The 137696-nt window shown below is 41.4% G+C and overlaps 2 protein-coding genes across 13 annotated transcripts; both read right to left on the bottom strand.

Moving 5' to 3' along the window:
- Positions 1-27567: 27567 nt before the first annotated feature.
- LOC133139339 (transmembrane protein 65-like) lies at positions 27568-72859 on the bottom strand. 4 transcript variants are annotated; one of them, XR_009709809.1, is made up of 9 exons: positions 72381-72859; positions 71202-71514; positions 41487-41531; positions 40252-40319; positions 39227-39281; positions 36301-36343; positions 34623-34728; positions 31431-31517; positions 31085-31163 (listed from the first exon to the last, which is right to left on the bottom strand). XR_009709809.1 is itself a non-coding variant. In XM_061258808.1 (8 exons), exons 1-8 carry the CDS (start codon positions 72450-72452, stop codon positions 31038-31040), a joined length of 828 nt encoding a protein of 275 aa, XP_061114792.1. In that variant the 5' UTR covers positions 72453-72859; the 3' UTR covers positions 27568-31037. The 4 variants fall into 4 exon arrangements, 3 of the variants coding, with proteins under 3 accessions (XP_061114792.1, XP_061114800.1, XP_061114809.1); XM_061258808.1 differs by lacking the exon at positions 31431-31517 and having other exon boundaries at positions 27568-31163; XM_061258816.1 differs by lacking the exons at positions 31431-31517; positions 72381-72859 and adding an exon at positions 71802-72155 and having other exon boundaries at positions 27568-31163.
- Positions 72860-78620: 5761 nt separating this feature from the next.
- LOC133130170 (protein MTSS 1-like) lies at positions 78621-137371 on the bottom strand. 9 transcript variants are annotated; one of them, XM_061244491.1, is made up of 16 exons: positions 136852-137371; positions 134718-134779; positions 131778-131851; positions 99157-99241; positions 97952-98043; positions 97607-97681; positions 95851-95862; positions 91948-92105; positions 91373-91480; positions 90733-90830; positions 88797-89010; positions 86290-86415; positions 85664-85939; positions 84816-84989; positions 83000-83159; positions 78621-82135 (listed from the first exon to the last, which is right to left on the bottom strand). In XM_061244491.1, exons 1-16 carry the CDS (start codon positions 136921-136923, stop codon positions 81513-81515), a joined length of 2409 nt encoding a protein of 802 aa, XP_061100475.1. In that variant the 5' UTR covers positions 136924-137371; the 3' UTR covers positions 78621-81512. The 9 variants fall into 9 exon arrangements, with proteins under 9 accessions (XP_061100475.1, XP_061100484.1, XP_061100495.1 ...); XM_061244500.1 differs by having other exon boundaries at positions 86290-86412; XM_061244511.1 differs by having other exon boundaries at positions 88797-89007.
- Positions 137372-137696: the final 325 nt, after the last annotated feature.

Below are 137696 nucleotides of genomic sequence, written 5' to 3'. Positions count from 1 at the left end.
ATCGAAGCTGTGTAAAGACTGCTGTCTAACTTGGAGCTCTGAGCGGATCTAGTCAACCTTTTTCTGTTTGACACGGAAGAGGCATTATGTTGAGCAGACGGTGTATTTACCACTGTAACCAATTGTATTGTTTCACTCCCACATGTAAATGCTTAACATAGCTCTGTTCTGACATGCTCTTGAGCTTGAGCCGGTAGCAGGGTGAGTAAATTTAGCAGCCTGTATGGTTTCAAAGTAGCTTAAAGCATGAATGTTGCTTATTTGGCGAAAGAGGCCAGTACATTGACGTGGTAGAGGGATTGTTTCACCTTGTGGGGCTAACTCCCTATGACGCTCCTGCATGTGTGTAGGTGAAAGGCCTCCGTGTCGTGGCTTAAGCTGTTTGTGGTGGCAGCTTATCCAATTGGTCTATGTTAGGTGCACTTTGCTCAGTACAGGACGTTATTATTGATTTGTTGAGATGAAGCGCAAGCATCTCATTTTTCAAGAGAAAGAGAAAATACCTGCCACTAATGGCCCCGCAGTTCAGCCTGGCATAATGGATGTAACTGCTGTGCAGACGGGCTTTGGCGTGCTTTGTTTCCATTGCAGATCTACTCTAATGCAGGACCTTAATCTGTCAATGCCTTTGAGAGGTCATTTTCCTCTGCCAGTCATGTTAAAACCAATTATGCATTGCTTTGTCGTTGGCAAAACACAAATGCCAACATTCACTTTGGCCTTCACAGCCCTTCATTCATCAAACTAAACCGATTGGGGAGCCTGAAAATTGCGACTGGAAGGTATTTCAGAAACCGAAATCTCATATTGATTCCAGCCTCCCCACCAGGTAGCTCAGTGGTGTGCAAAGAACACAAAGTTGTTACTGGCGAATGATACAGTATTAGTGTTGAAGGCCACGTCATTTCAGAAATAGCAGTGTATAGGGGCTGCTGGTTGGCTCATCCTGTTGTGAGGTGCAGTACCAGTCCTCAATGTGCCCTGTGATCTGCTGTCGAACTCCTGGCTACTGTCTGGCAGCCCTGCTGAATGATATAATTTGCAATGGAGGGATGGTTTCAGGTGGCAAACTCAGGGTGACTAAGTTTGCACTCTACTTAGGTTGCTGATGGAAGCTGGTCAGATGGCAAATAAACACTTGTGCAAACCCCTTCAAATGTAACAAGATTTTCACTAGCTGTTAAGGTTTCTGAAGAAATAAAATAATCAAGGTACTAGAACAAATGGCACGTGTGATTTGCTCCTCTACTTGAAAACCTTAGGCCTCTTGAGTGGGTACAGCTGATCAAGGAAGAATAGGCTCCCCTAGATATGTGTTTCCTGTTTACATGTAGGCTGCCCCTGAGGAATGGCCCCCCGAAATGTTGGAGTTAAGCCTGAGCTATTAAAGCCGGAAGTTGATTGATTGCAAAGAATCTAAAGATATGCCCCAAAATACAAAGGTGCACAGATGATTACAGAGAAAGGTTCTCAAATGCAAGAGTTTAATCGCGCACTGAAATGGAGAAGGAGCTCCACTGACAGCGAAAGTGTAGTTTTAAAAATGATTGTAGTGGTGAAATCTGAAACCAATTAATAAGCACTGCTTGTAGGCTAGAGGGAAACTGAAGCCATGTCCTGCAATGATGATTACATATTTGATGGAAACTGATGAAATTGAGAATTAACTGGCTAACTTCAGTCAAACGTGTCCTATTTTCTGTGGCACCATTTTTGTTGAGATAGTGAGAGTTATTATGGAGGAAAAAACCGGAACATTATTCTCTGACCACTTTAAGGGTTACAGACAGGAAAATGATGGACACATTAGCACAGATGGACATGGACACTTGGGAAAAAAGAAGACATTACTGAATACATTAAGCACATATAGTTTTATAAGATGTATAAGTAGGCGAACAGCGCGGAACTGAATGAGGAAGCACGTTGTGACAATGGAAATGGAATAACCGAGGAAGGATGCTAGAAAACACTCTTTTTGTGACCCAGACAGGGGTCATGTGGAAAATGCTGATGCAAGAGTGCACTCAGTCTGTAACTAGGCAAGGTGCCAGATACATGGGTGCCCTGTGCAACAGGCTGAATGGATTCCTGTGACACCCAGGGTGAAGCTACTTTCCTGCCGCTATCGAGACCGTGACGTTCAACTTATGTCAGTTTTAAAATGATGGAATTTAACTACTGAATGTGATTGATTTCTCTAGTTCTCCTTTTGTAGAGATGGATTATTGTAACACATTCAGTCCCAAGATCAGTATGAAGTGGCTCCACCCAATTCCCAAGGGGTTTTGGCTTTGGTTGCTAAATTGGAGAACATTTAGTAGGGGTTTAATAGGGGCTCAATACAATAATATAGCAGTAATTTTGATTGGTTGAAAAGGTAGGAGGTTGAGAGGGGGGACTGAAAGGGTTACATTTCCTGGATCTGAAACTTATTTTGCTGTACCATCAAGGTTATCACACTATCAGGTCTAAATGACTAAAGCAGTGCTGCTTCACAAAAAGATAAAAACAAGATAAGAACTGTATGTGTGGGGTCTTTGTGAAAAACTGTCTAATGAGCACACTCTTTCTGTGGGCAGGCATTAGCACTTGTGTTAAAAGTGTGGTTAATGGGCTTATCACAAGCCTGTCTTATTTAATTCTGTAGCAATCAGGCACTGAAGTTATTCTTGAAAGCGTGTAGGCCAGCAGAGGGAAGAGTAATCATTGCAATATTTATGAAAAAGAAAGGAGTGCTGCTCTGTACAGGTGCATCTCAAAAAATTTGAATATCGTGAAAAAGTTATTATTTATTCCATAATTTAATTAAAGAAGTGAAACTTTAATATATTCTAGATTCATTGCACATGAAGTGAAATATTTCAAGCCTGAAATGTCGACCTTCTGAAAAGTATGTTCATTTTTGCACTCAATACTTGGTCGCGGCTCCTTTTGCACAAATAACTGCATCAATGCAGTGTGGCATGGAGAGGCAATCAGCCTGTGGCACTGCTGAGGTGTTATGGAAGCCCAGGTTGCTTTGATTAGCGGCCTTCAGCTCATCTGTATTGCTGGGTCTGGTGTCTGTCATCTTCCTCTTGATAATTCCCCATAGATTCTCTATGCGGTTCAGGTCAGGCTAGTTGGCTGGCCAATCAAGCACAGTAATACCATGGTCAGCAAACCAGTTATTAGTAGTTTTGGCACTGTTGGCAGGTTCCAAGTCCTACTGGAAAAGGAAATCAGCATCTCCATAAAGCTTGTCAGCAGACGGAAGCATGACATGCTCTAAAATCTCCTGGTAGACGGCTGCATTGACTCTGGACTTGATAAAACACAGTGGACCAACACTAGCAGAAGACATGGCACCCCAAGTCATCACTGACTGTGGAAACTTCACACTGGACTTTAAGCAACTTGGATTCTGTGCCTTCAACTCCTCCTTCAGACTCTAGGACCTTGATTACCAAATTAAATTCAAAATTTACTTTGATCTGAAAAGAGGACTTTGGACCACTGAGCAACAGTCCAGTTCTTTTTCTCCTTAGCCCAGGTAAGACGCTTCTGACGTTGTCTCTGGTTCAGGAGAGGCTTGAATGCGACACTTGTAGCCCATTTCCTGGACACGTCTGTGTGTGGTGGTTCTTGATGCACTGACTCCAGCCTCAGTCCACTCCTTGTGAAACTCCCCCCTCTGTGACAGGGAAAGTACACTCAGCATTCAGACTACTGCAGAAACACAGACTGCTGTTCACACCCTAGTGAACATTTTTGTGGTGAAGTTTGTGAACAGTCAATGAAACCTTGTATTTGGTTGAAAAGTGAAAGTTTTCTCACGAGCTAGGACGAGGACGTAACGTGGTTATGCCCGGTTAAAACCTGAGCTGCGTATGTCATGGTTAACCTAGTTCATTTCTGTCAAAACATCTTTCAACCTAGATTCTAGCTTTTACTCACAGTGACAGAGACATTGTCCAATAATTCTGGTCAATAGAATTTGGGGTGAAATTGTGTCCAATTTATAGAATGGTGTTCTTAGCCCTTGATCTGAGATATCAAACTTTTAACACTTCACACATTGCACTTTGAAGAAGTGCAGTTGGAAGATTGGCAGCTCAGGACTACTGTACTTTAGTATCTCAGCAAAGATGTCACAGTGGTCCACATTTTTATCACTTAGGAGTCTATTTATTCACCTCTGTCTATAATTCGATCAGTTAAATAAATTGTTATGGAATTGTTTGCAATATAGCATAATAAGCATAACATGAACATGCTATTTATTCTTCATGGAGTGCTTAGGTATTAGGAATGCTTCGCCATAATGTGGTTTAAGAGGGTAAGTAATCCCTCTAGGAATGAAACGGTTGGGTTCCCACTGCTCTAGGAGATGTCTTTCAGATTAGATGGTCATCTTTAGTCCTGTCTGGCTGAGGTCATTAAAGATCCCATGATGCTTGCTGAAAAGAGGACGGGGGTTCCCTAGTGTTCTTACTAAATTCCCAATCTTGTGCTCTCAACCTGTAACCTAACCATCCCCAGTTTAATTGACTAAAGGTTTTGCTTCCCTCTCCACCTCAGCTGGTGGGTGATGAGAATTCTTCCACAGTAATGGCTGCTGTGCATCACCCAGGTGGGTGCCACACATTGGTGGTGGTTGAGAACAGTTCCCCTCCTCATCATGCTCAAATGCTTTGAGTTTGAGGAATACAAGCCGTTATGATGTTGACCACAGACATGCCACACTCTCACCCAGGTGTGTCTTACAGCCCTTGGTTTCTGTGGTTTTCCTGTTATGACCATAGCACTGCAGCTAACTTAACCCCCATGGGCAGAAAAAAGCTGTCAGAAATCCCCGAGTCAAGAGGGGATCCACCTCAAAGAGCATGCAGTGAACACTCCATCAGCATTTCAATGCTCATTTTTAAATCATACGGCGGGTGTGTTTTGCCACAGCCCAAGGGGTAGGGTTGTCACTGATGACAGAGATCCAGGGGAGGGGCTGCCTGACGGACGGTTCCCGGTTCTGAGTGAGACGGAAACGGATTCGGAGGTGGAGGCTATAGGCCTCTCTCTCTCTCGAGTGACTGAATTCGCCCTCAAACAGTCTTGGGATGAAACGAGTCGAGTCACAGGCCAAGTGATCAAGATTGATGAGGTGCTACTCAACCTGCAGAGGGTTTTTGTATTTTGTAAAATTAAAGATGAATTATATCGGGTAAGTTATGACCCACTACAGGCAAAGATAGCATGCAGCTTTTAGTGCCAAGAACCATCAGAATTTTTTTTTTTTCTCTCAGTAATTCAATGGGAGGATATTTGGGGCAGGATAAAAGACTCTAAGACAAATAGAGTGAACACAAAAGGTTATCACTTTGTGTTATATATTACGGTCCCCCTCCGTAATATATCTGCTAATACTATTGTGGAGGTCTATTTGAGCCAGTGTTTACCACCCTCAAACCCTGAAGACAATGATTTGTAAGTTTCTTTCTACCAATATCAGGAATTGGGATAAACTAATTGACTCATTTGCCTCCACAGGGTTTTCCCCCTTGGAATTATTGTGCAGGCGAAGGTCACGTGGCATTTTGCACCTGTTAAAGGGTCCAAGCCAAAGTAAAAATTTAATTCAATATGTGTTGCACATGCGAGCAAAGCTGCACTCACTAAGCCAATTTCACTGGCTCAAGAACGCCAGAGACAATGTGACAGGGGAGCTCAATTGCAAACATTCAAATCAGGAGACCTGAACAAGTCCTGGTATTGCTTCTGTTATCAGCATCCAAAAAATTACTTGTGGCAGGTTACTAAGTGGCAAGGACCTTTTGAGGTTACACAGCATATAGGGGATGAGGTTGTTATTAATTCTGATAGGGTAGGGGCACATCAGATCTAGCATCTCAATTTATGAAAATTGTGGTGAGAAGTTGACCCTGCCTTGCTAGCCACTCCAGATGTCATGTCAGATGACCTGCGATCGGAAATCTGAACACAACTCATCCGGCCCCACTTGGCAGCCATCTGACTCCAGAACAGCAGGCTGTGGTGGCTTGGTTGCAGCAACTATTTGTTGACATTCTCCCCCCTACCAAGAACCAACCTTATAGAACCCCACATACAGTAAATACCGGCCCAGGGCGCTATAGTTAGAAGTCGCCCGAATCGATTACCTGAACACAATAAAAAAGTGGTACAGGAAGAATTGGGTGAGGACATGCTGGACATAAGAGTAATAAAGGAGTCGCATAGTGATGGGTGCAGTTCCGTTTGCTTGTTCCTATTACCAAAAGGTTGGGCACTGCTCTTTTTTCAATGCTGGACTTAACCAAGGGTTACTGGCAGATTCCCTTGTCTCCACATTCCTAGGAAAAATCGTCTTTCTCCACTTTGTTCAGTATGCTTGGGGCTCTAGCTACTTTCCAGCATCTGATGGACAGGCTAAGATCACATGCTGCATACCCCACTGCCTATCTGGATGACAAGCAGCATTTGCGAGCCAAACAGCAGGGCTCACTGCAAACCCTGGGAAGAGTGCAATTGGACAGAGAGAAGTACGGTATCTGGGTTCCTCTTGGGGTGGGGACGGGTGAGTCCTCTGGTCAATTTATTCCCAGCCATTTTGGTGTGCCCCCAACCCAAGTTCAAAAAACAAGTGAGGTCATTCCTGGGGCTAGCAAATTACTATTTATCCCAGATTTTTTTTGTCTCACTTGTCCCTTGACCAACCTCACAGATCTGGTCCACTGGATGGAGCAGTGCCAGGTGGCAGGATTAAAGTGTGCTTATGTAGCGGTCCTCTCTTGATTAGCCCGGACTTCTGTAAACCTTTTCTCCTGCAGACCAATGCCTCGGGTTGAGGACTGGGGACAGTGTGGAGGTGGAGAAGCGACTGGTTTACTACATAAGTGGTATCTGGCCCTCTAGCTATTCCGCTTCCTGGTAATCCATCAGCTGGGGCTTGTGTCGATTTCCTCTCCCGGGAAGAGGGGAGAGTCTGTCAAGCCAAATGCACTCGGGCTGCATTCTGATGGTGGAGGTGTGTGGCAAGGGGGCTGTCTGCGGGCAGGAAGCAGGGCAATCCGAGGAGCACACCTGGTTAAATAGGTACAGACCTGGACTACGTTGTGAATTAGTCCAGGCTAAAATGAGTGCTTCTTTCCACAGTTGGCGGCTGAGACCAGGGAAGCATCGTCACTATACGAGAGAGAGCTGTGTTTGTGAGGGTGGAGCTGCAAAGCTGCAGAGCAGAAAAGCTGCAGTGTGGTTTGCTTTATTTTGTCTTTATTATTTTTGTTTATTATTTTTTCCCAGATTCCATGAGGGTTCAAAAGACTTTTGATTTATTTTTGCTCTCTCTCTCTCTCTCCACCTCGCTCCTTCAACAAATAAAATGCTGGGGCAATCCAGAATTTTTGTAACTCCCTGTGTCCTGCTCTTCTGTCCTTCCTGGTGTGTCAGTCGTGTGACTACCAGTCGTGTGACTACCAGTGACTACCAGAAACAAAAAAGACACATAGACTCATCCGCCATATCCACCATCCATTCAAATTAGATTAAAGCTTGAAATACTTCTCACTATTGCTTATGCAATGTATGATTTTCAAAAAAATATCTTCCTGCTGGTCCTGCCAAAAGCCAAGTTTGGCCGGTTCTCGTGGAGTGGCATAATTGGCTCGCTGCTCCAGAGGGAGGGACTTGGCAGGGTTCGCTGATCATCGCACAAATAGTGCTCTACACTACTCTGTTTTCAGTACCAAAGTTACTATCACAATTAAAAGTGTAGTGTCATAATTTTGCTCATTATCTTCAGGATCACGGATTTGGTACCCTGATAGGAAATGTAAGTGAGCACTAAAAGATTGCCGTTCAGAATTGGAGAAGAGCAAGAAATGAACACTGGAGAACCTAATTACCATGACAACAGAGCCGGAATGCAGGTTTAGGAAAATGCTTCCTTGGTGAGTTCAACAATGGACAGTACCTTTCCTTTCACATTTCATATGCCATCCCCCCTGAGGGATGAGAAATGTTTAGCAGTGTGGTGCTTTTTTGCCTCCACAGGTCAGTGTGCTCTGGAGAATTAATATTCAACATGTGCTCTCCTTCTCCACTCTCCTTGAGATGAGGGACTTTCTGCATATGGGTTGTCAAACATTGTGAGAAACTCTAAAGCAGAATCTGCTCATGAATCTTAGCTTTACATTACTTATATTATGGAGTGACTTCATATTGACGGTCCTTTGAGTTCACTACAGACCAACCTTTACTTTTACTTATTCTGAGTGAAGAAAGCAATATCTTTAAATGGAAATGTCTTTCAATTGTTGTGCTGCGATCACACAAATATTCCTTGTACGTAAGACTAAGGATTATGTTCTACAAGCATATTCTGTATTTGTAAATCATAACTGGATGATATTGGTAAATATTGTGGAACAACTAGATATTTCCCATCTCCATAAACCAAACAGACATCCATGCTTTTTTACTACAATGACAACTGGTTTTGCAAATAAAATAACTTTGTCCCAACCAATCAACGATGATATGCATAATTTTGGAAAAAAAACAAACCTTCATTTGAAGGAGATCACATTGGCCAAAGAATGTTATGCATAAATCTATGTGAACTTAACAAGATATTATTATCCAAAATAAAAATGAATGAAATTAAACTAATTTACATGTTTTAGACTGCATACATGATGTCTTAATACTAAGTCTACATCACATTCAGCACAATATTTGACTGAAAAAACCTAAACCTAAACCTCCCCTTAAAACTCACAAGTTGCACTCATCACATAATTGTTTCTGGAACCAAAATGAAGAACACTCAGAATGAAGTGTTGGGTTAGATAAAATATAATATAATAACATTTCAAAGGAAAGTGAAGTCGGTATAATAAAAGAAAGCCAGAGAGGGCCTGCACACCTTGGTAGAGTTATTTTGCAGGTGCAGCTTTTTTTGAGGTTAAACTTTTGAAAAAGTAGGGAAAAAGCGCAACACTGCTACTTTACAGAGTCACCACTTTATTGGCAGACATGCTGATGTTTCGGCACTAGGCCTTCATCAGAGTGACCTTGTTCTCTGCCTCCTCCCACACGGCTCCTTATGAGTCATGACATTTTGACAGCAGAAAAGATCAAAAGGTCTGAGCTGTCGCTACATAGCCACAGACTTTCAGTTCAAAACAGCACCCTTTTGATGGTATGGATGCTGTATCAGTATCCATTAGATGGTGTCATCTTCTTATGTGCAGGCCATTTTCAGGTTCAGTTAAAGTAAATATATCAGTGCTTAGGATGCAGATGTGAATTGGTGTGATGAAATAATAAATTACAAAATGGTGTTGGCAGCTGAATAGCATGTTTTTAATTGAATGTATTTCACCCAGCACTGTGGCATTACTCCTCAGATAATAAATTCATTTAGTTGAGCTTGAATGTACCATGGGGTTTTGGTTACCTTTTTGCACTTAGTGACTTCGGATCTTAAATAACTACTTAGTGACATTACCATTAGTAATAGGAGTGCATGACAATGGCACACTACTGCTCTAATTGTATTAGTTTCACATTCTTGTGAAACTAAATAGATTTAAAGGAACTAATAGATGTGGGAAAGAACATATTTACTGAAATCTCAAATTCCAAATTGAGTCTTGAACATATCCCTGAAAGTTATTTCAAATGTTTTCAATAATGGTCCCTACCGGTAAAATGTGTTTATATCAAATATAATTTATTCTACTCTAATATCATTTTCCAATCATCATCATTGCTGCTTGTTTTCCCATGACTTTTTTCCATGTTTGCCTTTAATAACTTGTTTCATGTGTGAATGTTTTTGAAGTTGGACAGATTTAAGTAAAGAAGCATTTTCATTTAGAAGAATTGCTGCCTTAAGCAGCTCAGAGAGTTAAGGACATTTGAAAACACCAGAGGAAGCAGGCATTCACAATGACATCAAGGGTTTGGAGGATTATTTGCATTGGGACTTATGAAATTTCTTATCTGTAACAGAAGAAAACATTCATTTTCCCCCTGTGCATAGGAAGGATCTATTCAGGGTAGGTGACAGAAACACACTGGTCACTTTCCTTGGGTTGATGTCCAGCTCATGAGCTCATTTTCTGGCAGGAACTGATAACACACTTGTTATCAGGCAATAAAAAGGTTCATCGCCAGATCATACCAAATACCCTGATTTAAATGTTTTTCTTGAGGGACTGATCAGATGACTATTCTCCACCCAGCAATGTTGTGCCCAACAGGGGTAATGCTGCCCATTTAATTTCACAATGACTCCAAGTGCTCATTCCAATCACTTATCAGTCCTCAGTCCTCCACCTTGTTAAATGCTCCTTGGAGGAGCAAGTAATGAGGAGCTAGGAGGCTCCCAAAGGTTGCTTGAGCAAGAAAACACATCTGTAATTGACACGGTTTCAAACCGTGGAAAAGAGTGAGGACATCCCGTTCTTCTAATACAATTCCTCTGTCACTGCATCCTTTCCTCACTATCTTTCTTTGTGTCCTCCAATGGGTGGAGCTAGGAGCAAGGAAAGGAAAGGAGGAGGTAGAAATAAGCAATTGGAGAGAGACCCAATAGTACAAAAACACTGCAAAAATCGTCATCCTGAGACTCCATGTTGTGGAATCTGGTGCAGGTGATATTGTTTAACATACAAAAGGAGCCTTCTTGCATGAGGGAACCAACCACCAGAAAGTGCTAGTCAGACACTACCTAATCATGCCCAAGTGGCTCCCAAGTTGGTTTTCTCTACGAAAACAGGCCACGCCTTGTGACCTTGATCACAGGTTCAAGCACTAGTATAAACTGTATAACCTGTATAAACTTTTACCTATGAGGTTCCACCCCATCCATTTACATTACAGAGAGACTTCAGTTGGCGGTAGTTCTTCTGTTTAGCCTGTAGTGCGTTGGAGGAGTGTATGTGTTTTAGCTGTAGAGCTATTTGCTGGGGTACTCATACTGGTGAGGTGTAATGTCTTTCATGGTTCAGGAACTGGGCTTTTAACTCAAAGACGTTTGGTTCAGTTCACAGTAGGGGCCCAGCTCGGCTAAAATATTACTATAATTCTGTACTATAATAATTAACTTCCGAATTAAGTCCTCTCCCGTACTTGACCTATGCTTCATCCTGGATTGCACCACAACGTCACCCTCTTCATCTTCTAGGAATCTCAGAGTGGTATTGGACAACATCACAGAAGTTTGTTTGGTGCGCATATTCTTATCTTATTATATTTAGAGAATCCTATCTCTTCCACCATGAGATCAATCACGTGTCCAGTATGTTGATGTTAGAGACAAGACCGCTGGTGTCTTGCCAGCTTCACTTCAGCACAAGGATTTGTAAGGACTTAAATTTGAAACCCTGGTAACTATGCCCTTGTTGTAAACAGGAGCACTGATAATGAGATACTAATGTTAAGTGAGAAAATGATGCTGTAGAGTTCTTCGTGCTGCTTGCCTGAACTGAAAGAGACATATTTACACAATGGGCATTCCACCACCTTTTAACACTACAGCAAGGTGGATAACGCACCTGCGCAATTATGAAATCAGTTGCAGCCTTCAGAGGTACATTTTGACAATTTTCCACAGTCAATTTTATGAAATGACAATGAGAACTAATGATGCTTTCACGCATGAAACTAGGAAAGCCTTATAAGGGAATTAGAAGACATTATGACAGGCAATTTGCATTGTGGGGTGAGAAACAATACACATTTAAAAATCAGCAGTGTCCTGTCTTGGACACAAAGAGCCAATCAGCCAATGAAAAGGAAAAAAAAACTTGGTGAGAAATGAGTAAAGTTTAACATTGGCGAGAAGAACATAATTGGAACAGTGGAACATAATTCTGAATGACAGGATTTGCTCTTCATAGATAAACAGAGAGACTTGAGGTTCATTAGCTACAGTTCAAATTGACTGTGTCTGTCCATTTCCACTTACTCCTGTGCAAGCACACCAAGAATACAGAGGAAGGGCAGTGTGCTTCACTAGCCTTGGGATGCTTGTTTGTTTGTTTTGTGTATAGGTCCCAGGGGTTCTAACCCCGGTGTAGCCACAATAAGATCCGCACAGCCGTTGGACCCTTGATCAAGGCCCTTAACCCTGCATTGCTGCAGGGGAGGATTGTCTCCTGCTTAGTCTAATCAACTGTACAGCGCTCTGGATAAGAGCGTCTGCCAAATGCCAATAATGTAAAAACGTGATGTTGAACACTCTCAAGTTAGGCATGGGTGCCAGGTCGGAAGGCCTCTGTTTTGGTCCAGTTTACTTTCTACACTGAAAAATGTATAAATTCCATAACTTTCCAGATTGATTAAAAGGACTGAGCAAGGTACAGGATGACATAGTACATCATTGTCATAGAGTGATATTTTATGTGTTTCATTGGCTATTATCATTGGTGTTAGCATCCTCTCTTATCGCTATGGCAGGCAGTTTGAGGGCCAAGACAAATAACAAAGGAGAGAGAGGGCACCCCTGCCTGGTCCTTACTAAGGTTACTGAGGCACAAACCCCCAAAATATACACATCTCATACAAACTTGCGGGCCCATTTTATGTTGTGTAAACTCCTGATTGTCTGAGCCGTACCATTGCTGTAAGAAGCCAACTTCCGGATGCAGCTGTTTTGTTATGACCTGTTCCAACCTATTTGCTAGTAACTTGGCTAATATCTTACAGTCTTTTCACAATTGATTATACCCCAATGTATCAATTCTGAGTACACTTTTTCAAAACTCTTAACATATTTACCAACATGTAGTTTGGCACAACAGTTAATCTTGCATGCGAACTGCACTAAGACTACCAAAACAGTTCATACATCATTCAAAATCAACGCATTCTACCATAACACTGGCTAAAGGTGTCGCCCAACAAGATCACTTTGTCACTCATAACAGAATGACCTAAAAACACTAATAACCGGTGGTATTACAAGATGCATAATTGTTTTATTTTACATAAACCTAAGATTCCAATGCAAAATAAGAACAACACTGTATGCGATGTAATATATTATATTTTAATGGAATGAATAAATAATTCAGCAATATTCCTCAATATACTTGCACATGCAATTGTACTGTAATTTTAAAATGCCAACATAAAATACACAAAATTAAACAAAATCAAACAGTAATTCTAATACTGTATTAAGAAAAGAAACACACACATACTACATGAAAAATATGTACAACAATAATAGTGAAATTGGTCCACTGGATTGGACCACAAGGTTTCATTTACACACATAAATCCTCTCTTGCCATAAACATAGGAAAAAACATATTTTGTATGCCTGATCTATCGATGACAATCTTCCACAGATATGCCCTGGCATGCAGCATTCATTGCATTCAGCAGGGACATCAGGTCATACGAACATCTACCTTCCACCTCCATGAGGTTATTCCTCTATGGGGTGGAGGAAAAATGACATCATCCTTGGATGGGCTTCAAACCACTCAGGGCACGGGCATGGTGAAATGCCACACTGTCCCATATGATTACGAATGTTTACACATTTCACCTCACTCGCCCCTGTTCAAGTGTTATGATATACATTGATTTTGAGACATGTATGAAGTGTTTTGGCAGTCTTAGTGCATTTCGCATGCAAGACTAAGTGTTGTGCCAAGCTGCATGCTGGAAAAGATAACTGAGTTTTGAAAAAGTATACTGAGAAAAAGTAGACATGGGAATCACCAATTGTAAAAAACTGTAATCAATGGCAAATTAATATTATGGAGAAATAGCTCCATCTTGTGGTTGATAATGTAATAATATCAGACTGTTTCCATTGGTAAAGCTGTTCATATATTGTTCCCTATAGTGTCACTAATCTTGAAACACAACTCCCCGCTGATCAGGATGCCCAGTCCATCCCCCCCATGTTCAGGTACTTGCTATCATACCCTGGGTTAGTTCAGTCGAAGACAGTCAAATCTTTGAGGTAGCGACACCTGCTTACACATTTGGTCTTAGAATACTTGTACCAGAATGAGAAAAAGAGATACCATCCCACTGCAGTCGGATACTTTAGAAGGCATGGAGTTACTTCAGACTAAAAAGTTCAGCCCTGACTCATTGAAGCCCTAACAAGTAAATCACCTGGGTCTGGGCCTTAGTAATAATCTTTTAAAAAAGTAACAAAGAATAATCCACAGGGCCCTTTTCCTTTTTTGATAATTTAAAAGCAATCTTGCTTTTAAATCTTACTGATTTAACTGTATCATTTTGAGTTGAACTTTGCTTTCGATCATATACAGATGCATTATAACAGACATTTAAACATTTTGCACCCCACCATAGCCAAAATGGTTCAAGAATAATAACCTTTCATTTTTGGCATGTCATTTTCAAGCTTGTGTTAGCCTAACATAACATAATGGCAAGAAGAGGCCATTCAGCTCACCCTTTCTGCCACAAAGTGTATCTTTTTCCTAGTTTGCCTAAAAGCTAAATATCTAGGTAATATCTAAGTATCTAGCACCATATCAAGCCTGGTCTTGAAAACGTCCAGTGTTTCTGCCTCCACTACATGTCCTGGCAAGCTATTCCACACAGTGACCACTCTGTATGAAAGAATACTTCCTAATATCTGTGTGGAATTTATCCTTTGCCAATTTCCATTTGTGCCCTCTCGTTCTGCCAAACTCACCCTGAAGAATCGCCAATAGTTCACTTTGTTTATTTTTAAATTAATTTCAGTAAAAGTGTCCTTTTACGAAGCTTAAAGAGATTGAGCATCTTTAGTCCATCTTCATAACTCTTATCTTTTATACATGGAATCAACCTGGTTGCCGTTCTCTTAACCTTTTCAAGCACCTATCTATATCTTTCTTTTAGTTCAGTCCCCAGAAATGCACACAGTACTCTAAGTGTGGTCTAACAAGGGTATTGTATAAGCTGAGTATAACTTCCTTCGATTTATTCTCAATACTCTTGACTATGTATCTTAGCATCCTGTTGGCCTTTTTTTTTTACTGCTACTGCACATTGACTAGAACACGAAAGGCTTTGATAAACTATTACCCCCAAGTCTTTTTCAACTTGAGCACTTTCCAATATTGTACCACCCATAAAGTAATCCTGCCATTTTATTTCCCCCATGTAGAACATTTATTTACATTATGTAGAATTTACATTTATTCATTCATTCATTAATTCATTATCCTAACCCGCTTATCCTGTACAGGGTCACAAGGGGTCTGGGGCCTATCCCAGCATACATTGTGCCAAAGGCAGGAATACACCCTGGACAGGTCGCCAGTCCATCGCAGGGCACATTCACTCACGCACTCATACCTACGGGCAATTTAGACTCTCCAATCAGCCTAACCTGCATGTCTTTGGACTGTGGGAGGAAACCGGAGTACCCGGAGGAAACCCACGCAGACACAGGGAGAACATGCAAACTCCACACACAGAGGCCCCGGCTGAGAGGGATTCGAAACCAGGACCTCCTTGCTGTGAGGCGAACTTTACATTTAGTTATATTGAATTTCTTTTGCCAGGTTTCTGCCAACTTCTAGATTTTTAGATTACAAACTGTTACCTAAACCTCCTAGTTTTTTATCATCTGTAAATTTAACTAAAGTACTTTCAATGCCCCTGTCAAGGTTATTTATGTAAATGAGGAAGAGCAGTGGTCCCTCCTACTAATACTATTTGTGTTGTATCCAGTACTGAGCCTACTCTAAAATTTCCTGTAATTCCTACATCCTTATTTTGATAATGATTTTATCATGTAGTACCTTATGGAAATCTAAATATGCAATATCATAAGCCCTGCTAACATCAAAACACTTGGTAGCTTCCTCCTTATGAAAGTCATGTTGCTTATCCCTTATAATATCATTATTCTCAATAAATAATTCCAGTTTGCAAATGATAGTTTGCAGTATTACATGTGATGCAAGTTATTCTGACAGGCCTTTAGTCTCCTGGATCCTTATATATGGGTATTATATTACCTTGTTTCCAGTCATCCGGTATTTCTCCAGTTTCTAAAGACTGTCTAAAATACTTATTTGTCTTTAGTTCATGTTATTTATCTCATATTTCTTTATCTCCAATCTCAATATCGGCTAAAACATTCTGAGTATAAGACATTCCACCCTATTAGTAACATCCTCCTCTCAACAAAGTCGCCATGATGGCATCAGCAATATCTTTATTCTTATACAGCAGTTTAACATCAATTACATCAATTCTTCTAGGTATACTTGCACACAGTTTTTGAAGGAACTCGGCAGGTAGGTTGTTCCAAACATCTTGGAGAACTAGCCACAGTTCTTCTGTGGATTTGGCAGCCTCAAATGCTTCTGTCTCTTCATGTAATCCCAGACAGACTCAATAATGTTGAGATCAGGGCTCTGTGAGGGCTCTTCGGCAAATAAACTGCCTTCTACTATAGCCAAATATTTCACATTTTGACTCATCAGTCCAGAAAACCTGCTGCCATTTGTCTGCACCCCAGTTCCTTTTTTTTTGTGCACAGCTGAGTCACTTGAGGCCTTGTTTCCAGGTTGGAGGTATAGCTTTTTGGCTGCAATTCTTCCATAAAGACCACTTCTGACCAGACTTCTCCACACAGTAGATGGGTGTACCTGGGTCCCACTGCTTTCTGCCAATTCTGAGCTGATGGCACTGCTGGACATCGTCCGATTGCGAAGGGAAGTAAGCATGATATCTATCATCTGCTGCACGTTTCCTTGGCCGACCACTGCGTCTATGGTCCTCAACGTTGCCTGTTTCTTTTTGCTTCTTCAACAGAGCTTGGACGGCACATCAGGAAACCCCTGTCTGCCTTAAAATTTCTGCCTTGAAACAACTACCTTGTGTCTTGTTGCTGTGCTCAGTCTTGCCATGGTGTATGACTTCTGACATTAAACTGTCTTCAGCAACCTCACCTTGGAAGCAGAGTTTGGCTGTTCCTCACCCAGTTTTAACCCTCCTACACAGCTGTTTCTGTTTCAGCTAATGATTGTGTTTCAACCTACATATTCAATTGATGATCATTAGCTCCTGTTTCGTATAATTGGTTAATCACAAACCTGACTATATGCCTACAAAATCCCTGACTTTGTACAAGTGTACCTAGAAGAATTGATGCTGGTTTGAAGGCAAAGGGTGGTCACAACAAATATTGATTTGATTTAGATTTTTCTCCTGTTCACTCACTTTGCATTTTGTTAATTGATAAAAATAAACTACTAACATTTCTATTTTTGAAAGCATTCTTACTTTACAGCATTTTTTCACACCTGCCTAAAACTTTTGCACAGTACTGTATCTTTTTAATTTTTTAAATTTTTCTTTTACAAACTTACATGTAACACTATTCATCCACTGTGGAGTCTGTGGAGACCTTTGGAATAAATTTAAACTGCATATCAAGTCTAACCCCTTTGAACCTGCCCAACTCTCACTTAGAGTCCTGCAATCAAGAACTACATTATTTAAATTTGATCGCATTTTTTAAAAGTTGGCACACCTTAAATTAAAAATCCTTGACTTAGAGGATCCCCTCTTAATTTGCCAAAATACATAAACACATATTGTGGAATGGTCACAAGTGGTTCCATTACCTCAATACTACAAATTCTGTCAGAATCATTACATAACACCAGATCTAGAATCAATTGCCCTCTTGTAGGCTGACTGACATACTGTGCCAAACTGTGTATAACATTTCAAATTCCTCACCCTTTTCCTGTCTGGTCACCAAATTCCAGTTAATATTTTGGTAATTGAAGTCTCCCATGATAATAGTCTAACCTCCCTGACAAGCTTGTTTTATATTTTTAAAGAGCATTGTATTCACACTACTGTCTGAGGCTGGCAGTCCAATATTAAGACCCTCTTTTTGTTCCCCAATAAGCTTAATCCAAATATCCTCATTAGGCGTTGCTGAATTCCTGGAATCTCTTGCACATTAAGATTTTTTCTTACATTAACAGCCACACCCCTACCTCTCTTACAGGATTTGTCATTCCTAAGAAGTTTATATCCCATCCATCCATCCATTAGCTTAACTCGCTTATCCTGAACAGGGTCGCAGGGGGGCTGGAGCCCATCCCAGCATACATTGGGCGAAAAGCAGGAATACACCCTGGACAGGTCGGCAGTCCATCGCAGGGCACACACACCATTCACTCACACACTCATACCCACGGGCAATTTAGACTCTCCAATCAGCCTAACCTGCATGTCTTTGGACTGTGGGAGGAAACCGGACTACCCGGAGGAAACCCACGCAAACATGGGGAGAACATAGAGAGGCCCCAGCCAACCAGGATTCAGACCCAGGACCTCCTTGCTGTGAGGTGGCAGTGCTACCCACTGCACCATCCGTGCCGCCAGTTTATATCCCTCTATATTATATTCATCCCTATATTCATCCCCAAGCCATGTCTCTGCAGTCCTTACAATGTCATAGCCCTCACTAATACTAACAGCCTCAAATTCCAAAAACATATTTTGTTATACAAAATAAAGACATTTCAGTCTGTTGCTTCCATACATCCTCTCCTGTTCCTTCACTCCCTGCTGGCCACCATTACAGAAATTTTATTGGCACTCTCACCATTCTATGTAGCCTTGTTTCTGTCTGGGCAGTCTGTGTCTCCCTGCCTATTTCACTTTTGATCCTCCCTGCTACCCTAAGCATATGTCGGCCCTGTGCAAAAGTTCCCTTGCAGAACCTCAAACCTGCCCCACTATCACTAATTCCCTTTTCCTGGAGGATGTGGTCATCAGGATGCCCTGAGGCTCATCAATCCTCTCACTCTCAAGGGCCAGGTCCAATTCGTGCAAGGGCTGGAATTGGTTGGCAACCACCACCTCTGGAGATGGCACCTCTATGTGGTGTGCATGCCCTTTTCTTTGCTTACACCCTAACTGTCACCCAACTCTCTCGCCGGCCTGATCTAAAGGCTTCTTCCCCTCCCGGCAGTGGCGTGCAGACTAGCTCCTTAAAGACTGTATTATGTAGTTCCTGGAACTCTTCCAATTCTGAACTATGCGACAGGCCTGCGAGCCGGCTCCCCAGATCAAGAATCTTGCCCTGGCGATGATCAACAAGCTGACAACAGCAGAGCGACCATTCAACACCCCTCACATAGCGTAGGCAACATTTTTACCCCAATGATCTCCTTCTGTTAAGAAAAGAGGATGATACTTAAGGGATTGAAATATCCACCTAATACTATAGGTATGTCTCTCAACTGAGAAATGTCAGTGTTCATTTCATGGAACACATTACCACCTGTATTAGTAGGTCCATAAATGCCATTTGATTGTTATTCAGGGTACCGATGGTAGTAGCATCTCCCGTAGGCATCTGTAATATTGGATGAAATCATAAAGTTCTATTATTTGTGGAAAAGGGTCACCACCCTGCTGCTTTTCATATTATGTGTGCTAAATGAAACTTGGCCAACCCATTTACTTTTCAATTTTATTGCTTCTTGTTGAGAGAGATGTGTCTCTTCCAGGGATATTATTCTGAATCTTAAATGCTTTTTTTTGCTCCTATGGGCCTGTAGGCTAAATTGAAATATGATTGAAATCACACCTATTTTTATATAAGCACTTGTCATTGAAACACTAGGCTATTACACAGAAAATAAGCAAAACTCAACAAACCACGTGGATCACAAACAAAGAGACTTCAGTGTGTCGGAGTAAGTTTGGCTCTGTTGCAGCAGTGAGCTTGGCTTCTCAATCTTTAGCTCAGTGCAATCAAACATTGCAAAAGTTGCTGGGAAGTCTTTTTTAATAGTTGTCAGGCATGTGCTCAGTGATGTTATCCCTGTGTGGCAAAAGACAACTGACTAAGCTGATCATACAGTCAATACAGGAGTTGAACAAAGTGCTAACAAAGGAATATAACATCGGAAGGCTAATTTTGTCTCAGTTTCATCAATACAAGTAATAACTGTGTCCCTGAAGGCATCTGTTGGATATGGCTGTCCACTTTCCTTGATGTGAAAGGAAAGTGTGTATTAGAATCACTATATTAGAATCACTAAAAGTGAACCCAATGCAATATTTAAAGTAAGTAGGCACAGACACAGTAGGCTGTTATTGACAGATTCTGGTGTTAATTGATTAGTAAACTGCCAAGTGTGTATTTGTATTTGTTTCTTGCTATTTTTGAGCCAATATTTTCTTCAAGCTGTCCACTCCTGCTGATTATCCGAAACTGAAACAAAACGGCAGTTTTTGCAGTAATCTTTTTATGTTAATCTACAGTAACTGTTGTTCTTTTCTGTTTTCTTTGTAGCTTCCACTAATAGTTAATACTTGGCCAGCATCCTCTTCTTGTCCTGCTGATAATTTTCCAGTGTTTCCTCTGCCTCCGCAACCAAGGAATTTCTCTACAGCCTTGACAAAAAACCAGATGTACAATATGAATATCTCAATCTCTGAAATAGAAGCTCTGGAGAAAGACACCAGACAACAGAGCAGCAATGACATCTGGTATTGTGCTCGCTCTACACGCCTTACTTCAACCACTTTCAGAAGAGTGTGCTCGTGAAAAGCAGACTTTCTCAGTCTTGCGACAGAAATGCAAACAATAGCAATAAAGAGAGGTCTGGAACTTGAGCCAGTTACAGTTGCCCTCAATGACCAGACCAGAAACCAGGTGTACACTTGTGGCTTTGTTGTCAATCCCCCTTATTTAGGTACATTGCCTGACAGGAAGGTCCTGCAGAGTGGGGAGAACCCAAACCATGGGCTTCTAGGTAATAATTTTTCCTTACAGAGATAGCTTCAGAGCTTGCCACTATCTTTGTACAGTAGACATGCAGATTGAACCTATACTCTTACACAGTTGGGGATTACAGGAATGCAGTTGTGTGACTTCTTTGTCAAGCACATCAATGACTACCACCTAGAGTGGATTCACTTTGATGCATACAAGCAGGAAACAATGAAGACAAAGCTAGACTGTTCTTTTATATTTTCTGACAGTATTTTCTATATATATTCCTGTGCAAATAGGAAACAGCAAGGGCAAATACAATATAAATATTACCATTTTATACATTTATTGGAATATGTACTTTAATAAATGTTTGCATGGTTATGAAGAATTGGCCAAATTGATGAAAAAGTTCATTTTGATTTCAGTTCTTTAAAGAACAGTGAATTTCTTTCCTACTTAAAGTGGCAAAATGTAACATTTTTGGTGGTTATTTTCATGATCATGTGTTGGTATTCCAGTGAAATTGCACACTGCAAATAATCCATATAGCCTTTCAAATATCAACATGTTGCCCATGTTGTGACGCAATACAATAGCTACCAAAACAAAAACAAAACAAAAAACAAGACCCACAGAACTGTTATGATACAGTTCTGTGATAAACCCAAAACCTCTTGTAATAGGACTAGCCCAACTTATAATGACGTGATAATAGCTAGTGAATGATGTTTGAATGAAGTTTTTACTTGCTAGCAGGTACAGGGCTGACAACTTTTGACAAGTACTATAAAGCGTTATGTGGGGATAAGGTGAGGACGGTGGTTGGTTATGTGGGGATGAGGTGAGGACGGTGTTTGGATATGTGGGGATGAGGTGAGGATGGTGTTTGGATGTGTGGGGATGAGGTGAGGACGGTGTTTGGATATGTGGGGATGAGGTGAGGATGGTGTTTGGATGTGTGGGGATGAGGTGAGGATGGTGTTTGGTTATGTGGAGATGGGACAATGTTTGGGTATACAATGGTAGGGTGGGGAAAGTCTCACTAGGATGGCCAGTTCCTGCATCTTCTTCTGCAGGATGGCTGGTAGTGTCATCCTGACTCCAAAAGCTGCAGTGTTCTGCAGGAGATGCATCGTCTAGAATAGGGGTCGGCAACTCTGGTCCTGGAGAGTCACAAGGTGTGCTGGGGTCCTCACTCCTGGTCCTGGAGAGTCACAGGGTGTGCTGGTGTCCTCACTCCTGGTCCTGGAGAGTCACAGGGTGTGCTGGGGTCCTCACTCCTGGTCCTGGAGAGTCACAGGGTGTGCTGGGGTCCTCACTCCTGGTCCTGGAGAGTCACAGGGTGTGCTGGTGTCCTCACTCCTGGTCCTGGAGAGTCACAGGGTGTGCTGGGGTCCTCACTCCTGGTCCTGGAGAGTCACAGGGTGTGCTGGTGTCCTCACTCCTGGTCCTGGAGAGTCACAGGGTGTGCTGGGGTCCTCACTCCTGGTCCTGGAGAGTCACAGGGTGTGCTGGGGTCCTCACTCCTGGTCCTGGAGAGTCACAGGGTGTGCTGGGGTCCTCACTCCTGGTCCTGGAGAGTCACAGGGTGAAAAAAAAAAAGGCACACCCTGCAGCTTGCCGACCCCCGAGTCTAGATGATCCTAAAAAGGATCCTGGTGGTCCATGCTGCGATAGTGGTAGGTAGCACTGCCGCCTCACAGCAAGGAGGTCCTGGGTTCGAATCCCCGTCGGCCGGGACCTCTCTCTGTGTGCATGTTCTCCCTGTGTTTGCGTGGGTTTCCTCTGGGTACTCCGGTTTCCTCCCACAGTCCAAAGACATGCAGGTTAGGCTGATTGGAGAGTCTAAATTGCCCGTGGGTGTGAGTGAATGGTGTGTGTGCCCTGCGATGGACTGGTGACCTGTCCAGGGTGTATTCCTGCCTTTCGCCCAATGTATGCTGGGAAAGGCTCCAGCCCCCCTGTGACCCTGTTCAGGATAAGCGGGTTAGGATAATGAATGAATGAATGAATATTCAGAATTTTAGATGCCACACAGTTCATTATCTCACACATTCTTTCATACATTTGTCTTCCAAAACCAGTCCCCATAAATAATTATAGTTTCACCAACAGAGGGCAGCAGTACTCTCCCAATTCAACACATTTTCTTGTGAAAGCCCCCAGGTACCATAATCCGTGAAAGCCATTTTCACTGTACGGCTTTCATCACACCACAAGGCCACGTGAAATTGCTTTCCAAACCTGAAATCCACTTTGCAGAGAAGTCATGCTGCTGAAAGTGACAAGTATGTTCAACATGAATATGAAACTTGCATAAGTTATGTTGTTGTGTGAGAGTGTATGTGTGTGTGCGGGTATGTACGTGTATATATAAATATATGGGCTCCAGAATTATTTGCATGCTTGATAATATGAAGAAAATAAGCTGTATTTAGTAAACAACACAGATAATAACCTATATCTTATGTTCAAACATATAGGAAAACAATATGTATACTTTTATTTCAATACATTTATTCTCATGTTTCAACGTTTTTAAATTAAGTTAATATTAACTTAAGTTAATTAAACTAATTTCTTCTGAAAACCATAGGTGTCAAATTATTAGCACCCCTAACAAGTAATATCAAACAAACTTAAATTGGCAATAACATTTTACTTTATTTTACTCTATATAAACTATACCATATTCCAGTTTATATGAACTATACTGTCATGCCATCATTTCCTGTTTCACTTGAGTATAAAAATGACATAACACACATGCAAAATCCCCTTGTTATGCATCAGTATGGGAAAAGCCAATAAAAAGATACATAAACAGCTAAACATACCACCTTGCACTGTGATGATTAAAACATTTAAAAATATATACCATGGATGGTGAGGAAGATGGTGAGGGAGGCAACCCAACCCAAGGATCACGGTTCAAGAATTGCAGAGATTGGCATCTTGGGGTCATCAAGTATCAAAAACAATCATAAGACACCACCTCTATATCAACAAGCTCTTTGGAAGGGTTGCACAAAGACAGCCCTTACTGAGCACAATTGGAATTATGACTAGAAGAGAGTATGGTCAGAAAAGGCCAAAATTGAACTTTTTGCCCATAAACACCATCAGTATGTTTGGTGGCAAAAGAAGAATGCATACAAGGAGATGGACCTCATACCTACTGTCAAATATGGAGGTGGGCCATTGATGGTTAGGGGATCTTTTGCTGCCAGTCCAAGGATACTAGTTAATGTCAATGGTGTAATAAATTCCAAAAAGTATCTGGAAATGTTGTCAGAAAACCTGGTTGATTCTGCTTTGTCCTTGCACCAAAAAACATAACCAGAGATATGAATAAATAAAGCACTAGCATGCCACATTCTCTCGCCTTCTGTTTGCAAAAGCAGCCCCAGATAATTGTGACCTTGGCTTTTCTGACATAAAAAACACTGAGGCTGTGGCCATAGGTGGACTTTCCAACAGGTCCATACAAAATCCACACAGAAATGGTTAAGTAAAAACAACATCCATGTTCTGCAATGGCCATCTCAGTCTCCGGACTTAAATCCCATGAAAAAACTGTGGTCTGAACTGTGGTGAACTGAAGAGTGCAATAAAAAGTGCACGCCCAAAGATATCAATGATCTGGATGGAGGAATGGTCAGAAATCCAAATGTGTTCTCTAATCTTAATACAAATTAAAGAAAAAAACACTAATGGCTGTCGTCTTTACCAGGGGTGGTTTCACATTTTATTTTGATTACAGTATTTTTTGTGCATATTGTTTGTGCATATTTATTAAGGGTGCCGATAATTCTGGAGGGCAGAAAAACAAAAAAACAAAATGGGTGGACAAATTATCAATGGCAATGAATGCACTTGATCAAAACAAACAAATAATAAAATCATTCTGTTCATTAGGCACATCACATTACTCAGATGCACTAGTGCTTTGGAATATAACCTTCAGACTGCAATCAGCTGTGTGTGAACAGCGTGTGTGTGGAGCATCCCACGCATGTAGACTCCAGTTTGCATTACAACCACACTGCTGCCTCATTTCAGTGCAGTATCGTGAGTGTCAAATCCCTTTTAGTATCAATGATTTTGATTGAAAAGCTAAATTAATCTTTTCATGCTTCAAAGAATTTTGTATTGCTCGTATGACAATACCTGTATTGTTTTAACCGCTGTCCTGTCTGGGACGGGAATAATCAACTCACGTCAGATAACTGCTGGTTTTCCACCCTCCCTTTACCTGAGAGTCAGGTGTGAAGACAGTCTGGCCAATCAGGAGCGCTAATTACCAGGGAGAAAAGAAAACCAGGGTTGGATTTAAATTTGAGCACCAGATATGATGATCTGTGGTCTGGACTAGATGTTGTCTACTGTGAACAAGATAATCCTTATACAAATCCCTCTGGCTCGTGTGACATTACTATACGTTTTTTTGATAGTGCAAATGGCTGACAACTCACATTATGGGGGACGGGGATTACATAGAAAATGCTTAAAATATGCATTTATTTTATATATATATATATATATATATATATATATATATATATATATATATATATATATTTTATAGTGCACATTAATCAACATTTTCAGTTTCCACATCAATGTAAATGTGCCAGCTAATGAGTTAGCTAATGAGCTATCTAGCTAATTTTTCCAATTCTAATTAGCTAATGCACTAATTTTCAATTTTCATGTAATATAAATTACATGACCTCAGCAAAAGTGTTAATGGATTTGAGTGTACTATGAAGGGAAAGGGCTCCATCAATCCCTTCTGAGCTGCTGAAATGTATACCACACACAAAAGAGTAATTAATGGTGTTTAATCGGTCATTTAGCAAATATAACACAGAAATAACTCATTTTTGAGAATTTTTGACCATCCAGCAGGATTTCTCACAGTCCACAAGATGAGAAAGAAAATGGTCTCAATGATGAAAACAATTTAATGTTATTGAATGTAACCTATACATCAGCCAGACGCCTCCGTTCCGCTACTTCTGGACACCTGGCACCTCCCCCTCGCCGCACCTGCACTTCTCGGTCACGACTGCTGTCTGCTCTGGCCCCACAGTGGTGGAATGACCTTCCTGTGGATGTCAGAACAGCAGAGTCTTTGACCATTTTCAAGCACAGACTGGAGACTCATCTTTTCAGGCTGCAACTTTCCATCCTGACCATGATTAGCCTTGTGTATGCTATAGATTATAATAGCACTTATGTATAGTTATTGTTGTACTTGGGGTATTATAGCTGCCAACTGTGGTATGCTAGTTGGTAAGTTGATGTATTCTTCAAGGGTTCAAACTGTATCTATCTGGTCACGCTAGGACTGTACTTCCCTCTAGGGTCCTCATCGCACTTGTCCCTGAGTTGGATTTGCACTTCATTGTACGTTGCTCTGGATAAGAGCGTCTGTTGAATGCCAGTAAAGTAATGTAATGTAATGTAATGTAATGTGAGGGAAACTGACCATGGCACTTTATCCATTTCAGAGCCTTACAGCACGGCTCCACTGCAGCCATCAATGTCAGCCCTCGGCATCAGCCAATGGTGATGGCGATCGCTGAGGGAACTAATCCATCGTAATTACTGCAGCCATCGGGTCACATTCGATGGCAGCGTCAAAGTTACAGAATTGCAGAGGTTCATTTCTCGATGGTTGACTGTTTCACCCTTCTTCCCTCCAATGGAATTATATGGTATTGCCTGTGGTGAAACTTATGTTTGAATAGATCCCATGCATTTTGAAATATGGTGGGTGGTCTTTTTTTGTTTTTAAATATGAAAAATTCTACAGGTTCTGGAGCATCTGTTAAGATATATGCCATCATGAACACCAGTATGTACAAAGATACTTAAAGAACAAAACAATGCACCCCCTCCCCTCCTAATGAGCTTACCACATTTCCATTAAACATTAATTTTTTAAAACTCACTGATTATCTGCCTATAATAAATACATATATTACATCATTAAATATTAAATGTTTATGGACAGGTTTATACAGTTTAAAGCATTCATGAAGAAACTGGTTTCAGCATTAAGGTTAATGTTGTGGCTGATCGGTCTATATAAATTAAACCATGTCTTAAATGAACGCATTTCCAGATGGATTAAATTAAATACTGTTTTGGAAACTGGTTTGGTTTTTACATTATCACCGGTCAAGTCAACCAAGGTTAGACTGCCAAGTCTTGCAGGTGACCTGCATATTCAGCAAGTTGCAAGCTTTCCACTTGCATACACATGTACCAGTAACACATACACATGTAGCAGTAGCATAAATGTAATTGTAGTTAATACAATTATTAAATGATGGCCAGATATTCCGCGATTCAGAAATTCTTTTAATTTCTTTTAATTTTTGGTGTCTGAAAAAGTGCATAAAAATACTTTGAATGTCATGTGAAATACAGTTGGCTTGGAGACTGCTCCACACTAGTCGGAAGGTTTTACACCTCCTAGTTGGACTGCAAAATGTATGAGTGCAAGAATACAACATGCAGTAACTCGATGGTTGTTGTATGACTTGAATTGAAGGAACTGAATTGAAACAAACAGAATGCGCCTTGATTACTTGTGCCAACTTTGACCTACAAAATACCCAAGCAAGAAGTAACAGTGATTATATATCAGAAGCAAAATTGCATAGAACTGAATTAACAAAATTGAATTAGCGAAATACCCCATGTTTTAGCAAAGCATTTCAACGGTTGAACAAAAGATTGTGTCATTTTTGAGAGGACAGTAACCAGACACCAACCACTTGCCACATAAAATACATATTCAGCTATGAAGATGAGGAGCTTTATTCAGCAAGTTCCATACTTATGTTCGAAATAGGCTTGGAGGATTTAACATTTTGTTGTTCAAAACACATTTTAAGCCTTTATTCCAAATATATAAACTGATATGTGTAAATGAGGTAAGCAATATCCATTCCACAGAGAGCAAAAGCAAGTGATATGGGTAGGTACAATTGCAGACAATTATATTTCTTGCTCAGAGAAAATGGTAAAATGAATTTGACATTTACACCACACATCCTTATAAGCAAAATGCAACTATTTGTCAGAAAGTGACATATTTTTAAAGCATTTAAATAAACATTATTGCAAAGGCATGGGCAAAGGTTTCATCCACTGTGCTTTACCTGAAAGTAAAATTCTTTTTGAAAATCGTATTTTCCAGTCCTTAAAAATAGAAAGATTAAAGAGATTAAGAGCATGCCTTTAAAATCACGGTTTAACTAATTTGCAATAGAGGTTTCAGACTGTCAGACTTAGTCTATTCAGGTGAGTTGCCAAAAGATGATAAAAACTAAGCAGACATTTAATTTAGTTCAACGTATAAATATTTGGCATTAGCCATGCACACAAAAAGTGTGCTAAATGTTTTCAGGAATAAATGCACCACCGTTTAAACAGAACAAATGATTTGTACATGTCTTTTTTCTACTACAAAATGTGCTTAATTTCTGCATATAATTTGTCCTTTTAGTATGCACAATCACCAAAAAACATAACCAGAGATATAAATAAATAAAGCACCAGCATGCCACATTCTCTTGCCTTCTGTTTGCTAAAGCAGCCCCAGATAATTGTGACCTTGGCTTTTATTTTTTTGTACTTTTCTGACATAAAAAAAACACTGCAGCACTAAAAACAGCCTTAGAGTCCACCTCATCACTGATAGATTTTATAGTGCATACATCTCTTCACATAAACTTCATCCAAGTGCCCCCCAGGTAACATCTCTTGCACAAGTGGTTCCCAGTATTTTTTAGCTGGGCATTTTTACCCCCCTCACACTCATCACTGTTCTAAGCCTTTTCCCCCTCACTTTTCTGTGTCTACGTTCTCCCCACTTTCGAAACTACGGTCCTACAGAGACATTCTGCAACAGCCTCGATTCAATCACCACTTGTCCTTTCCCCCCACAGTAAAACACATTTCTCTTCCTTGTTCGTTTTAGTGACAGCTGAACTCATGGCTACGAAGACAAAAAGAAGCCTTCCATTTCAAGATCAGTGGCAGACTCCTGTATGTGGAAGCACAGACAGCTGCAGTCATGTTTGTGACTGTGTGCTTCACAAAGGTATGAATGAAAAATAACAAGGCCTGGAACATACCCTGGGCTGGGTGAGTACACAAAATCGCAAATGCAGATGCTTCAAGCCACCCAAAGTCGATTTCACACGCTGTTACCTTCTAAAACGTGTCACCTGAAATTTGTAATGCAAGCATAAGCGGCAGGGCCAAGGGGGGGCAGCAGGCAACAACACGATGAAGCCGCCTTCTTCAATCTGTGCTTTCTTCTGCTCAGGCTTTCACCACTGTCCTGGATTGCCCCTTCGAGGACTATGGTTTACTACCTCCATGGGGACATAAGAAAGCACATTGAGTCTGTACAACCGCGCCTTGCTTTTACAGCATGCTATTTTATTTATTAACCTTTATTTAACCAGGAATATCCCATTGAGATAAATCCATTTTTTAAGAGAGACCTGGCCAAGACAGGCAGCCACAATGTTGGCCTGACATCGTGAATTGTGTTCACATACTGCACTTATGCAAGGTATGTTTTGGGCCTAACAAAACGCATACAAACATCCATATGCAACAGTATACTATTTGTTCAAATTGGCTTTCAGTTCACTGCTAAGGTTTAACAAGGAATTGACTATGCTTTTAAAATAAATTATAAAACAAAAGCCAGACTGGTTACAAAACAATACAAACAGTAAGAAATGCTTTTCCTATTCTGGGCTTCCAGGTTATTAATTCTCTCAAGATTACTGTATATTCCTGTGAACAGCTATGCCTACAATAACATTACAATACCATGGCACTGAAAGTACTTCTGACTACAATGTGTGTATAGTTGCTTAATAAACTTACATCCTGTAGCACTGTGCAGTATAGTGCACAATTAGGCACAGTCAGCTTGTTAATGTAAGGTCATTTGACAATGAGGTGATAAAATAATGAGAAAATGGCAATAAAATTCACTATCTAGAGAGCTAGTCAAGGAACTGGGAATCCTCATTTAATGCTAAAACGCAAAACCACGAATTTAAGTCCTTAAAAGGGTAAAATGAAATGTTATCAGGTTAATTGAGCTTACATATTTCCTGAAGCACTTCTGAAATGTTTTTTAAAAAGCCACTCAAAGCTATAGATTCTATATTAGAGGATGATACTATGATGAGAGGCATTTATGGGACTTGGGATTTCATTTCATTTCAGTTTAAGGTGGAAGTTAAACTGGCATGGCCAAACAATTCCAAAAACACAGGAGGGAGCATGTTAAGACTTGATGTTTCAGCAATCTATAAATACAACTGGCCACCCCTGCATTAAGGCACAATGAAACAAATTCTGAGAATATAGTGCGACACCCTGCTGAAAAAACAGCTCAAGCTATGTTTTGAAACAGCTGGAAGCCGGTTGACAAGCTCAGACAAGCTACTGGCACTAGCTGGTTGACCAGCTCATACCCAGCTAGACCAGCTTATCACCAGCTCAATTTTCAAGCTTGTCAAGCTGGCAAAGCAGGGCGTGTGTAGAGCCAGCTGATCGATCTCTGCCTTTAGTTTGTTCCAGGACCTGGGTCAACAACTCCCTCTGGTGCCTCAGGGTCAAGAGTGCAGTTCACTGGTTTTCAGTCAAATCCGGTCAGGCAGAAGAAACAGAAAAAACTAAACAAATAAAACAAGAGAAGATTGTTCATGTACAGAAAGGAGATGTGTATCGAGATGACGGAGTAGTGAAATAAAGCCTTTGGTGAGAAAAATTATAAACTCCTACCAGCCATAGTATCAATTCAAGCTTTGTAATTCAGTCACCAAAAATAATTCAACAGAACTCTGGTCCCAGCATTTTGTCAAAGATGTGGATGGTCACTGTCTACCAAAGCTAGGAGTACATAACGTCACCAGTTAAAACATACGAGCGCCAGGCAAAAACTTAAAGAAGCCGTTAGTGTGACCGACAGGTACAATAAAACCAAAGTAACACGTTTTTCTTTGTTTCTTTTTTTTTACACTGCTTCAATGACGCAGTCCTTATTACTTAAGAAATATAAGACACTGGTATAATCAGAGAGTCATGCTTTTAGTGTAATTTATACCAGTTTACCTAGATCTGTTGTGACAGAGACAAGTTACATTGCGACGGTTTGACAGTTCATTGTAGATCCTTTCGTCTTCCTCAGAATGGAAGTCCTTGTTTAAATACTAGGAGGGGGGAGGGGCGGGGGGGTTCAGTTGCTGCTGGAGTCTGTAGACAACTCGGTTCCTTCTGTTTTCTTCTTCTCATCTTCGTCCTTGAAGAAGAGTAACGGGAACATTCCCAGAATGCATCCGATGCCAACCCCGATGGCTTTTCCCTGGGGGGATGCAGACAGGTGTCAAAAGGCCACTGCAGGAGTAGTTTGAAAACATTTCTAATGCATTAAACATTACAAAGTTTAAGTGAAGGTGAAGGATTCGAACATAGTCTGCCAGACAGCACCTCTCCTATCGGCACTAGGTCTCCTATACTACATTGTTGGGCTCAGAACATGGTCAGCTAAGCTGGAAAAGTCGCCCAATGTCATTTGTAGAAATGTATCCAAGTGTACATACATGAACGACAGAATGGGAGGGGGACTTACCTACTGTGCTGTGGGGTCCCTTCTTTTATATTTCAGGTTTTTGTTTGTGGGATTTTGTGCCAGTCTGAACTCTGTGTCTCCTTATACCTACAGCCAATTACATTAGTCTGTCTTAATTCATACAGTGCATCTGCTTATGCTATGGGTGTCAACCTATTCTGATCAGTATTCTGTACAGTATAGTGCATATGGTTTTATTGCTTATTTGTAAATCCTGATGTATGGCTGATGTTTGCCTATCTGTATGTCACAATGCTCATCTATATGTAAATCCTGATGCTTGCCTGTCTGCTTGTAAATTCGGATGGTTGTAAATTGCTCAGTGGTATTTTTTTGTCTATATGAAATGTGGTCAGATAACTACAGACAGTAACTCCGGGGCAGAAACATGCAGGATTCATGTTAAGAGGAAGTTTGATTTCTTACAAATGAAAGCAAATCATATCCATTTACGTTTTATGTGTTGTGCTGATATTTTTACAGAGCCTTTTTTTTGTTGCCATGATTGTACATTTGCAGTCCGTTAGCAACCAGCAGTGTCCCCAACAAACTCTTGGCATATATATAAACGAGGACGGGACAAAATCAATACTAGGGAGAGATATTGGATTCTGGAGCACTAAACATGCATGACTCATTAGAAAATGATATCCCTTACCATAATGGGATAAGGGACAGTCTACCGTGCAATTTTATTCAGGGGAATGATTAAGAACAAAGCAGCAGCATCTGGAAATGCATAATGCTTTATTAACAAAGAGAGCTATTTTGTATTCAAGAAGCTAAAACTGGCATCAACATTGGGGGAACTGGGGGCAGGTTGATATGAACATCCCATTTGTAATATTCTTCCAGACTGGAATATGTCTTTCAATTTGCCTCAGGGAAATGTTCCAATTTTCTGGTAAATGATTGAGTGATTTGTCAATCAGAAACTAATTTGTCTTTTGTCTGGTCTCGTCACACCAATCTTAAAACATGTGATGAATCACAGCTGGAAACATGTCATTAGTGTCTTTGGGGATCACAGTCCAGACACCCAAAATGCAAGCAGATGTTATTGCGATATGCATAGACAGGCAGACAGATGAACGAACAGACAGACAGACAAAGTTGGGCAATGAAGGGCCAATTCATTTTCGGACAGCTAACCTGCTTTTATTCTCGCTAGCTAGCTCATTTACAGCTTGGTTCTTCTCAATAACCTTTTCCCTCTTGTACTATGACCACCAGTGAGCCAAAGTTAGTAACACAGAACTGATAATATTCTCTTACATACTCAAAAATGAGCCAAACGCTTCACGCTACATACAGTATAGCAACGAGAATGAGAGTAATTTGAAATTGAAGTAAGTAGTGTTGCTCTGTAAATTAGCGCCTCTGGACAGTAAATATCACATTTCACATTAAAATAGTTGCCTTTGAACTGCTTACACTGATGATGACAGACAGGACAAAGCCCAATTTGACCAGCAAGCTGAAATATGCTGAGGTGACTGTTGTGAGTATTTATGGTTTAAGCTAACCAATACACAACAGATTTACAGTATAATTCACAAATAAACAACAAATGGAAAAAGGTTTTTCTCAAAAAGTAATGACAGTAGGCAGCTAGAAATCACAGTATTTTAAGCTGTTCTGGCCTGACTTATATCTGACTAAGATACAGTGCCCTCCATAACGTTTGGGACAAAGACCCATCATTTATTTATTTGCCTCTGTACTCCAGAATTTTAGATTTGTAATAAAAAAATTCCATGTAGTTAAAGTGCACATTGTCAGATTTGAATAAAGGGCATTTTTTATAGGTTTTTTAGGTTTCACCATGCAGAAATTACAACAGTGTTTAAACATAGTCCCCCCCATTTCAGGGCACCATAATGTTTGGGACACAGCAATGCTATGTAAATGAAAGTAGTCATGTTTAGCATTTTGTTGCATATCCTTTGCCATGATTGTTGGGAACACCCCAAATGAAAAGAAACACAGCAAAATAATAAAATAATGTATATTTTTGTTTTAATTGGCTAAGCAATGGTAGCATTTACTATTCTAAACCACGCTTTGGGGCTGCAGGCCAGTAGGCATTGGCACATTCTCTGTATCAGACAATGAAGTGAATAAACATGTCTTTGGGTGACGCCCGACAGCTAATAACAACATTTCTGACAAAACTAGATAGGACAATTCTTGCACACAGTGCTGCTGTGCTGAAACATATTAAGAGTGTCATAAAATGTTGAGATGTGCTAGAGGTCTGCATCAGGCTAGAAATGAGGCACAAGCATCTTTACGGTCTGAACCGAATCAGCCTGACAAGCCAAATTTAAAGTGTGAATCCGATAGAGCCTGATTGCTGAAATAACAACAACAACAGCATACAGCACAACAGAAAATAATGTAGTGTTTTCCACAGGAAAGCTGCAAGTGTAGGTGCAAAGCAAAGCTTCTCATTTTTGTAGTGTGGGAAATTAAGACAGCTTTCAGGCGTTTTCAAAACATGTTTCCTTGTTAAACTTGACTTTAATTAGTCTTTAATAAGTCTGCAACAAACAGAACAGTGACATCCTTGTTCTTTCACTATGTGACTGCACAAAGTATGTTTGTAAAATACAGGAATAATTTATATTTTGTTCATTCATAATGATCAGAATAGGCTGGCTAGCTAGCTTTAATGCTGTTTTTCCTTCTGCTAAATGTGACTGCAATTGCTGTCAAATTCGGTTGTTTAAATTACTGCAAAAACTGGAAGCTTTGCGGCATTGTTGCCTTATTAAAAGCTGATGGACGTATTGCTACGCCACTATTTGGAACCTTCTGGGTTGACAGCACTGGAGAACATGCCAGAACCCGATCTGACCTGACATCACTGAGCTAACAAATTAGCCTGATGCCCGACAAGCCTTGTGGGCTTGTGTCCGGATGTAGACCTCTAAAATGTGCAACAGCAGTGGTCTCTGACCCTTTTCCTGGAGAGCCACAGGGTCAACTTGTTTTGGTTTTGTAAATGAGGTAAGTTAACTGCCTAATCAACTGCTCTATCTCATTAATTAAGTGCAGAGTAATCCTGAAAAGCAGCAGACCCTGAAGCTGTCCAGGATCAGGGTTAGAGACTACTGTACGAGGGAGAGTGGGTGGCACAGGAACATTCTGCGGTTCTGCGGGGAGAGGGGCAGAAGCCGGAACACTTACAGAGTGGGAGCTGACCCTGGTCTGCCACATGTCCGCCTGTTTGGGGGTGAGGTCAGGGATCTGCATGCCCAGCCTGCAGGCTAGTGCTTCCACGTAACCTGCAAGGCTACGGACGGCAGCAAACCGCATGCTCCGTCACATACATAGCGGGGCCAGGCATCACAGTCTTCACACACAGCTGGCTGACTAACTGGTGAATGTGAAATTCAACAGCATACATTGTGAAGCAGCGCTACTCAACTCCTCGACCTGCGGGCCGCAGTGTCTGCAGGCACTTGCTTCAACTGCGCCTACACCACCTTTCACTGATTTCACTAATTAGCTTCCCCAGAAGTCAACCTGGGGAAAATACATTCGATATAAAAGTAAAGGTAAAATACTGCAGATCTTGTGACTAATCAAAACATGCAAATGGGATACTGGTAAATAATGTGAATAATCTACAATAATTTTAATCATGCCAAAAGGATAAAATATTTATGACAATTCTTTGACATTAGACCAATGGCTTAGGGCACATGAACAGAAGGCTGTGGGTTTTGGTAAGTTATTTAATTAGAATTATCAGACCATAACAATAGATACATAATTTAAAAACCGTGTGTTAACTTAATATGCATATTGTTTTCATAGTACAATGCAGGGTTGTGCTTTGGTGCTATTGTGTTATGGTACAGTTATTGTTAAAGGTAAATAAATATCTGTAAACTGCCAAGCATGGAAATACTATGGTCCCTGACAAGCTGTGTTTTTCACTCAATGAAGATGCCTCTCGGTGAAACGGCTCTAATCACTGTAAATAGCCACTGCTGCCTCAGTGATGGATAGACATCTCCTTGGGGGGACCGTGGTGGAGTGCACTGGGAGTCCGGAAACAGGGCCAGAGCTGTCAGTGTGCATCTCTGGGTCTGTCATGGCCAGAGAGACTGGTCGCTAAAGGGCCTCAGAAGAGGCAGACGCTGGCTCCACAGTCCACTCGGAAGGACAGCAACCCAGAAAAAGTAACATTAACAATGTCCATGGGACCTCATTCTGCTCACCAGGACAAATGCTCTGTCTCCAGTCTGAGAACAATTTTTTTTGTAAGTATAAAAATAACACGAAAAACCAATGTTGGTCATTACCATTGGCCTGACCTTAAAATGCTAGGCTTAACCTTTTACTCATTGACTAATCTGTGGAACCTTTCAAATCTATCTCATTTCTAATATCATTATATCCTAATTTAAATCTTAACGTGACGGTGTTTCACTTGTATGTCCTTTTTTGAAAGAAGAACGAGCAGGTGCGCTGTCACTTTAAAATGCCACGGAATACAAATGTGCTTCTCCGCTCAAATAAAACTTAATATAACGGCATCAATAACTGGAGCACACTCCGGCTCCCACCACCACAGCTGTAACGCAGTCTCGGGTGTGTGTGTGTGTCTTGTAATAGAATGGCACCTAGGGTCTTATTGTGAGTGAGAGGTCTCATCGGGGAGCGATGATTCCTGCAATCCAGCTTGTCCTCTGAGAGCTTTTGCGAAGATTAACAGGACCGCTTTGCAGAGGCGGGCGGGCCGTCGGCGAAGTACCCACAGTGGAAAAATATGAGGCCAATTACAGTTTATGACTGATCAGCATATGCTGATGGGCTCAGAGTGGGGGACCGGTTTGATCCGGGCGAGACGTCTTACCCGAGTCCGGCCAAGTCCGACACCAGGTTGCCCAGGGCAGCAGCTGCAGTTACCGGGGGTGAAAAAAAGGTTTGGAGGTTAGGTGGGCGGGTGGGGGGGACATTAGATACGCAGATGAAGTCACAACGTTACCCTCGTTCTATCCAGGGTTTATCTCCAAGGTAGCAGACTCCAGCATGATAGCTACTTAATGCTTCCTGAATCGCACACGGCCAAGTCTCAAAGATGATTTATCTGGTCATAACAAAGTAATCTGCCTGTGGAGGAGGCCGATAGCATTTTCATCAAATAACAGGGAGGAGAGGCCGTGAGTTTTGGCAGTGACGTGGTTTGCGCCATGTTGGGAGAGCTTGTATCCTGCTGTGTGGATGAAGGAGGGGTCGCGGTGACCCTGAACACGGAGAAGGAAATCAATGGCCATTGATCTGAACACCATGGTAATGTAACGTGACAACACAGCGAGTGGGAGGGGCCGTCTCGGTACTTCCATGGCTGACAGGACATGTGACAAAGAGGCTTTACCCCTGAAATTCTAAAGGGCACTCGTGTCGCACTGTGGGGAGACAATTTTTCACCGCTAAAGTATTTGGCACTGACAATCTTGCCGCTGAGGTTTAAAGAGGGCGATTTATCATCTCCAATCAATTGACAACGTTAATTGCATTTAGCACCAGGAGACATGTTTGTTTTTTCATTAAAAAAGGCCTGAAGACCCTCAGGCCTGGTGTGCTACTGTAATTTTAACGTTCCCAGAAACACTTAGGCCACTTTGGGATGTTTAGTTCGAAGCCGACTGTTCAAACGGTGACGAAACACAAGCTCCAGGCGGCCCTCCAAAAAAGCAGAAACGGTAAATGCGCTCAAGATGCATTTAACACGATAGGAATGTAATAAAAGTCAGAACCTCCATCCATCACGGGTAACCATTAGCGAGAGGGAGAACACCTTTTGGGAGAAAAGGCGTTTCATCGGAGTGATCTTATTTCTTCTACCAATAAAAACGAGAAAATGTTTAATCATCTCATAAACATCCTCGATGGAAAGATAATAATTTACAGCTCCTTGTTTGTACAACCTTTGGAAAAAATAGTAGTAATAATAATAATAATAAAAGCTTTTTAAAATAACTTTTTTTTACCAGAAGTACAGGGTGAGCCTTTCTCCTCTTAACATTACATGTACATTTCACTTTGTGAAATATGACCAAGGCACTACTTCAACCGAGTATAGGGCAGACTTTAAATCAAACAGGGCCCAAAGGTGACCAGTCACTGTCAGTGACAGATGTGGCTGTCCTATGAGAAGCACTGCTCTTTATCTGGCCTGTAGGGTGGTACATTGACAATGCTATTATACGGTTCAATAGCAGCCTTACATAGGTACTGTACCGTGCCATAACTGTGACTCAAGAGGTTTCAAATTCAGTTTTTATCATGTCTTGTACTTCCGCATAAATGAGTAGACAAGAATCAACTGTTTATTGAGCAGACTGCACCTAAGAGCCAGAGTGATGCTCTCTTAATGCAATCTATCCCTAGCAAGAGAAAGTTACTTTCCCTGTAATGAAATTGTAAAAACAGATCACCACACTCTGCCTTCGCTCAACACTTCCTTCTGTTTGCAGCAAACACTGTCTGCTCCCTAGTTACCTCACTGGAGTCAGTGAAGAGACTGAGACAGGCAGCATTTCACTGGAGTCAGTGAAGAGACTGAGACAGGCAGCATTTCACTGGAGTCAGTGAAGAGACTGAGACAGGCAGCATTTCACTGGAGTCAGTGAAGAGACTGAGACAGGCACATAACATTAAAGGCAACTTCAGAACTTCATTACTGGCATTCTCCTGCACTGCAAAAAATGTTTTGTTCTTGTAATGAGACTTAAAATATTTTTTTCTCTCAAGTTGAAAGGTGTTTTACTGTAGGTTACTGTTAGTGAAATTGTATGGCCCCATTGGCAAGTAATGAAATTAGTCAAGCTGTCTCACCTCTTGGCAATATTTCTGCCTTATTTTGCAAAAAAATGATAGAAATACGATATTAAGTCTAGATACAAAACTAAAATACCTGTTGAGATTGACTTAGTTTTAGTCAATTATTTGCAGTAAAGTCAGAGTGATTTTCTGTGAGTATGGACCACCAATTCACTCCTCCAGTATCATCACCATTAATAAGGAGATACTTATTTGCTTTATTTCACTTATCTGACCAATTTCTTGAAGGTGAAGGGTGTATCATATGGTTATTGTTGTTTCTATTTTACAGTGCCCAGAATGTTAATGGCACAATATAACAAACACCCAATATGAACTTTATGACTCAACATAAAAACCACATCCGCAATGACCATAAGTCTTCAATGATGGATCAATTCTCTCTCCTGTGTGATATATTATGTATGATATACCCCACCCCCTCCCCTCCAAGAAAAATAATATTGGTATTGCATTTCACACGGTTTAAGTGCACAGTGGACTATGGACTCCAGTGGCTGCTCAACACAGCCCATCTCTTTTCCCTTCTCAACGTTTCTGTATTATTCACGGACGGGATGTGGGGACCTGGAGACTCTCTTCCAAGGATGCCAGGCTGTCAGAGCAGGACAGAGCAAGACCTACAAGGTCACCCCGATCTGGAGCTCTGAGCTAGTAGATAATTAATCAGGATAAGGACAGAATTCATACCTTGGCCGGTATGAATAACGGGCTGCTCTCCTGTAGGATTACTGCACATCGCAGTGGATTACTGCTCCTCGTTTTCTGCGCTAATTAGCATTGGTAACTCATGACTGCATTCATGAATTACTGTTACTTATGTTTTCTCCACTGAGAGGAGCTTAGAAACAAGCTAATATATAAGTGGTCCCACAGCCCAGTGCTGTATAAACAGTGATACAGATCAAGCACTCACAGTTACAGTGCATACAAACCTGCCATGGTGGAGATTCCTAAGATCACTCCTATGGATAATTCAATCTGAGTCCCCTGCAAATCAAAAGGAAACAATTAGTTGTGTTGTTTTTATATTCTTCTTCTACTGTCGGCATATTTGTATAATTTGTATTTATATAATTTTAATCCCCATTTACTAATGTTTTTCACTGAATTCCCAAAGTCCTATCCCTGCATCTCCCACTGAATTCAGAACAGCATTTTACCAGAGAGGAGCTATTCTTATGTGGAGAGATAGGTGACAGCATTTTTGACCCTCCATAGAAGACACAACAACCAAAAATTCTGCCCTGGGTGCTGCTAACATGGAGGTCACTGGAACAGTCAGGGTTCCATTACAGACTGTGGGTGTATCACTGTTCTAAAACTGTGCTTTAATAGGAAACTAAGCCCCACAGCACAATTTTTGTCAACTTTTAAGTGGTTTCTGAGTTCTATAAAGAGGTTGAAATGAAAACCCCCATATTGGAAGTGGAGTATCTTGAAGGTACGCTATACTGGAAATTGCACTGGATCTTCAAGTGACCAATATAGTAAACATGGGTGTGTTTGTAATGGGGTGTTGTGAAATGAGCTGTTTTGGGCTTGGGTATTGTGGGTAAATGTGTTAAAAAGCTGAATGACTCTGCAAATATGCTTTAACAAAGTTGAAGAGTAATTATGTTGGTGTAATAATAGAGACAGGTGTGGGTCTGGGAAACTGAAAATTATGTTTTCTATTCCACTTAAGCAAACCTTGGATGATTGGATATCAGCCATGCTCAATTAAGTTCTCTCCGTTCTGGATTTCAGAGAAACTATTTTCACACGACAGACAATGAAATGGCATACACTTCAATTCTAGCCTTCACTGACCTGAAAAGCAATTAAATGACTTCCTGATATATAGCATTAGCAGTGCAATAGGTCTGTATGATTACATTTATCACCCGAGTGATTCCTACATTAGACAGCAATGATACTGTTGCCCTCCGGCTCACGGTGGCATTGTCCCATAACTTACTGCGACAATCATGATGGCATTGTCCAGGAAGCCAAATCCGACAAATGGGATAGCATTGTGTAGAAGCACTGAAATCACAAGAGTGCAGACATTTAAGACACATAACAAAGAGAAAACCTAAGAGCCAGTACGACCATTTTCAATCTATACTGTGCCTGCAAGCAGAGATTAGCTATGGCCTGAAGACTGAGTCACCCCAGACGAGATTTTTTCACACGTCCCCTATCTGATGGTATCCTGCATTGGACTGCAGTATCCCCATCCAGGTCCCCAAACAAGAGCTGAAAAAGTATATACCAATAAGCTTTTAAAGCTTATAAAACATTATGACCACACACAGATGAAGTGAATAATGATGATTATTTCATAACAATGGATTGTCAAGTAGACCATATGCTGACATTGTAGTGGCATTGAGATTGGTTTTGAAATGGGTGAGATATTGAGGTTCAAAATGTGCTATTTTGAATGGATATTACCGTGCTCATTATAACATTTAATGACAGCATCACCACAGGTGTACAAACTAATTGGAAAGGAACTACAAATCAGAGCCTCTATTTTCAGGGAGTCAAATAAGGGTTACTTAATTAGTGGCATCAAATCCAAGAAATACTCATTGTTCATAGCTAAGATGAGACATTGCCTTCATCAGTGAACTGATGAATTTCAGGAATTTCAGTGAAACTCAGTGAAGCTATTTTTGTTTTGCCTTTGATGAGTTAGTCTTAGTCTCTTCGTAGTGCATGTTGATGAATAGTCAATCAGTGTCATGAATTATGAAATAATAAAAACTTGAGATATGGGAAAATATCTACTGGCGTGGGAAAAGCATACACCATATGTCTCCGACCTGCATGATATGGAGTTTGCTCCAGTGCAATGGAAAATACAGAGTGGAATTTCCCTGGGTAGTCATTCAATAGTCAGCAGTTTTATTTGTTATTTACCTCAATCCTCCTTCCAAGACCAGCCACATGGCAGTCAAAAAGTTTATGATACCCTTATCTTTATCCACAGTATGGCAGACATACATGCACCAATACACACCAAGTCTCAGTGAGAATAAAGAGCATCACTGCATATGACTGGAGCCAATGAACACACGTTTTCTGACCAATCAGGAAGGGGACGGGGCACACTGCCGTTTTGTTGTGGGTTACCCAGCACAGGCCCTGGTCCTGGCACATCTGTGATGGAGGCAGACACAACCACTTTGTAATTAATGCACTTACCGTATCTAAGCTGAGCTGCAGTTGGAGGGGCCATCTCCAATTTCTCTGGAAGACAGAAAAGTCGGAATCAAGATCTCAATCATAGAGCAGCAGTGAATATGAAGTGGATGATTCAAAAATTACATAATGCCAAAAAGGGTTGCATATTTCCTATCAAAATTAAACATTAAGTAATTCAAAAGGTATAATAGGCCTACTTATGTACAAAAAATGGAAATATGTCAATACTAAGTAAGTAAATGTTTAGTGAATGGAGGCAAGGATGTTAATGATAGCAAGGCATGCCTTGCTACAGCTGTGTACCAGTCAAAAGCCCATCCCATCTCAGATTACAAGGCTATTACAGTGAGCTCGCAATGTGTGCTTTGTTACTGCTGCTCAGCTGGGATCTTCACTTCAAAACAGGCATGGCATCCTTCTTTTAAACAGCCATTTGAATCCACTTCCCAGGTGGCAACCCTCCCAATTTATGCAACTTGATATTAATTTATTAATGTATGTCTATACATGATATTATACACGCACATGTGTGGATGACAACTATATTTGAAAATGGCTTTATGACATTATAAAAAATTATTGGAACAAAAATAAATTAGCAATGACAGGCTGGTCTGGCCCTCTATTCAATGTACAGACAATAGCATACAGTATCTGAAAGTTTGACTGTAACCTCATCATGTTTCACCATGTTGTGAGAGCAGTTTGAAAAATGTTCTCTGGCCATAATGTAGCCAGGGCATCTTTAGTGCCTACTGGAGCTACAGCATTACCCCTGGAGTAAGTGGTATGCTCCACACTTTGTTTCCTGCCTCGCCACACGTTGGAGTGTCACTGGTCAAATGGGGGCCTGTTATTTGGCTGCGTCAGCCACAGTTGGACTGAGGCCCTCCGGCGCGGTAACTGCACAGCTCAGCCGGAGAGTGAAAGAAACAGTGGGCCGGCTGCAAGAATGTCAGAGGACACACAGTCTGTTCAATCCCCCAAACTGCCGGATGGCGTTGCAGTGACGATACGAGGCACAGACCACAAGAGCTATTCCAAACAATGCTTGAAAAAGGAAAACAAGAAAAGAATGCGGGTTATTGCTGAAAGCCAGGGCACGTGCTGACGCAGAATCACGGCGTACAGAACAATCAACTGTGTTCACAAGCTATTTTGCCGGCTTTTCTTTTGTTGGGATCGGAACTGCGATGATGCCGGCACTCAGTAGAGTGCCCTGGTGTAAAATTCAGCTGTGACCAGCTTGAAATTACCAGCTACCAGCTGGTCAAACCATGTTGGACTATGGAGCTGGTCTGAGCTAGTCAACCAGCTATCAACTGTTTCAAAACCTAGTTTGAGCTGTTTTTTTTCCAGCAGGGAGGTCTGTGAGCAGATCCAGGGCAGCACAGCAGAGGAATTATGGGAGGTGACAGAGTGAGAGAATTACTGTTAATGAAGGCGGTGGACACACCCATAGCATGACCACATCAAGTGGCCAGCAGTAAGAATGTAAAAGATGGTGGACTTGTGGTCAGTCATGCCCTTTTACTGTGACACAGATTAATATCATTACCAGCCAGTGAAACAATGCTGCTTTTCAGAGGGGAGAAGCTGAAGGCAACCATGGATGAGGTACTATAAATAGAAACATGGTAAAGGCAGAGGCGAGGCATTTCTCGTTCCACTTTTACATGTTTACATGATTCCAATATGATCATATCAAACTTAATCTAATACTTCTGAAAAAATCAATGAATATTTAATATTCTTCTGTGCACTCCTGTGCCCGTGCAACAATATTGACATTTGAATGTCAGTATGCAATATTGTAATTGGTGCTAATATAATTAAGTCTCATTAATGTGGCAGGCGGCATACACTGCACATGCCTGTCCTGTGAGTCATCAATAATATACTGCACAAGATACTGATACTGTCTTAAATACGACAATTAATGTAACTGAACCAGCATTGATATGTTCCAAAACTGTGCTCCACCAGAAATATTTTTTTCCTGTGTGTCTACCCAGCAGTGAGTTCTCACAAATGAGAATCTAAAGACAACCCGGAGTCAGGAAGAGGTGTTTCTATAAATAGAAGTATAGTCCTAGACAGAGAAGAGAAGATTAATGCTGTTTGAGGCAAAAATAATTAACTGCAAACATTTGGACAATTTCCATAACAAATAGAGCTATGAAAAAAGCCACGGTTATAGCACTATGTGCATTTCAGAAAGGCTCTGAATAACAGTTGCTAAATAGAGCTCTACCCTAATACTGCAGTAGGTTCTTACAGGTGCTGGTCAACAGGAAACCTTTTTCTCATTATTTAATTTTTAGTTGCTGCCAGACTGATGAGCTGAAACATCAGGAGGCAGCTAAGTATGAAGTAAAACAAGACATGAAATCAGTTATCTGTGTCTGTGTTTTTATCACACGGGCTATATACAAATGGGTTTTCGAGAATTAAAACAGGATATTATGGGCTACTTTTTGACAGGATTTGGGGCAGGCTATTACACACAGGGGTGAACAGGTGATGTCCGCTTTAAGTTTAAAGCACACCATCAATTTAAGATAGACTTTTAAAGAGCCCATTAAATACCCCCTGCTTCCCATTCCCAATTTGTCTCTCTCAAATTAATTATGTCCTCTGCACAAGGAATACTGCCTTGTTTCCACTCATCAGGACTTTATGAAGATTGCACATAGGTTTGGAAAATAGTTATATAGTTATACTATAGTCATACTATACACAGTAATTATTTGTTGCTGGATGTACACCATCATTTCCTGCTGTTTTGTTCATCCTAGGATTTTGGCACCCCTTACTTCCAAACCTTCCTGGTTATCAGTAATTGTTGGCATATTTAAAACCTATATAAACCCTCAACAGCAGCGAGTTTTAGGAGTATCTGCAAAGTGATATAAACAATATATTATTGCATAAGAACCCCTGATTACTTCATATGGACTAACCCAAAAAAGAGGAATACTCAAAGCTCAGGAACACAACATGTTTAATTCAACTTCCTTTCAGACAGAAAAGCTCATCTTAAGGAATGAGGAGGATGGCTTCTCCCTCTTTGCTCCGCTGGACACAACCCAAAACCGACTTACCAATCAATAACTATACAATTGACGTATAACTTGCATTTCTTCAGTCTGTAAGTCTTAAGTTGGTTTTGGTAGTTACTCAGAGCAGAAATGGTAAAGGAAGGAAACACAATGGAAGGGAACACATCTTTTCCCCCTCGATTTTTATATCTTCCAACTACCATACTGATTTTTCATTGGCTTTATCTATTGTAAGAAGCATAGAGACAAGAGAACACCTATTTTAGATCTGTTCCCACCACTGCAAAAAGTCAGAGTCTTCTAGACTAAAAAGCAGGAACTTCCTGAATGGCCTCTGTGAATACATTTCACCCTGGGGCATTCTGTGAACAATCAATATCTTTCTGACCTTTTAGATAATGACACATTTTTAATGGCCTACATGTTAGCTAACCTATATGACAGAGTGTTAGAATGTGATTTAATTAACCATTCAGACAAGGGCTCAAAGTGGACCCATATTGGACCACCCACCACCCTACCCATAGATATTCTTCAAAAATGAACATAACGGTATGGTATTATCGGAAAGTGTACAAACAAGCTTACCCACAAATTCAATAGTCATGGCCCAAAATAAAGAAATATCATATTACGTGTTTTTTTTTTTCTTGTTAAACCTTCATTTCCAGAAAATGTGTAAACTTATTTTAGTAGATTACAGCATCTAGGCTTCTTTACATTTCCTAACATTTTCATCTTGTTCCCGCTATCATTTGAGCGACAGCAGACTTCTACTGCATGGTGAGTAGGTCAATCTTACACATGAATCTTTAATATGGCCAATTATTTTCTTGTTCACCTCAAATATTACTTCAGCTTCTCCATTTCTTTATCATCACATGGCTCAAACATTTAAATGAAATGACATACAGTAGTGTGCAGCGATGATTATACACCACCACATTTGTCTAAAAGGGGTCCTAATATATTACTTCTTAAATTTCTTTGGGTGAAAATGTATTGAACAATACTATTGTAGGCAATGAGAACAAAAAAATAATTCCCACTTTTACCCCCATTACATTGGGGTAAATGTATGGCTAATAAACAGAAACACTGAAAACATCTTTTTTTTTTGAAAAATTGAAATGTTTATTCATGGCTCATTCCATGATTCTTGATACTAAGCAATTTGTATAAACTGGTTTGAAGCAACATTATTCTGCAAAATTACTTCTGATGGTCAGTTGTTCCAGTATTTAAGGTAACACAAACTTTGAGCAGTGTCACAGTGTTAAACATGATGGCACGAGGAGCTCTGAGAACAATGAGATTGTTCGTAGCCGCATTGTAGCCTTACATGATGCCGGTTGGTTGACTTATTACTTTCGTTTTACTTATTTTTGTTTTCAGAATATATTGTTATCTGTTTACTTATTTTCATCTTCATGAACCAATATTACATTAAATAAATAGTTGAATAGTACTTGGTTTCTGATTTATCTTCATTGTGTTAAGTGTATAATCATCAATGCACACTACTGTAATAACGAAGCCCACATTTACAAAAATGTGTGTACTGCAAAGCCATAGCTTCTCTATAGTGTTAGCTAAGAAACAACACAAATAAGGACCTTCCCGCTTAGTACGGGTTATCCAATTGTGCAGGCCACAACGCAACATAATGTCAGTAAACAAACGTAATGAGAAGTTCCTGAGAGGAGCTCCCGCTAGCGCGCTCGTGCTCGGTGCAGTGAGGCGTGGTGCTTGACATTTTGAAATGGGCCCATGCCAGGGACACTGATGGCCGGTGAATCAGACTGGGTACCTCATCTGCGAGAGGTGGAAATGAATCAGCCGGCTGGCTGCGCTCATTTGGGAGGAAATGCGTCCTGCTGCGTATCCTCTCTCCCAAATGGACGCGGACGCTGCCATGATGAAACTGCAGGTCACAAACGTTCGCGGGGGAAAGAGAAACCGTCGAGAGCCAGGTAATCCTGCAGCTCTAGACCTACACACAGCGGGCTGCTGATAGATTTCCGTATGGAAATGATGCAGGCTTCTTTTAGATAAATGTTTGTTCTGTTTAATTATTAGCAGTAGAAATCCTATAATGAGGTTATCTTTCATCTTGGCTGTGGCATCAGGCACAGCCATCTGCCTGCTGTTATACTGCTACTGCTCATATTACATAAGTTTAATGTAAGCGTTTTAGCAATTTTATGGGGAAGAAAGCCTCGTCTTTGATTGAACATAAAGAAATGGAATTAGCTTATAAAGATAACATCTTTAACTGTTGCGGTGTAAATACATTGTTACTGTGACTGTCAGTGTGACTCTTCCAGACTATTCCTGTTACATGTGTCAGGTCAATCAGAAACTTAATTATAAGAAGCAATACATATCTGCATAATTGTGATAGACTGCAGTTGTCCTTCTTATAAAAGCTGCAAATTATATATGGCACTGCATGCCTCTTTAGTCCACATGAGCATTTTCCAGAACATCAATTTATTCCTCTGAAAATGTGCAGGTTAACCAACCTATCAAACACTTCCAGCTGTAACTGCTTCCATATTATTTATAAATGATCTAGTTAAGAATATATGCTTGATAATTTGCTATTCAGGTATCCCATGTCTTGTAAAATATGAGTGAGTTACTGAGTCAAAACCAATCTAAGGCTGTTTCCTCAGAACAATACAAAAGCAATCCCACCATTTTAGCATAAGCCAGTACACCACGCATTAGAAAGACTGGGATATGTTCCACAGAAGAACACTGCTGCATGAAATAAGTAAGAAAACAAGCCTACATAATTAAAAAATTGGATTGCATTTCCATAGCACCATTCATCTCCAACAGCTTCACAGTAAAGTGTAGGGGGAAGACTCGCACACCGACACTCAATCATCACTGATATATAGCACCCACCTGGTCCTACATGGCAGCCATTTTGTGTCAGGATGCTTGCCACACATCATCTGATATAGAGTGGGGCCAAGAATGCTGGCAGATAACAGGTGACTTTCTGAGCACCTTGGCAGGAGAATCCTCTCTCCGTGTCGGGTTTCACACTGAGTCCTCATTAGTCCCTTTGTGCAAACCAGTGTGGCTCTAGCCAGCATGCTTATGTAACAGAGGATTGCGCTGAGTGGGTGCAGAGTTGACACACAAACTATATAAAAAAACTACCTGCCTGATTTTCTGCAGAGACAATCGTATTTACATAAAAAATTAAAGTACTGGGTGCAAATATTAGAAAAGGAAGCAATGCTAGGACAGGCAGTACAGGAGCCGAAATGGTGCTGTCTATGTTCAGCACCTAATGAGGTCTGTAGGACCATGGACAGTGCTGACATCGCTCACAGTGATGGTAGCCATTTTGGCTCCAGGTCAATCATGTCAGCTGCAACCCATGGCCTAGTTCATGCATTATATAAAGGCCTAGCTCTCTGCCCTAGCTAGGGATCAGCTGTTTAAGTATAGAGATACTCGATTCCATTGTACAACAGAAGCAGTGGATTCAGAGAAAACCTGCTAATCCCAATAATTACAACACAGAGCTCATATAAAGCAGACAATAATTTAATGCTAAATTCCAAACATTTAGATATGCTTGTAAAACTTCTCCAAACTGTATAACACAATGCATAATTTCCTGGTCTTACTTAACAAATGTTGCACAAATCATTCACGGGTACTGCAAATGCAGAAATGTCATTGGCCAATGTGACAACTCGTCTCGTTGCACCTGTCATCACAGTACTAGATTGCACATACACACAGGAAGTGCATCCAGACTGCTGTCGCAGGTCTCGGCAGTAGGCTAGTGCAGCGTGACTATTAGATCTGCCATTGTGTGCTGGTGCAGGGAGCGTGTCTAACAAAAGAGAATATTGCCTATTCTGAACTTCAACATGTTCAAACTTTGTTACTGTGAATAACTGCTCTTATTGTTTTCATTGTCATGTCCATTCTTCTCTTTTGTTCGCGACAAACCAATGGACAGGCCATTTTATCTTTGAAACTTTAGTGTGTACTGATTGATGGGAGCTTCTGGAGTACACTGAGCTCTATATGCAGAGGGTGGTATAATACCGTAGGTGGTTTCTCCCTCCCCCTTTCATGCTGTGTGCATGCTGTGATCGATATTGTGCACAAAACACTTGTCATTTTATTATTTAGTGTGCGTGTGTATCTGGGCACGAGCACCAGGGGTTTGGTAAGTTGCTGTACTCTTCCCCTGTTGATACGCCCCCTGTTGTACTTGGCTCTCCTTCCTAATACTTCCTCCTGTTGGAGGTACAGGCAACTGTCCTTTTAAATGCTTCTTTTACCGTTAGTGTGTTTAATATTAGTCCTATATCTTCCAGTCCATTATCTTCTTTTTCTTCATCATTATAAAGTTTGACAAAATGGTGGTTCCTCAATGTATCTGAATACCAAATATCTGCTCCTTTATAATAGTAGGAGTACCTGCCTTAAGAATTTTTCTATTAAACTACCTCCTTGAACGCAATTCCCAAGGTGGCATAGTTGGTGTATTCCCATAATTTTTTCATATTGCGAAGGTCTGTAAGAAAAGCCTCTGCTGTATTATGCTGCCTTAAAGACGTGATGAGCATGAACTCTTTTGACCTTGAGAATATGTCTGTCGGCAGGGCTCAGTTTAATTACTGGATGATAATTAAACAGCCATCTTGTGAACTAAAGCATGTCATTAACTTTCTTAGAGCAACTAGTCGGTGTTTGATGAAGTCCCTTAGCGTTAACATTGGTAGCTTCCCATTATAGTTTATCTATAGTTTGGTTATACTGTATGATGCTAGCTTTGTGTTCTGCATCCAGAGGAATTCTTCTTTCCAGAAATATTAGTTGATGACAGGAGAAAACCTGATACCTGACATGAAATGAGCACTGTATATATGTATGGGCATTTTGAATGCCGTTCAGGTCGTTTTAATTTCAGCCAGTCTGCAGTTGGCTTTAGAATTGTTAGCCTATTTTCTTATACTACACAGTAAAACATTTTTTAATGTATTTTGTTCTTGGTATTTTTGGATGTTTCGGTTTATAAATGAATGAAACAGCTATTACTAATAACTAATAACTGATATATGATTCGCTCTGTTATGACCCTGCACATGTTCAACAGGCTCCTCTATTATGAAAGGCAGCTGCACTGCATGGTTTCAAAGAACATGGAAATGCAGGAATTCTGATTGAAGTAATGATCTGTGCAACCAGTGCAACATGTTTGTCAATGAAATCATTAATAAGCTGTGGTGCAAAGGTAATTTCACAAACGGCCAACCAGCTAATTCTCATTCCAGAGACTGAAATGACAAATGGGTTGCTTAAATGAAATACAGTAGAGCCTCTGAGATTAAACAGATGGACCAGTTACAGATGGACCAGTCAACCGAACAGGGGGACTGTGAAAGTAGACTACACATTTTCAAGTTATATACAATATAGATTTTCTTTGTTATTATCACGGATGCAAAGAAATGAACCTCAAGCAGAAACAAGTTATAATTTATACTGGGGAAAAAAAACAGGTATTTGGGAGCGAGCAATTTGAGGGAGGGACATAATGAAACTAAAATGATACTGTACATTCATAACAACACAGATTGCTTGACACATGGGTGATTTTATTAATGAACAGAGTTAGAAGCAGGTTAACTTGAGCTGGATACAACAGTTTTCCTGTCTGTAATCTCTGATGCTGTCATTTATCAAATGGCTAGAATCATCCATCATTTGCTTTTAATTCATTATTCAGTAGTCCATTCAGTAGTGGCTCTGTATCGACTATCCTTCCAGCTATCATGCTCTTTTCATGGCTAACAGTTTTCATTTTCTTTGGAACACACATAAGCTACTCTGTAAGCTATTCCAATTTCAGGTACAAGCTTTTTTGAAAGCAGCAGTCAACTACAGGCAAATTATTATTAATCTGCGTTTCTATTAACCTGGGTATTTTTTTATTAAACATTTGGAACTGAACATGTGGGGCTGAACAGATCCAATTTCCACCCTAATTTAGAATATCCAATTACCTGCCACCCCAGCCGCGTTCATGCAGGAAGCACACTGCTGATTCTGCAAGCAGACCTTTCAGCCAAAGCCAAAGTATTCCGCCGCAAAGTGTCCACGTCGTAGTCCGACATTGCGAGCTAAAGGAGTTCCTATGGAGTCTTGGCACAATTTCACACGTACACTTTGATGTCTCGATACAGAAGCCAAGCACAGCAAACAGCTGGCTAAAACACTGATCAAAGCAATTGAACTCTAGAATACTGGTGTGCTTTGCCGCGCACTTCTGCTTGCGCATACATAGTTAGCGAGTTCCAGGGGCAGAAGGAATAGTTCCCAATTAAAATGTGCATTTTGAGCTTTGTTGATGTACCATTATATTTGGAAAGACACATTGCTGTTGAGCTTTTGAAAGGAAATTGTCTGCAATTGATCAACAGAAAAAGGTCCACAGAGGTCCATCGTATCATGTCCATTATATCATGGTGAAATGTATCTAAATAAGTAGCCATTTCTATTAAAAAATTGCAGCAAAACTATCTGGATGGATAGATAGCACTTTAATTACATTTTTGGGTGAACTGCCCCTTTAACAATAGTGTAAATACGATTACAAGTTGTCTTTCTCATGCTGTAATATTCTCAGCAATGATTATTTACACTCATTTTACCACTGATTCCTCCTTGCTCCCAGCACAGCGCATTCCACTGACAAGCCAACAAAAAGTTTCCAGGGCAATATGACCTCAGCTCTCCGAGTGAAAGAGGCTGAACGGGGGCGGTTATAGTCTGGATATTTGCCCTCAGTCACGAAAGATCATTTGTCATGGCAAGTGGGGCTACAGCCACTTTGGAGAAATTGTGGAGATTACAAAATGTCAGGTATAGGCCAGCCTATTCCCCAAACTCTAATTAAAGTCATGTCTGGAGTACCAATGGAAATGTAAATGGACAGAAACCGTCCCACACAAATGGCCGACCGATAGCGAATGTGGCAGGAAGAAGCACTGCTCGTAGCAGGCATCAGCGGGGGTCTTGCAATATTTGCCCAGAGCCTGGAAGGGCACACAGCACATATACAACAGGAAACGCTTGTTGGAAGAGTGACAAATACTATTTATTGCCTTCTCCACCCATCTGTTGTTGGCCCACGATGTGTCTTTCTCAGGTAGCTAATGGATATCCTTGCTTTGTGGTGGACCATAATCCCATAAGACACTTTAACACTGTGAACGTGAATGCATTTTGAGTGATTTGTGGAGCCACTGTTATCCTTTTCTGGATTCAGCCCTCATTGGCACTGCGCGGGGTCGATAACCGCAGATGGTACAGGTTTGTTAGAATGCCTGCAGCAATCTGTTAACAAAAAACCGAATTATTCATTGCTTCATTTCAAATCCAATGAGTACTGAACCAAAAGAACATAAATTGCACCACTGTCCAAATACTACTGCACTTTACTACTACTGTATATTGTAGTTAATATGTTAACAACAATATTATTTGTTCAGTATATTTTGTCTGTTAGATGTAGTGTCCTCCAAAAGTATGGCAACAGTAGACATTAGTTGGTTTCTTACTGTACATTTTAGGTTTATCCAATTAAACTTTGTTTATTGGGATTTATAGCAATATACACTCACCTCACTTTATTAGGTATTTATTAGACTTACACTGCTGTAGCCTATCCACTTAAGAGTTATGATGCACTGTGTGTTCAGAGATGCTCTTCTGCATACCACTGTTGTAATGTGTGGTTATTTGCATTACGGTCACCTTCCTGTCAGCTTTGACCAGTCTGGCCATTCTCCTCTGACATCTCTCATTAACAAGGCGTTTCTGCTTTTTGCACCATTCTCTGAAAACACTAGAGACTAGTGTGTGTGAAAATCCCAGGAGATCAGCAGTTTCTGAGATAATCAAACCACCCTGTCTGCCACCAACAATCATTACACGGTCAAAGTCACTCAAAATCACATTTTTCCCCCATTCTGATGGTTGATGTGAACATTACCTGAAGCTCCTGGTCCAAATCTACATGATTGTATGGATTGCACTGCTGCCACACAATTGGCTGATTAGATAATCACATGAATAAGTAGGTGTAATAAAGTAAAAACATTTTTTTCAGTGCAGATGAGGGGGAGTCCTTTGGACCATGGTTCCTTCCTTCCTTCACACTTTCGGCTTTCCGTCTCTTTGGCAAAGGTTTATTTCCATCTCAACTGTCCATAAAACTTAGTTCCAGAACTCTTCTGGCTCGTCGTTTTTCTGGCAAAACAAATCTTGCTGCTGATGAGACGTCTTGCAGTGTAACCTCTACCTCTCTAATTCTGCTCTCAAAGTCTTCTTTGTACAGTGACTGGTGATATTTCCACCCCTCCCTTATGGAAACTGCTAGTGGTGTCACTGACCACTGTTTTAGGGTTTTTGTTCACAGCTCTTAGGACTTGTCTGTTGCTGTATATGATATACCCAGTATCTGTGCTCTCCTTCTAAATGAATTTGCCTGTTCTCTCAGTTTACGGCTTAGTTTTTAAGCCACATAGTTAACTATGGCATTTTTAAGCCATAGTTAGTCCTCTGGTCTTCATGATAATGTACGCCTCTTTGTCCACAACTGCAATCTTCACGGCACTCACTGCTCTTTCGTGTATAAACAAACCCACAGAAAAGGTCCCGTGGAAGAGTTAACACCTAACAGCCATCCATAAACTTACTTTTGCACCGCTGAAAACAAACAAGTAGCATTTGAGCCACAGGAAACAATGACCATACAATGACCTACAAATGGACCTCTTCAATATTTCCTGGAACAGCTATAACGATTTTTAGAACTGGACCATTTCAGATGAATGATATCTATTAAAGTAACTGGGTTATTAGAGCTGTATTTGAAATGAAATATTGCTGCCTTGAATGAAACAGTTCACTTAAAATATAGAAAAAACAAATTACAAGGACAGGTTCAATGTCATCTTTGACAAAATTCTAGTCTAACACAGCCTGTAATGTTGAATAACTTCTCAATATATTCCACTCTCTTGCGCATCTAATATGTCTGCATCTAACTATGACAGCTGCAATTGTCACTGCCAAATTAACACATTGCATACATGGCTTTTAAAAAGACCTGTGACTTTCCTGGCAGATTTTAGGTAATCTTACTGTTATAAAAAATGTGAAATCTTCTTTATGAATCAGCCATGTCCTGTATTGTGCCTCATTTGCATAGTAATTAGTCACTGTGGTATTGACATTTATGGAAACAGCAAGTTAAATATGCATGACCCAGACAGATCTCTCCCGGACATTTTCCCGGTGGTAGTGCAGTAGAGCTTGCCACCCACTGCAGGTGACTTGTGAATCATACATATTATTTCTCCACCGGTTTAATGGCCACAGATTAAGGGCTTTTGTGGATTCCACAGAGGGCACTGGTTCCTGACCTCTTACTGTATTCATATTGAAATGTGCTGCGTGGCAAAGGTGAGGTGTAGTGAGGCCTTACAGTGATTGTTCTGAAAGATGTAACATTCATAAACCATTTCTTATGGTTTCTCACACTCAATGTTTCTGTTCAGTTACTTGAGGATATATTTTTTGGCTTGGGTATGAAATTACAGTTCTGGTTCCAGGCAAACGTCAATGGATTTTGGTAATAAAGGAGTCCTAATCAGTACACCCTTGTTTTATGCCTACCAAATAGCAAGCCTGTATTTCCACTCCCATTGCAGCAGCAGGATCAATGCACAGAGAAATGAGAAATTGTCAACGTACCACCCTTTTAGTTATTTCACTTACTGTAGTTTAACTTAGTGTGACAGTGCATCATGAAGGTTAGAGAGCTAGGCTGTAGGTTCAATTCCATGGTGAGGCACCGAATTGTTTCAGTAAATACCCATCTTTATAAACGGGCTGTATGTAAAAGAATGTATGTAAACTAAGTCGCTCTAGATTTTTGCATCTCTTGAATGCCGTTATTATTGGGGTTTTTTTCTTAATTGATTTTCACAAATAATTCATATTTTTCAGAATTCCAGCTGTTCCGTTACTGCTCAGAGTAATGGTATTTCAGTAGGTCTCAATATCATGAGTGAGATGGATTTGACTTAGGCTTCCGGTGAGCTTTAATTAGAACAGAACCATTGAAGCTCAGAGACTGTGAAGTGGGGAAAATGGGAGCCCTTATATGGGCATGAAGTCTGCTGAGTGCAGCTTGTCCAATAAGCATGTGATAGAAAGGTGAATATGTTGAAAGGGTTTGCTGAAACACCTACTGTATAGGCCTTGGAGCACACAACAAAATCTTCGCCAATGGCAAATTGATCCAGGAGTTTCACATAACCTAACCTATATGGTCAACTGATCATTCCTTGTTTTGCATGGTCATAGCTAGCCAACTGAAAAATGAAAAAATGCTTGACTGTGCTTACTCATGTTGCCCTTCACATTTTTCACCCTTACCCAACAAGTTTCCTTTACTCAACATGTCACTGTGGGACCGAGAACCAAAAGTATTCAAACTAGGCCAGCACAACCTCCAGGAGTGTCGCTCAACTGGACTCGGGTTGCCCCCCTCTCTGACTCAGTGACTGAGTGCAGATTAAGCACAATAACTAGCTTGATGGGGACAGTGCGCTCTAGCGTTTCATATACTGGGATATTCATCAACATTTCACGTCCACTCATTCCTCGAAATTGTTGGAAAAAGTTGGGTCTTTTTAATATACAGTGGGCTCCACAATTATTGGCACCCTCGATAAATATGCACTGAAAAAATAACAAATAATACCATTATTGACATAAACTTTATGTGTGCTTTATTAATGTTAGAATGGAATCACCCAAAGTCTCGCATTTTTCAACCACCCCTGGTAAAGAAGACAGCCGAGAGTACTTTTATAATCTGTGATAAAGTTAGAGAATACATTTGGTGGGATATTTGACCATTCCTCCATGCAGAAGATTTCAAGATCGTTGAAATCCTTGGGTTCACGCTTATGCCATCTTCAGTTCAGACCACAGGTTTTTGATGGGGTTTCAGTCTGGAGACTGAGAAGCATATCAGAGAACATGGATGTTGTTTTCAAGTAACCATTTCTGTGTGGACTTTGAGGCACATTTTTGAGTCATTGGTTTTTCAACTCAATAGAACTTTATTTATCCCACAAGGAAGAGTGAAAAACATGAGGGTTCAAAGAAACAGCAAGACAACATTCAGCAGACACATACATCAATACAAACAGCAGCCAAGATCAGACATAAATGTAAAAAAGCAGCTTTTTAGACTGTAGTGGTGTTTAAAAGGGAACTGGACAGTGTTCATTTAAAAGTATAATTGCTCCTGGAACAATTGTGTTTTTCCTCCGGTTTGTTCTACAGTGAGCTACCAGAAAGTGTCGGAGAATGGCAATTTCAGGGTGGAGAATAAGGGAATAGTCACCCAGAATTGCAGTGACTTTCCTGAGTGTCTGTTGGAAGTAGAACTCACAGAGATTTCTCTGGGGGGCGGTTTTAGAACTGATGTTCACAATGCTTAAGAGAATAGTTCTGTCCTTGTGAGGGAGTTGAACCAGAGAATGTTAAAATGCTTTCAAAAAAAGGAGAGTAAAAAATGCAGAAAATCTTTTTATCCACTCCAAATGAGTTCATTTTTCACAAACGGTATAGCTGTCATTGGTGATGATGAGGTCTGTGTTCTCTGTGAAACTGAGTTGGTTGTCAAAAACAGTGCGGAGATATTTGTCAGCGTGGACAAAGTCAACTGTGTGGTTGGGGGCTCGCCTTTGTAAAATCATGTTCTTAGTTTTGGCAACGTTCATCTCCAGGAATGAGCTGTCACATCACTCAAACTCATCCAGAACAGGCCTGAGCCCTTGGTCTTAAGATGAAAGGAGTGAAAGTAAAACTGTCGTCTGCAAATTTTATGAAAAAGTAGTTTGGGTGTGAGCTTCTAGTCATCAGTGTAAAGGATGAAGGGTAACAGACATAGCACACGTCCTGAGGAGGACCCAGTGCTTGTGTGCAGGGTGTTTGAGAAGATGCCATTTACCAATGATCCAAGCAGTGACATGATTGTTCAGGTTAAAACGAGGTAAGTTTCTCTGCTATAACATGCGGTTGCATGGTGTTAAAAGCTGAAGAAAAGTTAACTTTTTCTGTCTCCATCCAAGCGGACAGGAGTACCAAAGCTGTCAATATGTCAGAATCCTCCTCTTTTCCCCATGTTTTTGTTACCTTTTCTCCTCTTGCCAGTCTGGTTTTGCTCATGGGAAGTGGTTTGTGGAAGTAGCTCCTATGGGATCTACCAAGCTGAGTCAACACAGGTTGCTCCAGTGGGCCTCCAGACCAGGCAGTGTTCTGAGTCCGTGGAAAACAAACAAAAGTTAAAAACCAGGCACTGTGAGCTCTGTCAGTCACGCCGTGAGCAGTGCCTTCCTGCAGGTACTGGCGGCTCCGAGTGTCAAGCTTATAAGAGCTTGTTAGTTCGTCCTGCTGGAAAATCCACCACACGACCAATTCTCAGCTTCCTAGCAGAGACGACGATTTTCTGGCAGAATTTCCTGGTATTTTATTGACCTGTTCATACTGTTATTTTTCTCATGATGTTTTGGACCAGTGGTACATCAGTGACTCACCCACCTCCATATTTGACAGTAGGTATAAGCTGCTTCTTGATGTATGCATTCCATTTTGCTTCTAAACATGTCAATGGTGTGTATGGCCAATTTTTTATCATCTGACCACAGCACTCTCTTCCAGTCATAATTCTAAAACTCTCAACGCTTGGTTTTGTTTATTGAGCTCAGTAAGTCCCACCCTTTCAAAGAGTTTGTTTTTATGGAGGTTGCATTTTACAGTTTCCTTTTCTTATTTATGGCCTCCCTCACCATCTGGGGAGACAATGTGCAATTGCATCCTCTTCCTAGCAGGTTTGCTTCACAGATCTCCATAGTTTCCATTCCATATGTTTAAAAATGTTTTGTTACAGTGCTTACAGTGCTCAGTGGTATGTTTAACTGTTTATGTATTTCTTTGTGACGACCTGTGTCAATTACCAGATTACAAGAAGAGATGGAATGACTCAATATAGTTCCTCTAGACAGAGATTAACTAAATTAAGTAAAATGCTATTGCCAATTTAACTTTTTTAACTTTTATTTACAATATTTTTTAGGGGGGCCAATAATTTGGACACCTATGGTGTCCCAATAATGGGATTACTGAACAAAAAACATAAAAACAATGAAACATGAATGCACGTAAATGTATCAAAATATAAGTATATAATTTTCCTATAGATTTGAACATAACATATATAATATTAATTATTATATGTGTTATTACATGCATAGTTTCTTCTACATTTGTATTAATTGTGCCAATAATTCTGGAGCCCACTGTACATTATGTGTATATATACAGTGTCCTCCATAATGTTTGAGACAAAGACATATTTTCTTGATTTTGCTCTGTACTCCACCATCTTAGATTTGTAATCAAACAATTCATAAATGGTTAAAGGGGCAATTCACCAAATATTTAATAAAAGTATGTTTCCACTTAACCAGAGTATAATCTGTCCATCCAGATAGTTTCAATGTGACAAATCCTCTAGATTTCACAACTTTATTAGATCAGATATAATGGACCTCAATAGACCACTTATTTTCTGGCAATCAATGCGCCGTCAATTTACTTTTATTAAAATTCAACAGCAATGTTTCTTCAATAATGGCACATTGTAATCCAAAATTATTTATTCTACTTCTGGGACTCACCAACTGTGAGTACTCTGCCTCAGCGCTTCGGTGGAAGTCTCTGCTTGCACAGACATGCGTTGTGTGTTCAGAGATGCTCTTCTGCATACCACTGTTGTAATGCCTGGTTATTAGTCACCTTCCTGTCAGCTTTGACCAGTCTGGCCCTTCTCCTCTGACCCCTCTCATTAACAACACGTTTCTGCCTGCAGAACTGCTGCTCACTGGATGTTTTTAGTTTTTCTCACCATTCTCTACAAACTCTAGAAACTGTTGGGCCTGAAAATCAGAAGTTGCTGAGATATTCAAACAACAGTGTCTCACCAACAATCATTCAACGGTCAAAGTCACTAACATCACATTTCTTTCCCATTCTGACATTTGGTCTGAAAAACTGCTGAACCTCTTGACCACATCAGCATGCTTTCTTGCATTCAGTTGCTGCCACATGATTGGCAGATTAAATATTTGTATTAACAAGCTGGTGTACAGGTCGACCTAATAAAGTGATCAGTGAGTGTAGATGAAAGCATAAATGAAATAATCTGTTTTCGATGCCTCTAGATGGTCATAGCCGGATAAAGTTTGTTAAGCTGGTAGAGTAAGCTGGTGGTCAAGTGGTGCACTAGCCGACTATATACAGTACAGTAGGCTGGTCAGCTGGTGAACAGCTGGTTGACACTGCTAAAAGTGTTGAAAACACAGCTAAAACCAGCTTGACCAGCTTAGGCTAGTTTAAGCTGTCATTTTCAGCAGGGTAAGTGTCACAGCTAGCGTAGTTTCTTGCCAGCTGTTATATTACTAACACTTGCTATGAGGTAGGCTAACCACAGGAAAGCTACAAGCTTCCAAGTTCACAAGGAACTCTTTGGAGCATTTGAAGGTTACTGCACAAAGATTTCAAACTGTAATGAAGCCGGATGACTGTGCCTATATACAGAAATAGCCAGATGACCATGGCTATACATGAATATAAAGTATAGCTATAAACCAATCAGAATTGAGTATTTCTCGATGCCACGGTATAAATATGCATATGTGTGTATTTGGATACATTTTATTTATCTCTTTTCAGCATGGGTTTTCAGTTTTTCGTGTTGAGCCCTGCTTCAAGATCAAAAGACTGTAGTTAATTCGTAGTTTTCATAGGGCACAACATTCGGGGGGGGGGGGGGGGGGGGGGGGGGAGTAAGGGATCTTAATGAAGCATGGCAATATTTTGCAATGTTTGCACCTCAGCGGAGCTAACTCAGTTTTCTCAGCATGATCCAAAGACAAGAACAAGTTCTTAAGGCCTGAAAGTACAAAACTAAAACTAAATTTGGTTTCTGTCGGAGTCAGTAAGAATGGATGTTCAGAAATTGAACATACAAGGGCAAACCACCAAACCTGATCAAGGACATAAATATTTTAAAAATAATTTCACAACAAGGCTCAGAATGGCTTCTCAATTCCTTTTCTTAAATGCAGACATAAGCACAGGCAGCAGGATGCAAGAAGATTCACCTTGGGGCCAATCAGCTAAAATGGTAGGCTGTATCCATGGAAACAGGAGGACAATCCACACACTAATCAGCGGAGTCCTGTGAGGATCAGAGAACATCCTGGGCTCATTGGCCATCGCAGTCCCACCATCAGCTTAAAAGCCATTCAATTTCATTCCTGAAACTGACAGGTACCTACAGAGAGATTCTTTGCTGGGCCCAAGAAATACTTGGAGAAAAACACAGGCTTACAGTAAGCAGTCTAGACTTCTAGTTCCAAACTGGAGATTTGAAATTCCCTGTTCTACTATTGTGGCAGTTTCTTATAATAAAGACAAACACCACACAATGATGTCTTTTCTACAGTTCCCCTTTATATCTAGCAACTTTAGTCTACTTCAAAAGGGTTTACAAACCACATGATCACACTTTTCTTTTAAAGATCATACAGGCACATCTCACTAATTGTTAACAATTACTTAACCATTGCAAGCCTTGTAAAAACTTAACAACATAACAGAACATAATATAATAGCTAGAACCAGCCATTTAGCATAACAATGGATGTCATTTTACTACCGCTAAGGGTACCTGCCTATAGTGCTCAGTTTTACTAAAAATTATCTAGCAAAATATCAAGCCAGGTCTTCATCTGCCTCTACTATACAACCTGGAAGCAAGCTACTCCACACAGTGACTACGCTCTGTGTGAAAAAATACTTATTAATATCCGTGCAGAATTTACCTTATGCTAATTTAATATAACCTAGTGTGCATGCCATCTGATGAGATGTAAGTTCATGTAAATGCCATAAACTATTTAATATAGATAACAAATCTGCTATTTCCATTCAATCTTTTTATACTGCCCATATATACACACTGAGTACTTCATTAGATATTTATTAGACTTCTTTTTTAGACTCATTAGCTTTCTACCGCTGTAGCCTATCCACTTAGTGGTTTGATGCATTGTGTGTTCAGAAATGCTCTTCTGCACACCACTGTCGTAATGCGTGGTTATTTGCGTTTCTGTCACCTTCCTGTCAGCTTCGACCAGTCTCCTCTGATATCTCTCATTAACAAAGCGTTTTTGCCTGCAGAACTTCTGCTCACTAGATGTTTTTTTGTTTTTCACACCATTGTCAGCAAACTCTATTGACTGTTGTGTGAGAAAATCCCAGGAGATGAGCGGTTTCTGAGATACTCAAACCACCCTGTCTGGCACCAACTATCAATCATTCCATAGTCAAAGTCACTTGGATCCCATTTCTTCCCCATTCTGACATTTGGTCAGAAAAACAGCAGAACCTCTTGACCATGTCTGCATGCTATTAGACATTGCTTTCAGAGTTGCTGCCACATGATTGGCTGATAAAATATTTGCATTAACAAGCTGGTACGCAACTACCTAATAAAGTGGTCACTGAGTGTACAAACATGTTGCATTGCATAAGACTAGACATCGGACATTTTGCAGAAATAAAAAATGTGATATGACCCAATAAAAGGCGATAATGCTAAACTCCAACATATTGAGGGAATTAGTCCAGCAATATTGGCAGCAGGGGGGATGAGGGTCTAATCACGGCCAGCTCTATTGTGCACTTTGTGTGAATGATGCTTGTGAGGGCTACAGTATGAACAAGCAAATGTATTGTCTCTTCCAAAACATTTCTTGAACAAAAAATACAATTGAATTTATGGAGAGTTGATACTTCCCTCCTGTGTTTCAGCCGATAAGGAGCTGGGTTGGGCAGTGCGAGTGAGTGATACAGTGTTGGGCAGTGTGAGTGAATGATGCAGTGTTGGGCTGGGCAGTGTGAGTGAGTGATACAGTGTTGGGCAGTGTGAGTGAGTGATGCAGTGTTGGGCAGTGTGAGTGAGTGATACAGTGTTGGGCAGTGTGAGTGAGTGATGCAGTGTTGGGCAGTGTGAGTGAGTGATGCAGTGTTGGGCAGTGTGAGTGAGTGATGCAGTGTTGGGCAGTGTGAGTGAGTGATGCAGTGTTGGGCTGGGCAGTGTGGGTGAATGATGCAGTGTTGGGCTGGGCAGTGTGAGTGATGCAGTGTTGGGCAGTGTGAGTGAATGATACCGTGTTGGGCTGGGCAGTGTGAGTGATGCAGTGTTGGGCAGTGTGAGTGAGTGATGCAGTGTTGGGCAGTGTGAGTGAGTGATGCAGTGTTGGGCAGTGTGAGTGAGTGATGCAGTGTTGGGCAGTGTGAGTGAGTGATGCCGTGTTGGGCTGGGCAGTGTGGGTGAATGATGCAGTGTTGGGCTGGGCAGTGTGAGTGAGTGATGCAGTGTTGGGCAGTGTGAGTGAGTGATGCAATGTTGGGCAGTGTGAGTGAATGATACCGTGTTGGGGTGGGCAGTGTGAGTGAGTGATGCCGTGTTGGGCAGTGTGAGTGAATGATGCCGTGTTGGGGTGGGCAGTGTGAGTGAGTGATGCAGTGTTGGGCAGTGTGAGTGAATGATACCGTGTTGGGGTGTGCAGTGTGAGTGAGTGATGCCGTGTTGGGCAGTGTGAGTGAATGATGCCGTGTTGGGGTGGGCAGTGTGAGTGAGTGATGCAGTGTTGGGCAGTGTGAGTGAGTGATGCAGTGTTGGGCAGTGTGGGTGAGTGATGCCGTGTTGGGCTGGGCAGTGTGGGTGAGTGATGCAGTGTTGGGCAGTGTGAGTGATGCAGTGTTGGGGTGGGCAGTGTGATGAGTGATGCAGTGTTGGGCAGTGTGAGTGATGCAGTGTTGGGCTGGGCAGTGTGGGTGAGTGATGCCGTGTTGGGGTGGGCAGTGTGATGAGTGATGCAGTGTTGGGCAGTGTGAGTGAGTGATTCTGTGTTGGGCAGGGCAGTGTCAGTGAGTGATGTCTGACATGCGGCAGGTGGCTCAGCACAGTGGACCCTGACAGGTGATCACCTTCACAGAGATGGAGGAGCATTTTTAATCTCAAAAGGAAAATTTTCCCTTGAACTGCAAAAACATTTCACGGCATACAGAGGAAAAGTAATAGATTCCCCATCTGTTCCATAACCCGCCTGAGTCAGGCCGCGGTAAAATAGTTTCATTTCTGTATTTTAAAATTGCAATTTGCTAGAAATAATTTTTCTCTCAGAAGGCATCACAGTCATCTATTTCTTTTTCTCTCAATGTAATAACGTGAAAGAGGACTACATAAGTTATTCCAAGAGATGTAATGTTGTATAGAGGAGTACAAGCAGTACAGTGCCAAGACAAAGTATTTGCTTCCTGATTTCCTCCATTATTGCATATTTGCCACAATGAATGGTTTCAGATCTTTAGACAAAATGTAATATTAGACATCAGGAAGGGGGGGATCAGCCTTCAGCTATCAGCATAATTTGAATGTGGAAAATGGTATTTGGAATTACAAAGGATTTATCATATTTAAAATGAAACAAAACAGATTTAATTAGCGTACACACAGGGAACCCGCACTTAATAAAGTACTTTATTCTGGACCTGGTGACCTCCCTCAAATCGTGCAATGTCAATTCCATCAGCCAAATGATTTTACATTCACCTCATAGATTTGTTTTTGAGGAGTTAAATGTCCGAAATCGCTCACATATTCTGAAAATCAAATATGTGGGAGCTGACATTGAAATCCAGTCAAAGAAATGAACCAGTAACAGTTGGACTGAAGACCCACTCGGCGCTCCTTAAATGCGGATGTCCACCATTATCTCAGACAGACCAGGCACTTAAATGCCATTCAAAATCAATGCCTCAAAGGGTCAACACTTGTCAAGCGCTGAAACTGGTTAAGCGTGCTTTCAATTCTCTGACGCTGCCTTTCTCTCCCTCCATGCCGCCAAATTCTTCTGTGTGGGACTGGCAGCCCATAATGAGTTGCTACCACACTGATGCAGCATCACTGCTAGTTTCTAATTGAAGGCCTCCTTTGTTGCTTTTAATTAGTAATTTCAAGAATTTTCAGTGTTCAGTGTTCACAATGGCATTGAGAGAAAACAAAGTAAATTCATAATAAAAGCACGAAACACTGTCCTATATACGGAATTGACTAGATTTTTTAATAACTGCATATCCAGTCACGTTAAATCACTATATAAGCATATGAATTCGAATACATACTAAATCACTACGCTGCCAATAATGAAAATATGGGAGACTAACAGATATACAGATTTTTTGAAGCCATAGCCTAGGCTATAAGTTATCTGATTATAAGAATGATTGATGGTGAAAAGGTCACTCAGGCTGGAGAGCTTTGAAATCTACTGATGTAAATGCTAAAATTACTCAGGGTATATCTGCCGGATGAGTCATATCTATGTGTGCAGCCCATCTGTCTTTTACATTATAGCGTCAAAAGGCCACTTCCCGGGGAAATATTAGACAGTAATGTGGTGACGAAAAAGTTCCCAAGCCTGAGGTGGAAATTTAGTCCTCGTGACAACCAACAAAGCCTCTTTATCTCAATTCTCATTCAATTTGTACAGATTGCACAGATTACTGGAGTAAAAACAATTCATTTTGGAATGCTGTTATGGAAATGTGAAATGAGAATGAAAGCACTGGAGCCAGAGGTGCCACTTAATAATGGTGACTGTTTACAGAATTGATTAGAGTTTGACGTCACTGGATAATAGCACATAGGTCCAAAAAGCGAAAAAACAAACAAACCTACAGCCACAGAGCATCACAGCGAGGGGGGTGTGTGTGACCTACATGCATTCCCAGCATGCTCTGCGCACCGCAAATCCCAAGAGGACCGCAGCGTGAAGGTGACAATCGGCTGCAAAAACTTGTCACTGAGGGACTGCGGCTCCTTCGGGCACTGCCAGGTTTCTGACATTCGGACCTCAATCTCAGCCCCTGCGGTGTCCATATGTCCGGCCACATACGTGTGAGGGACTGCACTTTGACACACGCTCGAGATTACACACAGGTATTCGCTCTGGGAAAGAGTTTGAATACACGCTAATATATCACAAACAACAAAGATTTAGCTTCATCTGCAGTGTGTTGCAAATGGTTGAGTGGAGATGTGAGAAGCAACACTGGCAATAGAAAATTGGGAAGAAAGGTTTGGGGGGAAAAATTGTACTAAAAATAAAATTAATAAGGGATAATAAATGAATGACTACAGCTTTATGCATTCATGTTCTTCATGACAAGTCACCATGGTAACAGGCTGTAACTAAAGCATCTCAGATTCAATGAAAGCATGCCTTTGGCATTTGGCAATTTTTCTCAATCCTGCCTCATCCAAGTTTTGGATCCTGCCTCATCCAATGGGAATTTTGCAGCAAATTCAATTAAGAAAAAGGTTATCATTCAGGGGAATGATACCAAGGCATTTGGTAACTGAACAGTAGAAACACAGAACCTAAATAACAGAAGTGGTTGCCGTATTGTGAAAGCAGACATTTTACTAAAGCAGAACACAGAAGTGGAGCACCCCCATTCCATCTCATTGAGCTCCTTGCACCTACACTGCCTGCATCGTGTACACGGTTCAATGAAAGGCGTCCGTGGTGACACGTCAGCAGGGTGACCCAAGATGCACTCCCACTCTGCAGGGGAGTCAGGTGCCTAGCAGGCTGCTGGCACTTCATAAGCAAACCACTTACCCATTTATCATCGCTGAGACTGTGAGACTGGTTCTGGCCTGGCCTGGCCTGATTGCTAAACTGACGTGATTGCTGTATGTTCTATTCAGAAAGTCAGATGTGAAATAGCGTGAAAGAGTTGCAAAATAACACAACACAACTGTAATCAATCTGTTAAAACCCTCTCAATTGCAAGAATGAATGGCAGCACTGTTCAAAACTGTTCAAAGCTAGTTTGCTACTAAAATCAGGCATACCTAGCTGGCTCACTGATCCCTTTGTCTTTGTTAACGTGTTGCATAATCAAATAATTATTTTTTTGCACAAGGAAACTTGGGAAATTGTAGGTTATGCACAGTAGATAGGCAAAATAAAATAATCCAAGATTTTTGGACAATGGATTTTATTAAAGGAGCATTGTCACACTTTTTTCAGTTGAGCTGTAATAAATGCTTAAATTATGTGTGTAGGCATTTTTAAAATCACCGTCAGTGCAGCCGTTTCCTAAATATGGGGCAAAACTTCTCAAAAGAAACACGTTGAGTGATGTCACTGGACATATTGGGCTTGAATATCCAGCCCACTGTAGCCATCGCATCACGTTCAATGGCAGCGTTAAACTTAGAGAATCGCTGAGGTTCACTCCCATATAGTCAATTGAATTTAATGAGAAATGTAGTTGTTCTGCTTGTTTCTTCTTATTTAACTCCATACAAATTATAAAGTGGCCGGCCAATCACGTTGGCTATGTCATCACAGTCTGTAATTTAGCTAGCGAAATTAAGAATTATGAGAGACTGGGGCTAGCTAGCTAGCTAGCTGGTTACAACTGAACCAGAGCATCATTTCTTAATCTAATTAGTGAAAACATCATAGCTGTTGAAATCCAATGTAAAGTCAGCAAGCAAAACACAACAGTAGGCTGTCAGATGTACTGATGATGGCGATGGCTGCAATGGAGTTGGTAGAATGTCAAAATGATGGCGATTGCTGACGTTGACGGCTGCAGTGGAGGCGTTCCGTAACTCGGCGAAGTCAGAGCTGTCCTCATATTGCTCAGGCTAGCCAAGGTAGGTTCCATGATAGCTGTATGCAAACGTTAACGTATTTCCGTTGGAGTGTCATGTGATCACCTGGATGGGTGGACACCCAAAAACCAGTCTCTGTGTTCAATGGTGGAGTTTGAGTGCCTGTTACCTTCTTGGTAACACAGGCTGGAGATTCAAGCCAAACACATCGAGTGACGTCATGTGTTTGTTTTCAGAAGTTTTGTCCCATATTTATAAAATGGCTACACAGACAGTGATTTAAAAAACACCTACACACATAATTTAACCATTTAATCCAAATAAGATCAACTGAAAAAAGCGTGACAGTCCTCCTTTAAGAATATGCGAATGCGGGCATCTCCAGTTTGCAGAGCTGAGTTGAGGGAGATTTGCATGTCACGTCAGGGAGATATGACATCCAGGAGATTTGAGATGTCTGAGAATAGGAGTCTGTCGTCCCCAGTGAAATGTAGCTGGGCAGTACAGGTAATTTATGCCAGCAGTCCTAGCGACAGCTCCCCTGTGTGTATGCTAATGAAATGTTACAGGCCTATATTCCAGCAGGGACTGGTATTCAGTTCACGGCTTGAGACGCCAAGCATCGTAAAATAAAAAATAAACCTAGAACAAAATGTACTTCATGCATATATGAATGGATGTTTTCTAAACCTTTCCAAGCTCTGTTCATTTACTTGGGTTTTTACCTTGGGTTCTGTCTCTGGGCAGATGGGTGGCTTAAACTCCCTTTCTAAGCAGTTGTGTGACCTTCAGTCTAGTAATAAACTGTGAAAATAATGGCTGTCTTTGTCTGCCCTGAAGGGCAGCAAATTACTGGCTCCACCATCAGCCAGACAATGGGTTTGCCATTGGCTGATCATGTCCTAGTGATTTCCCTGGTCAACTGGCACCTATTGTGCTTTAAATGCCCTGCAATGTAATGATTATAACCATTAGAGCACACTCGCCTTCTAATAATATCCTGCAAGTAAGAATAAAATTGTCCGGTATGGAGGCTGTTCTTACAAGCAAGTTACACTGTACTTGAGCTGCAGCATGACCAAAGCAGTAAAGCTTTGGTTTTCACAATACATGCACTTCCAATTCCAACTAAACATGTTACTAATTGGGACGTTAATGAATAGTCAATGATTGATTATTTGCTGTTAAGAATTATATAGATCAAATTAAACCACACCCTGGCCCTACAAAAAACATGAGTAACACAAGTAATCACCACAAACAGAAAATTCATCACATTTCAATTTTAAAATTTCTGGTTTATATCAACTGTGTCATGTTTTGGCGAAATTCGGTTATGATTTTATTTGTACACAAGGTGACGCACTGTGACCTTTTCTAGCATACGAAGCAATGTTTAATTTACACAGAACAAGAGCAATCAAGAAATGGGTGACTTCCTCCGCTTCCTACATCTAGAACAGTCCCTGAAGTCAATGATGACAGTGTGGCTAATAGCGGAGAACCACAGAACACTTTAGCTACAAGTTACAAAGCTTCTGTAAGTAAACGTAAACGTAAACGTAAAGGTAAGTCTAATCACTGGAGTTAGCTGAGTGATTACATTTTTTTTTGTTTGTTTATTTGTCAAATAAGCTGTTACGAGTAGGCTACAGCAGACAGATAGGATATGATGGACCAGCACCTCAAAGGGTGGAAACTTTCCGCTCAATTCAATCTACGGTCCTGGGGAAGACTTTCATTGAAACAACTCTGCATGCAATAAACAAATTACAAAATTAGACAGGACTCGAATTTACGCACATTCGAAGCACTTCTCAACATGAGTAATTTGCATGCCCTCTCCACACCTCATCTTCCTGAATCATGTTGCTTTGGGAAATAATTACTATTCCTCTATATTGTGTAAGAATCTGATAAATTATCTATGGTGCTCGGTTTCAGAGAGGAAATTAATAGTACAATCAGTTGTACAAGACTTGTCTGCTTGATCACAGTATGGGAAGAAAACCAAGCTTTGGAGCTAAGAGTGTGTGCAATGGTGTTTGCCGCCTCCACGCTAATTTCTATTGTGGAAGGGAAGGACCAGGAAGGAGATGCACACGCCAGCGGTAGCAGTCAGCATTGTGTGACCACTTCCTGTCACGGAGTAGCATAACCCCTATTTCCTTAAATACCAAAGTACATGAAGAGATTCATGCCCTCAAAACCAGGGATATACACATACCAGTGACCACAGCCTGGGCTGATTTATTGCCATTTGGAAATTCAAGCCATATTTGTTACCTGAATCACAGCATAGCTTTTAAAAACCATTTAACAGTGACTTGTACTCAAACGTATAATGGGTGGCTCAGGAGGTCTGAACGATAATGAAACAAGGGGGGCAATAGGAAAAGACTTCCTTTTCAATGACCTTTTTCAGTGGTCCGTTTCATAACAATTCCAATATAACATGAAGAAAATGTTAAAAGTGTGTATGACCAAAAATCTTTTTGCGAGTGCAGATCAAGAATGAATTACTGAAGCATACTGTCCACAATACTGCCTAATGCTTCCAAAAATGTATATAAAAAATAAAAAACAGGAAAGGATCTTGTGGGGATTTTTGTCAGGTAAAAGAAACGCTTCTATTTTAGCTGTGCTGTACATACTGTAGGTGTGGTGTGGGTGAGACACAAGCACTGCAATGTGTGACCTACACACAAATAGACACAGATAGGCTACTACTCTAATTTTACACATAGATTTCCGTGTTGTATGATTTTGCTTTACTGTCTATAATTTCAAAATAGAGATGTGAATCATCACAAGCATGTGAATATACATTATATGCATTTTTTTTGCGTTGGGGGTGCAGTGTGGACTTGCATACTGTTCATGCACTGCTAGTTACAGAACCGTGCCTTTACACAAGATGTTACATTTTGCTGTGCTTGTGTACTGCCTACATCCATATACTGTACTGTATGCTGTATATACAAGTTAAACGCAAGCATTTATTTTACCAGGCAAAGATCCGTATTTACATTTCTAACTTGTTTTCTGCTTTAACTGTAACTGTAAATTGCACTGTAAGTGCAATTTTTATTTTATTTATTTATTTATTCATTTTGGATTAGACAAGAGGGATATCGGAAGGGGGGAGGGGGGGAATCGGGAGGGAGGACTAAGGTATAGTTTGAAAAGGTGTGTTTTTAATCTGCGTCGAAATATTACAGGCGTGAACGTGCAGCTTGACCGCTAGGTGCTCGTAGTGAGGGAACCACAAGGTGACCAGAGCTGGCAGACTGGACTGGTCTTGCTGGCGAGTAGGGAGTGATTAAGGATTGTATGTAAGGTGCAGCAGTCCCCTTAGCAGCCTGAAATGTCAACACTAGGGCCTTGAAGCAGAATGCGTACGGCAATAGGAAGCCAGTGGAGGTGAATGAGGAGGACTTGCTGTAATAGATTTCTGACAACATTTCTGTTTTATCCCCTCCCCACTGGGAAACTTTTACCTCATGTATTTGCTATTCTTGGGTTCTGGCATTGTGTTTGCCCTTTTCCTTATTGCCCTACTGCTACTCTGTGAAACATCTTTGTGACAGTGTTCTGACAAGCGCTAAATGTTAGCACTCTGCGGTTCTTTTAAAGCAGACTGCTTTCAGGGAGTTTTCAGGTAACTTGCTGCCGGTTCCAAAGAGCCATATAAAAAATAATCCCAATCAGAACTTCTATCTAGAAATTTGAGAATTTCTGGATCAAAGCAAAATGAACAAATACATATTTACTGCCAATAATATTGTGCCAAAAAAACACAAAAGAATTATAATTCTAATGGTACCCAGGTTCAGGATTTCTAATCCAACCTGAATTGTGTGATACAGGATGTGTACCTCAGCATGCTATTTGGCATGTTTACACAACATCCAGGTACACCTGGACACGGCCTGGTTCTGATCTCAATCAGCACATTCTTTGGATGCCACACTATCAATTTTGCGGTGACTCCCACTAGTTTGGATTCAAAGCCCTACCCTAAATACCTTCCAATGAATTATATTCATCATGGAAGCCTTGAAAACCAAAAAAGCCTATTACGGTTGAAAAAGCTTATTTTCTCAAATGTTCTATTATTCGAAAATGCATTCATTCCTTCAAAATGAATCACTACCTCAGGTGTGATTAAAACAAGCACTGCAGAATTTCAGACACAGCAGGGAAATGCAGTGTAAACAGAACAGTCTGAATTACCAAAAACATTTTTCCACTTTTAAGTGGTAAGTTGGAATGAATCGAATCCTCTTTTGAAATGCAGCACTAAATATTAGCAGCCGATACAGTGTATACAGGTTACAAATGACTAAACTATAGCCGACATTTGGATGTTCTGAAAATTGTTGAAACGTCTGAAGCTGGCTCGCTGAATCAGTCCATGAACTGATTCATATATAAATAATAATGAAATAAATCAAATCAGAACTCTATAGCCAATACATCAATTAAATGTCACTTATGTTAGGACAGAAATATCATAATTATTTGTATCAATAATTGCCCAAATGTCGAGAGAATGGGGTTGAAAAATCGCATTAAGGTGGTTTTTATATCTATACATATATAGTGACTGGGCGTAGTCAATATCGCATTCCAGCGTATCATCATAATTCATAAAAGCTTGCTTTTGGCATCGATCAACCCAATTGCGATACGTTGTGACGTCATTAATATGTCGGCTGCAGGTAGGTAGCCAGTTACATCAACATCACTTACCTTGCGCTATAGCAATAGATTCGAAACGATGAAGTTCTCGAAGTAAGCATGTTCGTTCTGTGGGATGAAGACTGTAAATGAAGTCCCTGGCTCCTCGCGGAGAGTTGAGCGGCTCCATCGGTTCCTTGTGAGGGTGCGTACCCAAGTCACAGCTTTGCAAGATCATCATCGACAGAGGCTTACGGGCCGTGGCTGTGCTCTTTTCAATGGCCCTTCCTAACGTTAGCCCTGGCCTTACAAAGAGAACGGGCCGTAGGATTCTTTGCAAACGGGGCAGCATCGTGCAGGTAGAAGGAAAGTTGTTGCAGGGAACCTGCAATAAAAAGGACACGTAGGTAGCTATAAAGATATTTATATGAAGGTTCCAAGTTACCCACCCAAGTAATTTTATAATTCTTTATTACATAAAGGAAATGCACAACAATTGACGTGTGCGAAACAATATGTGGTAACATTAGTCACAGGATAGATAACTATACATCGCTCCGCAAAGCTCCCTTTTCAGAAGCATTTGCATCTGAAAATTGATGTGTGCAACAGTAACTGGAAAAATATCTTAGGAAAACATCTACTAATTGAGATGCATTTGTGTACACCTACATTTTTCAACTTAGAAGCACATGTGCGCCTTTGGAAATGTTCGCGTAGAGCCCAGCTATAGGTGTAGTTTGTAATTATGCTAGCTTGTTAGCGAACTACAAAAGGCAATGCTTTTGCTAAAGAATGCGGTTTAGCTGGCAATGTAACATCAGCTCGGCAGTTTGCACTGAAGTGTTCGCTACCCACTGTAACTAGCTATACTTAAATGCATACCGAAAGTAATGTTATTTATCCAGCTTGTTTGCTAGCAAGCAAGCGAACTACCTGGCCACGTTATTTAGGTATCCCATTGCCTGGTTAACCCTAAACTGACCTGCCATAGTCAAGTTATTTTTAGATAAATACCCACCAAGTGCGTCGCGAGAGAGCAACGTTAAGTTAACCAGTTACTAGCTATCGCTATATAGATGACAGCTCTTAGTAGCAGGCAGTAATATGACCTAGCTATTCGATGTTTTACTCAAGCTAACGATTACATAAAACTACACATAAAAAGCTATAAAACTGCATACATAAACAGCTACTCTGTGAACTACAATGCTGCTTTCTTTCCATTCAACCACAAATCTGGCACAGCACCTCAGTGACACATTGATCATCCGATGTCCCGTTAAAAAATGTCAGTGTTCTTCCAGCTTTGAAATACTGCATCTACACGGGATCTGTCCATTGGTTGTATTCTTCCACAAAATCCTTAAACAGTAGCCAAGTCTTCCTAGAATACTGCAGCCCAGTAAAAAACAAGTCAAATGGAAACATTTCCCATTATGAACAGCAGTGGTACTTTCTACTTGCTGGGACTGCTGCTGCCCTCGTGATGGTGCCTTCTGATGATGGCTGGAAATTACCGTCCCTTCGAATTGCTCGCCTTTACGTAGCTAGCAAGCGAGCTATGCTACTGCCAGCGGACTCATATTTTTAACCATATAGTGTCTAAAAGGAAGTTATTCTCGCTCGGAAAATATTTCCCGCTGTAACCACAGGACTTTCACACCTGCCCCTCGAACATTTTAGCCACAAAGGAGATGTATTTCCGAATCACGGTGTCGCTAAAATTAACCAAGTGAAGGGCTTACTGTAGTATGTAAACTACATTTCCTAAAATTCCAGGAACCACACATATTTCCGCTTATGTGTCATGGGAGCTGTAGTTCCCATCCCCAATAGTGTAATTTTAGATGGCATGTATTGGATTCATGGACAAAGAAAAAATAAAACGCATCCAAATTAACCTCGCAGATAGTAACAATAAGGAGTCCAATGTTTTAATTAATTATACATCTGAATATAGTACTCGTGGTCAGTAAAGATGTAGCCTACTCTTAGATACAGTCCGACAAATTAAGAAAAACGGTTTGCATCTGCCACCTTGTGGTAAAATGGCTTATTTCCCAAACTGCTTTCAATAGTATTAGTGTGAAGTAGAACACAAGTTAATATATTAAATAATAATAATACATATATTTATAAAGCACCTTTCATGCAATAAGCGGCAGCCCAAAGTGATTCACAGAGGGAAAAATACACAGACAGGGTATAATTAAAACAGGAATATTATTAAACAATAAAAATAATAAAACAAAATTAAAACTAAGAAAGATAAAATAATACATCTGATTAAACAAAATAATACAATACACGTTGTAAAAAGGTGGAAAAAAACAAATATGTTTTAAAATGAGTAAAAGCAAAGGACAAGTAAAACAAGATAATTTAAAAGCCATGCTAAAGACGTATGCTTTCAGAAGGCTTTTAAAATGTGCTACTGTTGGTGCCTCTCTGATGTGTCTGCTTAAGGTATTCCATACTGTGGGGGCATAGTAATAAAAGGAATACACCCTGGACAAGTCGCCAATCCATCGCAGAGCCCACACGCCATTCAGTCACAAGTCATATCGATTGGAAATTTCTCATATCGATTGGAAAGTCTCCAACTCGTCTATTGCATGTGTTTTGGACTGTCGGAGGTAAACTGAGTACCCAGCGGAAACCCACGCAGACATAGGGAGGACATGCAAACTCCACACAGAAAGTCCATTGGTCGCAATTCAAACTTTTGTCTGCATGCATCTCTCATTTAGTTGCTGCCACATGATTGGCTGATTAAATATGTGCATTAACAAGCTGGCTAAGACCTCATCTTCTGCACTGCAGGTCAACCTAATAAAGTGTTCAGTGAGTGTATATCCCTAATGTCAACATTTATGACACTAAATTTAATTTACCATGATTGGCCACCACTGGGTTGTCATTAATATAAATAAATAAATATATATATATATATATATATAAATATATATATAAATATATATATATATATATATATATATATAAATATAAATATATATATAAATATAAATATATATATATAAATATAAATATAAATATATATATAAATATATAAATATATAAATATATAATATATATAATATATATATATATATATATATATATATATATATATATATATATATATATATATATATATATATATATATATATATATATATATATATACTGCTCCCTTGTCATATTCAATACCAGTATTGTCCTCCACAAGATCATTGTCAGACTCTGGACCACCACCAGGGGCAGTATCTACCTCTACTGCTGTAGCAAGCTCTTCCATGCTTTCATGAGCTGCAGCCTGATTGTTGTTAGAAGGCAGTGTTGTCAAGGAGGCGTCCTCCATGTAGAGCCTCTGATGGTACATGGGGCAGGTGTCCTGAATATACAGCCACTTGACAGGGGGCTTAAAAGTAATGGTGGCAGGGAGTGATGCAGGCAGAGGAGGCAAATTCCTGGTAGCAGATGGTACAGATGTCCTCAATGTCCTGCAACTGGCTGCCCTTGACCTCTGGGAGGCAGTTCATCTTCTGCACTGCAGTCCTCTGTTTGATGACAGTTTGCCACCCATTCTTAACCTTCAGGTAAATGGTGAAGTAGACATGCACATAATGCCTACATACTATAATTCATCTGTTTATATGTAATACAATTTTTTACAACAAACAGACAACCAGCAGCAGGTCAGGTTGTGCTCAAGGTTTCTTCTTGGTATCAGCCTGGGAGTTTTTCCTGTTTCCCTAGGCGTACTCTTGGGGGCCAGTTCTCTGTAAAGCTGCTTTGTGACAAAGCCCCTATGTTAAAACGCTATACAAATGAAAATTGATTGATTGACTGACATCATACAGGCTTGGACCTTGCTTCCAGACTCGAATATCAAGTATGCCCCATTACCAAACATGACCACGCCAAAAAGGAACTCAGTGATATTGCCACAGGAATGCCACATAGTCATCCAGGCGTTCCACATAGTCATCCATCCATTGTAGTAACCATCCATCAAGAACATTGTGTTGACAGTGACAGAGTCAATAACTTTAAGGGAGTGCTCCATGAAGGAGGCTGTGACAATACAGAGCCAGGTGTTGAGGGTATAGTGGTGCCAGAGGATGTACAGTGCATCCGGAAAGTATTCACAGCGCTTCACTTTTCCCACATTTTGTTATGTTACAGCCTTATTCCAAAATGGAATAAATTCATTTTTTTCCTCAAGATTCTACACACAATACCCCATAATGACAACATGAAAGAAGTTTTTTTTTTTTTTGTTGTAATTTTTGCAAATGTATTAAAAATACAAAACTAAGAAATCACATGTACATAAGTATTCACAGCCTTTGCTCAATACTTTGTTGCAGCAATTATAGCCTCAAGTCTTTTTGAATATGATGCCACAAGCTTGGCACACCCATCTTTGGGCAGTTTCGCCCATTCCTCTTTGCAGCACCTCTCAAGCTCCATCAGGTTGGATGGGGAGCGTCGGTGCACAGCCATTTTCAGATCTCTCCAGAGATGTTCAATCAGATTCAAGTCTGGGCTCTGGCTGGGCCACTCAAGGACATTCACAGAGTTGTCCTGAAGCCACTCCTTTGATATCTTGGCTGTGTGCTTAGGGTCGTTGTCCTGCTGAAAGATGAACCGTAGCCCCAGTCTGAGGTCAAGAGCGCTCTGGAGCAGGTTTTCATCCAGGATGTCTCTGTACATTGCTGCATTCATCTTTCTCTCAATCCTGACTAGTCTCCCAGTTCCTGCCGCTGAAAAACATCCCCACAGCATGATGCTGCCACCACCATGCTTCACTGGAGGGATGGTATTGGTCAGGTGATGAGCGGTGCCTGGTTTCCTCCAAACATGACACCTGGCATTCACGCCAAAAAGTTCAATCTTTGTCTCATCAGACCAGAGAATTTTGTTTCTCATGGTCTGAGAGTCCTTCAGGTGCCTTTTGGCAAACTCCAGGCGGGCTGCCATGTGCCTCTTACTAAGGAGTGGCTTCCGTCTGGCCACTCTACCATACAGGCCTGATTGGTGGATTGCTGCAGAGATGGTTGTCCTTCTGGAAGGTTCTCCTCTCTCCACAGAGGAATGCTGGAGCTCTGACAGAGTGACCATCAGGTTCTTGGTCACCTCCCTGACTAAGGCCCTTCTCCCCCGATTGCTCAGTTTAGATGGGCGGCCAGCTCTAGGAAGAGTCCTGGTGGTTCCAAACTTCTTCCATTTATGGATGATGGAGGCCACTGTGCTCATTGGGACCTTCAAAGCAGCAGACATTTTTCTGTACCCTTCCCCAGATTTGTGCCTCGAGACAATCCTGTCTCGGAGGGCTACAGACAATTCCTTTGACTTCATGCTTGGTTTGTGCTCTGACATGCACTGTCAACTGTGGGACCTTATATAGACAGGTGTGTGCCTTTCCAAATCATGTCCAATCAACTGAATTTACCACAGGTGGACTCCAATTAAGCTGTAGAAACATCTCAAGGTTGATCAGTGGAAACAGGATGCACCTGAGCTCAATTTTGAGCTTCATGGCAAAGGCTGTGAATACTTATGTACATGTGATTTCTTAGTTTTTTATTTTGAATAAATTTTGCAAAAATCTCAAAAAAACTTTTTTCATGTTGTCATTATGGGGTATTGTGTGTAGAATTTGGAGGAAAAAAATGAATTTAATCAATTTTGGAATAAGGCTGTAACATAACAAAATGTGGAAAATGTGAAGCGCTGTGAATACTTTCCGGATGCACTGTAAGTCAGTACCATGGGCAGCACAAAGAAGCAGAGAGATACCAGGATGACAGGTAAGTGTGAATGGATGGAAAAGATATGAGACAAATTCAGGTACATGAGGATGGGGTCTGTCATCCCATGGATGAAATCAAAGATATCAGTCAGATATCTTCTCAGCTGTTTCTGATAAGTCAGGTATATTCAGTTGTTTCGTTAGCCCATGTAAGAAAGCTTTCAGCATCTAGTCTTCTTTCAAAGCTCTTGAATGGCAGACTGAAGCCAAACAATCGGCCTAGCAAAATAAACAGGTTGGAACATTTAAGAAAGAGAGCACTGGTGAACACAGTAATTGTAGAAGGGCTGGTAGGCCAAGGAAGACCTCTACAGCAACAAACGCAACTAACTTCAGACAACTGTCCGAAATGAAGATGCCCATTATAATACAGTATATATACAGTACTGGAGAGGTGGGTTCCGTTGGATAAATTGTCAATGGGAGTAACAAGAACAAGGGAGGCCGGATAACTGATTGGGTAGACTGGGTCCTTTGTTTTTGGCAAAACCTGATACGGTGGACCTTTGATAAACCTTTTTTTCTTCTTCTCCGAAACAATCCACTGAAATATGTTACTGAAAACATTTGATGTGAGAAATAAGCAACGCAGTTGCTGAATCTTGATTCATATTTTATCTGCAACATCTAGTTTGAAAGTTTAATTCAAGTTTGAAGGGCCAGGCAGCTGCTCTGACAAGCACTGCAAGGCTCTTGTTTACATGACTCATACGACAGGTCGGGACCACTCGTAGATGCTGCTCCTACCAAAGAGAATTGTTGAATGTGTTCTTGCATGTTCTCCAGGCACAGTTGCGTCAGTGTCTACTCTCCGCAGAAGATTCACAAAAAGATCTAGAGAGGCTACACAGCAAAATGCAAACCATTTGTTTGCTGCAAAAACAGGATGGCTAGGTTTGCAAAGTAGTGCTTAAAAAAAGCTTGCAACGTTCAGGAAAAGGGTCTTGTGGATAGATGCGATAAAGACCGACTTGTATCAAAGTTATGGCAGGAGCAAAGAGTGGTCCTTTGTTTACAAACACCAATAACAGACGCGAAACGCAATCAAAATCTTAGAATCAAGACTACATACTGAAAGCTTTCTTATAGCTGCACAGAAAAAGCGATTGAATACACCAGACAGCTGAGAAACTAACTGTCCAATTACTTTTGGTCCCCTAAAATTGGTGGGACAATGTATAAAAATGGATGCAATTCCAGTAATTCTGCATAACCTCATATTCATAGTTTTATTTCAAATCCAATGTGCCAGAGTACCGAGCCAAAAGAACAAAGTGTACCACTGTCCAAATACTCAGACTGCACTGTACATCCACCTCTTGATTCACTACCTAATATATAAAATATTTTTTAATCATCAACAGTTGGGGTGTGTACATTCACTTATGTCGAAACAACATTAGCAGCAACATTTGTATAATGCTCAAAGTAAGGCCAACTAAGGACAAGTTATATTGATGAATAATTTCCCGGTCTTTTTTAGAATGACATTCTCAACCTGGAGTTGATTTACATATCTGGTCTTTGACACCAAATTTATAATCTTTTTTGAGTGTTCAGCTGGAGTGCCCAAGTGAAATTTAAATCCCTGGTGGTTTGTGTAAAGGACTACATCCAGCAGCATACTCCGAACAGTAAGCCAATTGAAGTGGTAAAGGAACACAAAAGTGTTTGCTGCATTTCGCTTTAATACAGGCAGTCATTACACAGAAAAAGGAAACATGACAAAGTGATCAGTTAACATCCTATAGGGAACCATATAGGGAAGATGCCAACTATCAATACAAACTAACAACTTAAAGATTAGAAACAAAGTCTAGTACTCATTGTGACAGCTTGCTTTTACAATTTGCAAAAACACAAAACTCTTTAAACTATAATTGGTTTACACATTCTCTTTCATAAAATTTCTCAACTTAAAAAAAATCTAGATATGCTTTGAAGTAATCTAAACAAAGGCTGTACTTAGAATTACAGCAGTATACAACTAAAGGTTTATACACACACAATACCAAAACATTTCTGTAATGACAGTATCCACATATAGGTTGTTTAGCATCATATGCATGGTGCATCCGCTACCTAATTAACTAATTTCACAATTTTAGAAGCTTGTCTTCGATGAGAAATCAAAAATGGCTTCAGATTGTTTCAATCATTTTTCAGACAGCGGAATACACTGGTACAAAATAGGTTGTACAGTAAGTGATATGACATAGCCTTTCTATTTGACAGATCACATTGAACAGATTTCCAGAAACAAAGTGAAGTTAATGGCAGACTAAAATTAGGGATGCAGTTAGCAAATCTGGATTCCCCTCACAGCACTCAGCAAAAATGTTATCCCGCATGTTATTGTATATCGATAGGACTAGAGGTAATGCTATTTGAAATGCTTCAGAATTTTAAAATGGTTATTACAAACCCTTCATGGCCATGTAGTAGGCCTGCTTTAGCACAATCTCAGGAGGACTACAGGCTTGCTCTACAACTTTTTTGCTGTGAACCCAATTAAGATTCTTGCAGTGCAAATCAATTTTAGACATGGTTGGCCTGGTGTTTACAAGCACACTAAGCTCGGTGGATGTTTTTCTTTAAAAGAGAGCATCCAACATTCAGTGAGGCCAATCTAAAACAGACTATCATTGCAGTGCTGGTTTTTAAAATATCCACTTAACACACAATCTGGTGTTTCTGTGATACTCTTGGATCATGGCATTAGCAAGTGTGAATACTCAAATGTTTGATGTGGAACACATTATGAAAAGGTTGTGGAGGCTGGGTTACATGAATCATAGACCTTATATACAAACACTATGGACCAGTCACTGTCAAAGAAACATAGAATTCCTTGCATTTATATAACGCTTTTCTCACCAGGCGGCGAATCAGTGTTTTACAGTGATGAGGGAGGGAAACTTGTCTCAACCACCACCAATGTGTAGCACCCATTCGTGGCACCCATCGGTTATAACACATAAGGGGGCCAGTCTGGCCAGAATAAGGAATTTTCCCAAAATTAGGGTTGTGAAAACATGATGGGTGAATTGCCAGATAAAAATGAAATTTTAGATTTAAAAATAGGTTTGGTTATTTGTACAATGAACAGATGGGCAATTTTCTTACCCCGTTTATTTTGGGGGAACCGAATCCCTAGTATTCAGCAATACTGCTGAATAGATTCTCATTGTTTTCTCCAAATCTGTGTAGTTTTCGTAAAGCAAGGAGACCTTAAGCACAAAATTAAAAAAAGCACACAATTTAAGTAAAATTTATCATGAACATCAGCTCACGGCACGCTGCAGAGTCCTGGATCACAGTCAAAGGGAAAAATCGCCGATTGAGAGTGAGACCAAGTAGCAGGCCATGATGACACACTCAGCCATCTATTTACATTAATAACATGAAAGCAGCTGAGCTGGACATTTGGGTATGCTTTACTGTAAATTGCAGCAAAACACCTCAAAGCTCAAATTATATTAACATAGTATTTATATATTTTCATCTGACAGCACATGCATGAAAGAATCAGTTATGTTCTGCAAAGTAAAAAAATAAAGAGAGCTGAAGAGCAAATAATTTAAGCCCCCAGATGTCCATTCTCATTCAGTATTTACAGTTTTATAGACAATTGTTTCTCAGCCATTTTTCTGCAACAGTGCTTTAACTGGAATCCAATTCAAGCTGGTATAATCAAACAGAAAACTTGCAAAATAAATGCTTGCAAATGTGCTTGGTTAAAGTTTTAAATTGCTTTTAGTTTTTTTAAGTTATACAATGTCTTCAGAAGTATAATCAGCAGACAGAGGTAAGGCTGCATACGGTTCCGATACACAACAACCAGGAGCTGGAGATTCACACAAGTCACAAACGTCACTGTAGCTTAAAAAAATAAAATGCCATAATTAGATAAGGCCTTAGTAAATTTTTTTACCACGGTTCTTAAATGTGCCATTTGTATTCCCCCCAACTAAGTTTGTCTTTGACCCCTGTGGTTTCTTGTTCATAACTTATTGTATTGTCATTGGCAGTTGTACTTTGTAAATATATAGTATAATAGTAAGAGTATTGCTTACCATAGACTGGTTAATGCACCTGCTCTTAGAAGACTATCTCTCTTATGCTGAGCCTAATACATAAACCATGCTACTGAGTTAGCCTGGAGAGTTGGTTAATGCCGCCATTAATGTATGTTCTGAGATATTTACAACACGACTACTCTAAAAAGTGTGTTTCCCAGAAAGCCCTGTCTCAAAGTAAAACTGATAGCTTCGAGGAATTTGGCACCAAAGAACCAGGAGAGGAGATGGAGGCAAACTAAAAATATAAATGCTCAATTATGTACAAATTTGACACCTGATCTTCACCTTCCCTCCTCTCAAAAATACCCAAACGGACACTCACCCTCCCCCATTCCAATCAGCACCGCATCTTCAACAAACTAAAAAACCAGAACAGAAAGTCGTTTTTCCCGCCCGAAACATACTGGAATGGATGCAGCTTCGTCCGCCCGGAGTGAATACTGTCATCAGTGAGAGCAGTGCAGCCGCTTGCTCGGCCTCTTACACAATGCGTGGCGCCGAGCGGTCGTTGCTTATCGTCCTCTTCAGCTTCACTCCCCGGCGGATGGCCAGGAGCATGTTGCCTCCCTGAGCGTCGAGAGAGTCCGCCTCCTCCAGCGGCCCTTCAGGGGCCTCCGTGTACCCGCCGTGGGCTTCCGTGGCCCCGGCGAGGTGGGACGGCAGCACGGGGGGGTTAGTGGAGGCCTGGCCGCTCCAGGATAGAACGCCCTCCTGCTCGCTCGCCGTGGGCGAATCGGGGCTAGCCAGCTCCTCGGGGTCCTCCGCCCTGCCTCCCGGCCCGTAGGCCCCGCCGGGCAGGTCCGGCACCGTGGGCGTCTTCACCGGGATGACGGGCTTCCTGATGGGAATGGGACCACCGCCCATGGCCGCCCGGCGCACCGACGGCTTGGTAGAAGGGGTGCGGCGGATGGTGGCCACACCCGGCGTCACTATGACGGGCCCCGCGTTGGAGGGGAGGCCCGCTGTGGACGCCGGCCTCTTGGCCTGGAACATTCTGCGGTAGGACTGGCTGATGTCGCTGTTGCGTGGGATGGTGGACGACTTGTCAAAGTCTTGCTGGTCCACCTCCTGGTCCCCACCGACTGAGAAATAATCATCTGAAACTGCAAGAGGCAGACAAAGGTTGATGCACTTTGCTGAGGTAGAAATCAAATGGGTCGTTTATAAACTTGCAGAGGTTATACAATATAAAAGTTATGTATGCACAAAATAATAAAAATGCGTATGGTCAAAAATATTCTAATTTATAACAGTCTGTACACTCACTAGCACACAATCTTCCCTTTATAAATCACAATCATCTTGACATTTTGAGTACGTGCACAAGCCTAGTACCCGCCCCGTTAACTCCTACAATTAACCATAAGTGGTTCGTAGAACACCCATTGTGAGTATTTATATGCATAGAAAATGACAGCTTGTCATTCCAATTACTTGTCAGGAAAAATGAAGTCAGACCGCAAAACTAACAGAAACTTCAGTTTGTGTGTGCGTTAATTTGAGACAGTCATTAGGGAGGTAGAGAACAGACGGGCTATTTCATTTGGCGGAAATAGTTCTGGCATAACCAATAAAATAAAAATTGAGGTGTGGCAGCATGTCACAGCAACAGAACAACACGGTGAAAACAAAACTAAAATATAAGATTTACAAGATTTCTCTGTTCTTTCAAAACACTGTCTCATTACCTCATCATACAAGGGCCATCCCAGAAGAGGATTAATGCAGTTAAATAACAGGATTTTTACAGTTAATTAACAGGATTTATACTGTTTGGTTTGTTTATATGAATCCAAAATTCCCAATGTGTGGTGTACATTTTTTTTTGCGCATACACACAGTTTATAAATAAGGCCCCAGGACTTTGCCTTCAAAGTTGCACTGTACAGGATGTTAATGAACATTACCAGGCCAAAACCAAAGCAAAGTGCTCCAAAATGAGGGGGGTGGGGGGAAATTAGCGGTACCTTGTGAGGGGATGGTGTCCTCAGAGCAGCAGGGGGTGGTGGTCTGGGTGCTGTAGCCACTGGAGCACTGCAGGGAGTCCCTGCTGGAGCGCTGCGTGTCTAGCTGCAGGCCCCTGGACAAGGCCAGGGCCAGCTCTTCATGGGCCTCCATATCCTCCACCTGCACACACGGGCCGACGTTTCAATGTCTGCATTTCACTGAGTGTATGAGTGTGTGTGCATATATACACGATGAGCAAAAACATTATGACCAGAAAAATAAAAGAGGGCTGCCAGATGGGTGCGGGGGGGACCTGGGGCTTCGTCCCCAGAAAATATTGACTCTTTTTAAAGTAATTTCCCTACTGATATTTGAGTTCATAGGTGTGAGTCAATGCTCTATTGAAGTGATAGGGTGTTAACACAAAATACATGAGCATTTCCCTCCATTGTTTTTAGTTTCCATTTGAGATCAAAACATTTAGCTAGAGATGTTCAAACTTTTCATGTGCATTCATAACTTAATATTTACATGTTGGTACACAAGGTTACGTAGAAAAAGTTACATACTAATAGTCACTTTTACCAATTGGATAAATTTTGTACTCTGAAAATATCAAGCTGTAGCTAGGTATATTAGTCATAACCATGTAACTGTGTACACAAAGTATTAAGATTCCAAAATGTCAAGGAGGAGAATATAATCAGGTAACTCCCAACACAATACACTGTATTTGTGTAAACACACACACACATTTTTAAAATGTATTATCACACTGTACCTACATTGTTACAATGTCAACCCTAACCATATCCCTAGGTATTGGATTTTTTATGCAGTCGTTAAGCAATGAGTAAATTCAATACGTTACACTGTATTTAAATTACTGCACCTTAAAAGAGCACAGTAAATAAAAGATATCAGCAGACTACCAGGTGGAAATTGGTTCCATTGGTTATATTCCAATAGTTATGATGGAAAATATAGCAGATATAATATATAAATAACATGTAATGTTCATATTTTGTTACATAAACAGTAAAAACAAACGTAACATTTTAATTGCAATATTGTTACATTTTGTTACACTGTATTATAGGCACTTGGCACACTTATTAACGTGTTCTTGTGTTCAACATGAAGTGTTCTTGCTGCATTCACGTCATCCAGTATGGAAATGAAAACCTCTTCTGCAGAAAGAGCACTCTTACTTTCACTTCCTCAAACATTATCTTAAAAATAGAATGAAATTTGCCTCGATCGAAATGTACGTGTGGTTTTCAATAGCAACTGTGGTTTCATTGTGGGTCATTTCGATATATTTAGAGTGGATTAAAAAAAAAGAAGAAAGAACACGGATATAGATTCAGAACTAATAATTATACGGCTGAAATTACAGCAAGTGATTTATCCGGATTCAAGGAGTTCATAAAATTATAGATCAGTTTCAGCAGAAGTATTCCCCGATGGCTGTGGCCTCTTTCAGCATGAAAATGCGCCCTGCCACACTGCACACATTTTGGTTTGAGGAACATGGTGAAGAGTTCAAGGTGTGGCCTGGCCTCCAATTTCCCCAGATCTTAATCCGATCAAGCTTCTGTGGGATGGGCTAGAACAAGTAGGATCCACGGTGGCTCCACCTCGCAACTTAAAGGATCTGTTGTGAACATTTTGGTGCCAGATAACAGTCCATGCCTTGGCAAGTCGGAGCCTTTTTGGCGACACACAGAGGACCAGCAGCATATTAACCAGGTGGTCATTATGTTTTGGCTCATCGGTATACGTGTGTGTAGGGGAATATTTGTGTGCACTCATGTACACGCATAGTCAGCTCACCCTAGGCATAACGGATGTTATTGTGTTCCTGGGCCTCTGGGCTTCGTCCCCGGAGGTGCTGGCTACACTGGGTGGCATGGTGGCAGCACTAGAATCCACCACCTCCCTCCTCTCCTTGTTTCTTCTCAGGGTGTTCACCATTGGCTGGTCATATGGGCCTGGCTTGGCCCAGTCCTGCAAAACACATATCTCTCACATCTGCCAAATCAGGCACTTTCAATAAGCTGTACTTATTTAAGTTACTTAATGCAAGCACAATTAAATAGCTAGATTAATAAACTATGTCTGCTATTATTTTAAAGATCAATCTAACTTTAGAACTAACTTTGCACTGTTTTTAAGTAACTCACTACTTTCCACTTTCCTCTGCATCAATTCTATTTTGTAAAAAGAATAGTTACGTATACCCTGCGGAACCATGTGAGACTCTAACAGTCATCACTAGTGTGGTCTGGATTGATAACTAGATTTCCCTCAGAAAAATGGCTGCTGTGTGAAAATATAATGGTTTTATTTTATATGTGGAGTAAAATGCTGAACATAACATTACATAAAATTACATTAAAGATGAGAACAGGCCACTCAGCCCAAAGATGCTCGCCTTTTCCTACCAAGTGTACCTAAAAGCTAAATAGTATCGAGCATATAGTATCAAACCCCCAGTGTTTCTGCTTCCACTGCACATCCTGGCATGCTATTCCACACAGTGACCACTATGTGAAGAAATACTTCCTAATGGCTGCTTGGTGAGTGAGGCGGTAAAAAAAAAGTTGGGTGGTGGGGGTGGATGGTGTGCTCAATGATCATCAAGTGGAGGGAATGGACCCTGTGATGAAGAACAAACAAACCTTCCAGCTGGGGACCTTGGAGGAGGGGATCATGCCTGGACCCAGAGTGCAATAGGGGGGGAAGTCGGGCAGCAGGGTGGAGGCTGGGCGGGACCAACCCCGTGAAGAGGAGGAGGAGGAGGAGGGGTAGGAGGAGGAGGAGGGGTAGGAGGAGGGGTAGGAGGAGGAGGAGGAGGAGGAGGAGGGGTAGGAGGAGGGGGGAGGGGGAGGGTAGAAGTTCGCTCCAGCTAGGTACGGCAGATCAGCTGGCCCATAGTGATCGTACCCGTTTGACAACTAAAGGTGCGGAGGGGATGAAAACGACATGACAAACAGAAAAAACACAAACAGTGGAAAAAATTATGAAAGGACAGCAACACAAAGACAATGGTAGGAATTCAAATCAAACGGACCAAAAGGTTGCAGATGGGAACCGCGAAGAACAAAAAAAATGCTTTTGATGAAATAACATTTAACCTGATACAACAGACATTCTACCGCTCTGAATTTGAACTACCTGGGACTCAATTCACATAAAGGGTGAAAGTAGTGGCCGCAACCTCCCGTGTTGACATATGGGAGTGTGGTAAGAGTGTGGGGGGGAGGTAAACGGCCATGGTTTAGGCCCATCTGGAGTGATTCGTCACCTTCTCAGGAGGGGCCAAGGCCCCACCCATGGTGGAGCCGGAGCTGGCCGAGGCGGGGGAGCTGCACTCGCTGACGGACTGGCAGGTCTCAGAAGCGTCCGAGGAGGCCGAGCTAGAGGGGGTCTGCTACGCGGGGAGGTTAGTCGCAGCCGCGGATGTAGCGTAGCCAGCCACACACAGGCACACACAACACGGAGGAGAGGAAGAGGAGGAAATGGAGACAGCAGAACAGAAGGAGGAGGAAGTTATTGACTGAACGACAAAGGGAGCTGCCATCCAACCAGAACTCAAACTCCATCCAATCAGAGCTCCAGCTCCATCCGTTCTGAAGCCTGCAGCACACAGCTGTTAAGTCTGAAGCAGGCTGTGCTGCGGTTAGGTGCAGACAGGGTTAAGAAGCTCAACAGAAGTTGGTCGAAGCTGATACGGTTATTATTTGTTAAACAGCTCCGTGAGGTTAGCTGAAGTTTGCAGAACTGCATAAGAGCTTTCTGTTTAAAGCAATAGAGAAAGCTGGAAAGTGACACACTGGACAATCCTAACACATTAATAAACCTGTTTTTAGAGCAGTCATCGGAGGCTCTGAGACCAACTAGCCACTTGCCCTCTGGGAGGCTGGGCTGTGGAAACTACTAGAAGCACATTCTGATGGCAAGTTTTCAAACCCAAAGGTATTGAGGGGCGGTATAAGGGCAGGGAACAGCAAAGGAGGCTAAAGACAGACCTGTTATTTCAATGTGGTTGAATTGCTAAGGCTAAAGTTGACTGCAGAAAAAAAAAGACCTGTTTCATCATAATCAGTTGTAAATCATGACAGTCAATTTCACATAAATAAATTTAAATTTTGGCTGTTTTAGGCTTTCAACTTAATTTTGTAGAACAATATATTGACTTTGACAATCTGCGTGTGTTGATGCCAAATTCAGAGTAAAACTATAGTTTTTAAGCTTTTAAACACAAGATACGAAAGTAACACCAGAGTTGTGCATTGTTATCACCGTTCACCAGTCACAAACAATCAGCAGCGTTTGTGTTAATGTATTTGCTTTCATAGTTTGTATGTCTTCATGTCAAGAGTAAATGTTCAGAGTAAAAATATACACTCAGTGCGCACTTTATTAGGTATTTATTAGACTTAAGTATTCTGCTGCTGTAGCCTATCCACTTCGAGGTTAGACACGTTGTGTTTTCAGAGATACTCTTCGGCATACCATTGTTCCAATGTGTGGTTATTTGTGTTACTGTCACCTTCCTGTCAGCTTTGACCAGTCTGGACCTTCTCCTCAGACCTCTCTCATTAACAAGGAGTACTTGCCTGCAGAACTGCTGCTCACTGGATGTTTTTTGTGTTACAAACCATTTTCTGCAAATTCTAGAGACTGTTTTGCATGAACATCCTAGGAGATCAGCAGATTCTGAGATACTCAAACCACCCTGTCTGACACCAACAATCATTCCATGATCAAAGTCACTGAAATCACATTCCAGCTGAACCTCTTGACCATGTCTGCATGCGTGTATGCATTTAGTTGCGGTCACATGATTGGCTGATTAAATATCAGCATTAACAAGCGAGTGTACAGGTCTAACTAATAAAGCGCTCACAGAATGGGTTTATACATAAGATGACAAGTGTTAGCCCCGTAGTTTCATTATCCCAGTGTCAGTAGTCTCACAGCCTCACTTAATTCTTGTGACAAAACTAAGTACGTTTTTCTCAAAAGCGTGGTTTGGCGGCACTCAAAAATAAACAGGACAACTCCCTTGATATCGAGCAGGGAGATTATATTCTCCTCTTTTGATTTGTTTCTAAAACTCAAACTATGTTTGGGGTCAATACGACTGATTTTGATAGAGCAGGTCACAAGTTATGAAAACAATTGAGTGCATATATAATGCTGCAACATAATGCTGTCGTCTTTCATCACTAGAAGGTTTCAATAAAGGGGATGCTATGGGTGCAGGTGTGCTTGAACAAACCCTCACTGAAGCAAATGTATGTGTTCACTCCAGCCTTGCAGGCTAGCATGACTCATCACTCATTATTTCCAAAGCTGGTGTAACCTAGCAACCTATAAGGGATCTCAGACCCCATCATATATTCTTGAGATGTGCATGTGCCAATTTAATGTCCACGCCAATTTTATTTCATCATCTGATAATGTATTACAGTTGCACCATGGCAAATTAAAATAAAGAGATAGGAATTAAGGGATGCTGCAAAAACATACTCCTCCAAAAAAGTTGGTCTTTGCTGTTAATTTATACTATAATCAGAGAGAGTAGTAGCCTCTGCGTTTGACATTTGTTGTAGAATACAGCAGAATACTTCTGATGTTGGTTTTTAAAAAGTGAAAACATACTATTCAAATATATTTAATACATATTGCAACAACCTAATCTCCAACAAAAGCTGGAAATTTTTTTTTTAAATGAATATTTTACAGGGAAACAATTAAACGATCGCGACTGGCACCCTCTGTGGATTGGGACACCTCGGCCCTTACCTGTGGCACAGCCTCGAGGGGCATAGGCGAGGGGGACTTGGACTGGAAGGCGTCCTGCGAGATGAAGCCCGAGTCGTGGGAGGAGATGCTGGAGAGGCGGGCGGGGGCCTGCAGGGGCAGGGTGGAGCTGCGGTAGCGATAGTGTGAGGAGGAGGGAGAGTGAGTGTGCGACCCGCTGGATCGGGAGTCGCTACTGTTTACGCTGTTCAGACTGCTGTCAGAGACCAACGGGCCGGGACGGGAAACAGGCAGGGGAGAGAACAGGGGAGGGAGACCAGTAACGATTAACACTCCACAATCCCAATGCGGCAGGCGGTGACTGTGGGCAATGCAGTCAAAACACACGTCCAAATAAATAAATCAAATCAAACATCAGGCATGAAATCATATTTTAAAAAATAGAATGTGTATATTACTGCAGTATCCCTTTTGAATATGGTTTGGTGGACATACAAGTATTTTAGCTAAAGTCTAGTGCAATTCATGGATACACAAGTCATTTTAATGTACTTCTTGTACCATTTATTATCCATCCATCCATTATCTTAACCCGATTATCCTGAACAGGGTCACAGGGGGGCTGGAGCCTATCCCAGCATACATTGGGCGAAAGGCAGGAATACACCCTGGACAGGTCGCCAATCCATCGCAGGGCACACACACCATTCACTCACACACTCACACCTATGGGCAATTTAGACTCTCCAATCAGCCTAACCTGCATGTCTTTGGACTGTGGGAGGAAACGGGAGTACCCGGAGGAAACCCACGCAGACATGGGGAGAACATGCAAACTCTGCACAGAGAGGCCCCGGCCGACGGGGATTCGAACCCAGGACCTCCTTGCTGTGAGGCGACCATTTATTATCATGAGCTTAATAGGTAAAGTACGAATAATTGAAGCACTGTTCACTGGTGAGTAGCAGAAGATGAGGTAGAGAAAAAGCTCACAGAACTATCTCAAAATGGGATATAATTTTGGGTCTGGTGACCAGTAAGTTTTGTGTGTATTCAAAACCAGGAAAAAGGGATGCTGCAGTGTAAAATGTGGAAAAAGCAGGAGTACAATGGTACGGTGAAACACAAAGAAATAAAGATAAAGCATTCAGGAATAGCCCATTCAACATGCTTCATATAAATCCAAGCAATTGGTGCACTGTGAACAAACTGTAGTGTGTCACTATTTGGTGATATGGGACACGGACAGTGATTATCCAGGCTCTTTAGGACAAAGCAGCTATAGAAATGCATTCCACAAAACACAGCGAAGTGGGAACAAAAAAAATACAGGGATGACCCGTTTTGCAAAACTGAAAACAGTCGAGTAGACAGTGTGACAAACACGGTTTAAGACACAAGGGTTTGAGGACATTCTCATTGGGGTACAGCGTCATATTTTACATTGCATTAAATCTGTTGCACATTAGGAAAATCTTCAATTAAAGAAAAAAAGAAAGTTTACTCCCCTACCCTAAAATCAGAACCTCCTATTATAAATCATAAAATCAAAAACAACTTTCTTCAAAAAGCAAGTTCAGCAGGTGATTTTGAGATCAGCCCCTTTCGCAATTTATAAAATGATGCAATTGTAAAGCGGGTACAATCTGGTATACATCTGCGGGATGTGTTGAATGCACAATACTGTATATGTATCCATGTTCCTTATGGAGAATACAATAAAAAATGAATAAATCACTTTACTCTATCCAGCAAATTAAATGGAACAAAATGGAGTTACTGAGCACAGCAATTGAGTCCAGTACAAAAACTCTAAGACACCATAATATTCTATGACACATTTGAGGAGCTTGATTATATATACTACTCAAAACATGTAGCAAGTAACAATATAAATGTGCAAGTCATTGTGTCTGCCACAAGGGGGCAGAGTGAGACAGCTTTATCCTGCAGCGGCTATTGCTGATCCCACACTTACCTGCACATACTGGACTTCCTGGACATGGTGGTACTAGGAGAGGATGGGGGAGTCTGGTATGACCAACTGCAGTCTGATCCTTTCAGATCAAGAATTACCTGAGACATCACACAGAAATGCTGGAATTATTTAACAACCAGAGGAAGTGTTTGCAGAGGAGAAATTTCAGAGGGATCACCCAGCAACATGACAGGGGTAGAAGGTCCACTGCTTTCTCAAGCCAGACTCTGAACACACCATCCACACTGGATGCGTCGGCAGGGGGATTTATAACGATGTGTAAACACTTTCGTTTACAAAATAAAAGCATGTTCATTTACACATACATATAATGCTAAATGGGAAAAATTTGGTCCAGAGCTCAGAGACCTCATAGCTGGCTACACACACCCTCTAGGCCTAACAAAAAGTAGAACAGTTCATTGAAGAGCCCACAGCCACACATTGGAGGAAACTGAGTTTCTTGTTGGACAGTTTTTAACCCATTAGAAGTCTGCCAGAAATTGGACTAATGCTCCATGATGAATGAAGATCGGTTGGTCCTTGGACTGCTGTTCTGAACTGGTCAATCATCTCAGTATTGGCAATAAGGATCTGACCCCACTGACTGCTTGGTCTTTGGACCAATGTTATTCAATACCTGCTCACTGGCAGCGGGAAGTTTGTGGGGGTCCATTGTCAGGGATTTGAGGTCATCAGAAATTGTCTGAAGGTGGGTGATTTCTCCCAGCATGGAGATTTCTTCATCCTGTAGCACATGAACATTATGCCATCACCAAGAGTGGAGCCCAGCATATCAGTCAAAGACAAATCCTGACTTATAGATGTGCTGACAAATCATAAGTTTTATAAGTTTATAAGTTTCTATCTGCATTGTGAGTGGTATTGAGATATTGAGCTTAAGCTTTCACATCCTAACACAGTCAAAACTGAAATGCAGGACAGGTCTTTGTAGATCAAAATGACAGTCACCCTAAAAGTACCCTGAATGCCAGTATCACAATCCTATCAAATTCCCCTCGAAACAACATTATGCTAACTCATATTTGTCTAAAATGTAGCTTAAAACCATATAATTCCAAGGTCTCCAAATGTCATCCCAAGTAATTTCCTCAAACTAAGGATTGGACATCCTGCTTGAAAATCACGTATGAACTTTGAAGGAGTGAGAAAGTGACAGCACGGGTGGAGCTCGGTGTGGGTGGACGGACTCACCACGACCGGCCGGAGCATGGACACGAAGGCGCAGAACCGAGCCCTCTCCTCGATGAGGGCCTTCCTCACCGCCTGCTTCTCTGTCTCCTCCAGAAGCAGGTACTTGTCATTCACGTCCTGCATGGCACTGTCCAGCTGCGGCTGCATATCTCCCCTCCCTGAAACACACAGCGCCACCCCCTGGTCAAACAGGGTCAGCTCCCCTTCCTGAGAAAACCCACTGGCCTCTGCCGCAGTCCCCCCACTGCAGGTCAATCATCTCACAGGTGGGCAATTCCACAGAAACTAACATTACTGCTGGATATTTGGGTGATAAAGCCCAATACAGCTACATAACGGACACTGATAAGAGGGTTATTTCCTCCCGAGGGTTATCAGAGCATATTTGAGTCTATTAGGTGGCTGTATTGGACTTTGCCACTCAAGTATCCTGTAGTTGTAATGTTGGTTACTGTGGAATTGCCCAGGTCATCCAACACTCTTATTGGGTCTCTTGGGTCTGTTCTTTTACGTGGGGTAGCAGGTCCTCATCCATTCAAGTAGAGCCCACACTCATATTTTTTCATAGCTTTTCATGTCACCCTGGAGCTTACGATTTGTGTTCCATACGGAAGTAAAACAATAGCAATTTTGGTAGAAGTATGCATATTTTAGGGTTTAACTGCTATTTCAGAGAGGTTTGAAAAAACGATTGCCCATGTGACATGACGTATGTTTTTGCTTAACTATCGGATGACGTTACACAGAGAGCTGACCACAGGAGGCGGATGGGGACTGGCTCTGGGGGCAAGGTTAGGGACTTTTTCAAAAAACCTCTGTCACTTCTTTGTGAATGTTTTGAGGGCACTTTAGACACTAAAACCAGGAAAGAACGCTGATGTGCGTGGGCCTTTTAAAACAAAAGCAAGTCACAACAAGGGGCTGTGCACCAACAGTGAGTGCCTCCGTGGATATGCATGAGCTTCTCTGACTTAAAGCAGACTTTTTATATTCTAACATTGATTTTGACATTTTGATAAATGCACTGCTTCTTCACATAACTGGTGTAATCAAAAATATGGCTAGGTACTGCCACTTCCTGAAATGTGAAACGATTCCAATTTCATTCGGATACCATTCCAACTCTACAATCATTTTGTAAATTAGAATGAACCTTAGGATTCACTTAGTATTAATTTCAAATGTTCTGAAAGGGCTTGGAAAATGCTCAGAATGGATCAAATGTCTGAGGACTAAGAACAGAAATGGCTCAATTCAGAACCGTCAGCAGCCACTAAAATGTACTTTAATTCAAGAAAGCTTCAGGACACAAATATACAATTAAAGGCTTTGGGTTCTCGGAAGCCAGGATCAGACTTCTTTTTTTTATAGACGCCTGGCTGTGCCCACAGAACTGTACTAGACTCAGCAGATGGACTGACCTGGAGATGTTCAAGATTGCACTAATTACATAAAATGCTGAAAAGGTCCTTGTGGAAGATTACAGGCTTGTACTGTGCATGCACTCAACTGCTGACACCCCTTAAAACTGCTTGGTATCATGGTAATATGCAAGATCATGGACACCTCAAAAGTCTCCTCAAGAGTCATCTCTTCGTTCCATTAATGGACTGATTCTGTTTAAACCATGGAGGCATGCTCAAATTTCCAATTCAATTTAATACAAGCCTCTAAAAAAAGCGAGTTCCTCCCAAAGCCCTCCATTGTACTTTTTCTGAACCAGATTATTTACTCTGGATTCCCTCACTGTAAAAGAATGATAATTCCATACTAGTGCGCAGTCAATAGTTTTCTTTGGTCACAAACAATGGAAAATTCCTTCAGCCTGAGAAATGTGCATAGAATGCATTCCAGAACTGGTTTATTATACAAGGCCCATTTAATTTGTGTAATAGTGCACTATTCATATGGGCATAACACTTCATATACAGCAGTCCCAGGGCACAATTAATGAACAATCCCCAAAAGCTTTTTGCAACTAAAGGGAAAAACTAGAGCAAGAACTTCAACAAAACTTTTCTGAAGTTGCTTCTAATAATGAGTGTCGCACTGAATTATTCTACGTACCTTTCTGTGTGAATCACAGGTTCAACTTTGTGAATTTCAAGTTAAATACTAGAATATGTCAAAAGACTTGGACTTTTATTGCTTGCAACTAGTAAGCAACATGATGAAAATCACAGTCAGATGTGATAAAACCACAAACGCCCCATCCCCCCAGTATGAAAACAAGACAATGGGGGAATTCTCATCCACAAAGACGCATCAGGTCGCCACATGCTCGTGAGGTGCATGCCCAAATGGATTTTCGCCCCCAGCCCCCACAATTTCTTCTAGCCACAGACAATACACAGACAGCGATGAGGCAGGCTCCCACTGTGGTCCTGTCAGAGGGTTTAGGGCTGTACAAATGCCCCCAATCCCCCTGTGGAGAGACGTGCCACAGAAGACCAGAGAGACTGAGATAAATTCTGTCATCAGAGTCAAGACAAGATGGGGAGGTGAAGTACAGTAGAATTTACAGATTAGGACTCGTAGCAGACGGGGGCAGGGGGTGACAGGGGGAGGTAGTGGGAGGGGGGACTGACAGGGTAAAATATGGTGCAGGAGCTGGCTTGACAGAGGTTGATGATTATCAACCGAAGCAGGTGTTTTGCTTGAGAAACCCCTGTTAAGTGGGGAATAATATTAGAGCAGTTCTGCGGGGGCCAGATTGAGGGGCAGACCCAGGAAAGCTGACTTGCCAGACTGCTTTCTTCACACCAGACGATTCTTGGACAGTCTTTGGTGAAGCTGAAACAAATGTTCTCGTAGGCAGAACGCAGATTACGGCTCATGCAAATAAGAGTATGACGACCAATGAATTGCTTAGTGCGTCAGACGCTGAAAACAGGGCGGAACCAAATGAAAATAGCCGGTATTACGTACACACCAACACGCACGCGCACATAAATATTGCACACGTAATAAAGATATGCTTGTGTCAATGCGCACTGAAACACTGTGTGGACTACGCACCATGTTCTTAATACTGAGGTTCGTCCCTTACTAGGTTCTCATTCACATTTCTCACAGATCTACACCTTCTCACCCCCTGAATGTGTTATTTGCTTCGGCGGATGGCCAGTAAATCAGCTCAGCATCATTTTACAAGTGGAGGGGGTATCAAATATTAAAAAGTGGAATTCTCAAGCAAATTTCAGCAGGGTATTTGGGTATGGGTATTTTGGACAAAATTCACATCAACCAAAAATGTAAACAAACAGTCTCATTTTACCATAGTCTCCAGGGAAGACAAAGGCACAGACTTGTCTGTTTTCATTTGCCTCTTTCACAGACGATGGATAACACAAATTGAAAAAAGACTTTCCCGTTGAGGCAAAGCGGCTGTGTGCATACAAATCACTCAGCCATGTCTGCAGTTAATATGTGGTAAATCACACTGACTGCTTTAAAAAAAGAGAAGAGATTAGATGTCAGAGGGCAAGACAAACAACTTGCCTCTAAAGCAGAGACATCCAAGAAAGATGTCTGTAAGGGTTTTACTAATGAATATCATGATTCTTCTGGTGAAGTAGTTTTTTTTATTTATTTTTTATGATAAAAACAAGGTCTAGGGCTTGATGAAGGAACATTGTTTAATTTGGCCAAAGCTGAACATTCTCATGGCACCAAAGAGGAGGAGCCATTCTGGCTGCTTGGAAGGCTAGAAGTTGTTTGGAAAACCAGCACTCTGGGTTCCACTAATGCCTAATGTGTGAATCTTGGAGGCAAATCCAAAACAAACCACAGATTTGGAAGAAGAATTGAACAACAGAGAAAGGAAAGGAAGTCAACAGGCGGTGGTGTACACAGTAGACTAGATCTTTAGGCCACAAAGGGTCTGAAAGGCTGGAAACTTACCCAGAGCATCGGCTGGCAAGAGCAGGTGCATGATGGGACAACACGGGAGACATAGATGCAGAGAGGAAGAATATTTTGGTCAGTTCAGACCCTGACATACATTCTGAAAAGGCACATAGGGTTTCCCTACAGAGGAATGAAAGCCAGCTAAAACTGACAAACCAAGTATGTACTTACCAGGCTTGTCACAGCCCAACTATATACTTCCTCCAGGGTTTGTTTGCAAATATATGCACTTTTTCCCCAAAGTGTCAAATTCTTTTCAAAGCTCAAACCAGAATTTCAGGTAAAAGTGTACCCAACAGTCATGGGTATGCTTTAGTGCATGGAAAGTTCTGGTTCATGTTCCCACAGACATTAATTTAAAGCCGATCAGCATCTCAAATAGTGATATAAGTACATCTATTCTTCATTGCGCATGTCTGGTAATGACAGCGTTCTATATCTTGCTTAGTCATTGGTAAGGGAAGGAAGGCCAGTATTTAATAATGCTTAAAGGTGTAAGCTAAATTCAAACATTTCCAAGAATAAAATCGATGAATTAAAAACAGAGAAGTTGAAGATCATCAATTCACAATAATTATTATCCATGAATTAAATCCACATATTTAGTACCTAATCTTTTCTCCTGTAACATATCTTTGCAACTAGTGTAGTGGGTTGGGTGGAGGATGCCAAAGGGTAGAGTTTTGATCTGTTTTTGCATAGTTTGGCCATCATATAACGGTAATCTGATGGCACAATTAAAGCAAGAACCTGGTCAAGGAAAATGGGACTGTTTGAATTGTTATCAAACCTTGTTATTAATAAATAAAAAGTAGCATTCGTTAACATAAAATTGCATTGCCTTTGATTTTTTGCTAGCATTAGAAACAATGAATGGGTGCAGGGTAATAGACCCTTGATGTAATATAAATGTATCCACTCCACCTCTCAAAGGAATACAGTACCAAAAATGCTGAAACGCAGTGCCAGATTGCTTTCAAGAAGCCCTGTTGCTAAGTTACAGCTCATTAATTTGACGGCTGGCTTCATGGTTTAGTACAGCCGTCAAACAGGGAAAAAGATCTTTACAGAGATGCTCAATTTTTCTCACTTTGTTGATCAGTAAGAAACTCATGTGAGACGTGTCACTGACATGACACACTCAGAACAAATGTGTACTTATACTCACATTCCCTACAGACAGGTCAACAGTCACAAGTCTGTTGAAAATACCAAGGAAGACCTGGTAAAACACAATTCCCAGAAATGTCCTGCTTCTTTGATTCTACAGGCTGCTTCCAAAATTATAAGTGACTTAATTCCTTGAGTATTCATGTTTTTCTGCACCTTGACACAAAACTCACTGAAATTATATGTTCTTAAATGTCTGACGCTTAAATCATTTTCACTTGGAATAATGTATGTTAAATCATTCCTTCCTCCCCGCAAAGCTGCAATAATTGCAGTTTCTGAGTAACTCTTGCAGATTTAATGTCCTTGAGGTTTTATGTAGGCACAGTTCAAACCATACCAGTCTGTGCTGGCCTTAAAGTGTCTGCTCCAAAGTTGTCCTACATTCTTTTATTTTGTGGTATCTTTCAGAAGGATATGGCCCCAAGAGACACCATGAAATGGATCAGATATGGACCAGCGAGTAGAAGTATCCCACTGAGGGATACTCGAATCAATAGGCTTGAGAGCTGACGGCACACACAGGCATGATGGCAAACCACCAGCACAAACTGGACGTAGCTGCAGAAGCCACATTTACCTTTCTTTGCCTTTTTCTGCAGCTTCAGCGTGTCTGAGGATTTCTTCTTAATCTCCTGTCGAGCTTTCTTGTACTCTGTGGTGAACAACGAGTGATGTTAAGGTCCAGGATCATCTGTCCCTTATCCTATAACTGGAACTTTTGAATGGCAAATGTGTCTTTCTTTGCCACGGTCATAATAAACAGAGTTATCAGTGAGGGGTACACAAGGGCAGTATGCGCAGTATGACCATGCGTGCAGTGGTCATAAGGTACCGGTGTATTACGACCGTGAAGGCGCAGTGCGACCGTGTGGACTGGCCATAAGGCTTAAGCACGCGGTGACCATGGGGGGTGTTGTCAAACCTTTGGCGTGGTCCTTATCCAATATGTTGGCCCCTCTCTTCCATTCCTCCATCTGGTCTTGCAAGGGGTTAATCAGGCAGTCTATGAAAGCCCTATGATGGAATGAGAGAACCAACACAAATATTTCATTGGAGGAAAACAGCACAGAGGGCAAACAAAATGACAGAAAATCAACACAGCAGAATGAGACATACAGGTATGTTTTTACTGCTCTTCAAGCACTCCACTGCTACAAAGCCCTTCTAAAACCCTCAGATTTATGTTCAAATCACTTTAACGGAACTTAACGGAATTTGCCATTTCGCTTGACTACTGTACCGTTCATTCTACAAACATGCATTTATAGCGCTGTAATACACCATCACAAATGCATGGAATTATTTCTTAAAAGTATAATTCATGTTCAATTGATTCCTGTCACCCAATGTGCCATCTGGAGAGGACGAAAGTAATCAAATTCCTGGCCTCCCCCAACCGAGTCGCCGAGTTCAAGGCTGGTAAAACTCCAGAGGGGTCAGAGTTTAGTGACATTGAAGTGCCTTTTGTCTGGCTGTGCAACAGCTGTTGGGGTGCCTTGGGCGACCACTGTGACAACGCGCTTAATGAGTCCTGACCCGAATACATAGGTTGTCACTCATTAAAAAGTCACTGGTAGAGCAAGTCCATAAGTTGGAAATGCTATTTACAGCACGACTTGCCGCACTACAATGTTAAGTGTTCTGCATGCACACGCAATCCATACGTGTGCTTGTTCTTGGGTTTTACTGCTTCCAGCCCATCACCGGGAAGTCCCCGTTACACTTTCCCAGCCCAGGGTGCGAGGCAGGCAGCTGGATGTGCGGACTAACCTAAAATAAGGTCCCGTCCGCACAAACCGCTTTCTTTTTTCCAGGGGGACCCAATGGCCTGACCACAATCCCATGATTTATGGCACCACCATGGAGACGCAAAGAATTTTCGCCAATTACCTCCTAAAATTAGAACTCTCTGCATGTGTGCGACACATGGAGCGGACCGGGCCAGCCCCCTGCGGCAGGAATGCTGGGAACTTTCGGCCCGTTCACTTTCGCCTTGTCTCATTTCTCATGTGAAATAACTGCCCACCGCAAACAAAAGGCTGTATACTTTTCTACAATGGGCACATTTTTGAAACACGGTAAAGACTTGGTATGCTGTGAAAGGAGAGGAGTAAGTGTGAGGTATACATTGAAAACTGCCGCAGTTTGGCCTCAATGCTCCTGTGTCTCATGCACATCCTGGTCAGGGCAGACCCAATGTCCCTGGTGCCTCCTGAAAAACAAAACAAAATACTGAAATTAGACACATTTTCTTTTACGCACACAGACTTACAAAACACACTCTCTCTGCTCAAATATCTATTATCAAGGAAACCAACATTTTGCAATGTATGCCTTTGTTAGGGTGCTGCTTTTTCTCCATCATATGTATTCTGCGATGGTCAGTGCCTCGATAAATCTCTGGTGTGTATTCCTTCCTTTTCCAATATGTTAGCAACAGTCATCCCCTCAGCAAAATGCATCCAAATCACTATCAGACTATCAAAAACACAAAATGGTGAGACGTGGAGGAGGTTTTTTTTTAGGCTGGTGCAAAATGGCAATTTTCTCAAAATGGTACCAGTTTTAACACACACACCCTAGTTTGTCAAAAAAGCACTGAGGCAATACAGTTAAAGCCAACTGACCGCGTACCATCACCTCAGCGCAACCACAGAGCTCCAGTGTGAAAATCATACAAGGCCAGTGACCTCATCGGTCAGGCAAGACAAGGTGGTAGGGGGATTCGGGGTGCAGTGTCAAAACATGATTGAAAAACACCTCCACAATGGCCCCGCTGCCCCGAAGCACAAAACCGCCATACCCGACAGCTGTACGACCCCTGGCTGCGCAGACGTGCGCATTGTCCCGCTGACAGGGGCTCCCTCCCTGCACCATTGTTCCACTGCTGCCCCCAGCTCATCAACAGGCCAGACCAGTCCCAGCACAGTGCTGGGAAAGCCCATTAATGCACTGCTGCGCTCTGGACCCTGCAGGCCCCAGACAGCCTAAGACCCAAAAGCCAATGCACCGACACAGAAACCTGTACATTCCACTCAGTAGGACACCAGCCCACCACAGCAAAATAATGCTCTTTCACCAGCCCACCACTGCAAAATACTACTCCCTCCAAAATACACAACCACCAAATACTGAAATACTGACCCTATACAGCATAATAAAAAAGTAAAAGAATCCAACTAAAACTACACGGGCCACAACAACCGGTAGCAACCTGTTTATATTAGGGTCAAGGCAGGCCCTGATTAGTTGGCTTCAATTAAAATTTATCAGCAAACGTTGGAGGGTAAAGCCAAGGAAAGATAAGTCAAAAACATCCAGGCACAATTCAGAAGAAGGAGTGAGAACGAGTAGACACAAACATTGATGAATGTCCCAGTAGGCTATATCAAAAAACAAGAGCTCACTGTCCCCATCAGGCCAGTGCCATATTATTGTGCTTAACCTGCACTCATTACAAGGTTAGAGAAATAGCTAGGCAGACAGCCATCGGTCTTCTGAGAAAGAGATAGACGGCAAATTACATGTCTACTGATGATGACTGGCATAAAACTTCAAATACAACACAACACCATAATACTGTACTAGTGTCACCAAGAAAATACAACTAGCATGAACATGCAATCTGTTTTGCACTTCTCAAAAATCAAAACATGTAGCAAATGAATGTACATTTTAAGAAATAAACATGGGTTTGTGGCCTATACTGACATGTTGGGAGGCAAGAAAACGTGTTGATGTTAACTTCACTAGCTAGGGAGATTGATGATGTGAAGAGCAATAAAAGATCGATAAAAGCCTCCAGGCTTTACAACTATTTTCTTGAAGAATGTGTAAAGGACATAAGGGTGAAAATGTGAAAGACAATATTGCTATAATTGCTGCAAGGGTAAGCCCAGTCATGTGTGTTTCCAGTATCTAGCTATGACCACGCAAAAAAAATATGACCAGAGTTGGTAACATTAGCCAGCAAATTTATCATTTATTATTTTTTTAATCAGAAAAGAATGTGTCAACATTTTAAATATTCAATAATTTATTCATTAGTTTCTAACCACTAAAGCAAGCATATCCACTTTTCTTGACATAAGCTTGAAAATAACATAAGAACAATAAATGACAGAATAATAAAATAATTTCAGAATGTATTTCGATGCTCATCCTGTATAAAATGTGGTCACGTCACAAGAATTGTGGCATCAAAGTTGTTCTCACTGTCTTCCTAAGAAATATTCACTTAGACGAGAGATTCCACAGAAGTCCTCTATTTAGACGTAGGCATCACAAAATACATTTACAAAATTCTGTCGTTTTATGCAAGCCTAACAATTGATATACCGTTGGAAACAATGTCATTCCCTAAAATCAGTCATGACTTCAATAAAACGCACGTAGTCGGTTCTTTGCTGGACAGAGGTTATACTGTAGTTGATGCGCACAGATGGGGAGAACACCTATACTTAGCAACTGCATTAAGGTCACTGGTCAGAGAAGCTTGTATGTGAGCTTCCGGTGTTCCAGAGCGCCTATTCAAAACATAGATAATAGTATTTCTATGTACAAGTGCTTTTGTAGAAGTATGGAAAAACCAAACCAGACAACCATGACAATTCCTCCAGCGAAATTATAAGTAGACAATGGAAATTCTATCAATGTTTCTCCAAGTTTTTAGAATGAGAATCTACTATATATTTGGTTTACTGGACACTTGCCATGAAAAGGACACTGACATTACTGTATTTCTTATAGCATGTAGATTTCCAAAGTGCAGATAAGCGAGGTCCCCGTATGCTAAAAACCCATGGCTTGGCCGGTGAAACTTAAGGGGTTAAATCTATTTTGTGTGTTGTGAGATTTATCTTGCGCCCTGTTATTTTACAAGATGTCTATGACCTGATCTTAGCCGAAATCATGTGAAGGCAGCCCGCATAGCATCATGAAGAGATGAAAAAAAGAATGTCTTGTCTCTGTCCCCAACAGCTCGATTTGAGCAACTACACACTGCGCAGAAATGAACAATTATAAATCTCGGTTAGCACTATATTTATATTTATTATTCTTATTTATTATATTATTTTGGGAATAAAATACAGTTGTACTGAGCAGGTTGTACTGGCAGATAGAGATCCGGGAGGTCTATTAAGAATGAAGAATAGGAGGGATAGTTGAAACATTTTCCCAAATTCCTTCCACTGCTGAGACAAAAATGTATCATTGTCCAACTTACAAATTGTGCATGTGACTTCAATAATGACCAAGAATTGCAAATGTATTCCTGATGATCTCATCTGTAGAGGATGCCCTTTCCCCAATTGAGGAGCTAGTTCAAGGCCGGAAAAACTCTTTAGGTTTAGGGACACTGACGAGACTGTCTCACTGTGCAGCGGCTGTTGAGGAGTCCTGGGTGACCACAGCGACTGGCTGCATACTGAGGCCATGCCTCGGGCAAGTGCCACTCATCTCCACAGGATATGGCTTCCACTCTCGCCCAAGTGTGACAAATGCCTTCTGGACTTCCGTCTCAGCCTTCTTGTGGGGACGATGAGGAGAAAAAGATGGTGCGATGACCCCCCCCCCCCTTATTCCCCTCCGTCACCCATCCAGATCTGGCAGAGGGATGTGGAGAACATCGCCCCCCCAGACACAATCCTCTTTGGCCAATCTTGACACCCATGGCTGTGCCCTTTGCTCTGAGAGGAAATGATTGACTGTGGCTCTGCAGGCCGCTGGAAAAGATGCTGTTCTGCTCACAGACAAAAGGGTCCGGCTCCGGGGCAGACCACAGGCCAGTCTTGGCAGCGACTGACCAAGTGTAACTAAACACTTTCAGTCTGCACATTATTTAGCTTTGGAAAAACTCCTTTGTTGTTTTAGTGGTATGTTTAGGATCATTGTCTTGCTGTAGAAAGAACCACCAGCCAATAAGTTTTGAGGCATTCGCTTGAACTTCAGCATATGTGTATAAGCACATCCTAATTCATTTTGCTACTAGCTATGGAGGTCTTCCTTAGCCTGCCAGTCCCTTTGAAATTAGTAAGCTCACCAGTGCTCTCATTCTTCTAAATTATGTTCCAAACAGTTGATTTTGGTAAGCCTAAGGTCTGGCCGATGTGTCTAACCATTGTAGGGACTACAACTTCCACATTCCCACAGGAAAATTCTGCGACGTCCACCACGAATGACGTCTAACTTGGTTCAGCCAATCCCGTAATGGCGGGAGCAATAAACGGTCCCGTATAAGAGCAAGACACGTTCTTGGGATCTTTCTTCTGCTTCTTCTGATTCTTCTTCTGCTTCTTCTCTTCGACGCACCCTTTTTGGCCATTCGCTTCAGCTCATCTGCTCCGAGACTCGGACAGAGGCTGAATGCTGCACAGCGCACTACCAGGCCTACGGACACACCCAGTTACCTCGCGGTAACTTCGTCGCCTATAGCGAGTGGAAACTGGTGTACGCGGAACGCTACATCAGTTTACTCCTGCAAAGCTCACCATCGAACAACAGCAACGAACTTTTCCACCCGGAAAAAGGACAAGCGAACATCCTTCCAGCAACCGAGTGGACCAGGCGACAACGCGCGGGTAAGAGGCCCCAGCCTGCGCACCTCTCCAGGACACGCATTCACAGCACCATCGCGGCTCCTATAAGGACAGCACGTCTTTTGGATCCAATGCGTATGGACTCAGTAAGAGAACAAACATTCAGGCATAGCCAGTGTTTAGTTTAGTCTTAACAGTTTTTGTGGATCTGTGTTTCAATATTTACCATCCTACCATTGTAATGTGTTTGGTTAGCTACATATATATGTACGTGAATTGATTCGCCGTCTTTTGCGCATATATAGAGTAAAACTACGGAAGTAGTCCCTTCTCACAGCTAACTCTAACTCATTACCACACCCAGAACTCTAGCTTACTCAAGCTAGCTACTCCCACTTTTCCTTTGTTCAAGAGACACGCGCGCTTGCGCCCGCCACACACACGCACACACACATACCCAACTAAATTTCTTTACTAACTTCCCGTTAGTTTATCTGTTCTGTGTTTTACGTTTGTTTAATAAATATATTTTATTAAACCCCGGTGTCCGTTTTGGAATCGCATAGACATGAGAGCCGAGTTAAAGCAGTCTTTCGAAGAACTTCCAACCTTCAGGTTATCGGTATGTTTAATCATTAATATTGGTTATTTTAATTATTAATTAAAATACTAAATTTGTGGTTAGATATTCCTGATAATAGTAATTTTATGAGACTGATTTTTGCAGTTATACTGCTACACAATGTTTAACTGGCGTTTCGTAGGGAGTAAAATCCCTGCGTTATTTGGCGAGGACCCTACATAATTTGGAGTCCCGTGCGAGGACCCCTACACCATTTTATTCTAACCAGTCTCATAATGGCTTCTTTGATGTTCATTGGCACAACTTGGTCCTCATGTCAATAAACAGCAATAATAGTTTCCAAAGGTAATCTAAAACTAGAGTAAAGACTAGGTGGTGAGAGCCCCATTATACCTGCATTAAGGAGGCAATTAAGCACACCTCAGCAATTACAATCACCTGTGACGCCCTGTGTCCAAAACATTATGGTGCCCTGAAATGGTCGGGACAATGTATAAACACCGCTGTAAATTCTACATGGTGAAACCAAAAGCAATTTAATCAAATCTGAGAATGTGCCTTTTAATCACGTTTCACCCATTGTGTGATTCCGAATCTAAAATTGTGGCAAATCAGAGGTAAATCAAGACATAATCTTGGTCCCAAACATTATGGAGGGCACTGCATGTCCAGGGAATCAAAGTACAAATAAATACTGGTCTTGCCAGGAAAAAAAATCCAGGTGCCAACAATACAAGGTCTCAGTCAGAGGTCAGGTTTCAAAGGTCAGGTTCCTCCAGGCAGCAACACACAACACTGTTTTATTACTCCGCTGCTCGTTTTCAAACTGAAAGCGGGTTTGTTTTTGATTTGGTATGGCTAGTCACAACATGAACAATTAACAGTCTGGGGTCAAGCAGTCTATTGCCCTATGCCTTGAGCCAGGCACTGCGCATTATGCACTGTGTTTCTGGGGACAGACCACCCCTTTTTTTAATCGATGGAGCACTGTTCATCCCTCCAAACGGCCTACAAAAAAAATAAAATAAGAAAGAGCCCTTCTGCTCCAAGAGGAAGGGCTCTCCTTTACAGACAGTTCCTTTTAATATACATATATATAACAGATTTCAAACTGTAATCTAGAATTTGTCAGTGACAGTTATTTCATGAACACTCTCAATAAGTGCTTGTTTATTGGGATGTGGATTGAAACACTTATACAAGGTTTTCTTTTAGTGAACTCTTGAACAAAAACAACAATTCTACCACAGTTTCCCCAGTCACAGTGTGAGGCAGTCATGCAGCTACAGGTGAATAAGGAAGCTGGACATTTTTAATCACAGGAGATTATGCTGCAGTGAAACGCCACTCCCTCTAATCCACAATACTGGCATTTATTAAGAGCCATGGCTCTTTTTTGGGTTCATCTCTCTTCGCTCTCTGACTTGCACATGTGCTCCCTAAATTAGATTGTGGAATGCACATTATTCCTCATTTTCACTGCCAAAATATTTCTTTGATCTATTCCCAAAAAGGAAAAGCTTTCCCACTATGCCTTGTTTTAAAGTCCCCATTTACCACTATTTTTATCCTCAAATACTCCTTACAATTTGGAACACCCCCCCTCGCTCTGGAAACTCCACCCTTCCCCCACTTCTGCCATTTAAAAAAGGCTGTTTCCTCCCAGGTATGAGGTGGGCCGTGTGGTCAGGGTAGATTGCCTACAGTTTCACCTAGCTCCACAAAAAGTGTTTGCGTTGTGACAGAAAGAAACAGTTTTGGTCATATAGCCGACATTCCAGTAGGTACTAAAGGTTAACTACAGAATAATGATTTGGGAAATCGAAAACTAATAAGGAATAACCGGAATGTGGGATAATTCAAAAGGTTTAATTCCTTATCCTTGAGTTCTTATTGAAATGGGAATGAGGGGACAGCTGTCTGTTTTATGAACACAGAAATGTGTTGTGGTACCAGGGAGTTCCTTAGAACTGAGCAATCCCTACATGACAATAATCTGTCAGTACCATCCACACATGGAAGGCCATCTTTATTTGTGCAATGGAATACACAGAACCTCACTTACAGTACATGAATGTCAAATTGTTTCTTGGACAAACCCATAAATCTTATCTTTTTAAATAGAGTAATTTCTCAGTGGATGGGAGGGGATAAACTGGAGAAACACAAGATGTTTGTATATCATACACTAGCGTCTCATAGCATCTGATCATGTCATCATGGCAATGAAAGGAAGCTTGGTGCTCGCTACTTTGCAGCAGAAGCCACCAGTTTTCGTGGCGACTGCTGCAGTCTGTGTGGATAAGCTCTCCCTCTCTAACAAACACCAATCATGAATTATAGACCCCACTCATTTAGTAGAAGAAATATCCCAGCTTTGGAAGAAAACTCTCCCTTAACTACAACACACACTTCTTGGCTCAGGAGGGCACATACAATTCAGGCCAAACAGAAATGATTCACTGGGAAAATACAAACTGACATTGAAAAACCATGCATGTGCAACAGGCTGAGCTGTTTTGGGCATTGGAGCCTGCTTCCCTCCTCCACAGCTGGAGTATCTTCATATTTTTTCACGCATTTCTTTGGTGTGGGACAGAAATTCTCTGACCCTGCCCAACCCAGCCCATAAATATCCCAAGTGCTGGCCTCTAGATGCTCAAACACGCATGATTGGCTGATGTATGGAATACCAGTCCTTATTAATAGCTATGATGTGGGAGTCCGTGATTATCACTGTAATGAGGTACACCCAGCCCTTGTTAGACTATTTGATGTGGGTGTCCATCAAAAGGCACTGTATAAGACTACAGCACAGATCTTACCACAAATATCCCCACGGAAAACACCACAAACCAACCCATATTTACTTGCATAAAACAATACATAAAATAATTGTGTGTTTCTGACACACTAAAATAATGTTGGCCTGGAAGTGAGAGAAGGAAAGATGTTATCAAGAGCAAATGTGGCTGGAAGCTCATAGCCCTGGACTGTGATGCCCATACATTATTTGTCCGTAAAAGGCAAAACAGGGAAGGAACTCTTAATCGAGTGAAAATTTCAATGTACTGCATGAGCAGGCAGTTTATTCAAGAATTAATCAAGAAATGTATGGTTTTTTTTTTTTTTTTTTTTTTTTTTTACCAATTAAAAAAATAAATGGTGTCTCCAAAATCGCAATAACCCGACTGCTCTGTCCCTCTTCTGACTCAGAGAAAGACCATGGTATGTGGCACTACCCTGTCAACACAAGAACAAAGGCCACTAGAGGAGGGGGTATGTTTGCTGTAAGGGAAAGCGATTTCAAGTGTCGGAATTCTGTTTACTAAAAAGACATTTTTTGTTTCATTCATCTCCACATAACAATTGTTCCTGATCTCAGTTTAAGTAACCTTACATCACATTTGTCCTCAATTAATTCAATTTCAGTAACAATGCATTGCATAAGCAGGACAACCGATATCAGGGTCTGTAAAGCTTCAATTACTACACATTACAGATAGACCTGTACTAAACATTTTCCTCCTTTCGGGCAGACAAGAGTTTCTTTGTAATCAAATTTACTACATCCATGCATGCATTCTACTGCATTTACTGACTAAATCAGTTTGGCAAAGAAAACTAACAAACATAATTGTATAGATTAAGAGCTTGGATACCCACATGCACTGTGGCAACAGTGTTGAAGGGGTGCATTGAGCAACAAAACAGGAGAGTGACTATGTGTGCCAACATATATGAACTTTTTATTTAGTTAGATATATGCGTACTTGCCAAGTATAGAACAAGCAATGCAAAACATGACGACTAATCAAAAGGCAAAGCTTTTGCTATATCTGTAAACACAATGCATTGAATTACATGTTCTTCAAGTAGTCTCCTTTAAACTCACCGCAAGGAGCTTTGCACATTTCTCTTCTAAATTCAACCAGGACGGCCTTATTTTAGAAGAAACATGCAAGTAGAATACTTTTTTTTTTTTTTTTTTTTGGTTTCTCTTTGGCTGCTCTTTCTGAAACCCACTCCCCAGGAAAACTTTCTGCTTTTCGTAAATTAAATACAATTAAAGATAAAATGCAAGAAAATCAATACTAAGATCAATCCAAAAATAAAAAAAATCGACACTATGAATACATTCATATTCAAATTCAAACCAAAAATAAACAGGAAATACTGCTCCTAGATTTTACAGGCATATTAGTCGACCACTGAATAATTAATTACTTTCTTGACCTACCTCTACTTGCTTCCTTTGAATGGGAGTTTGACAACCCTAGGGAGTTCAAACACTACAGAATTATATTGCCCTTTGAAAGGTGGGTGAGCGTTCATCTTGTTTTCTGTTTCCACTGGCAGTTGCATATTATACTTTGTTACCTTGAGAGCAAACTAGCCTACACAATAAAATTGGCTGGGGAAAAAAGAAATCTCTCAAAATGCTATTTAATTTAATTGACACCTGACTACAGTAGCTACAATGACTACTAGGCCAAGCAACTTGTGATTCCAGTTATATCCTACAGATCCTTGATTAGCTTACCTCCCATTAACCACTAGAGACTTTCAATAAAAAACTGATTCTGGACCTGCAGCTAAGGAGAAAGCAGGCCATAAATCAGCTGCTGGTAGGATATGAAATAGCCAAATTGTGTTGCATGGTTTTGAAAATGTACCAGATTTCATGCAAGGAAAGCAAAGAAAATAGTAAAGCAGTAGTATTCTGAAATCAAGTCCAGTATTGCCATTTATACAGAAAATACTCAGAAAACTACAGTAAGGATTATCATACATGACACCTCAGATTCTTAGGTCAGGGGCTAAAATTTTGTCAATATGCCTGCCTAATAGTTAAAAGTTTCAGATAGAGGATATAAACCTTACTGACACTACAGTAAAGCTCTCAACATCTAAACATCAATGCTACATTTGATCAATAAACAAATGTAGCATACGCCCGCTTTACAGTTTGTAACGGACATGCTACTTTTCCACAACTACTGGATGGTGTTAGGAGCCACAAGCTCTCAGCATTCCCTGAACACGGGGCAGAACCCGATACTGTTGCCATGGACAAGGAACTGACCAGAGCAACTGCCAACTAACCTCGCCCTGCACACAGGGCTCCACCATGGCAGCATGGACATCCGATCTATTTGCCAGTGGGACAGAGGTACTTTTACTGAAGGCCCTCCCAGCAATCCCATCCAGCCTCTCCCTAATTCTCAACTATTGAGGATGGTGACATCCACTATTCGCAATGGTTAATACCATGTAATGCACAGCTGTCAACACAACCAACATACCGGCCCTCACCACTCATGAGATATGTGAACGAGATAGCAAAATCTCCACGAACGGGTGTTGGAGGAACTACGATGCCAGAGGCAGGGCAGGCACGATGATGACAGTGGATGACATTTTTGTTGTGACAGCAGTATGAATATCCCTGGGTCTCTCGGGGACACTAGGCATCGCTTCTGTTCCCAGACAAGGACACGGCCCTAAATAACCACAGAAGCCCCGTCTGCCATGGCCAGTCAAAGGCCCGTGTTCATTCTCTGTCGCACCAAGGCGGCAAGGACCAAGGCAGAACGACAAGCCAGAAAGAAAAGCTATTAGGGCCTGTTGTTTCAAGATGACCATTCCCACAGTGACCTTCTCTGAAGTGCAGAAGGTCCAACAGAACCAGCATTAAAATGAAATAGCTTATGTATTACTGGCAGGGCAGCTCATCTGGGTAACGGAGCTACCTACACAAGCAGTGTAGACTTCTGCCAAAGTAAATATACACTCACTGAGCACTTTATTACGAACACTATACTAATACTTGGTAGAGGCTCCCTCCCTGCTCTCAAAACAGCGTCACTAGATGTTGAAAACATCCCACTAGATTCCACTAGATGATGAAAACATTCCTTTGAGATTCTGTTCCATGTCGACCCGATAGCCCCATGAAATTTCAATTCCCCGAAGCACAGTCACAACCCCTCTGCTCCGACACCTCTCGCTTCACCATTGCCCCTCTTTGCCCCCAGCAAGGGTGACATCATTGCCAATGAGGTCATGTTGCCTGGAGAGCCATGGGGGACTACAATGAGCCAGTGACAGAAGTGACCTGACATGACCTGCCATTTACAGAAACTATAGAGCAAGCCCAGACCCAGCATTATCCCAAACCAGTGCTGGTTCAATGTAACTTAGGCTACCTTTACACAACAGATCTGAAAATATCGGATTCCGTGTGCGTTCATAGTACATATCTGATTAGTGGCACGTGTGAAAACCTTACCAGGTGGAGTAAACATAGCCTGAATTAGCTGCGGAAAACAAAGGTTGCCACTCCGCAAACAGTGGTTGATGAGTGGAACAACCTTTAAAATCATAATAATGTGGTCATTTCTCACAAACGACAATTGGATGCTTGTTGTGCCACTTTGCGGGCAATTATAGGAATTTATGATTTTAGGATTTAACGATTTTTCCTTTATAAGAACTTTAGTCTGTTTTGTGGTTCCTACAGAAGCTCTAAGTGCAGCTTGTGGCATTCCCATGTTCCCATTGTTGCTACGATGAGCTTCAGCTGCAGCAGATTACCTGCCGACCTCTGGAGGCCATTTGTGTGACAAGCAAAAAATAGACTTAATCATAGATGACTGGGGCCATGGTAGGACTCAGCTTTTGAGCGCTGCACAAAAGGATGCAAAGATCCAAAATGGTTTCTTGAAAGGAAGAGACTGTGATTCCGGCTCCAAAAAAGTACATTAGACATTTGTATGAGCAGCCTGGAAAGCACGGTGGTGACATGATTGCTTTGACAGCCATGGCAAATTAGTTTATCGGCTCTAGAGGCAGCCCTGTTAATTTCACTGCAGTTAAATCACGTCCTTGGTTTTCTTTCTTTGTCTTGATCCGACGACCCACAGTGCAACAGGGGAACATTTAGCAGAGGCTGGATCAACTGTTACATCGCCAAGAGGTCAAAACAAGGGCATGATGCGCCACCATCACGCTTTAAAAGTATGCGGAGTGATGCTAGCATACTGAACAGTAAGTAAGTACCTTTCAGTTGAACTCAAAACAAGAGCAAAAGCTAGATTAAATTGAGGGTTCACTGTGGGACACTGTGCTCCCCTCATCTTGACCACAGGAATATACGGAAAAGGGAACTTCGTAAGATTTGATTTTTAATAATCTGGTTGGTCCTAGCTAGTTCTATCCACACTGTCCACAAGTCACTGGCTGAGTCAAAGGCTGGAACAAACTAAATTTGGAGCCACACACACACAAAATCATAAGTAACTGTTTGTTGATATATTGGCAACGCCCATCCCTGAATGTTGGGCAGGCTCATAGTGTTGTAAAGTTATTAGCCTGAGAAGTGAGCCAACTGCTCACTCCACTTGCTTATGGTCTCTGCTGCCAAAAAACTAAAAGCGTTGCTGTACCGACAAGCTGGTTTTGTGGTTTGGAATTCTAGGCAAATGACTACATGAAAGCGTGCTCCACATCCATAGCCAGCCCCCATTACATGTTGCCAATTTGCAATACAAACCGACAATGTTATAGTTGGCAGAGAGGCAGCTGTGGTAAGAGTCATGAAAGTAGTGAAAGTAGGGGGCATTCCCTTAGGATGGGTTTAATTAGAGAATACAAAGAATCACACCCCCCACCCCCTCAAAAGGTGAGCCAAATGCCCACACCCCTGCCATCCCACAGTGCCCAAACTTAAAGACCCTTACCAGGACCCGGTTGAGCACCTGTTAAAACTCAGCATCAGCATATCTGGCAGTCCTTTACAACTCAGGAGCAAGTCATAAATCTCTTGACTGTTGTAGAGACGACAGGACTACATTTCCATACATTTCACAGGAAACTCCTGTGACGTTTACAGCACCGCCCCTGGCGTGACATCTGGTTGCAGAAAACCAACACCGGAAAGAAGCGCCGGAAGCAATGAACCCAAATGAGTCTTTCAAAGAACGCCATCCGTCAGGTTGTCCATTAATTTTTTATTTTTATGTTTGTCCATTAATATTGGTCACATTAATTCTTAAGTGAAATTCCACTTTCTTGGTTAGACGTAATTTGAGACTACTATATTGTATTATACTGCAACACAAGCATAATTGGTGCAATATGTGAGGATTATTAAGACAATTCCGTTTTAATTATCAATCCTCACAATTCAATATATGTCAGAGGCATTCCCCTTACACTGACTTTGTTTTGATTTTGTGAAGCCTCCTTCTTGGGCATGCATTGCCCCCAGCACTTCCTGCACGCACTACCAATGTTCTTGCTTCTAGTCCCATGAATCACAGCAACATATGAGACTCCTAGTATGCACAATGCACTTCCAGCAAGAAACCAATAACAAAAGGAAGGGAATCGCATTAGTATTTCTGCACAGCCATGGGAAGTAGTGTTTTAATTGAGAAGCCAGGGCCCAGCGGTCCTGTCAAACTGGTGTTTCCAGCAGCACAACTATCGCACGCTATCCGCTAATAAAAATGAGCAGGTTGAGGGGAACGGTGAAAATCGCTGTGATGCACTACAAAACATTGCATCTGATGATGCATCAAAGTTTCTGACCGGCCATGCGTTCGGCTTTGTCGTCAGATCTGACATGAGATGGTATCTGGTATCTGGATGGTATCCACGCCCATGGCTGTTCAGAAATCTGTGAGTGACACATTCCCGCACTCCTACACAGATTACAGGGGGGGGGGGGGGGGAACGCCTGTGGAAGATATTGTTAACGTGACACACCGATGCTGGCCAGTACCCAAGATGAGGCCTTGGAAATGATTGGAGAGTGATTAGAAAATGTACAGCATGTCACAGCATGTACATTGAATGTTAATGAAGCTTCCCTTTGTAGAACCATTTAGACACTCTAGGATGACTCCAGTTCCACAGACTAACACAGCTTTGGGGAAAATTGAGGACAATATGATTTCTATTCCTTATTTATGTCACAGGGCACATCACCATTTAGATTTTTAATGTAAAAGCCTAAATAAAACAAAATGCCTTAAAGCAGGATTTATAGTTAATATTATGAACAACCTTAACATCAGTGAGGTTCATCTGGTCTTTGGTGCTTCTCAGGTAGTGAGTCTGCCACGAGACACTGCTTTTACATTGATAAAGGAGCTACTGATTCATGATCTTTGCATTAGGCTCTAAACAGGGTGCCTGTATGTGGGCAACTCAAATGCACTGTCCCATAAGACCAAGCCTATAGCAAACAAGCATGTATCGGGCTCCTCCGCAGTAACCTGTGCGCAATGATTACCTGCTCATTCCAGAGGTTTGCTACAATAGGTGGCTTCTAATGCAAAAATATTCAAGCCCTTTTCAAGGACCTTAAAGTACAGGGTAAATACCTAGGTTTTCCCCAAACGTCATCCAGTTCACAGGGCGCAGGGTTTCCCCCACGCATATTAGGAAGCAAGCTCACCCAGTACACAGTGGCACCATCTCCCTGATATTTACATGAGCTGCGCTTGTGTGGCATACAAAGGATTCTTTTATCGGTCTGCTTCTAGCCTTGAATCCATCAATTAGACTCGCCTTCAGCCCACTTATTTTCCAGGCTAAACAGGCCAACACTCCTTTTAATCTTGACACACTTAACATAGATTTCAAGGCCCGAGATTACCTCTAAACAAATGATAACTGTTGTTAAACTAAAGGATTAATGACAGTGTTTATTTTAAAAAAATGTCCTTGCCTTCTAAAGCACTGGCAAGCTCCTACCACATTTTTAAAGCTTTGAGTAATGGCCCAATATGTTCATGAAAAACATTTCCTTTACAGAAATGGTCCAGAAATTGTACGCAATAAGTACAGACAAACAGAATGGAATAGATTCCACCATACAAGGACAGATGCACTAAATCTTTCTGTGTGGTCACTGTTTGTGCTTCTGAATTTGAACATAAAAATCCCATTGCAGCCCCAACAATTCTGCTGGTGTATGTTGGCTCTTGTATGAGTGACACACCTATGAAGATGACACGGTTAGACTACACTGTGGGAAACAATGGCCTGCCCTGATTAAATGATAGTGGCCCCACAGTTCTTGCAGAGGCTTGCAGCACTGTCAACACACAGACCGGATCAGCCAGAAAGCACATTTGGATACACATTCAAAGCATGTGCAAACCCTGCGGCCATGCATTTTAAAGGCACACACACTACACAAACTTCTACTCTGATGACGTGACAATAGGGACGAACTGAAGCACTGCAGAGGCATTGATCTAGGGCTTGTATACTGGCCCTACTGACACAACACGTCAAAACCGGGGAACTGCAAACTGCACAATTTACAAGCTGGAAATGTTCTTGTGCAACAAGGCAGCACAAATCTTGCTGACTGAAACCCTCCCTTGCAGGGCATCAGTGTCTCCCTGCATGAGACCTCCATTTTGCCAGAACTGTCTCAGTGAGGACCAATGACGCAGTGTTGCCACCCAGATTTCATTGGGTGCGGGACAATTACTTGACTCCTAATATTGGTATCAAAAATACAGGTAAGGCTTTTAGTGGATAAACAGTAAAGTAATTAGAAGTTTTTGCTGAAAATGGTCCAGAAATGCTCCAAAAAATTGTGGAACTACAGCATCTGCTGCGACGAATGGCACGTAGAAGATCGCAGAATCTTGCAAAATGATCTTGCGGCTGCCCGTTTTGTTGTATTAGGACAATACAATCGGTAAAAACGAATTATCAAATGGAATATCTGCGCACCTTGTAATAAATTACAGGTGTAATTGCACCTCCTGCAGCCCCTATACAGCCTACTCCAGTCACTATCTGGATCAAGATACAGTGAGGAAAACCAGTGCAAGATAAAGGATCATTTTAACAGTAAATAACTTACATTTTTTCAGTATCGTCAACAATATCCAAAGCTAAAGCTACATGTACAATAGCCAAGGACATTCCACATTTAAAACCGCATTCAGCTAACAAACAAACAGACAGAGACCGACCCATCGTCCCCGCCCAGGTAGGGGACAATTACACATTCTAAAACGTGAAACCTTAAACGATACAAATGCTAGTGGCCTCCTCATATGAATGTCTACTTATTTAACTTATTATTTTCATCAGCATTGCAGAATGTAGGTAACAACCAGCGTCTACAGCACACACAGCACTGAGTGCATCCTGGGTAAAAATGAATGAAAATTGTAAACAATGTATTTCAGTTTACAATGTGCAAGAAAATCTCTGTCCAATGGGAAAATTTCAGATGTTAAATACAAATCTGTGAAATCTCTGAGGTTTCTTTCACTGCCATGCAGCCGCTCATGCAGTTGGACAGGTCTCCACTTGTACCCCCACGCGGCAGATGTCCCGGTCACAAATGCGGGCCTTGTGCGGCAACAAGGGCCTTGTGCCCAGAGAAAACAAGGAAACCGATTCAAGGCCTTGGTTTTTCTGCCTTTGAATGCGTAGGCTGAGGAAAGGTTCTGGGCTACAGTCTAGAAGAGCTGAAGAGAGCTCCAAGGGCTCTACAATAAGTGGAGACAAAGTGGCATCGGACAACGTGCTCCAGACATTGAAGTCCTCATTATCACAGTATCATGAATGAATTCTGTACAAGCCCAACAGTAGAAAACTTTTCAAATGAGTATAACGTTCAGTCACTGCATTTTAAAACAATGACTAAACTAACCTATACTTTATTTTCTCAACAAGCCTAAGCTTACTTGTCTACATTCCCCAGCAAAAATGATTAATTAACATGAACAGAGAGCAGAAAACAGCCTCACAAGGGTATTGATTAAGAGAGAGGATTTTGTGTAGGAAGCATGGGGTTTTCTGCCTCCTACACTGTGACAATTATTTAGGCAGATGGCTCATTTTGGATTCTCAATAATGGTGCCAAGACAATAGTAGTAAACACAGAAGACTATTAAACATGGTTTACTTCCCACGAGGTGCAAATTTTGGCCACACAACAGAAATGAAAAACTATGACACAGTTTTCAGTGCTATAACATTATGACTATACTGGACTACTAGACCAGGAAGAGCCATAGCAGTGCCTCTCCTCCTTTGGTCTCAAGCCGACATAACACCATTTCGTCCTTAAGGTGGGGGAGAACCAAAAGACCCTTGGGGGGTGATATGACAGACGCCAGCCAGTGGGTTCTGCCTGCAAGCTACTCTTGCCTCTTTGGAACCAAACACACCCCTGACAGGGCCACGTAAACCAGCCAGGCCAAACTTTTCTCCCTCCAACCTGCACAGCCCTGCTACAACAGCAGATGGAGGAAATAGGTAAAGAACAGACAGAGAAGCACTAGCTGTGCATCAGGAGGTGGGAGAGAATCTGTTCCGAGAAGCAACCTCCTGAGGGCGACACATCTTCTGTCATCATCTTTCGTCGCTGTCCTTGAGGGCAGAATGACAACGACACCCTTTCCCCACAGGTCCACTGCAACGTTCAAATCAAACATTTCAACACCAACTCCCAGGCATACACTCGCTGAGCAAACAGTTGGCCCCTCACACCAGGACCTTGACAAAGAGGATTGCTTATCAAAACCCAGTGCCGTTCTAGGTAAAGGCCATACCAAGTACAAGGGAAATACAATTGTGGGATCTCTGTATTCAACACTAGAATTTCTAGGCCTTAGTAATGGAAGAACAAATTGAATACGAAGTTTGGATGCCTTTGGTGAGAAACTGAACATGGAAGACAGATCAGCCTTTGAACCCAGTTTTGAACTTTAGTGTAGATATGAGAAATACAGACGGTGTATCCATGCCTGTAATTCTAGGAACTGGCAACACACCTCCAAATCTGTTAAGCAGGAGTGGCAAGAGAGATCAAACTATTAAACTATTAAAAGATCTGGGCAGCCCAGTCAAAAGGCCAAGCAACCTGCATTGGGTAAAACAAAGGATACGGTCAGTTTATTGTTGTGCACCATTAGTGATGAATCACGACGCAGTAAGAGTAAGGCTCAGGACAGACAGTAAATAAACCAAGAATTAATTAGATACAGCTATTTGTACTTTGTGAGGTGTGCAGCACTGGGTCTAAATAGATATGATCTTCAAGCAACAATGAAAAATACCACTGCTACTCGGAGTGCCACTGCTGTCAATCACTCCATTAAAAACTCAATTTCAATTTCAGCCTGTAGAGCACTGACCGCATGCTCATTGCGAGCCGTGACGTCGGCGGTTCGAATCCGACCGTCCGACATTTGTTGCATGTCTTCCCCTCTCTCTCGCTCCCATTCTTCCTGTCTCTCTATACTATATACTGTCCAATAAAGCTGAAAAAGGCCTAAAAAATATCTTTAAAAAAAGAATAATTTCATGAACCTCTTACTTCCTGAGCACATCTCACCATACAGCAAGTGGGCTGGTTTGAGATATGGTGGCAGATTAATCCAGGAATCTTTGTTTTGGCTTACTGAATCTCATATAAACATATTTGATTGAATCCCATGGTCAGTCTCTTCCACCAGCAAAGTCCTCACCATGCATCCAAGATGCACATCTTAGTGAAGTGATGCACCAACTGTCTAGATAAAATGCTAACCGTACCAGTGCTGAAGTCCCATTTGCTATGGTGTTGCCCTGTAGAAATGGGTTTTAGTAAGACACTTCATTGCTCAATAGACACTCCACTGGTCAATCGGAAAACTGCAGTGGCTTAGCGGGAAGGTTTTATGGTGAGGCAGGGTGACCATTTCAGAAAAATGAACCAATATTTATTTAAAAAAACAATTAATAAAACCTGGGGGTATAAAACTGCATGTCTGTGATCCCAGCATGGGAGACCCGACTGCATCAATCACACAAGAGAAATGACGAAAACAGAGAGGAAATGACTAAGCTCTGTATTCCTTCCATCTTTTTCCTCACAAGGATGTAATTCAGTTGGGGGAGGAGGGGACAATCAGGCTATTAAATAAAGACAGAGATGGCCAATTCAAAAATCAAACAGCGATTTAACTGTGTGGACTTGTCCCCTTTCACCGGCCTCTTAACTAAAGCCCAACTCGAGTGGTACTGCCCTGCCAAAATATCTGGACACTAAATCGAATGGCAGAACAAAAGCCGCAAGTCCATAAATCTTAAACAAATATACACAGACTTGGTCCAGGTGATAAATCATGCCAGGAAGGCTCCTTTGTCGGAGCTGGCCTGGTTAACCGCTTAGTTGCCAACCGCTCTAACTCAAAGTTTCCCATGATGAGCGGAGGCACAGCTGACAATGCAGGGTAGCTCGGAAGCTGGGTCCACAGCTCCGAACGTGGAACAGCACTGTGGGGCGATGTGACATGGGAGGGAAGGGGAGACTAAAGTAACCTTGCGTATCTCAGAAGGGGGGGCTTCCTGTGTGTATCAGCAGTGTATTGGAGGAGGCTCAAGGAGAAGAAGCCGAGGCCACGGGTGTGCATCATTTTGATAAGAGTCTACTTCTTAGCAAAGGTTATTCACATTCTAAACACTCCTGTCGCAATTCTAAGCAGCAACTACAAACAGATGCACTGGGAACACTGCAGTCTCACCCTTTATTATTTACAATGTAGGGAAAAATACATTTCCTGCTTCAGTTATCAAGGGAGGTTAGAAACAAAGGCTAGCACCACCAGGGGGGAGGTCAGGGTGATCAATGGGTGTGAGATGAGTTGATTGGTAAACATTGATGGCAATGACCATTTGGTTTCCTTCCACATCACATACATATGTAATGATGTCTATTTGTCAGCCTGTCACCCAACCAGGGACAGGAACCTGCATTTTAAGTCACCATGTGTGGGGGCATAAAAGCTTGTACCCACACAACGCTACATTGTAATTACCCTGCCTGGCTGTTACCAGGTATGTTCCATACTGTAAAGACTAGTATGCTCCATTAATAAATTGCCAAATTGTTATTGACATACATTTTAGGCTACAAGTTTTACTTTACAAAGGACAAAATTCCTACAATAACACTTCAACCTTGTGAAAACAGGAAAAAGTACATGAAATACTCAATTATTATCTCTTAAAAGTTGTGTGAGACCAATTTGTATAACTGAAGAGTAAAATTGGAAGTATTATCTCAAAATTCTGTAATTTTATTTACTCTTTATTTATTTTTTTTAACCATGGTCAATTCCTGATCGGGACTCTCACCAGAGTTCTTCAGTCTGGCAAAGCCTGAGTTAAAAGCATGACCCACAGACAGCCGTTGATGACGGCCAATTTATCACACCACTGTCTCACTCTTTGTGAGACAACGCTGAACAAAAATCGCTCAACCCACCACAGTACCCATGCCTTGACTATCCTTTGATTGATAGGCATCGGAGGCAACAGGTGTATAAGACAGCAAATAAATGACACGCTACAATCCTCCGTTTTCTTCAGGAAACATTTCCGCTTTTTCTAATAAATAAATAAATATCTATTTTATCTTAAATAATTTCTTGACTGACTTAATCAAAAATCTTTTTATTTTTTCTCTTATTTTAGTATGATTCATGATTAGTTTGAACAATAAGCGCAATGCTAGAACTCTGGCATTGACCTTCAGTGGTGCACACCTTTTCACCACTGACAAGTCCACAACAAGTTAATCATACACTAGCACAAGCTCTTTCACGGTCACTTACCGTGGCTGACACTTAAAAACACACTACCGAAGCTGATGAATTTCATATTCATACAGTATGGCGAGTGAGCTACCTTTTGATAGCAAGTGCAACAGGAATCTAAAGCTAAAGTTTGCTGAGAACATGAATATGCAACAGTTGCTAGAGAGCATAGTACCTTCAATTCCTGTTAGGCCGGTTTCCTTTTAAAACTAAATTGATACTACCTAAAGAAGTACAAAAAAAAAACACATTTACTAAAGAGACACACAAGTTGTGTTAACAAAACTGTAGTGTGTGCCAACTTGCCTGCTATTTTGAGAAGTTTACTGTTGAACGGTTACACTCGGTGACACTTGCTGTTCCAACTTTGCCTAATGAAATATTCACTGAAAGAACGAGTGACTCAGACCGAACAAATCGAGGTAAAATGGGATTGTGTCTGGTTTGGGTTTTTCGCTTTGCTGGTAGTTGTTTGCTGTCGCAATTTGATGAGGTGCATGAATCCAGCTGGAGCTCCTAAGGGAGTTACCAAGATGGGTAACTGAAGCATGAATTCTTTGAAGCAGTGCCGTTTACTGTAAGCATGTTATCAGAGACATCGGCTCAGGCCTCCCCCTCAGTCTGTTCATTCCTTCTCAGACCAGAACACTTGTTTTCCTAAATCTTACGGTCTAAAAACTTTGTAATATAATTAATAACAACCAGAGAAAGATAAATGAATTAAATGCAGTCCTTCAGGTTTAAACTCATGTTGAGCTGCAGGCTAAGAGGTCGTGTCACTCTGGAGACAGTCTCCTGAGAAAGTTTTTCATGAGTCAACTTAGTTCTAATTTCTCATTCATAACCAAGAGAACTGATGGAATGAGGTTGCGAAATTTGGCATGAAACGTTATGTGACTCAGACAAATGTGTATCTAATGTAAACCCTTATATTCAAACTAGTTTTTTCTGCAATTCATGACAGTCATCCTCTCTCATTCATAACCAAGCCAACAACTGATGGAATGAGGTTGCGAAATTTGGCATGAAACATTATGTGACTCATGAAAAGGTTGTGTATCTAATCTAAACCCTGATTTCAAACTAGTTTTTTCTGCAATTCATGACAGGTAGTTAAACAACGTAGCAGTGAGAAATATCCTTTCATTGCTCAATGAGTACAGGTGGATGTAAAGGAATTGCTCAAATACATTTACACTGACAGAGGACGAATAGGGCCAAGTACACCCTATGAATACGTGTAACAAGAGGTCAGGCTTAAGTACACAGTGTGGAGTCATAGTTTGCCATACTAAAAAGAGGCTGCACAGCTGACCATGTTAAAATGAGGATATCGCAGCTCTGATTCTGTACAGAAAACATAAATAAAAAAAATTAATCACTATACATTTGAAATGTCTTGTGAAATGCATACATAAAAACAACCACAGTACCATGTGGGTGTTTTCTACCAAGCAATACGGGAGGAAACTAGTTTACCGACACCTGATGACAACTCTGACACGCCTGAGCCTGGAGTACCGACAAGTGCTCAGATTCAAATGAGTAATTCGATGTGAAATCAACGCACTGTTGGACCGCAGCATCACAGACTTTAATTGACTCTGCCTTATAAGTTTATAAGAAGCATGACAAACTTTGCGCAATTTTGCATGACTCAATGACTTTGACTTGCCCCAGCTCTATTACTGTAGGTCACAGTTCACCGCAAAATGAAAGGTAACAGAGTTATAAATGATTATAACCTTGAAATCTTTTTTTCTTTCTGCGAAAAACCTATATTTTTATTACATTTTTCTAAGTCTTGGACATTCAAGTGATTCCCGAGATAGCATTACTCATCTGAAGCAGCATCAAATGGTTTTGGGTTGCTAATTCCTCATTTTCCACACTCCCTTTACCTGGGAGTCATGTGTGAGGCAGTCAATCAGCCAATCAGTAACACTAAATACCCAGGAGGGAGAAAGCAAAAAAAGCAACAAAAACCCCCCCCCAAAAAAAAAACCCATGGCTGGATTTGGATGAGTTCGAAATGTGCATTGAAATACAAGCATATACTTCAGTCTACACGACATGTTACACCTAAGATTACACAGCATAAAAAGTTACTACATATTACATATTACAAGACCAGTTACTTTTTCATGAATTCTATGAACATTACAATGTGGTCCGAATGTGTGTTGAGTTTACATGGAATTACGTGAAATGAGGAACGAAGCAACTTCCCTCGCTGAAGTACTGCTTAATCATGCCTTTATTGCGCACATAAACACAACCATCTACTTTGAAAAAGCCATTCACTGAAAACCATGCATTTGAATTTAGTTTTTTCACTTCCAAAATGTTTGATCTCCCTTCTCCATTCTTGAGAATCTTAGTGCTACACAGCACCATAGCTTTGCAAAAAGTGTCATGTAACAATGTTCCCATCTTTAAGCAAAACCACAATTTCTATAACACTGACAAATCTGTTCTGAGCAGAATTGCTCAGACTAACATCTAACAACGCATTAGCAGTTAGTCATCCATTTTGGATAAGGTCACTTTCATGCAATACCCTTCCGGAAAGAATATTTTACAGGAAAGGCGCAACATCACAGATTTTTTGGCTTGAGTAGTCCTCTAATGTCAATGGAAAATGCCTCAAGAATACAGTCATTACAGCCAGTACAAAAGCATGATATTCAGGGACTTGAAACCTTTTAATCCAAAGCATTCTTGTGCATTCTCATTCTAATACGCACTGACTCAATGGAAGCTAGAGCTTCAGTACAGCTGATTGTTGTAAAGCCTGAAATTTACATCATCACCGAGGGAGATGTGATGAGCTAGGCACAGAACTGCCAGTGGACCTCTTTCCCTCTGCTGAGCCAAAATTCAGGAACTGAACATGGGGCAAGGCGGGTGTTGGGTCTTCAATGAAAGCTGCCCTGGGCATATCTTCCCCCTTGCAGTACTTCTACACCATGACCTCATCCTCATTTGTTCACAACTACCACGGATGGACTTTATCAAATCGCATCAACAGACAAGTAAATTAACTGGACTGGGTGGCCACACAAAGAGAGCTCTGTTGAGTTTGTACAGTAGCCTGGAAGTGCTGAGCAGCTATTGGCATCAATTCACAATGGAATATAATAAATCAAAGAACTTGGTCACACATGCACAAAATCCTATTGAGTTTAACCAAAGAGGGAAAAACTAGACCATTCATTTTTGTGTGATACATGGTAAAAACATTTGAACTTTAAAAACGGAATCATGCTCACGCTCCGTCTTTTTTCTTCTCTGTAAATTCCACCATTCATCATAATGCAATGCAGAGGATTCATCAAATTTGTGAAGATCCAGTTGAATAATTAAAAGTGCCTCAAAGCATTATAATTAGGCAATTGCAATTTGGTGGCTAAGGGAAGGATGGATCCGAACAGATTTTGAAGGCAATGAGAGAGAAAATGGAAAGAGCGTGCAAACAAAAAAAGATGGATTTCAAAAAAGAAAATGCAAGCTTGGTAACTCTCAATTGGGGTGAACAAGAAAGGCTTTCACTACAAATTGCAAAAAAAGACATGGTTTTCTTTAAGTCAAGATTTTAAGCAAGTGCTACGTCCAACACCGAGGTATCACAGGGCAGGAATACAGCATGCTTCAGCCCTTGACATCTGAAGCCCTCTTTCACGGTCAAAGTAAACAACAAGTTCCTATCGGTTGACAAAATGTTCAAACCTGCAAATACTGAGCTCTTTCTCCTATGTGAAAGAGAACTTGAATTATTGTAAGTACACAGGCATCCAGGCCATGCCTATTGTGTAGTGCAATAGTCCAGACTTTCTATAAGCGGTCAGCCACCCAGAGTCATGGTCATCTTCACCTGATGCAAGTTTCCCCTCGGGTGCACACGAGGTGCTGAATGCACATTTTACTGGAGGCTAAACACAAACATGCTGCACCGATCAGTGTTGTAATATTTCTTATTTTTGCTCCATACACAAAATATTTCATAAAAGCCGTGTCACTGGTTATCAACAAATTTTATTTTGTTCAGCTTAAAGTCTGGTGAGAAAAACAGTTTCTGAATATGGTTAATTCAGAGGAGTCAGCCAATTGGTTTACACATACAGTACCAAGAATGCTGGCATGATGCCATCAATTTGCCATCAACAGTTGCACAATGCCATAACATTAGCCAAACTGGTGAACTCTTTCCCAAAAGGCTTAGCAGTAATGTTAATCGGCTCCTAGAAAAAGGCACTTAATTTTCGGTTTTCGATTCCGTTCTTTGAATGGCTTGTTCAGCATATAGACTTGTAAAAGATTCAGATCTCCAGTTTAATAATAACAATTTCATTTATGTAGCACTTAATTTTACAACCGTATTGCAAAGTAAAGAATGCATCTCGCCAACATGCTTAAACAGGTGTAAAAATATATAAATTGCCATGGATGTAAACAAGTTTTGACTTCGATTTTGTGAAAGATTTGATAGTTTGCACAGTTAAGCCTGAGTCTTACAGGACGTGATCCTCAACAGAAAGCAAGGGCTAGAGAGCACAGACATAACATATTATTTCCATCATAAGACAAGAAATATATTGCAGCAGTGTTTTTAAGTGTATTACTCAAAAGGGGGATCAGGGACAACAAAAAAAAAAAAAAAAAAAAATCCTAATTATCATTTTTGGACCAAGATAACTATTTGCTTGGAGAGAACCCAAAAGCCAGATTGAACATTATTCCCCATACTAGAAATCAATTTGGAATCGAGCACAATCACTCGATCTATAAAATAATTGAAAATAACCATCCCATCATTGTTATAAATATACATATAAATACTTCACACATGGGCTTTCCATTTGGCAGTTTGAAATGCATGCAATGTATACAACATAGACTGCACAGACAACATCGATTTGGCATCATCAGGTGATATAAACTTGTAAAACAAGTTGCAGAACTACAGAAGTTGTAAACGGAACCTTTGATTGTTTGCTTAGCTTTTTGAAGTGTAAAGCGACTATAATGAAATGGATAATAAAAATACCTGTGATACTTAGTGAATAATTAACACCCGGGCCAAAAAATAATTTACTGCACTGCCTTATTACACCTCCCTTAACAGACAGATGCGACACAAGCGCAGTATTTGATCATATGACCGTTTTTCAAGACACACGACCGTTGAAATGCATTCTGATTCCTAGGCCTTTCTATGGGTTTTCTATAGGTATAGGGATGGGTTAAAAAGAATAACAAAATAAATAAAATGTTCTTAATGATTTCAATCTGACCCACTCTCCCCCTCAATATTCTCCAAATGTGAAATGCCTAAAATTTACAAGCCTGCTCAGTTCCTTTAATATTCTCCATTAATTCAGGAGCACTGTGATGCACATCTGTGCGCAGACAGGAGCAGCCCAGCTGATCTGTACCTCCCCGCCCTGAGTGATGCTGCAACAAATCGCACAAACGCTGCAACAAATCACGCACGAGCTGCCACCCACAGCAACACCGTGGGTAGGATTTTTAATACCAGACAGTAGGGCACATCACAACACCCAAAAGCCCCTCTAGCATACCGCTCTATTTTTTACCCCCTTATGCCCTGAGCTAACATTCCATCCAACTGCCATTCAGCGAACAAACATCTAATGGCTTACAGTCTCCGTATTGCCATTTGTTCAAGCACAGAGAAACCCACGACACCAGCATTAATCCACTCAAAGGCAATAAGGAAACATCAAGGAAAAGGCACAAACGCGTGAGTCAGCGCTTTCAGACAGCTTGGAGCTGAAACGAGTGCCCTCTTGACAATAAAGCTATAAATCTGTTTGGATTCAAATCATAGAATTTGAATCACTCCATTTTGTGCTTATAGCTATTCTACAGCTTCCTTCTCTTGACAAGGCTGTCGTGGTTACGACCTAAACGGTGGTAAAACAGCCCAGTAGCTGTTTGAGGTTGCATTTGCTGCAAAGCGGCAAGATAGCGGGCCTGACGTGCCCATGTGAAGTGCCCAGGACTTCTGCTCAGACATTCAGTACCTTCCACTGGTCTCTGCACTGTATACCCACTGGGCGTCCCTCTCTCCACCCTACCCCTGCCTGTGCATGTCTGGCTGTCCGGCAGGGCCTCCAGCTCTGTTCAATGCCACAGCAGACCTCCACATTGCCACCTAATCCACAGCTCTAGGATAGAAAATAATACCAGTTTTAATAACCGCAGGGAATTACAGTAAAAGCTCTGGGCGAATCGGTTCGTATACAGCAGCCATTTTATCAGCGCTCATCAGGTTGTACGAGACCGCCTTTAATTTAGTGCGATTTATCCAGGCCGCCCATTCCACCAAAACAGTGGGGGGAAGGAAGGGGGGCTTACCTTTGGAAATATACCGTAACATTCGCAGAGGCCCTAAAAGGGATCTTTTTCTGGTGCCTGGTCGCCATGGTGACGGGGCTTACACAAAGCCTGACGAATCAGGGGTCCTCCGAGCGAAAAAGTGAGGCGCTGCTGCACCTTCGTCATGCTGCTGATGCAGACCGCTCTCAGAAAACCAAAACACCTCCTGAGAGACAAAAACCTGGGATTCGGGCTGTGCATGGCACCTCCCGTTTCGCTGCGCATGTACAAACCGTGTGAACGCCCAGCACCCACTCTTAAAATAGGCTACAGAGAGGAAAAGATAGCAACAGACATCATGTTAATGGCAGTCTGACTATTAAAGTGAAAGGCGATGCTGCAATTAACACCTGATTCCGTTATTGTGGAAGGCTTCAGAGTCTCAAAAGCTCTTATGCACATTCCTATGAAAGGCGTAAACCAGCACTTGGCATCAGGGACAAAATGGAAGACTATCACCAATCTCCAGCAAAAAGGGGCAAATGAACAGCAAGAAAACTAATACAGAAAGTGCTTTCTCCGCTGTAAAAAACAAAACTATAACAAAATTGGAGTGGTGACCTTCGGAATGAGTAAACCAACTTACAGGCACCTCTTAAAAAAAAAAGGAAACGACAAATCAACCTAGCTGCTTGAGTGTACTCTATGACGTTTTTTTAATAGCAGAACGGGGGCTTTCAGCTGCTCAGCGTGTCACTGGCGTTCAGACGACTTGGGCACACCACGAGTTAAACTACAAACTTCCCTCTCCATTTCCATTCTGTTGCCATAGAAACGGCACCAGCAGCAGATTTGCTCCTCGGAGATGTGATGTGGATACGTGCAAGTCATCATCTTGATAGGTTAAACAACCCCCGCCCCCACACAAACGCACACCAGAACGTAAATTTGAGGAAACACAAAAACAAAGAATAGGCAGTTGACATTTGAAACGTTATACGTCCCTATGACGCAGAGGCCAAGCCGTATGACATGAAAGCTTGTGGTCAGCGTTAACCACGGTCATTGTGACAAAGTGCCCTGTAGGTCCACGCCCTTCAGCCATGGGAATAGAAAGACAGAAGAAAGGAAGAAGTGGTGCCATTTTAGGTAGAGCCAGCTCACAACAGACATGCTCAGATGTTCCTGTTGTCCTATGCTGGTTGCAAAACCACCTAAACGCAATCAACCAAGACAAAGCCTGAGCCCAATTAAGAATGGGGGGGGAAAGAAGCATAATAACAACAAAAAGTCCTCCATTTTGTTGAATCTGCAAAGTTATTGTGTGATTATTAGTTCCGATTCCTCCAAGGCCAAGCTCAGCTACAGTCATAGTCCACACACAGGGTTTTTGTGCGCCGTGTTCTTAAAAACATCCAAAATCAGATAAGTGGCCTTTTTCCAGGAGCACCTTACGGCTTCGTACAAACACACATCTAAAGGTGAACAAAACTGACCTTTTGTTGTATACTGTAGCTACTACAGAAGAATCGAGTTAAGGGTGAAACAAAAACTGTAGATAAATCTACAGCTAGTAGCTAGCTGTTCCACTAAACCATTACCATAAGGGTAAAAGATTAGAAGCACATGGCACCATTAAGAAAGCCATCAAAACTCTCCTTAGCCAGATAAGATCAGGAGATTTGTTTTTTTAATCACAAAGGAAGGAAAAATAAGCTGAAATATTCGACAGGAAGAGGCCCATTCCGCTGTGGGGGACCACTGTATCGCTGAGGAACTCGGACGGCCGCCACACATCATTAAACGCTAAAGGAACGGAATCTCGTAAAAGCTGTACAGTACGTTTAGGCTTTTTTTAAAAGCATTGCCTGAATTTACCCTCAAGGTTTTTGTCACATAAAACTCTCCATTTACATTCTGCAGCCAGCCAGCAAGAACAATTAGGGATAAACACCATGCCATGCTGGAGATGTTTTCATTGATGGGGGGTAAGGAGGGGGGGGTTGGGGTTGTTTGGTTGTTAACCCCTTATGGGCAGATGCAGCCTGCATGTTGTATCTCCCTTAACAGACGGACACGACACCAGCGTTGTATTTGATCATATGACTGTTTTTCAACACACGACTGTTTAAATGCATTCCAATTCTTAGGCCTTTCTATGGGTTTCCTATTGAGCGCCTTAGTCCACAAAGGGTTAACAGGGCAGCAGGACCAAGCTTTCTGAGCTGCTTATGCTTAATTGTGCATTTTTCTCCAAGTTGTTGATTTGAACTGCTGGTCGTCAAACAACATTGACCGTTACTACAGACCGTTCGCAAATAGCAGAACAAAAGACAGGGCTGTTAATACAACAACTGATAGGACCGCTCGGAAACTATCCGACAGGACACCAACGGTTACTCTGCACCGCAGCCTGGGCGCGGCCAGTCAGAGGCAGGGCTAGTCGCAGGTGCCAGTCTGCTGCCGTCAGGGGCGTGTGACGCCCACGATGCCTGAGGCGCCACCTGTACACAGAGCTGTTGAAACAGCTGGAGCAGCGGGGGGCTGAAAACAATGACACTGCACAGTCACGTTCTGAGAGACGCCGTCTATCCCAGAGTCAGAGCCCGGCTGACCTCTCCACCCGATTCCCCAGCAGCACCAAAGGTGCACGTGTCTCTTTATTAATAGCTCCGGGTACGGCAGGATGCGTTGGGAGGAGATGGCTTCCTGCAACAAGAGCTCCATCTCCTCTGTCAGCAATACACACACTCAGCATACCCACACACAAAAACAGGCACATACACACACATTCACGAACGTGCAGGCGGAATCATGCCCGTGCAAGCAAACAAGCTCGTAAACGTGCAAGCTCACACGCACTACGCAGGCTATAGCTGACCATGTTTTGATGGTGCTGGGTGTTGTAACCGATTATGCTTTTGTGTCTTTAATTCTATTTTCATTTTCTTATTTTATGTATGTATGCCTGTAAGTTTGTAGGAGTTTCATGTAATTTTATTAAGTTTTCTGTTCTGTGTAGAAGAATAGTTGCTGAATCTGCAGAAGCTAATGGGGATCCAAATAAACAAGAAATACAAAATGGGCCCCCCCATGATCAAAATGCTATTATGGACAGATCAGACATTCGATTCAGCTTTATGGTGATAGTACTAACTCCTGCAGTACAATGGTCATTTGCATTTACGTCGATATCTGAACCCAGGCCAGAGGCTCTAAATGGTGGCTTTGTCACGGCACAGGTGGACAAGCTGAAACCTTAAAGGCCCCTAGCAAGCACAGAAACGTGAGAAATTACAGGTTACTCATGTGGGAAATGACAACGCCGTTCTTGGCAGTGGAATTTTTTGCAGGTCATGTTCGCATTAAGAGCGAGAAAAATATATATTCTGCCTGAAAAAGAAACTGCATCTATCATTTTTAACTGTGTGAAAATTTTAATGGCTTGACTTTTGACTCTTCATATCATCCTGGAGCTGTCGATTCATGTTCCATCCTCCATCATCCATTTTGTTATGCATATTTTATGGTCGAACTGCTATTTTTCCAAGCTGTCTGATTTATGTTTTTGCACACTTATCTTTGCGAGTGTTTTAGATACTAAAACCAGGAAGAGAATGCTGATGCATGTGGGCCTTTAATATGGTAGTAAGAACATGTCCTTCAGCCAAAAGACAGTAAGAGGGCAGAGACATGTTGTACTAACTGTCAATAATAATCTACAAGCAATTTCTAAAATTCTATTTTATTTGCTGAGACATAACACTGAATTGCATTAAAAGGAAGACTGATATCATTGAATATCCTACCACTGCTAAGCGGACGATACCCAACTCTTCGTCTCGTTCCCGCCGTCTGATACGCAGGTTTCAGCCCGTATCTCTGCTTGCCTGAGGGACATCCAGAGCTGGATGGACAACCACCATCTAAAGCTCAACGCAGGCAAGACTGAAATGATATTCATCCCTGCTAAAACCTCTCCCCATCTGGATCTCTCCATTTCCCTCGGGGATACCACACTCACGCCGTCACCCAGTGCAAGGAACCTCGGTGTGGTGATGGACAGCAGACTGTCCCTCTCCGAGAACATTGTGGCGGTGACCCGGTCATGCAGGTTCTTCCTATAAAACATACGGAGAATCCGCCCCTTTCTCACCCCCTACTCGACCCAGCTCCTGGTCCAAGCGATGGTTCTGTCCCGCCTGGACTACTGCAATTCCCTCTTGGCTGGCCTCCCAGCGTCTGCCATCAGACCCCTCCAACTCATCCAGAATGCAGCAGCTCGTCTGGTCTTCAACCTTCTCAAATACTCACACGTCACCCCCCTGCTTACTTCCCTCCACTGGCTGCCTGTCATGGCTCGCATCAAATTCAAAACATTGGTGCTAGCCTTCCAAGCAGTTAAAGGGTCTTCCCCAGCTTATCTACAAAAAATCATCAGACCCTACACCCCTGCCAGACCTCTTCGTTCAGCCTCCACAGGCCGCTTGGCACCTCCCCCTCTCCGAACCTCCACATCACGCTCACGACTACTGTCTGTTCTGGCTCCACGGTGGTGGAACGAACTCCCCGTTGAGGTCAGAACTGTAGAATCTCTCCCCACCTTCAAGCGCAAGCTGAAGACACACCTCTTCAAGCAGCACCTCTCCCCATCCCTCCCTACCTCCCAGTGAACCTTAATTGTTGTCTCTGTGACTTGCTTTGTGTATCGGTATTCTTAGTTGGCTAGGTAAGCAGTGTTTGGATAGTTAACTTTGGTCACTTTTGCTTTGTTTGTTTCTTTGTTCTCAAAAAAAAAAAGAAAAAAAAAAAAAGGCCCTTGTCCTTATCTTTGTTGTACAGGTAGCAGTTGAAATTGTACTTCCCTCTAGGGTCTTTCAGCGAACTTATCCCTGGTTATGGGTATGCACTTTGTTGTACGTCGCTCTGGATAAGAGCGTCTGCCAAATGCCAATAATGTAATGTAATGTAATTGAATAAAAGCCATGATACAACTTCAAATATGCAAGCTGCATTTTAAAGCTTGACAAAAACAAATAAAATACCTGAAACAAAGCATCTCTCTCCTTCTGTATAATATTTAAAATTATTTCAAAGCCACCATGGTGGTGAATATGACCCTACACATTTATATTTGAAATCCTATGAAACATAATATCAATAGTTGAAATATAATACATTCAAATGAAAAAGGCCCACGTCACAGCTATTCAAGCCCCTCAGTAAGTGCGTTTGCCCCATTCTGTGTTCACGAGGGGTAACATCACAACGCCGGCTGATCCTCTATCTCGGCCTCCTAAATGGCGTCGTCGTGTACATAAGCTGCCCTTGATGGCATTAAGGACAGAGAAAAACGAGGAACCCATCTGCACGGCTCCGATAACGCAGAGCCCTTCTAATCCATAACAGCGAGGAGATGAAAGGCTCCCTAGATGCTCCCGCCAAACAAAGGGTGGATCTGGAGGGTTCGACTCCTTCACCAGAGGCTGGGGTCGCGTTGAACCTCCTCGCGCGCGAGCCGTGATGGCAAATCCGTTAAAATGCCGGATTAATGCCGCGGGGCGCCGAAGGAAATAAAATTGCGACGGGCTGAATGCGCAATCCGTCTTAATCTTCCGCCCCCCGCCTCCGAAACCGTGGAGAATATTCACTCACCTCGTGTGCTGGTAGCCAGGTCGGCCACTTTCTGAAACGCGTCCAGGAAAGCCGCGGCCGCGACCACCGTCGTCCTGAAACAGGAGCGCAACACATCTGGTCACAATCTCAGCCGACGTTTACTACGTTACTGCTCAAGTGTAACCACTTACGTTCACGCCAGCCGGTGGTTCCAGGAGTTATCGGAGTTTGGAAAACGGCCTATTACTGTTATTTCTTCACTAGACCGTTAAAGAAAGAAATATTTGTCTGACTAACTGCAACAGCTTGCCATGATTTACACAGATGGGCACTGTGCATCAAGGACAAACATTTTGCCTCACTGAGAAACACATCAGACACACACAAAACAAGGTGAGATTTATGTGCTGTGCACATTCAACTCATTACTTTACAGAGTCAATCGTTTTTATGTACCAGAGCAGTAAATGAAAGCCTAGCATTTATTTACAGCCATTTATAAAAATATTAAAATAATAATACAGTAATGTTAACCAAACTTTTTTTGCAACAACTTGTCAAACCCTCATGTGTGGAAAGTAGTAGATGCAATGTGACATGATTAGCCTTACAAAGTACAGATGTACCATAAGCAAACAGAGCAATGCCACTGGAATAAGATGTTCATAGATATGCATGGGATAAATAAAAGCTCAAAAATAGCATTTGCTACAGTTACAGTGAAGCAGAGAACCACCAGGGCCAAACATTTAATTACATTCAAATCAAAATGCACTGAAAAACATACCGTTACATTTCACATATTCTCTAATGTAGCACTGAAGCCTCATTGTTTTGCTTTATAAAATTCCATGTTTGTAGTTAGTCATAATCAATTTTTTAAACAAACTACTGTTTAACTGTAATAACCACTATGTGGAATCATCTCAATCTTCATCTCAATCACATTTATGATAGCACAAAAACTGAACTGACTGAATTCAAGCAGGGAAAAACGAGCCTGAAAACACGGCTTTTTGCCCAAAATGCAAGAACGACCAAAAACGGTGCTATAAATAGAAAACTTCTGAGACTCCATGGGAAGATGAGAGCTAAATTACAGGGCACAACAGTGGACCTCATTAGAGACCTCCAAAAAGGCCTTTCCAATGCCCTCCAATTCAGTTCCGCAGAATGAGATCACAGACTTCCCAAAGGTGGTGCTTTGAGTGCAAGGCTGACCATGTAAATGAGACTCAACATAGTCTTACCATGCCTGGAACCTAACACCAATTGGGGCAGCTTCGCAAACACAGATTAAGCCAGGTCCTAGACCAGGGGTTCTGTAAGGCTGTGATGGTGTGGTTTATACGGAGAACCAGCATACATCTTTGTCGGTAAAATGTTTGTCTTCCAGTATATACTATGGGATAGAATACAAGACTGGGCGACTTAGCTTAGGACCATTTCCACAGGATGAAGATTCTTAGTTCCATTACATTACATTACATTCCATTCCCTTGTGCTGGAGGCCAACCTGCTCACACATCTGGGATTGGTAAACACATTGTTGGGCACCCAATCCACTGGGGGGGGGGGGGGGCTCATGAGCTTATTGATGGATCGGAACCGACAATCACACTGTGCCCGGTCCCTCTTTCCCTACAGCACAGTCTCTGTCTCCAATTTGTACAACATGGCAGCACAAACTGCACTTTGTGGTTTCAAAATGCTTTCACAAGCCCATGGAACATCAATGGATGACATCAGAGAAACGTTGTCCATATTCTAGAGTCTAAGATTTCACCCACAGGATGGGGTTCCTGTTTCACAGAAAGAAAGGGAAGTGGTTTTGGAGGTTCACATCCCATACCAAACAATGGTTTTCCAAAACATAAAATGCTCTGTTGTCCTCGTGAAAGATCTTCACAGACATCCACCAGCCAAACAATGAAAAGCTAAATCTTCTTATATTCATGCATTAAACATTAATGCCATTTCACCGCTTCTTAGGCACAAGTCTCCTTATGTTATATATCATTTTGGTTAGGACATTAACTGCAGATTAAAAGTTACAATCTCAAAATGATTCATTTCTTGCATAGCTACATATTTAAAAATGTAATGAACCACTGTGCTCAAAACCAGCTTTGTGAGTTGGGCCAGAAAAACAATGGCTAGGGTTCAAACTCATAAAAATCATAAATACACATTGTTCTGTTCCTTTTCCACTTATTTATATCAGTATGAAGCCTGCTAGTCTGCTTTTGGCTTCATGCTGAAATCAATTTAGAAACAAATAAATAAACCAAAGTGTAGCGCAAATTTTAAATGTGAAACTAGGATATGTGATTCTTTTAACTGCCATTAAAAAAACCTGTAAATCTTATTTTATTTTTGTGCATTATTAAACATGCTTGAATGCAGATAATGAATAACACAAGAGAACAAACCAACCTGAATAGAATGTCAAGCCTCTGCACTCTGCCTACTGCACACATAGGTCAGGGCTGCCAAACCCTGTTCCTGAAGATATGCCATACTGTAGGCTTTCACTTCAACCCGAACAAAGCAAATCTCACTCAACACCTCTCTCTCACTGAGCTGCAAAATAGTAAATTCAAGTTTGCCAAATTAGGGTTGAAATAAAAACAGCAGGACGGTAGACCTCCAGGAAGAAGGCTGAACAGCCCCGGCCTAGGTCATATAGGAAGACCCATTCTTAATCTGCACTGAAAAAAGGTTTGTTTACTTATTGATGGGCTTGCAGCACAAGCAATAAACGTTTTATGACTTCCAGAAGCTGTGACAGGTCATGCCATGTAGACCATTCTACAATTACAGGACACAACCTGCACTTTAGCAGACACCTGAAGGGACACTATGACTGTACAGAGGCGACATCTTGATGACACATATCCCCAGACCATTAGCATGTTTGCACAAGGGGACTTAATGACAGGGTGACTTGAAGTAGCATGTGTAGGAGGACATCCTTACCTGAGCTGTGACTGTAGCTTCCCAGCCTTGCTGATGAAGTCCTCCCAGATAGGATAGCTGCTCTGTAGGGTGTGTGTGCATATGTGTGTGTGTGTGTGTGTGTGTGTGTGTGTGGGGGGGGGGGGGGGGGTACAAAGACAAAATAGGCATTTCAAAACACAAAAAGCAATGGCAATCCATGTCAATGACTCACAGTAGTCCTCAGCTATTCTCAAGCATAAAACAGGAACAGTTTGACCAGACCAACCAATAACACTGACGTATGGTAACAGGTCCACCTAGTCCTACTGTAGGTCAGGGTAGACAATTACTGAGTCGCTAGATTTATGAAAAGGCAAAGGCCTTCAGCATGCAAAAAGGAGTAGTCTGAACAAATAGCGCCATGTTGTTTTCACAGTTCCACAATAGCGCACTTGCTTGAGTTTGTATCATGTTTTTCCACAGTCCTGCCAGCACAACCCCAAAAATACACGTTGCAACTTGATATTCCTCCTCATTTTAAAAGACCAAAATTGCCTTTATCTTTGAACCTGTAGGATGACTTTTATAATAATTGGTTAGCAGTTAATGTAGTCATAATTTTATAATATCCTATTGCTTTATGATTTAAAATGATTCAAAAGAAAACAGATTTATTTCTTCAACATTTTATGTTCTTGCATTCAATTTACAATGTTCAATGTTGTTAAAGCATGAACATTGTCATTATTAACCTATAAGGTGTAGGACTACAAATAATGATCTTAACTGAATATTCTAATGCTGATGCAACAATCGCTACTGGTAATTGAAAGCAATGGCGTTCCAGAATGGGGAATTTTAAGGAAAAAACTTTTTAAATATCTACTCTTCATGAAAATAATTAAAATTGGGGACATGTGCATAATAAACATTTACTGAATTATGCGCTTCTTTAAAGGTATAATAGGTAATTTCGGACTTCTAATAGTCGAGAGAGAAATTGCAGCAACAATCACGCTCAAACCACAACAATGTTTATCCCACCCCTTCCCTATGAACACGCTGACGTTGCAACGGCATTGGTTGTAGCAATTAGAACCAATTCTCAACCAATGAGCTTCAATTATTGTACAGCTATACAATGTTTCGGTACAGAGTGCCGACCCGTCAATTGCGTATTTTAAAACCCGAATTTAAGGACTATAAACAGTCAACATGTCAGAGAGCCTTTTCCAATGATAGGACGGCATTTACAATCGTCTTATAACAATGTTAACACAAAAATCTTACCTTTAAACTGTTGAGTTAAGATTTCTACAACTACTGCAAGTGATTCCCTGTGACCTTAAGCGGTCAAATGAAATTCCCGCATTCTATAACTTCAGGACAGGTGCTTAACAGCTGGATGACTTGATACGCGAAAATAGTTTTGCGTATCAAAAACCGGGTCAAGCAAAAACCTATCCTTCAGATATTTACTGGATAAAAATAACCCTGTGTGTTGCTCATTCAAATTGCCTCGCAAAATACAGTTCAACCGGGCAATGTTGCTAGCTGCTACTACTACTACTACTACTACTACTACTACAGTACACTGAATTCCCTTATTGCATTGCCAACACTGTGGCTAACTGGCAGCAAGACTTTCAATCAAACGTTAGCAACAAGCACCTAGGTCATTGATTAAATTAAATCAACCATCGTTCGATCAGGTACCGTAGTGCATGGCTATAAAAAACCTGTACCCACAGAGTCTCTTTTCGGATCAGACTGGACACCCCTCGCGTAACCAGTGAAAACAGGTAAACCTCCCCCATGGAAAAAGCTTAATTCTTTATTGATCGATTGATTGATTGATTCACGTACCAAAACATCATGCTAGTGACGATGTCAGTGGTAGTCAATGATAGACAGTTGTGAACATGAGAAGTAACCAACTTAGGTCCACCACAAAACCTCTGCTAACTGCACACTTGTCAGTTAATGTGGGTAGCCTACGCTAGATAGCCGCTGTAGCTAGCAGTGTATCATTGGTAGTAGTAACAGTGAGCAATGATATGTGCAGCGAGTTATTTCACCAGGTATTTATTCCCCAAATTAAAACGTTATTATTTTTCATTAACACTATTCAATATCACCAAACTAGTTACTAGCCCATATTGTTTTGTCTTACCTTCATATCGCTGATCACGGTTTGAAAAAGTCCTCCGAGCGCACTGCATTCTTTTTCAATTACAGCCTCCATTTTCCCAGGCAACCTGGATTGATTATAGCTAGCTAGCTAGCTAACTAACGTTAGCAACTGAAAACTTGATCTCGGTCGGATTCTTTGCAATACGCTATTAGATAAAGTAAAATACAAGAATAATTTATTCTTAAAGCTCTCCCATCAATACGACAGAATGCTTTCTCTATTCAAGCTATGGAGCAAGACCCAGCCTGAAGCTTGCCTCTCATTACAGTTTTCCCTTACAAGGGATAAAAAATAAGCGAGGATATTTAAAACCCACTTTCTTCTCCACAATAGAACGCGTTCCATTATTCCCTTGCACTCATAGCGTAAAGCAATTGGAGAACCATAACGCGACCAAAATACGAACCGAAGACGGCCTCTATCCTGTGAACAAAAACATCAAAACACAAATTCCAATGGAGCTCTCCCAGCTGCCTTCGCATTACATTTAGCTACAATTCACCGCAGCTGACTAGGAAACTAGGGGTCTCGAAACCTCGCGCGTGCATGCACACCACGCGCGCTCCCGATTTGCCCCTCCTCTCAAATTGCAAACATTGAGGTGTGTGCTTTTCATCACGTTGGATGATTATTTGTCATTTGTTCTCTATAAAAATATCCTCATGAATAAAATGTAGCATACTTGAATTGAGTTTTAGTAAAATGTATTATACATGCCATTAAAAACAACAAGTATTTCCGTGTGCGTAACGGGGTTTTCAGCCATTGTGAACATTAATCGAAAAAGTCAAGTTTTGCGTTTCTGCAAGCCAATTCCATAGCAG

The sequence above is a fragment of the Conger conger genome, chromosome 1, assembly GCF_963514075.1.
Source record: "Conger conger chromosome 1, fConCon1.1, whole genome shotgun sequence".
NCBI classification, from domain to species: domain Eukaryota; kingdom Metazoa; phylum Chordata; class Actinopteri; order Anguilliformes; family Congridae; genus Conger; species Conger conger.
Note: the sequence above shows the minus strand (reverse complement) of the source record. Positions and strands in the feature narration are given on the sequence as shown.

Coding starts and splice junctions, on each gene's coding strand:
- LOC133139339 (XM_061258808.1), bottom strand. CDS start 72,452: ATGCAGTATTTCAAAGCTGGAAGAACACTGACATTTTTTAACGGGACA. Junction 39,282..40,251: donor ATGCCATCATGATTGTCGCA/GTAAGTTATGGG, acceptor TTTGATTTGCAG/GGGACTCAGATTGAATTATC. Junction 34,729..36,300: donor TCGGACTTGGCCGGACTCGG/GTAAGACGTCTC, acceptor TGCCGTCCGTAG/CCTTGCAGGTTACGTGGAAG.
- LOC133130170 (XM_061244491.1), bottom strand. CDS start 136,923: ATGGAGGCTGTAATTGAAAAAGAATGCAGTGCGCTCGGAGGACTTTTT. Junction 131,852..134,717: donor AAGCTACAGTCACAGCTCAG/GTAAGGATGTCC, acceptor CTCCTGTTTCAG/GACGACGGTGGTCGCGGCCG. Junction 86,416..88,796: donor CCCTCGAGGCTGTGCCACAG/GTAAGGGCCGAG, acceptor CTCCCCGCGTAG/CAGACCCCCTCTAGCTCGGC.